At 49.3% G+C, this 141,886-nt stretch overlaps 3 protein-coding genes, 3 long non-coding RNA genes and 2 pseudogenes across 12 annotated transcripts; 5 read left to right on the forward strand and 3 right to left on the reverse strand.

The window, feature by feature from the left end:
• Positions 1–5,982: 5,982 nt before the first annotated feature.
• Positions 5,983–9,201, reverse strand: TPBGL (trophoblast glycoprotein like). Its single transcript, XM_023239432.2, has one exon. The coding sequence runs from the start codon at positions 8,746–8,748 to the stop codon at positions 7,573–7,575; it is 1,176 nt and encodes a 391-aa protein (XP_023095200.1). The 5' UTR covers positions 8,749–9,201; the 3' UTR covers positions 5,983–7,572.
• A 4,597-nt stretch (positions 9,202–13,798) lies between these two features.
• On the forward strand, positions 13,799–35,398 carry LOC105260964. The gene is made up of 3 exons (XR_006586294.1): positions 13,799–14,065; positions 15,921–15,996; positions 35,056–35,398. It is a non-coding gene; the product is annotated as an uncharacterized LOC105260964 (long non-coding RNA).
• On the reverse strand, positions 29,714–35,057 carry LOC109491960. Its single transcript, XR_002145629.3, has 2 exons — positions 31,089–35,057; positions 29,714–30,564 (listed from the first exon to the last, which is right to left on the reverse strand). It is a non-coding gene; the product is annotated as an uncharacterized LOC109491960 (long non-coding RNA).
• Positions 35,399–37,687: 2,289 nt separating the features above from the next.
• Positions 37,688–86,537, reverse strand: SLCO2B1 (solute carrier organic anion transporter family member 2B1). Of its 7 annotated transcripts, none has more exons than XM_045038723.1 (14): positions 86,200–86,537; positions 73,854–73,984; positions 72,618–72,755; positions 70,984–71,146; positions 67,991–68,230; positions 67,659–67,757; positions 65,372–65,562; positions 56,361–56,463; positions 52,322–52,679; positions 49,270–49,435; positions 44,657–44,820; positions 43,151–43,215; positions 42,706–42,826; positions 37,688–37,926 (listed from the first exon to the last, which is right to left on the reverse strand). In XM_045038723.1, exons 1-14 carry the CDS (start codon positions 86,213–86,215, stop codon positions 37,896–37,898), a joined length of 1,986 nt encoding a protein of 661 aa, XP_044894658.1. In that variant the 5' UTR covers positions 86,216–86,537; the 3' UTR covers positions 37,688–37,895. The 7 variants fall into 7 exon arrangements, with proteins under 7 accessions (XP_044894658.1, XP_006936985.1, XP_019667372.1 ...); XM_006936923.5 differs by lacking the exon at positions 37,688–37,926 and adding an exon at positions 39,767–41,625 and having other exon boundaries at positions 86,200–86,536; XM_019811813.3 differs by lacking the exons at positions 37,688–37,926; positions 86,200–86,537 and adding exons at positions 39,767–41,625; positions 81,911–82,197.
• LOC109491961 lies at positions 46,666–59,762 on the forward strand. Its single transcript, XR_006586295.1, has 4 exons — positions 46,666–46,894; positions 52,081–52,176; positions 56,626–56,793; positions 58,651–59,762. It is a non-coding gene; the product is annotated as an uncharacterized LOC109491961 (long non-coding RNA).
• Positions 86,538–104,528: 17,991 nt separating the features above from the next.
• On the forward strand, positions 104,529–105,609 carry LOC111556646 (annotated as a pseudogene).
• Positions 105,610–122,694: 17,085 nt separating this feature from the next.
• On the forward strand, positions 122,695–123,682 carry LOC101092290 (olfactory receptor 2AT4). The gene has a single exon (XM_011286678.4). It carries the CDS (start codon positions 122,695–122,697, stop codon positions 123,664–123,666), a length of 972 nt encoding a protein of 323 aa, XP_011284980.2. The 3' UTR covers positions 123,667–123,682.
• A 4,862-nt stretch (positions 123,683–128,544) lies between these two features.
• Positions 128,545–129,499, forward strand: LOC101080401 (annotated as a pseudogene).
• The last annotated feature ends 12,387 nt before the right edge of the window (positions 129,500–141,886 follow it).

Raw genomic sequence — 141,886 nt, forward strand, 5'->3', positions numbered from 1 at the left:
ATAGAAAACAGACCCCTAGTTGCCAGGGGCTGGGATTGAGGGTGGCTACAAAGAGACTACAGGAGGGACTTGAGGGATGATGGAACTGTTCTATATCTTGATTGTCAAAATCAACTGTAAGCCCAAAAGAGTGGATTTTACTTTATGCAAATCTGAATCTCAATAAAAAAGTAAAAGCAAAAAAACTAATAAAGCAAAAAAGAAAGTAAACAATTTATATCACAGACTGCAAATAATATTTACCAGGCATGTGCCATTTGCTGGAACTTATGATGGACCCTTAAAGACACAAAGATAAATAATATAACCCATTGAAGGAGCTCACAGATTCATAGGAGGATAAGGTATGACAACAAAGGTTTGGAATTGCTGTTGAGGGATATTGGAGATGGGGCTGACATGTAGTCATGGCATGCCATGAGAGCACTAAGTAGGGGTCATCAGGTATAGGTGGGGTGGGTAAGATGGAGAATAAGACAGGCTTCCTAGAGGAGGAATTGCTTCAACTGAGTTTTGAAGGATGAGAAGAAGTTAGGCAGGTGAGGAGAGGCTATGGACATTGGCTAGGACTGGCCTCCCATTCGATATTTGAATATTCAGTCTCAGCACTTTGCACCTGCTGTTTCTTCTGCTCGGACTGATAGATCCTATAGACTCATTTCTTCCCATCCGTCAGGGTAAGCCATCTTCTCAGAGGGGTCTGCCTGACTACCCTAGTCAAAGACATCCTTCCCCATTGCTCTTATATCACTCTGTTTATTTCCCTCATAAGTCTTGCTTGTTTATGGTATAAGCACATGGGCTCTGGGTTCTAAGCCCAATTTGGCCCTTTATTAGCAGTGTGGCCATATTAGCAGTGTGAGCAAATCATTCACATTTTATGTGTCTGGTTTCTTCATTTCTTTTTATTTTATTCATTTCTAAATAAGAATAATAATAACTACTTCATAGGACTGTCATCAGGCTAAAATGGGTTAATATAGGGACGCCTGGGTGGCTCAGTCGGTTAAGCGTCCGACTTCAGCTCAGGTCAGGATCTTGCGGTCCGTGAGTTCGAGCCTCGCGTCGGGCTCTGGGCCGACCGCTCAGAGCCTGGAGCCTGCTTCCGATTCTGTGTCTCCCTCTCTCTCTGTCTCAAAAATAAATAAACGTTAAAAAAAATTAAAATAAAATAAAATAAAATAAATAAAATAAAATAAAATAAAATGGGTTAATATATATAAAGTGCCTAGAACAACCCCCAGTTTCTTCCTAGCACAGTGCTTATAGCGCATAATAGGCACCTTATAAAATACTTGAATGGATTGTGAAGAACTGAAAAGAAGGAACTTTCCTATATTCACCAGCAGATGGCGCATGTATGCAAAGAAAAATTAAAACTCGTTCCACTTTGCCACAAATTGGCCAACAGATGTCGTTGCAGCTCTCTGGGTAAAGGAACCAAGACCTGTGACTGAGCTGGCTGAGCCAGTGGTCAAACCCAGATGGGATGATGGACAAGTATTCCAAATGGAGGGCCAGAAAGTTAGAATTGTATTAAAAAGCCAAAGTTGAGGAGCTAAGGATAAATTATGTTTTACACGATTGCATATTCTACAGCCGCATTTTCTTTCTGCTTTCTCACTTTACTAAACAGTAACAAGGAGCTAGCCATACAGGCATCTTCTATAACGGCAACCTCAGTTCAGTGATGTGGAAGGTTATGGGAGCCAAAGGGAGTGGGCATCTGACATGCAGCAGGGGGAGGCCATGAGCCCTGCGTGATGTTTCTTCCCTGGTGCTTTGGATTTCTGTGGGGCAAGAACAGTGCTCACAAATCTCTGTCCTCCAGGATTGGGAACCCAAAAGGGAACTGGACCCAACCCCTGAGGGGAACTTCTGGTCCGGTGTGGACAATGGGCCAGAAAACCAATCTATACAAATAAAGGTCTAGCGGGTGTAGTGATGGGAAGAAGAGGTGAGGGGAGGACAGCAGAGGGGACTAGAGATGTCCTGATGCTTTCTGCATAGGGAAAGCATTTCAGGCAGAGGGTACCAGGTGAGCCAAGGTATGGGGTCTGGAATCACTGGGCTCAGTTACTAAAATCTAAGTGGTTTGGTGTAGCTGGAGAATAGATGTTCAAGGAGGCTGGAGGATAAGGTCAAGGACGGAGAGTCTATTAGTTATCTAGTGTTGGTAGACTAGCTAGTCTAGCAGTCTAGCACTTTTTCTTTTCCCCTTCACGTCTTGTTAAAAGTCACTGGAGTCCAAGGCCCACCAGCCTGGAACAGTCCTACATTATTCTTGTCCCAATATAACTATTAACAGTGGCCTCTTTCACTCTCCAAAGTTTTCTGGTTTGGTTGGTCACCTTATTTAGGGGCCCCATGTGCTTCCATAATCACAGTGACCCAGTCTTTATTGAGGACAGGAGCAGGATCTGGTCCATCTCAGCAGGTGCTGAGGTTCAGGAAGAATGAGTTTTATACGTGGGGACCACAGAGCTTGGGGTTCCAGAGCAAACCCTTCATTTCTCTCAGGGAAGGATAGAGATACTCCCTAGCAGGGTTTCTGCCTGCAAGAGGTTTCCAAGGCCTGCTGGAAGCTGCTGATGGGAGGCTGCAAAGTCCTCCAAACCCTTTGTTGTTGGCTTCCCCTCCCCACTGCCCTCCCCTCCCCCCGCCCCATCTCTAGGCTACCTCAGGCTTGGGTCTGGCTTTAAGAAGAATGACCAGAGGGATGGAGATAGAGAGTGAGGAGACGAGACAGCCCTGCCAGATACTCAAACCTAGAGTAGGGCAGGGATGGCCCCAGAGGTATCTTGGGTTCTGGATCTGCTTTGATTCTGACACTTGGGGTGACCTGGCTGGCCTCCTACACTCTCTGGGCCTCAATTTCCCCATCAATACAATGAAGGGTTAGTCGAAGTGGTCTCATGGGACCAGCCGGCCCTAGGTGAATTGGCCTGGGACGGTGCCGAAGGAGGGGGTGGGGATGGTGAGGGGGGGTGGAGGAGGGGACTCCAAAGGCCACCAAGCACATTACCACAGAAATATTAACTGCCCCATCGCTTCTCCCAGTCCAGCAAAGGCCATGTCCATAAATTAGGGCCATGAGTCTGCCAGGCAGAGACTTAATGAAGGAGATGACCTTCAGTGAGAGCAGGCAGGACCTCTGGAGGTCACAAGTCCAGTCCCAGCCTGGACAAAAAGAACCTGGAACCAGAGAGGGGCACGGGGTGTCCAAGGTCAATGTTGGACTGGGCCAGGAAGGCAGGAGCCAGCTTTGCCATGTTCACTGTTGTATCTCCGGCACCCGGCACACAGTAGGGTCTCAACTAGTATTTGTAACGGAGGACCAAATGGTGTGGCAAATAATGCCAAGCTCAGATGGAAACCCAGACCTCTGGACTCTAGCCGGGCCCTTCCTAGTTCCCACAGCAGACCTGAAGGGCATGGGTAGGAAAGGGGCTGCGGAGGTCAAAGTCTTCTCAAGGAGATAGGCCACTGCTTCCCTTTGTTTCTGAGAGGAAATTTCAGCTTTTACAGGGCCACAAACCCCGGGGTGTCTGACATGTTTCTCAAAGAGCGGAGCTGGTTTCATGTCTATCACATTTCTGACTGTTACACACCTTTTCTCTCCTTCTTCTCTCTTTAGGGGGACAAACCAGATGGAGTCCTTCCCCCTGGCACTTGGCCCTTGCACCCCCCTGCCCACCTCAGACTTCCAGCAGCATAAGAAGCATTACGATTAGCGCGGAAGGCTGGTCATTCGAAGGATGAGACTTCGGCACTGCTGAGACCGTCCGGAGGGGTGGGTGGCATCAGGGTTTCAGGTCAGGGCAGCCAGACCCCTCCATCTTATCCTTTCCTGCAAGGCCTCTTCTGGGCTCCTGTGGAAGCCCTTATCTCCTTGCCCATCCGGGCTCCCATGGGCATGGCTTAGGTCTGATTCCTCTCTCTGTCTCCAGTGCCCAGCGTCTGGCACAAAAAGGATGGGCAGAAGGGAGCAAAAAGGAAGAGGCACCGTGCAGTGATCCCGCTTCCCATATCCTCTAAGGGAAGAGATCCCTCCAGAGCCTCCCAGTGAGGAATGTGAGGAATGCAGATCTGACTTAAGTACGCACACCCACCTACCTAACCCCAGCCATTAATGGTATTCTCTAATTCTCAGACTAACAAGATCTTCCTGCCTCCAGTTCTTTGCCCAGCTGATACTTCTGAGTTTTCTCCGTTCTTCAAAATCCTACTCCTCTTTCAATAACCCTGCTCAAATGTGACTTCCTCTAAGTAGAAGCCTCTCAAGGCTGGGCCAGGGGCCCCTACTCTAAGCTCTGTTTCCTGGGACTTCTTTTCCCTAGATCATGATTAAATAGGATTCTCCTTGGGTCATTAGCTTCTCTACAACTGGCAAAGTTGTATTCAGTCGAGGCTGAATGGCTGGCTGGATTTGTGGGGGAGGCAAGGCTAGGGGCCCTGGGGACCTGTTGATAGTCCCATACGGCCAAAGGCCACTGGCAGGCTGCAAGAAGAATGGCAGCCCAGAAATGACATTTAACGGGAATCAGTGAATGGCACCGAGGTTAAATATGAACTGGCATACATTAGGCACTCAATTAGTTGATTTTTGACAACTATTGATTTGGTACTTAGCTTAACAGCAGCTCTCATATAAAACCCTCAAAGATTTTTGCTGACAACGAACCCACAGCTAACAGCATGCTTTATTCGCCAGGACTCACTGCAGTCTTATGTTACCTTACGAGGGCATATCTTTGGAACTGGGGAGGTGACCTGTTAGAGACACTGTTCTCTAACCTGTGTTAGAGAGATCATTACTGTTTTGTCCTGGGGGACTGGCAGGGCACCCTTTGAGGGTCATTCACAGATCGGAACGTTTCAAGAGAATCTGACCCCCTCTCATGAGGAATGACTGGGAGAAGGGGTAGGGAATTTGCTGGGAACAGATAAGGAGACTCATGGCACCATCTCCAATTCTGTGAAGAGCTATCGTGGGTGACCTACACTCCTGGCCCCGGGGCAGAGCTGCCACTGTCAGGGAGTCCCAGGCAGACTCCTCTGGCAATGAGAGGGATGCTCCCAGGAGAGGAGGGAGTGAGCTCCTCATCGAAAGAGGGTGCTCCTTATTGGGATGATCTAGGTGGCTTCCCACTTTACCTCTGAGGTCCTTTCCAGGACCTCAGATTTTATTTCTAAAATTATGTGGCCCTAAGATTCTAAAATGCCAGAATTCTAGCCTTCTGCCATGTAGTTCTAGGGCGCCAAGACCATGAATGCAAAAGAATCCAGTCTGGGGACTTTAGGGCAGGAGATACGCCGCTTACCCTGGCCCTACTGGCCCAGAACCCACCTGTCTTTTTGTTCCACATTATCTCGAGGGGTCATTTTATCCACACCCACCCCTCTCCACCTCTAGGCTGCTTTTCCTATTGCATACCCAAGGTGCAGTCCTTAGCCCTCTAGCCAGGACAGCATAGCATGGCACAGGTCATAAGGGAATGTCAGGTAACTCATCAGAGGGGATGATATCAAAGTGGCAAATCATGATCCCTCTGTTCCCGCCTGAATTAACCGCCTCTGATTCTCTGTAGCTGGATTTCCTCCCCGAGAGCCTCATCTGATGCTAGCGTTTGTCAGTCCAACTGCATCTCCCCCACAGCCGCCACCCTCACCGCAGTGATGAGGAAGAATGACAGGGTTAAGAGGATGTAGAGGAAGTGTAGGATCCCACGTGAGCTGTGGATAACCCCCTCTCAGAGGATAAAAGGCAGGCTGGCTTGGGGAGCAATGCAATCACAGTGGGAAGTCCCTCCATGCCTGCTACATGCAGTCAGAGCCTATCTCTTCCCCCATACGCCAGGCGGAGACACCAAAGGTCACTGCCTCACTTCAGGGAGGTCCAAAACGCCCTCCCAAGTGTCCCCTCCCACCTCCTTCAATGCCCCAAGGTCAGCAGGAATGACATGGCACCACTTACAAGAGTAGAGTATCCGAGATTATTGCAGACTTTATAGAAAACTGCCCAAGGGAGATCCAGATGTCCTGGGTGGGGGGTGGGAAGGCAGGCCTCAGCCAGTATGTTGAAGGAGGAGAGCCTTCCTGTGTGTAGAGGCAGCACAGGCCAGCCATTCTGCCTGACCTAGGGGATGGGAGTCAAGGAGAGGCAGCCCCCTCCCCACTCACCAGTTGTGCTTTGGGATCATGCAGAAGGCAGGGCACTGAGGCTCTGACCCTAAACAGGATGGCTTGTGCCTGAGACAAGAAATGAGGCCCCTCACCTCTTCCAAAAGGCATGGGGGAGGGGGCATGACAGCAAGGAAACCCCGGGAGAAAAGAGTCACATGGGTGGGAAAGGGTGTGTGGAGAGCAGCTCCCAGCCCTTCAGAGCCCCTCCCCTACCTCTCTCTGAGGCCACAATGTACAGGTGACCCTGGTTCTGAGGCCCAGCCAACTACTTTGAACCCCCAGGCGTCTCTCCTTCCTCATGGGCATCTGGTTGGGGCCAGTATGGTTGGAGGACGCTTGGCACCTGCACCTGCCTTGCAGGGCTGGAGAGCTCATCCTAGGAGGAAAGAGGGTGGGCACATCCCAGGAATGGATTCCTCACAGGATCCTGACCCAGTGAATGGCAGAGGTGGATAGTGAATGCAAGTGATGGGCGTAGGAGGGGATAGATAGCCTAAAACTTGGGCAGGGAGATTAAACTCAGATCCGGGTGAAGACCTGAGAGTCTGGAGATTAGGGACAAGCACTGAGTATTAGGGGATCAGAGAGCCCCGGTGAGAAAGGCTGAGGATTGGTTCCATACTAAGGCTATAATGGGGTATGACTGTCCCGGGGATGGGAGACCGTTGGAGCTGAGCCCCAAGCCTGGGCCAAGGAAGGGAGGAGCCTGAGCCAGAGCTGCGGTGGTGGGCAGTATGAAATACATCCCCTTATTGGGGGAGGGTGCCTAACCCTCAGAGTCTGGGGATGTGGGTGTTTGCAGGATGGAGGGCTCAGAGCTCCAGCATGAGAAAAAAGGTTCGAAGTCCACAAAAACCTTCAGGTGGGGGTGCTCTGCTTCTGAGACCAGAATGGGATGTAAGGGTCCCTGAGCCCTGGGAAGGAAGTTGAGGTCTCCAAGCTGGAGATGGGAGTCAGTAATGTCTAGGATGGTTTCCCAGTGAGAGGGCAGGCCTCAAAGTACAGGGTGGTGGAGGCAGTCTCAGGGCTTTCGGATTGAAGGACAAAGTTTCCTGGAGAGTCTTGAAAAGGGAAGGTGCTTTTTGGTGGTTTAGGAGGGATGTGTCAGAGCTTGGGGTGGGCAAGTAGGGTTTCTGAAATCAGAAGGGGGTGTCTCTCGATCTTTGATGGTGAGAGCTCTCAGAGGCTGGGGAGAGGGGGTACAGCTTGGGGTCTCTGGGTCGGGGGGATGTCATAATCCAAAGGTCTCAGGCCGGGAAGGGGCAAGTCTCGAAGCCCCCAACTCGCGGGTATCTCATACCCATGGCTTCAAGCCAGACAGCCCCAGTAAAGTCATAAGCTGGCAGGAACAGCCATCAACCCCCAAGGTTGGGGGGGGGGGCCCACTCAGAGGCCCGAGCCCGGGGAAGTGGCACGGGAGCCGGCGGGGGCAGCCGGAGCGGGCGCGCGGCGAGGGTCGGCGTCCTGCTCATAGCGGTAGTGGTAGCCCTCCATCTGGTCCCGGCAGGCCTCGCGCAAGTTGCGCATCCAGCGCTGGATGCCGCGGCGGTTTAGGTAGAGCACCATGAGGAAGATGAGGCCGATGAGCGCCAGCACCAGCCCGAAGAAGACGTAGGAGGCTTCCAGCTCCGGGCCGGCGAGTTCCACTTCTTCCCCGCGACCGTATGCATCGCCGTCGGCACAGCGCAGCCGAGCCTCGTCCAGGTCCAGGAAAGGCCGGTCCTGCAGCGCCCGCGGGGCGGCGCAGCGCAGGCGCCGCGCGTCGGGTACGCGCTCAGTGGAGTTGCGCAGCCAGGCCAGCAGGGGGCGCGCGGCACAGCCGCAGCTCAGGGGGTTGTCGGCGAGCAGCAGGCGCGGCGCGGGGAGGCCGCCATCGCGCTCGAGCGCGCGCAGCTCGTCGGGGCCCAGGCCGGTCAACGCGTTGAGGCGCGCGTCCAGCTGCTCCAGGCGCGGCCGGCTCAGAGCTGCGGGCGGCAGGCGGCTCAGCGCGTTGCCCGCCAGGCCCACCAGGCGCAGCTCGTCCAGCGGGGCGAGCGCGGTGTCCAGCGCGGCCAGCAGCGTGGGGCCGCCCCGCGCCAGCGCGTGGTTGAGCTGCAGGGAACGCAGCGCGGGCAGTCCGCGGAAGGCGCCGCCGCCCAGCGCGCGCAGAGGGTTGTTGCTCAGGTCGAGCGCCGTCAGGCTGGGCAGCCCGTCGAAGGCGCCGTCCTCCACCACCTCGATGTTGTTGTGCGTGAGGCGCAGCGCGCTGAGGAGCGGCAGGCGCACGCCGCCCGCTGCCGCCTCCTCCTCCTCCCCGTCAGCGTCCCCGCCGGCGAAGGCGGCCGCGCGAAGCACGGTCAGGTTGGCGCCCACGATGGTGAGGTTGCGCGCGTCGGGCGGCACGTCCCGCGGGGGCTGCCGGAGCTCGGCGCCCGACGCGCAGCGCAACAGCAGCTTGGGGCCGCCGAAGCAGTAGCACTGGAAGGGACAGGGCGCGGCGGGCCGGCTCAGCGCCGCCGCCACCAGCAGCAGCCCCGGCAGGAGCGGCCCCCTTTGCTCCGGCTGTCCCGAGCGCGGGGCCATCGCAGCTGCCCCGGCATCCAGCGCCCTGGCCGCCGCGCTCACCAGTGAGTTCGGAGCGCCTGGGGGGCGGGGAGGGGGGCGGCCGGGGCAAGTCCTTGACCCGGAGCGGCTGGCGGTCGCGGTCTGTCCGTCCGCTGGCTCTAAAGTCCGAGGAGCCTTCACTTTCCTGTCTGGGGCGAGAGGGGTCAGGCGGGGAGCGGAGCCCCCCGCCCCCGGTGCCCTCCTCGCCCTGCGCGCCGGCCTCCGACTTCCGCGGCCGTTCCGGGCTTGGAGCCGAGTGGGCAGGGTTTGTCGGTTTGTCTCCCCCCTCCCCGCCTCCCGGCCTCCTCCTCCTCCCCCAGAGGAGCCTCCGCGCCCTCCTCGCCCAGAGGAGGGGTGGGAGGCTCCGGAGAATCAGAGCTTTCCGCTGCTGCGCTTTCTCTCCCCCACTCTCCAGCTCCGGGGCTGCTGAGAAGTTTGGCTCTCCGAGCCTCTGACTTGCTTCCCCCTCATCTCCCCCCATCCCCCCAGGTTGAAGCTGGTTCCTTCCTCCTCCCTCTAAGGCACGTGTGGGGCGGGGCCGGGCAGGGGAGAGCTGGCAGGTGGGTCAGCACCACAGTGCGAGAATTTGCGGGGAGGACCTTAGAGTTCCCCCTTCAAACACAGGCAGGAGTGAGGGGTGGGCTGAGAAAGTTACTCATCTTTCAGCCTCTTCCTGATCTGTGTGGCCAAGGAGAGGTCTGTGCTAGGAGAGACTGGAAAATCCCCAGCCTTGGTTCCCCCCTCAGCAACCCCAGTTACATTAGGCCTGGCTGGGTCACCACTCTTGCAGGTCCTGTGGGACCAACGTTTTCTCAACCCCATCCTACCTTCACCCAGGGGTGTCAGCGACACCCCCTCCTCCTTTCTTTCCCCCCACCCCAACTCACTGGCTGCTCTGCAGGGAGTTCTTACATCTGGTTTCCTCCACCAGGCTGGACTCCACCCCCAAGCACTCTCCTAGGCCCTAGGACCTGATGGGTGTGGTGATTCAGCTCTTTGCTGTCCCCTCCCAGTACTTGGGCACCCGTTTGATTGTTCTGCTGGGTCTCAGGAGCCTGGGTTTGTTAGATACCACTGACTGCCCCTCCTCCCTTCCAGGGTATCCCACCTGTAAATGGTGAATGGGTGAGAGGGTTTGGAGTTCCAAAGATTTGGAGAATTGGAGTAGATTTTGAAGCATTGGGAGGGGGTGGGGGGTCTCAGAGGGGGCCATGGCTGAGCTGCTTATAGGTTTGTTTTGTTCTGGATTTTTTTTTTTTTTTTTTTTCAGAACTGGGAAGCTCCAGACCTGATTTAAAGAGATAGGCTCCCGAGAAGGGAGCATTCCTTGCCTTGACATGAATTATTCAGGCTGGAGAGGCTGACACTTGATCCACAGGCCATTCTGGTATCAGCAGAGCTGGTTGGGATGGAGGCTCCACCCTCCCCCCCCATAGGAATCAGTTAGTCTTTCTCCTGAATTAGGGACAGTTGTTGGATTGACTTCTTCCCTGAGGTTATATTTAACAGATTGGCCAACAGATCAATACCACTTAAGGAGAAGAGGCAGACCCTGCGGTGGCCGGGTCCCAGGCAAAGACCAACAACATCAAGGACCAGGTCTGTTGATGCTGGCGTGGGGGGTGGGAGCTCCCCTCCCCCTTCCATCTCTCTCCCCATTCCCATAATCACTCCCAGATTTTAGCAGATGAGAACAAGAAGTTGCATGTGCAGGATTGGACATGTCTATAAGATGTACACGCATGTGTACTTGTACATGTAGAAGCAAGTTTGACACATGAACAGCCCAAGGTACATCCACATGTGAGGAAATACAGACTCATGCTTACTTGAGTGTGCATACACATGTATAGGAAGGTGTGCACAAGCTCGCACATGGTTGCAGGCAGGCTCAGATAAAACTCATGCGAGTACATGCAAGCTCATTCATACATGTAACATACATACATGTTAACATAGATTTGAGTACATCCTGGTATGTGTCCATACATTCATAAGCACATACACACTTGAATATTCATTTTTCTGTTATGTAGGTTCCTGGGTACATTCTCTGAGGGGCAAGCTTACAGACCCATGCATGCAAGCACATGCATCCAGAGATTGGACAACACACCCTGAGCCCATTCCTGCCCTCCACCATGCCCTTGGTCTGTATAAGTAACAGGCTGAGATGTCTTTTCTCATATGGGCACAGGTGCTCAAACAGCCATTGGGGCTGTGCCCTCAGCTACTGTACTCCCGCCACTCCTGGCCCATATCAACGCTAAGCCCTAGCTCTGACATCTCCCTGGTGAGAGGCACTGGCTTTTCTTCCTATTGTGTTTCCAGTACAGGAGCTAGCACCAGTGAGTGTGCAGTAACTGTAGGTGGGTGGATGGAAGGATGGATGGAAAGGTCTCTGCTTCCCTGTCCCACTGCATAGAACCCTTTCTGCCTCCAGCCTCTGAGGAATTACAAACCAACTGCCAAGGCCAGAGCCCCCTCTCTAGGACCCCATGGCGGCTGGTTCCTGGTGTGCTGATGGACTCCTTGAGAAGGGGCTGTAGGACAGCAGGCAGCCTTAGGGGGGAAAGGGGGAGCTAGACATCTCAATTGAAGATGGAGGCCCAGGGAGAACCTAGAAACATCAGGTACCAGAGAACAAAGCAATGACCATGTTTTATAAGTGGGGAGTCTGAGGCCAGAGGGCCAGGGACTTGCCTCAAAGCCAGTGGCTGTCTGGGCTTAGCCTAGGACCTGGCCCCAGGCTCCTTGCCCAGGCCTTTGTCCAAGGTATTGGCCGCATCTTAGCGGGGCCAGTGCAACAGGGAATCTCATCCTGCCCCCAGGAAACTGAAGCCGGCTACAGACGCCAGAATGGGTATGGTGTGACCTTGGACCTCTCTCCGCCTCTGTCAACTTCTGGAAAGTAGACGGGCTTCTGAATTCCTATCCTTCTTAGTCTTCTCAGAGCTGTTGTGACAATGTGAATGGAAAGTTATTTGCAACAAGAAAAGCCTTATCAACCAGGGCCCAGTCAACCAGGGCCCAGGGGCCTTGTCCCCTCTGTGACAGGACATGGTATTGTCCTTTTCTGGGACTAATTAGCTCCCATGTCATTTTGCCCTGTTTCGTCTTCCTTCTGCCCCCAGCATAGCAAATTCATGATAGGTGGTAAAAGGAATGAATCTCTACTTGCAGTCTCTGTGAATGTCCCTACCCAAACTCCTCCTCCCCGCCCCTCTCCTCTTTATGCAGGTGTTCCCCTTTTCTGTTCAAGTTCCCCTGGAACCAAGTCTGTGAGCTATTTTGGGGTCTCTCTTCTCTGGAGGAACTTCTCTGTCCATGTTGCCATGCATTCAGCACGCAGTAGGTGTTCAATAAATGTAAGTCCAATTGTGTCTGGGGCTGTATTCATTCTCTGATGTATCCGGTGGAAGTATCTTAGCTCATACATTTTTCCCCACTTGAGGTGCTCTCTCCCCTTGACTCTATTCCTTCAGCACAGCACAGCCAGAGCTCAGCTTGGGTTCTGTCCCCTCCAGGAAGCCTTCATGGCTTCCTTTTCTCTCCTTTGAATTTCACTTAGCAGTCAGAGGGCTGACGCTCCTCTGAGCCCCCTAACTGTCAGCAACTGAGCTCAGGACTGGTCTGGTCTCCTGTGGTGTCATCTCAGAGCTCAGCATGGAGAAGGGACCAATGGATGAAATAATGATTTAAAAATCTCTTGCTGATCCTGAGACAGGCAAGATGAGGAGCCCCCATCTACACTTCACACAGCCTCCCAGAAAGGTGAAGTGCTTTCCCCAAGGTTGCACAGCTGACCCAAGCCTGACAGTAGCTCGGGTTTCCTGCTCATCTTCTATGCTGCAGCCCTCCCAATCCTAGGCTCTCTCTCTGTAGAGTGTGACTAGGTTAGATCCCAGGGGACCCTGTGGGCAAAGAGTTCAAGCGTTCAGGGTTTCCTTAGGACTCGGCAAATGAGTCATCCCAGCCCCACCCAAGCAGAGTGACTGCCCTTTGCAGGTTGAGAATCCCTCCATGTCAGCTTCACTGGACCTAGTTCTTGAATTTATTACCACACTAGGCTCCAGAGCCCCTCTCTGAGCCTTCCAAGGCACTCTCCTCTCCAAAGGCCTTGCCCTCTGTAAGGTCCACTGAGCCTTGGCAGGAAGCCTGCAGAGGTTTGGCAATTTCCCTGAGGTCACCCACCAGGTAGTCCCTTCCCCACCTGCCTCCAGCTCCATTTGTCCATCAGAGGTGTCTCAGTGTTCCAGAAGTCTTTAGGCAAGTCTGCCTTCCCAGATCTCAGTTTCCCTGTCTGCAAAAAATGTGTGTGTGTAGACAGGATGATCTTGGAGGGCTTTCAGTGCTGTGCCCCTTGACCTTTTAGGGATGCAGGTCATGGAAGGGAAGGTAATACTGTGATTTGCCCAAGTTGGTGAGCCCACCTTGATGTGTGACCTTGAACTTGGCCCCATCCCAACTATATAGTGCTGATGTGTGACCTTGAACTTGGCTCCATCCCAACTATATAGTGCTGTAGCATAGTCTGGTGGGGGAGGATGGTCTTCTAGCAGCCTGTGATATCTAGGGCCCCTTTATCTTGGCAGACTCCCTTTTCGTCTGTTCCCCCCTTCCTCTGAGGCAAGTGGAGGAGCAGCTGGGCAGGGCTGACATGACGAAGCTCAGTCATTAGGTAGTGGGGGAGGCCCCAGGTTCTCTCCTCTACTGTAGCTTCTGCACTGGCAGGGAGGGGAAAACTCCACTTCAGGCTTTGCTGTTCCCATTTTTCACTCCCCTCCCCCCCACCCCCCCACTGACTATGAGACACAGGAAAATCCATAGGCCCAAGATTCATTTTCTCCATTGAGTCAGCAGAGGCCACGCTCTGCTTTTGAGGGGCCAGCAACTGGCTTTTAAATAACTCTCTGATATTTAATACCCTCCTCCTCCACTCTGCAGCCCGGGCCTCTGGGGAAAGGCTAGAATAAATGAGCTGGATGAGTCCTCTCAAAGTCGTAAGTGTTCCTGCCTCCACCTCAACCCACCCTCCCCCACCCAGACTCCCAGGCCATTGGGGAAAACCTGATTCTTTATTAGCCTTGCACTGTGCTTTACAGTTTTTAAGTGGTGTCCCAGTCTGGGTTTGTTACCCCCAGGTTAGAATTGAAACCTGAAGTTTAGAGAAGGGAAGTGACCCCATTTTGCTTTTGGTCTTGGTCTACTAGTGGCTGGCTGTGTGACTGTGAGCAGGTTCATGTCCTTCTCTGGGCTTCTAATCCCTTCACTGTGCTGCAAGGTGGTTCAGCCGGTGAGTTGCTGCTGGTCCCTCTAGCTGTAAAGTTTTCATGAGTTGCTGCCCTGATCTAGGTCTCCTCTCACGGAACTACTTTTTGCCTCCACACTCTTCTTCCTGGGGAAGCTGAAAGGCAGAGCAGACTTAGGCTCAAGGCCAGCCAGGGTTCCGGTATAAACTCAGTTGAGTCAGGGGCAGGAGTTGGTAGGGGGAAGGGGAAGGAGCAGGGTTGGGGGTTTTCCTCTCCTCCCCTCCCCTCCCCATTTCCTTTCCTCCCCTTCCTATGTTTTGCAGGTAGAGGTTAGGACAGGTCAAGGGCAGTAGCCTATTTAAATCTTGATGTCCTTAAAGCTCAAGGTCTCTTCAGCTATAGATGCACTTCGAGGAGGTGAGAGCTAAACTCTCTAAGCTGCACCAGGTTTAGGCTCCTGATAATGGAAGTTAGTGAGACCAGTTCTCCTGGCTTCACCACTGTTCTGTGTCATTCGGAAAATAGGAATTGATACCTCTGTTGGTTGTAAGAGTGATGCTTGGGGGCCACCCCAAATTAATGATGCAACAAGCCTATTTTATAGGTTTTCTGATTCCCAGTTTGGTGCTCATGCCACTGCCTTGCCGTATGCAGGAAGTTGGGGGCTGAGGAATGGGAATGGGAGAGGCAAATGGGTTCTTGCTTAGATCTAGGAGTGACCTTAGTTTGTTTGCCTTCCTTGTTAACTCGGGCCCTCATGATCCTCCTCAGCTACTCCAAGCCTTCTACTTCTAGAATTATAGGATCTTGGAATCAAAGCACTGAATTATAAGAACCACAGAGTTTGAAGGCCATAGAACCATGGTCTGTTTGAATCAGAATGTAAGACTCTTATGGTGGTAAATGAAACACTTAGAACTTGTGGAAGGTTGTTATATTAATGTTCCCCTGCAATGAATCCTGCCTATTTCTATCTATACTTTTATGATGTCCCTTCCCACACTGACTAGTTTGGCCAGTTGAACTCCTTTGGCTATTGAGACATCAGCAAATGTGATGCAAGCAGAGGATTTAAAAGTGCTTGTGCATTGGGGCTTTCCTTCTCCTGGTCCCCTGAGATCTCCATGTGTAGATACCCGGGCAAGCTTCTTAGGGGAAGAAACCAGAAATGAGCCACCCCAGCTGAAGCCCTCTAGACCAACTGGCTCCCAAGTGATCTTCCAGCCAGCTGCCTGAGTGACCCTAGAGAAGACCAGGAGAACTATCCAGCTGACCCAAGCCCAAAATTGCTGACTCACAGAATTGTGAACAAATAAAGTCGATGCTGTTTTAAGTCATTATGTTTTGGAGAGGGGTGGTTTGTTACACAGCAGTAAATAACTGACTCAGAGGCTTAGAATTAGAATTGTAGAGTCTTAGTCACAGATTCCATATACCCCTACAAGCATGTATCTTGGTTCCTGGCAGCAGAGACTGGAATCTTTGATGTAGTAACTGAGGACTAGAAGGGCCCTGACACCTGTAACCAGTGAGACCCACTCCTTTTCTTTATCGACCGACGGGGAGACCAGTTGACCCACTCACCCTCTTACAACCTGGAGCCTTCCCTCCACCCACAAGGTCTTTTATTCTTTGGCATTTTGTTCATTCTGTCACAAAGTCTTCTTGTCCTACCCCTGGGCTGGCTTCTCAATCCCTTCCCTCTGCTTTAGGAAGCTGTCTCATGCTGATCTGCTTGTTTTGGTCTTGGGGGCTAAATGTGTATGTGGTGGAAACTCGTCTTGGTATTTATCCCAGTGCCTGGTACAGTGTGAGTTAATGAGCATGTATGTCCTGAAGAAAACTACCACCACTACCACCAACCTTCTTGCCTTTCCCTGCTGTGTCCCCTTACAACAGTGTTCCTGGATCTGTCCACGGTGCTGAATGTCTTTATCCTTGCCACTGCCTGCCTCAGAATGGCTACTTCTAGAAGGTAAGAATCATTTCTGTGTCCTAGAATTAAATCTCTCAATCAATGCCCACCTCTGTCTCCGTCCCTCCCTCTCCTTCCTTCCCTGTCTTCCTCTCCTTACCTCTGTCCCTCCTCTCTCCATCTCCTCCTCCCTGCCCTCCCCCATCACTCATACAGATCATTAGGCTGCAGTATTTAATGAAAACTAATATGCGGTGATGTATACTAATTAGGATTAGGTTAAGTGGTATGCATCAGAATGCCCAAAAACAAGGGTCTCTTAAAGGATAAAAAAAAAAAAGTTCATTTTTCATTAAAAAAAAAAGTCCAGATGTAGACAGTCCAGAGTCTGAATGGTTTCTCCACATTCATGAGAATCAACACTCCTTCTAGCCCCCCACTCTGCCTTCCCTAGGGTATAGTCCTCATTCTTTGGTACAAAATGGCTGCTAGAGCACCAGCCATCACATCAGATAGCAAGTGGAGACAGAAGGTAAATAAGGGGGCCACTTCCCTTACTTTTATCCAGCACTTTCACTTATATGGCCACATGTAACTAGCTTCAAAGAGCATGGTAAATAAGTCTTTTAACTTGGAGGCAATGTGCCCAGCAAAAGGTTATAGTCATTACTATTGAAAAAAAAAAAGGAAAAATAGCTATTAAAAAGTAACTGGATATCTCCGACAGTGGTATTGATGGCGACAGTGACTGTGGCATCCTAGTTGTGGTGTTGACGGTGGTAATGCAATGGTAATGGTGGTGGTAATGGTAGTAGAAGGGGTGATAATGGTGATGGCGGTCATGATAATAGTGATGGTGATGAACAAAGAGATAATGGCGAGGATGGTGATAATAAAGCTGGTGGCCAATATAAGCTTTGGTCCAGGAACACAGACTCACTCAAGCATCAGCCTGGCCCAGGAGAATACCAGAAGATGGACCCAAGAGACTGCAAGGCATCTGGAGCTTGGAGTCTGCTCCAAGCCACAGGGGCACTGCTACTTTTCAGTGCATCAGCCGCGAGCCTCTTGCCTTCTTAAGGCCAAGTCACCCCCGAGCAAAGCATGAATCAGATTCCTCCCATTTAGGCTGGAAATAACTCTGGAATGAAAACTTAAGGCCTCAGGGAAATGAAGCAGCAAGAGTGATACTGGACTTCCATTTATTAGACAATAAACACTGATGGAATTTGTTGTTGCAGTCAGAGTTGGCTTTGCTGTGAAGTACACAGGGAAACACGTGGATATGTAGTCTCAAAAACAGGAATAAACGGTTCCAAGGACAGACATACAGAGAGAGTTACAGATTTGCAGAAAGAAACAGCCCATAGTCCTGGAGATGCACAGACACATTTAGTATCCTAAGGAGGCACGAGGCCGACCCCTCTCCCCAGAGACACAGGCCGTCCAGCCATCTTATTCCATGGGACAACTTTCATTTTACCCCTGGGTCCCTTGCACTGAAGGTACCAGGGACCAGAAGTGACCTTGATGAGGGGGCTCAGAGCTCAGCAGCCAATCAGAGAAGGAAACAGTGTGACCTTTGATACCCATCCCACCTGCAGTGAGGTTGCGCCGGTGTTCCACGGCCTGCCCCAGGCCGGCCCAGGTTCTGTGGCTGAAGGTGACCAGAGCAGTGGGACTTGGGTTGGAGGGGGTGTGTCCTCCAGGATGTCTCCCCCAGGGGCCCAAGGACACACCTGGAAGCCATTAGCAGAGGAGCCATCAGGCAGCAGGCTCTGGCTCCAGGTGAGAAGGCGTGATGAAAACATGTGGCAGCCTCCTGCCCGCTGGAGATGGAGGGCGGAGGACACCTTGGCCTGAGTAATTCCAGCATCACTCCCCTGGCACCCACCTAGAACGTAAAGGTCACCACAGGCTTTGGTTCTCAAGACGGTTGGTGAGCCCACCTCCTGAACCTTTGACACCATATTTCTTGACCATTCACGGTGACGCTTCTCTTCTAGGAAGCCTTCCTAATGACTCCTCTGCCCTCTGCCTCCTTTGTCTCTTTCTCTGCTTCTGCTCAGAGCTCCTCCATGACATCCCCCTGACCTGCCTACCCTTTCCACTGATGTGTGATTCCTTATAAGTGGCAGCCCTGCCTGGCTCTAGCTACTGTGGCCCTTCTCCTCTCCGTCCACTGGGAGCAGCTTTACTTCACCGTGGTTTCCGTTGTTTCTTAGTGATTGAAGATGTTCAGGTCCCACCTTGGGTCTTGGCCCCATTTGCTGCTAATCCCTGGCCCTGAGACTCCTGACTCACTCATTTCCCATCTCTGGTGTGCTGGAGCTCCCAGCTCATGAAGGAGCCTGCAGAGAGCCCTGCTCTTTGCAGTTAGACCATCTATTACCACGAGACTAGGCCCCCAAAACTGGAGGTTCTTGCCACCCCAGAGCCGCTTCTGCCTTTCTAGTCTTACGTTGGTCTTTTATCAGGATGGTCTAGTGCTGGTTTCCCCCAGTAGGTCAGGTTCTAAGTCCCTAGATTTCCCTAGCTGTGTCCCAAAATGATAGAGAAAGCGTTCAGCTTCAGGTGCACTGGGTAGCTTCCCCCAGCTCTAATAAGGGCACAATATCCCTGGGGATCTTTAGGAGCTCGTCACTCTCTGGAAGTCTGTGGGTGGGCAGGAAGACCTTGAAAGCTGGCCAGAACACTGATTGCTGGACGCCCCACATATTCCTGGACTTAAGACAGGAACCTCAGGGCAGATGGGTGGACAGCAGCCTGCAGAGTTCCCTGTTGGGCCAACCCCAAAGTCTGTGCCTCAGCAGCTCCCATGACACACCCAGGATAAACAGCTCTCACCCCTCCTTAGTGCATTGCCTGCCTATGGTGGGGGCTTCAGCTTGGCTCTGCCAGTATGTCCCCAGCACTGCCCTGGGAAAGGAAAAAAGAAGCCAGTTGGAAGTTCAGAAAAGGAAAGGCTAAAAAGGAGCCCACAATCGGCCCTAATTAGCCACTGGGAGAGTGAAAAGGAGGTCAGAGGCCTGAGTCTACTTCTGAAAGAAAGCACCTGGCAGGCAGAGGCATGGCTGGTCTGTACCCCCACACTACACAGCACGGGGCTTGGCCCCACGCAAGCCCATCCGACCCTGGCTCTTAGGACCCCCAGCTGGGGAAGGTCTCGACATCTACACACCTACCCGTAGAACTGTCATGGCCCACTCCTCTGAAAGAGGCAGCTGGCTATGGGGAAAGAGGGAGGGAGACGGGAGGGAGGGAGGGAGGGAAGGCAGTCAGACATGAGTGAGCATCCACTGTATGCAGTGCGCTGAGTTGAGAGGTTTACATACATGATTGTATTTAATTTTCACAGTGGTCCTGAAATGGAGGTACTTTGGCCTCAAGTTTTAAATAAAGAAGTGGACCCTCAGGTTAAGTAGTTGACCCAAGATCACACAGCTTAAAAGGGGCCGAGTGGAGAGTCCAGCTTAGGCCTGTGCTCGGCAGCCTGTGCTCTTGGTGCTATAAAATGAGTGCTTGGAGGGCAGAGCCCTCGCCTGCATCATCTCCTGTGCCCCAGTGCTCGGCCCGGGGAGGGGCAGGCACGTGGCAAGTGCAGAGAAGAGCTGTTGTACTCAACAGGCAGGACAGGCTGAACCAGGGAAGGACATAAAAAGGGGGGGAGGGAGGGATGCTGGAGGCAGTACAGAGACAGATCACTTCCATCCCCTGGGACATCATGCAGGGGACCCCTGGGGCAGCTTTCCTGGGGCTGAGGACAGTGCCGGACTGAACACAGCTTGTGCCTGGCCGTGGGGGAGGCAGGGGAGGAAGAAGTGAGGGAACAGTGCATTTCTCTCTCCCTCTTTGCCACTCCTCCTACCCTCCCGCCCACCCCAGATGGTTAAGCTGAAGCAGAAAACAAAATGAAGAACCTTTAGCCCCTGCTGGAGCCAAGCCACCTCTGCTTAGCTCGGGCAGATCACCAGCAGACCAGCTGGGCCAGGGCCAGGCTGTGGTCCAGAGCGGGCTGGGGGGCATTGAGGAGAGGCTACGCTAGGCCTCAGGGCAGGGCCACTGTGGGCACAGCACCTTTCCATGCAGGCTGAATCTTCTGGCAGCGGCTGAATGTTCCTAACAGAGGAGAGGGGCAGCAGGATGGGGAGAGGGAAGGGGACCCTCCTTTGGCCCCGCCTGTGAGCACCCCAGCAGTAACTGGGGAGTAGGAGAGAACACATTTCGGGTGAGGCAGACTTTACATAGCTGCTGTCTTTGCAGCTCTTGACAGCTGTCTTCACAGCTTTACATCCTCAAAGGTAGTGCCTCTCAGTCCTGATTTTAAAGATGAGGAAACTGAGGCCCAGAGAGGGTAAGTAACTTGCCCAAGGCCACAGCGTGAGTAGGAGGAGGGCTGAGATTCCACCCCCAGCCGTTTGGCTCCAGGCCTGCTTTTAATCATCATCATCTCCTGAGAGGAACAGCAGAAGCTTGCCTGTCTGCACCCACCAGCAATTAGGGGCCCCTCGGTATTGTGAAAAATGTCAGTGGAGTGTGTCTGATTAGGCTCATCAGTGCCCAGCATGGGACACATGTGTTTTTAAGATGGATCACCATTATCCTTGGCTGAAGAATTGCGTGGGGTTTTCTAATTACAAATTATTCCTGCTGGATTTCATTATGCTCCCTCTTGTCTGGCTTTTTATGTTCTCCATCTTACAAAACTTTGAAAATCATAGTTGGCTAAGCTTATTTTCTTGGTCTTAAAATATACAGCTAAGCTTCTATTAAGGCACAATGTTGTTATATTTTTAACAAGTGAATGTTTGACTCAATATTACAAGAAGGCAGCGATTATTTGAAAGTCACCATTCTACATTTATAACAAGTCGAAAGAGCAGGATGGAAATTTACCTTCCTGTAGAAAACCTTCATTCATTTGGAAGGCAGATTTCCACCTCCCTGTGGTAGAGGGAGGTTCTCATTTAAGTGTTTTGCACTGCTTTCAGCCAACGGCCAACTGTTGTAGGCAAGTGGCCTGTGTTAGATCATTTCTAAGTGAGACTTTTCACTGAAGACTAAAAATTCTTCAGACTTAACAGCATTAACAAAGACAGAAAAAGAATGGCTTGTATCATTGAAAAAAGAAGACAAAAATGCAGTGCTCACCAGGACCCAGCAGAAGTTTACTTAAAGGAAGTCAGGCTAGGGGCGCCTGGGTGGCGCAGTCGGTTAAGCGTCCGACTTCAGCCAGGTCACGATCTCACCGTCCGTGAGTTCGAGCCCCGCATCAGGCTCTGGGCTGATGGCTTGGAGCCTGGAGCCTGTTTCCGATTCTGTGTCTCCCTCTGTCTCTGCCCCTCCCCCATTCATGTTCTGTCTCTCTCTGTCCCAAAAATAAATAAAAAACGTTGAAAAAAAAATTAAAAAAAAAAAAAAAAAAGAAAAAAAAAAAGAAAAAAAAAAAAAAAAAAAAAAATAAAAAAAAAAAAAAAAAAAAAAAAAAAAAAAAAAAAAAAAAAGGAAGTCAGGCTAATCTCCCCTCTCTCCTCCTTTGGGAGACCCTGAGTGATGAATCAGGGGTCTGTCAGAGTCCTAAGAATCTTGATTTCAAAAAGACATTTGGAACATCTCCCAAGGTGTTTTTATGGCAAGACAAAGGGCGGGATCAAATAGTGATACTCTAGGGGAATCCCTAGCTGCCTGGACAGCTGGTGGAGGAAAATTGATTAGTGGATCAATGGCAGTCTGGAGGGCACACTGTAGCCCTGCCCATGGCTTAGTCTTCCGTGCTGACATGCTTGGTCTGATGTATTTTTGAAGGACTTAGATGAAACCAAATAAAACATGTATCAGATTTGCAGGCAGAAGGGTGACGATGTCAGGTGGCAGGACTGGGTTTCAAAATGATTTGGATTGACTTGATATGTAGGTGACAGCCATAGGTTCAAGTTCATGGAAGTAAATGCTAGGTTCCTATTAGGGCTCAAAGGTTGGGGTGGGGAGAGGGAAAGGAATTATTGAGCACATACTGTGCTCACATACTGTGCCAGAACTTTTGCATAAGGTAGCTCACTTAGTTATGAAAACTCTCGGAGGAGGACATTGCTCTCATTTTTTTTAAACATTTCTTAAGTTTATTTATTTTGAGAGCGAGAGAGTGTGAGAGTGCCACCAGGGGAGGGACAGAAAGAGAGAGAATCCCAAGCAGGCTCCATGCTGTCAGCACAGAGCCTGATGTGGGCCTTGAACTCAGGAACTGGGAGATCATGGCCTGAGCCGAAGTTAAGAATCCGATGCTTAACCGACTGAGCCACCCAGGCGCCCCTGTTCTCGTTTTATAGGGGAAGAAACTGAGGCCCCGAGAGGTTGAGCGTTTGCTTGAGGTCACAGCTAATAAGCAGAGGAGCTGAGGCTGGTCAGACTCATAGGCCCACCTTCTCACAAAATGTCCAAGACAAAGGAGACGGAGCTTAACGGCAATTATGTGCAAAGAAAAGAAAAACACACGTTTATGTGATGTTAGTCCCATATTGTAATGCTGAGCCTTCTCTGAGCCTCTCTTTTGGGGCCACCCTGGACCCGAGCTTGGGGCGCAGAGGGAAAAACATGTCCCTCCTAAGCAAGTAGAGCTGTTAGGGGAGGAGAACCCAACACAACAACAGGCAAATTGGTAGCGCCGGGCGTCCTCCATGCCACGGGAGCCCTGGGAAAACGGGACTCCTGCTTCAGGGAGGCCTGGCACACTGCACAGAGGAGGCAGTACCTGGCCTGAGGCCTGAGGATGACTGGCTTGTCTGGGAGCCCAGGGAGCACATGGCTTGCAGGTCCAGATGGAGTGTACCAGTCTGGGCACTTCATTTCTTTCATCCTTCAGCTCTGAGCCCCACTGTAAGGCCCAGGAAGAATCTGGGCTGAGGAGATGGGGAGGTTTGCCCATTTTCCACCCCCAGCTCCCAGATCAGGAATGGAAGAAGAGAGCAGGAGGGGAGCGGGAGATCTGGAAGGCATCTGGGAGCCAGAGTCAGGGCTTTCCCTCTGGGAACACTGGGAGGTTCTGGGACCTTGGGCTCCAAACTTGCCGGTTACTTTGTAACCATAGGCTATCTCCACAGCTCTTCCTTCAAGGGCCAGAGATTGGTGCTCAGGGCCAGGGAACATGCAAAGAACAGATGTCTTGGGTGTCATTTGGAAGAGAAAAGGAGGGCAACCCAAGTCTTTGAACCCACGGGGCATCCATGTGAATAGCACGTGCAGAGGCCTGAGGTCAGGGGACAAGGCTTGATGGGCCAGAGATGGGAGGGCAGGAGATGGAGGAGGGGGGTTGCTGAGATACAGTTGTCGAGGTCTGCAAAGGTCAGGCCTTGCAGATCTTGTCAAGATTTTAACCTTTATCCCAAAGGCAAGGAGAAGCCACTGAAGGCTTTTAAGCGGAGAGGTGATCTTTCAGGATCTTTCAGGATCTTTCCTTTCAGGAAAGATCACTGTCACTTTGTGATTGGAGGGGGCTGACTGTGAGAAGACAAATGCGGTGCTTGGGGTACAGGTGGGCGACAACAGCACTGGAGCTGGGTGGTAGTGTGGAGGCGGGAGGGGTGGTAGGCTTGTCACTCGGGGCCTGGTGACCAGATAGTGAGGCAGAGGAGGGATGGCTCCAGGATGTCTGGCCTGTGGATGATGGGACCATCCATCGTGAGCAGAAAGACCAGGAAAGGGGTGGGCAGAGAGTGTGAATTCGGCCTTGGTGCTGATGAATTAGAGATACTGAGGCATCCAAGTGGAGATGTTGAATGGACAGTGGGATATTTGTCTGGAGTTCAGCAGCTGTGTCAGGGCTGGAAATGCAAAGCTGGCGTTGTCAGTATTTAGGTGGAATTGAAGCTGCCTGCTTACTGAGAGCCCCCATGGGTCCGTTGTCTGCTCTGAGAGGTAGACCCCCCCACCCAACCCTGCCCCAAAGCTAGCTCAGGACTGCCTCTGGGCTTCCACCGCTTCTCCCTGCAGCGTTTGGTCGTGTCTGTCTCCCCACTTCAATGGCAAGCTCCATGAGGGCAGGAACCAGATGTATCTCTGCATCCCCATCAGCACAGATCCTGGCATAGAGGAGGCATCAGTGGCAATTTGATAGTTGATGCATGAAGCAGCTCTCAGAGGAATAGGCTGCCATAGAAGGGAATGAGCTTCCTGCCCCAGAAGGCACATGAGCAGGGGTTCTATGGGGCTGTGGGGAGTAAGGGAGATTCCTATACCCAGCAGGTGTCCTCTGGGGACCCTCTCTGCCCTGGATTCTAGCTTCCCAGGACCTGAGTCATTTCCCCTAGGGAGTAAGGAGTGTCATTTCCTCTTATCCCTGAGTCCAGAGTTTGGGCTGGGACTCTCTGTGGTTTCCTCCTCCTCTGGAGAGGTTTCTGGAGGCTGTGCTGACCTCAGCAGGTGCTCCCCTCCCCCACGAGCCTCTCAACTCTGGAGCTCCACCCAAGCGTAGATGCCTTGCTGGGGTTTGCAGAAGCTGCTGAGGTAGCTTTGGCCTCGGCTGCTAGGACTGGCCGCCTGCCCTGCCCAGGCTCCTCGACCTCAGCCTTGGCCTGAGCCCTCTTCCCTCCCTAGCCACCTCTGCTCTACCCCACTGCATTCTTTACTGCAGCAGCTTGGTCACTGCAAGAGCCAGAGTGGGTCTCAGCCTGGAGATTCTGGGAGCTTTATAGGAAGGAGGCATACCTGGAACCTGGAGGAAAGGGAACAGATTAGTTAAGAAGCTGGGAGGGGAGTGGGAAGGGGAGGGGTCTGGAAAGGGGCTAAGGAGACACAGAATGTCTCCATTGCTTTGGAGCACCGTCAAGAGTATCTGGCTCCCTCATTTGGCTCCCTCATTTCTCAGAGAGAAACTGAGGTGCAGGGGAGGCAGGTGGAAAGACTCCTCGTGGGGGAGATTGGAGTGGAGGATGCATCGGGCATAAGGAAGCTCCATATGATTGGGGAGGTGGAGAAGGGGAGGGAGCAGAGGGCCCTGGAGGCCAGGGAAGGCCATGGTAGTTGGCTGTTCCACCTGGAGTAGGTGTTGGAAAGGTATGGGAGTCCTGGGACAGAACTTTCTGGAGTCAAGGCTGGCTGAGACTGATTTCCTCCTGTATGAGAATCAGCCCCGCTCTCCTGTCTTTTCTTCCCATCTCACTGGGAACTTCTGTTAAATAAGGACCCCCTCTTCCATCTGATTGAGACATTCCTAAGGTAGGGAATAGTCCAGAGGCTCCCTGAGATTGGAGGACTGCCTCCCTCACCAGACTGGGGCCAGGACAGGACCGAACATCCATCCTCCGTCCATCCACAGCACTGGGAGCTGGAGCAGTGCAGGGAAGAGAGGGGACTGGGGGCTTGCCCCTCAGATACGGAGACGCAGAAGGCACCTCAGAGGGGCTTAAATTTGACACAACTGACCAGCACTGCCCCATTCAGAGAGGAGAAGGCGAACCTTAAAGCCTGTGAGATGAGAGATAAAACCAACAGAGAGAATTTCAGCTCCGGGGGCTGAGTCCTTACCTTACTGCGTAGCAGGGCCTGATAAGGGACACGTTGTTAGAAGAGGTGGGAATGTTGAGTTATTCCCACCCTGGCTCGGAGCACTCAGCCTGAGATAACTGTGGTGACCGTGGTCCATGCCAGCTGGGCTAGCTCTGGCAGCAGACACTGCAGGGGACTGCCAGGCTGTCCCAGAAAACCCAGAACTACGTTGACTTCCAAACCACTACAGGACAGGACTACAGGAACTTAAAGAACCAAAGCACGGCCTTGCCATCTCTTTGTTAATATAATTTTATGCCTGTTTTTTTTCAAAGTTATTTTGCTTTTTTTTTTCCAGAGTGTGCTCACTATAGAAAATTTGAAAAATGGAAGGTAAAAATAAACACACCTATGATCCCACTATCCAGAGACATTTTTGACAAATTTCCTTCCCGTCTTTTTTCTAAGCGTATGTTCTCCATAGTTGTGTTAACGCTGCTCTAATCTTTAAAACTTTTACTTTTATTTTTTTCTTATGATTATTAAGGGGAAGTATGCTGTTAGTTTAAATCTTTTTTTAATGTTTATTTGCTCTTGAAAGAGAGAGCGAAACAGAGCATGAGCGGGGGAGGGGCAGAGAGCGAGGGAGACAGAATCCAAAGCAGGCTCCAGGCTCTGAGCTGTCAGCACAGAGCCCGATGTGGGGTGAGATCATGACCTGAGTCCAAGTCGGACCCTTAACCTACTGAGCCACCCAGGCGCCCCTAGCATGCTCTTAGTTAAAAAAAAAAAAAAAAAAAAAAAAAAAAAAAAAGTATAGGAAAACATGAAAAAGGAGGAAAAAAAAAACTACTCAATAATCCCATTATCCCATCAATCATTTTGTGAAGACATTGGAGTATTTACTTCTTGACATTTTTCTGTGCCCCCACATGTTTTTGTTTTTGTTTTTGTTTTTGTTTTTGTTTTTGTTTTTGTTTTACATGTTAGGAACCATAAGTACAGTGATTGGCTTACAGTTTGGGAGACAGCATGATGTCTTTATAACAACAACAAAAACCCACCTGTATTCAAATCCTGGCTCTATCACTCATTAGCTGAGTGGCTTTGGAAGTTACTTTCACCTCTAAAACCTTAGTTTCCTCAGCTATCAAATGAGATCAACCGTTATCCAGTTAGAGAATTGCCTTGCAGATCTGTGTATATAAAACATCTGGCAATGCATCCCATACTTACTGAGTCCTCAATAAAAATGTAGTGGACACTTGTCACATTTTTTGCTGCCTAAAACGAATCCATTTTTATATTTTGAATGAATCCCCCAGGAGGTGAAGCCTTTGGGAGCTAGGACCCCACCTTCCATTTCAAAGCCAAAGGGGGCCAGATAACTCTCCCACTGTCACCCCCTGGCAGTTTGGCCAGCCATTCCTGGCTCAGGACTTCGATGTGACAGTTAGTGAGGCTGGGAGGAAGATTCATTAGAATATATCTGTGCTCATGCCATGCAGCAGTGCAACATCTGGAGGTGTAGTGCTGTGGAGATGTTCAAAGGCCATGCCAGTAGAGGCGTTGGGACCAGCTGTTCCTATTGTATGACCTTGGCTGTGAATTCAGGTGCCCACTCTTTTGATTCTCCAGCTTTCTCATCCACTCTGAGATGCCCAGTGGAACCGCTAATAATTTTTTTCTGTTTTTCTTCGTCTGAGTCCATTGCTGTTGCTTGCGACCACAAAGGTTAGTTCCTAGATCTTTCAACAGTGAAATAAATTTCAGGCACTGGCTTTAACTACCAGCCAAAGCTTTAACGCAGACAATTCCTGGATATGCTAGAAGTGTTGGGCTTACTGCTGGCCCTTTGGACAATGAACAGGGTGATCCTAGATCTGTGCCTCACTGCTCAGCCCAGAGCCTGCCTGGAGAGAGGAGTTACTCAGAGCTGCTGAAGGCAAGAATGAAGGAAAGGAGGGATTCCTACATGCCCGCTTCCTACAGGCAGCTTGTGTGTGGTTCACTTGGATTCCTAAGGCTCCTTGGACCTCCACCTGCTTTATCCTGTGACTTAAGCAGCCTGAAACCTTTGCAGCTCATTTTCTTCCCCTCCAGACCTGGGTTTCCCGTAGGATGGCATCCCGTAGGATGGCATGCTGGAGGTAAAAACCCTGGCTGTGTCCTTCCAGTCCAACCTCCTAAACATTTCTTAATCCATACCTTACCTCCGTCTCCAGGATATTATCTCAGCCCACCCTTATGGGGCCCTTACTCACCATTGGGCTGGTCTTCAGGAGGCCAGTTAGGTATCAGGAGCAGGCCCCCAGGGGCCAGCTCAAATTTAGCCAGTAAGACTGCTTGTCTGGGTATCTTAGGTAAGGGGCTGCAGGCAGGCCCAGCCCACAAGTGGAACTCCAGAGATATCAGCGAGTCCTGAATCCCACCTGGAGCCTGGCATACTGTCAGTGCTCAGGAAGCGTGGATTGATCAGAGACTCTGGGATTATTGCTTCTGTCCTTTCTTGGCATGCCATCGGCAGTGAGACCTGGACCTGGCTATCTCTCCTGCCTCATCTCCCCCATTCCTGCCTTATGCTGTAGGCTCCATCCACATCAACTAGTTCCTTGAGTGTATGCCAAGCTGTCTCACTGCCGTGCCTTTGTACATGCTGTTCCCTCTACCCAAGGCCCTCCCTTAACCAGGTCAGCCTGAAGAACTCCCACTAATCCATCCTTCTTATCAGGCACACTGAATGCAAGTATTGCCTCCTCTAGGGAGCTTTCTGGAACTGACCCTGGGAGGCCTCCCTCACTGTGCCCCCTCTGGACCCTGCCCCTGCAGTCCTCTGTTATACTGCTTGGCACAGAGTGTTGCAGGTATATGTCTTCCTCAGAAGGCAACACTTATGAGGGAACTGGACTTGTTTCTCTCTGTACCTTCAGTGCCTAGCCAGGATCTGGCACAGAGGGAAATCCAGGACGTGTTTGTTTCCTTTCTACACACCCCCACTGCCTTGGAGGTAGGAGATGCGGTGGGAGAGGCTGCAGGACCTTAAATGCCAGCTAAGGAGAGAGGCGTGGTCAGATTTTCACTGTTGAATGATTCTAGTGGCTGGGACCCCTCTCATTTGGGGTATGAAGAGTAATTTTTCAATTTGGCTCTCTCTCAGCCCAGAAAACAGGGGGTTAGTTCTCAGCAGGAACACGAAAGATGGGCCTTTACCTGGGGTCATCACTCCTTCTTTCCCTGGACCCCCTTGCCCTTTCTGCATTCACTTTTAACTCTTGAAGTCTCTCCCCAAAGGCCTGGGGTCTAGGACCCACACCCACTACTCAAGGGCCAAGTGCAAACCCCAATCCCCTGTTATGTAAGTGAATTATCCTCTGTTCCCAACCAGCGCCAGCCAGATCTCCTCCTCCTAATTGATTTAATCTTCTCATACCAGAGAGTTGGGCGGGGCTGGGGAGACAGCACTGATCAGAAGCCAACACGTCAGTGACGTAGGCTCATTAATTACAGGGAATCTAGGTCATGGATTGGCTCTGCGTGGCTCTGATCCTCCCCCTCCCCAGTCATTTGGGTCTCTGAAAGGACATTTTCACCTCCTCCTCATTTCTCAAACCCAGTCCTACAGGGACAGAAAGTTGAGGGTCCCATAAGCACTACCTTTCTCTCAAATCTCCCCAAACTCTCAGCTCTGGCCAGCATTCCAATCTGAGCACAGGGCACAGCCTAACATAATTTATTGAGAAATGAAGAGATGAACAGATGATATAATTTGGGGGTGGGAAGAGACCTTGGCGTTGCCTTTTTAAAAAATTTTTTTAACGTTTATTCATTTTTTGAGAGACAAAAGAAAGAGTGTGAGTGGGGGAGGGGCAGAGAAAGAGGGAGACACAGAATGGGGAGCAGGCTCCAGGCTCTGAGCTGTCAGCATAGAGCCCAACATGAGGCCTGAAGTCACAGACTATGAGATGATGACCTGAGTCAAAGTCAGATGCTTAACCGACTGAGCCACCCAGGTGCCCCGGCGTTATCTTTATTTACTTTCTACACCAAGCAAATCTTCACTTTGCAGCTTCTCTGATAGTGGATGTCCAGATCTTACTTGTGTACCCCCAGCGATGGGGGGCTCACTCCCCTGAGATAGCCCTTCCCTTGTATGATGGCCTTTCTCAAATGGGGCTGAGACATCAGCCTTGTGACTTCTGAGACCCAGCTTTGCCTCTGGGGCCACAGGGCCTGCCCCAGAACAGACAGCCAGATCCTGAGACACAGTGATTGCTCTTCTTCAGGCTGAACACTCCTGGCTCTTTCACTAGTTCTTTATTTGGTAGACTTTACATATTACTCCCCACTGTATCTCTTCTGTGGACAAGGCATGGAGATCATCATCTCCCCAGATGCACAGAGCAGAACAAAGACTTCAGGACAGTGTGAACAGGTCAGGGCAGGACTGTCACCTTTTCTGATGTTGATATTAGATTTCCATTGATAGAGCCTGAAATTGATGGAAATCTTTTGAGGCTGGATAGCACACTTTTGACTCAGCTTACACACAGAGTCAGCAAATCCCCATCATCATTTTTTTTTCTGACATTAGCAATGGAAAGTCTCCATGAAAATGATCTTTGTGATAATTAGGAACATCTCCATGTTTCTTCCCCATAATTCTTAACATCCACCCTGACATTTCTCATACAATCATGCAATTATCCATCTACCCATTCACCCACACTACTATCTATATATTCATCCATCCATTCACCAACCTCACTCTCTGCCTACATACTGTTCTACTCAGCTGCCCATAGATTCATTCATGCACTCATTCACCTGTCCATCCACCTACCTACAAACCAACTCATTTACCCATTTATACATTTCTATCCACCTGTCTGATCATCTACTTAACTGTTCATCCATCCATTCACCATCTACCAATATAAACCTCCTATCCATCCACACATCCATCTCTTCATCTACTCCCTCTCCCAGTCACTCATACATCTATATTCATCATCCATCTGTCCATCCATCCAGTACTTACTGGGGTTCTATTATATTTTAAATCTGTGTTGAGCATTCTGAGTGATTCAAAACTGAGTAAAATACAGGTGCTCATTCTTTGGGAGCAGTTAAAGCAGATGATGATGAGTACTGTAAAACAGGAACAATGAAAATGCTTTGGGGATTCAGAGGAGGGAGAAGGGGTATCTGGATAAGGCTATGGATATCTTCTTGCCAGGGTAAACTTTCGGGTTGGGCCTTAGTAGAACAACAGTATGTGGACATACATAAATGCATTGGAAGTAATTCCAAGTAAAAGAAGCAGCATATCAAAGATACAGAGAACAGAATTCATGTCTTACTCCTTATGCCCCAACTAAAGTACCAAATACAGAGCTGGGCACACTTTAATAACCTGATACATATGCAGTGATTCATATTGTTCCTTCTCTGACAGGGATACCCCCAGTAGTTAATCAAGAGTTTAGTCTTTCTCTTTAAGAGGATTCTACAGTTGCCTTGCTGGATGGCCTTGGAGAAGTAACAAAGCCTCTATGGGATTCTCTGAGTTTGGAGTTGAATTTCTGTCTCTATCAGGTGGTCCTTTCCCCCTAATTTTAATTATTTCTACTATGTTCTCTGCTCTCTTCAGAGACATCAGCATTTCCACATACCTTAAATTTTATTTTCTTTTGTTGGCACCAGTAATCTCAATCCCACCCCTCTTCAGCTGCCTCAGCCACATCCCCAGGCAAGAAATTATGTAATATGGAGGAAGGGGGAAGTTCTGTGTAAAGGGAATAGCACTGAAGTAGAAGCCAGGAGTCATGAATTCAAAACCAGCTTTGCCACGAGCTTGCTTTGTGACCTTAGGCAAGCCTCTTTCCCTCTGTTTTAATCCTCCCCATAGAATCTAAGCACTGAACATAGCATTTGAGATCTTCTCATCCAATATCCTCATCTTATAAATGGAAAAAACAGGCTCATAAAGAGCATGTGACTTGTTCTAGATCCTATCTAGATTAGTGGCAAGGCCAGAACAAACTTAAGATTTCCTGACTTTTGGCTCAAGGTTTTCTTTACCCAACCACAATTTTTCAGTCTCCAGTCACAGCCCCTGTATATCTCAGGAAGAGCTTCCTCTCCCACTTCCATTCCCCAGGAAAGAACGTGTATCTTCCAAATGTTTTGACTGTGTATTATTGACGCATGCCTGGGTGGGGGCTGGAAAGGCACTATTTAAGAGCAAGTATTCCCAGCCTGACGGAGTTAATTATGTTCATCAGGAAGAGAGAAGAGAAAGGAACAATGCGCTCTGCTTATCTACTGGGCTTTAATCAAATTGAGAAACGAGGAAATCCATCACCCAGAGGCTAAGGGAGTTGGAGAGCTTGGCTTCCGCTGGCTCTGAGAACTGTAATGGGTTGGGCGCTGTCCAAGGTGCTGACATCTTCACTTACTGCTCTGAGTTGCTAGGAGAGGCAGAGGGACAGCAGCTTTTAGAAGATGGACCAGGATAGAGTAAGAAAAGGTCTGGACCTGCTGGGGACAGGCTTGAGTTCCTATTCTGTCTTCTGAATCTTCCCTTTTCCATTTATTTGTTTATCATCTTTAGGAAAAATATCTCTTATGGCTAGAGTCCTCGGCTGGGATTGAAGAAATAGGAAGAGAGGGAAGAGCCCTAGACCCTTTGCTGTCAGGGAGATGGACCCCAGTATGAGGGTGGAAGCCCTTTCTTGGCCTTGAGGACTTTCCCATATTAAAGGGAGATGTGAGTTATGCTTTTATAAAATCCTCAGTCCAATGATAGTTATGAACTACCTTTGAGAATTTGTTAAAGTGGTGGAGAAACATCACTGTGTCTTTAACTCTAACTCAAGTATGATATAAGGGAGGCATGGACCATGTCTACATGGAGCCTCCAGTCTTATGAGGAAGACCTGGTCTTCCTCTGGAAAATCTCAGTTCAGCTGAGGAGACATGTTCTTGATTTAGAGGGAAACCTCAGTTATAATCAGGGAGACGATGGGCAGAGACATTAAAATGTGCACAATAACCTACCAAAGAACTTAGATCTTCACACTTCTGATTGAGGTTTTTGGTGCTAGATATTTTGTGTTAATAAAGGAAAATTTGCTGGTAGAGGTGAGCTTGAGCTGAACTTAAAGGAAATCAAGAGACTTGGGTCTCTAAATCTTAGGCCTCCTGAGAGTCATGACCATGCCTTCTCCTTCCCTTATATCCCCTTTAGAGTAAGCACAAGTCTTGGCACAGAGCAGATCCTTGTTCAATGTATAATTTCCAGCAGATAGAGAGTGAATGTACTTCCTCAGTGTTTGGGGAGATAGCAGAGTGAGGATGGTATAGAGATCAAGGAGGAGGGTTGGTTGGAATGAAGAGCCCGAGGCTAGGGTGGGGGGATAGTGGTGGAGTGATAAGATGGACACAGGGAGTAGCCCAATGTATGTCCGGGTCACTGAAGTACAGCATTTGGAACAACTCCTTCATATTTCTGGAGCTTCTGAGAGACACTTTATTGAATCTTGGACTGTTAAAACTAGAGACTATTAAGGTACAAAATCATAGACTGCTCAGCTTCTAGAGCCACATGACCATGGATAGTTGGAATATTAAAACCGTACCAACTTAGCAGGGCAGAACACAGTGTGTTGAAGTTATAGAAATACTATAGAATACTAGAGCCAAAGAACCAAAAGTCCATATCAGGGAATATTAAAATCCAAGAATCTCAGTGTCAAAAGGGAAAAGAAACCCCAGTTTATCGACTCCCACTATTTGTATCAGTTATGGTGCTGAAAGTATTCTAGTATATTTTCCCATTTAATTTCTACTATAAGGTTTAAGCCATTTATTCCCATACCTACTCAATGGAGTACTTCTGTCAAAAGTTTATCAAACATATACTTGCATAAGTTTCATGACAGGGGAGTCATTATCTGTGTGCATACCTCTACTCCCTGCTGAATGGCAGATAGAAAGTTCTCTCTTATGTAAGCTGCACTCTCTTCCTGTAGTGTCCCCACATTGGTCCAGTTCACGTCCTCTGAGCTACACTGAGAAAGTCTAATCTCCCACTCACATGACAGCTTTTCATATGGCTAAAGACAGTCTTTATTTCTTTCTTCTCTAGGATAAGCTGGTTTGTTCATCATGTAGCTAGAAATGGGACAGCAAATCAAAGAATATCTGAGCTGGAAAGGCCCTTAGAGGTCATTTTGTCCAGAGACTTCCTTTTACCGCTGGGTGGTAGAGCATCATGGTCAGGAGCCTGGGTTTTAGAGAGAGATGAGCCTGAATTCAGAATCCAGAGATCCAGCACTAATTTCATGTGTAACCTTGGGTAAATTACATAATATGTCTGGATCTCAGTCTCCTTATCCATAAAATAGAGAGAATAATAATATTGACACACTATAGTTGATGTGAGCATTGAATGAGATAATGCAAGGGAAGCTCTTAGCAGAGTGCTTGGCACAGAGTAAGCAGTCAATAAATATTAGCTATAATTATTGGAGGTCCAGAGGGGCAGGGACTTGCTCAAGATCACAGGGCAACTCAGAGGCAGAGCTAGGGTTAGACCAAGGCCGCCTGCCTCCAAGGCCAAGTCTCTTTCCCATTTACATTTCCACTCTATCTGCCTTGGGAAAAGGAAATAACTCGAGAGGGAATTGGAATACTTTGCTCACTGAATCACTTAGAATGCAAGTAAGAGAATACCTGATTTAGAGGCTTAAACCTTTTGTTTCCTTAACAAGGAGAGGGGGGGAAGGTAGGTCCAGGTTTGTCTGGTGACTCAACCATGTTTAATGGTCAAGGCTTTTCCAATTCTAAGCTCTGAGAGGGACTCCTCTGTGATCACAAAATGGCTGATATGGCACCAAGCACCATGTCCTCCCAAGCAGGAAGAAAGGGAATGGGAGCATAAAAGCTCTTCTTCTCTCATGCCTGTGTCATCCAGGAGGAGATTTTTCCAAGCGGATCATCCCCTTACATCTTATTGACCAAAATGAAGCCACATGTCTACTCTTAGACTACTCACTGGTGAAGAGGAAGGCATTTCCATGAATGGTTTGGATTATCCCTGTGACTAGGTACCTTGCTACTAAAACAAGGAAAGGGAATTGGCTATATGAAGGCAACCAGTAGTTCTTGCCATACTTAACTCTGTCTCCTCTCTGGATTGGCCTCTCCTGTCCTTTTCACCTCTGCTAGGGATCCTGCCCTGGTTTCCACCCTTGTCCAGCACACCCTCTTCTACCACATAATTGAGCATCACCCAATTCAAGTCTACTTTGCCAAGCTCTTTCATCTGTTCATGTTCAAGTCTTGTTGTCCCACGCAGTCTGTGAGCATTGGGAAACTAACAGCAGCTACTAATGAATAATTGTGTGCCAGACACTCCTCTGGCCACTTGTAACCAGCTTCCAATGGCTGGTTCCAATGCTCCATATCTGCTGGTGTTTACAACTTTTGTGTTCCCCTCCCACATTGTACCAGGGTTAGTCTGTGTGACCAATAGAATATGAAAAAGTTATGGCATATCACTTCCAAGATTGTATTAGAAAAGACACCATGGCTTCCATCTTGGTAGCACACATTCTCTTGGATCATTCATTCCAGGGGAAGTTAGCCACCACGGCAAGAGTACCCTTATGGAGAGGCTTGCGTAAAAACTAAACCCTTTGACTGACTGCCAGCAAAAAATGGTTGCCTGACAACAACCACAGAGTGAGCCTGGAAGTGGATCCCCGTTAAGCCTTCTGATGACTGCAGCCCTGGCTGACACTTGACTGCAACCTCATGAGAGATCCTGAGCCACAATCTCACAGTCAGTCCACTTCTGGGTTCTCAATCCTCAGAAATTGTGTGAGATAATAAACATGTGTTATTTTAAGCTGCTTCTGGGTTTTCAATCCTCAGAAATTGTGTGAGATAATAAATATGTGTTATTTTAAGCTGCTAAGTTTTGGGGTAGTTTCTTACTCAGCAGTAGTTAACTGCTGTAGTGCTATATTGTCACATTACACCCTCACAACAACCCTGAAAGGTGGAGTTTGTGTCTTCCATAGTGTGTGTGTGTGTGTGAGAGAGAGAGAGAGAGAGGGAGGGAAAGAGGGAGAGAGAGACAGAAAGAGAGAGAGACAGACAGCAAGCATATGCATACACAGAGGGAGAGTGAGAATCTTAAGCAGGCTCCATGCCCAGCACAGAGCCCAATGCAGGATTCCATCCTACAACTGCAAGATCATGACCTGAGCCCAAATCAAGAATTGGATACTTAACTGACTGAGTCACCCAGTCACCCCATTCCTTCCATTTTTAAGATGAGAAAACCAATGCTGAGTGCAGTGACCTCTCACACCTGGAACGTGGCACAGCTGGGATTTGCCCTCATGTTTATTGGATTCCAGAGCAGAGGGAGAACCTGGTTCTATTTTCTCAGCTGGAATGACTGCAGGGTGAAGTTTGAGGAACAGAACAGGAGGAGGAGGTCTCTTTCTCTGATGTGTTTCCTCTCATTTTTTTTTTATTCCATCACATTAGTTAGCAGCCACTACATCATCTAGTGTGTATTTGTGACTCTGTGGCAAGAAGTTTTATTAGAACAGTGGAATTTTGAGAGGCTCTTGAGTAACCTTGGACAAATGTTTGTGCTTTTCTAGGCCTTAGTTTATTTGTCCACTATATGGGAAATATAACCCTTGTCCCACATGCCTCACCAGGAAACCGTGAAGATCAAGTGTGAAGGGATTTTGTAAAATGTGAAGTGTTGTTGAGTATGGAAAGGTCTGCTTTGAGTACAGAGCACCCCTGACCCAGGGCCCTCCCAGTCCCACACAGCTACCTCTGCACAGGTGGCCAGCGCTCCCCCTCTTCTCTCCCACCTGAGTTTTGCTTCCAGAGATAGAATATTGAGAGAAGTTTAAGGCCCCGACTCACTTCTTTAGCCTCATCCCTCACCATGACCCCTCTCTTAGGCCACACTGCAGCCATGCTGAACTAGTGGAAATTCCCCAAGCCTGCCAGGAGCTTTCTGTATGCTGAGACTTTATCTGTGCCCTTTCTTTTCCCTGGACACCGTTCCCAGCTTCTCCACCTGGTGTGTTCCTACTCATCTTTCAAGACTCAGCTTAGATGTCCCCACTTCTAGGATGCCTCTCTTGACCCGGTTCAGGACCTCCTAATTCTCCCCTTGATTAGCGCACCAGCCTCCTGCCTGAGCTCTTGGCCTCCAGCTTCCCTTTACCACTCAAAGCCCCCATGGTGCAGCCAGCAGCCTTTCTAAAACACAAATCTTGTCATGTCACTCCACTTAAAATAACCAGTCAATGGAATTATCCATCAATCAATGCGTCAAGGGCTTCTCCTTGCCCTCAGGAAGATATCCAAAGCCTTCTGCTGGAACTCAAGGTTTAGTCCCCAGTGGTGTCTCCAGCCTCAGCTCTCCTGTCTCTCCTGATTGCCCCACCCATCACAGTACACCCCTGCCACATTGCTCTTGTGTCATATCTCAGACGCACCTTGCTCTCTCATGTCTCCCTATCTTTGTGCATCCCAGTGTTTCTCATGCCCAATCCCTTCATCTTACCTGGGGACTTCCTGCCTAATCTCCTAAGCCAGCTCTGATCTAACCTGTTCTGGAAGACTTTCCTGATGGCCCCAGGAAGAGTTTGTGGCTTCCTCTTCTTTATTCCCTATATGACTACTCATACTTTTGTCACTGTGTGTCAGCTTGTCTGCTTACACTAGGAGTTTGCTGTATCTGACACGTGACTGTATCCCCAGCAGTGCCAGCACAGGTGCATAGAGCAGCCATGTAGGATTTGTTGGTTGGGTGGGTGGTTGAACAAACAAACGAATGAATGAATGGTGAATGAATCCATCCTTGAACCATCACTTCTTGGTCAGCCCCAGAACTACTGTTTCCCAGGGTAAGCCCATTTTATAGCAAAAGGGGCAGCAGGGGAAGGGACTGCTCTAGAAGGGAGAAAGAAAATCAATAAAAATGTAAATCTAGTTGAGAAAAGCTGTCCCAGGCTGGCTGTGGGGAGAGATAAGGCTGGGCAGGCTGAGCCCTGGCTGACAGTGGAAGAGAGATTAGGGGACAAACAGAGCTGCAACCAGGGCAGTGTGTCTCCCTCCTTGGTGGCTCCTCCCTCTGTCTTCACCCCGATCCTGCCCCCATGTTCCATGTGTGCCTTAAATTCTTTCAGGGACAGGGGAAGGAAACGTACAAATATTGGTCATCAGGTGCATTGCCTGTATGTTATTATTTGGTCTTCACAACTTTTGGGAGACAGGAAAGAGGAAGGATCAGCCTCACCTTACAAGTGAAGAAACAGATGCAGAGAAGTTAAATCACTTGTGCAGGGTCACATTGTGAATAAGTGGCAGTCAGGATTTGAACCCAAATCTCACTGACTCTAAAACTGTTCTTTTCACTCCACTCCACCAGAGGTCTACAGCCAGACTTCAGATGGTCCCCAGCCTCTGAAATCAGATGCACAAGTGTTTATATGACTGTGTGCAATTTTAATGGAGATATATCTTTTTATCAGTGTCTTTAAGGTGGTTGTCATCCACCCTCCATTACCTCTACCAGGCTTTCTCTGTAGAGGTGGTGGCCTTTGAGTTGAGTCTGGAAGATTGGGTAGGACTTCATGAGGTGGGATGGAAGGCCAAGCAGTGGGGTGGGGATGAAGCAGGCCTACTAGGTAGCGGGAAGTGCCCGTGTTGGGGAATGTTAGGGGGAAAGAATTCAACGTGGCCAAAGAATGTCAAAGGTGTTGTGGGTTCTTGTTCTTCATTTATTTGCACTCCAATCATGGCTCCTGGCTCCCAGCTCGAGAGGGGCATCTGCCTGACCTGCAACTTTCCAGGGTGGGTCTGCCAAAGGGCCTCTAGGCCAGGCATCAAGATGTTCGTTCTGGTCCCAGGAGAAACTGCTAGATTTTACCACCAGTTGACACGAGCATGGAGACTTTAATGACTTCTCCCAACTTCCAATGGCAGGGTGAGAAGAAAGTGAGCTCACAGATGCAATAGCTTGTGGCTCCTCATTGGCCAGAGGCCATAAGAGCATGGCTCCCTGGAATCCATCAGTCCCTGGGAACCCCTCCAGCCCTGACCTGTTCCACCCCTGGCTCTCAGCCCCATGTCTATCTTGCGATGACTCCTGGAGTCTCCTCGCCCTGACCAGCCTGGGAGATTTTAAACACAAGGACCTCATTTTCTCCTTCAAAGCTGAGCTTGACCCAGAGGCAGATTCAGCATGAAGCTAATGCTGCTTGAGTATCTGGGTCTCTCTCTAGGCCCAGGAAGGGGCCTCTGCAATGTGTTCAGGTTGTCATATCCTTGGGAAATCTGCAAAAGTAAGATGCTTTAACCACAAGCAGTTAAGATTGCTAGTTCCTTTTACTCCAGCTACTTGTGTCCCAGTTTCTCTTTATGTGAGGTGGTTGGAGGGGCCATGGGCATTTCTGGGATCTGGCTAAGGGGCAGTTGAATTGGGGATCACCTTAATTTGGGCTCATTGGGATATATTTATGTGATTCTCAGTCCCCTCTGTATATAGATAAATCATTGCTAGCTACCTCTGTATAGAGAATGGCCTCTAAGAATCTTCCTCCTCACTGTCCAACTCAGCATTGTGACATCAAGGTATCATATCCAGAGGTCATCTCATAGCATGAATGTGTTTTATGCTACCTGACCCTGGAAGTACATGGGCACTAGAGAGGAAACAGGTTTGCAGTGACAGAACCAGAAGCGAGGCTGCAGAAATTCCTTCCAATCGTCAGGGGGGAGAATGTATTTTAGAGGTGTGCACGAGAGTTAGTAAAAAGTATGCTATTTTCCTGAATTGTGTGATGTATTTTTTTGACTTCTTTTCTCATTATTTTCAAAGAGGTAAATTTTCACTCTTTCTTACCAATGTGTGTTCTTTTTTCTTTTAAAGAGGGCTCCCCAAAGTTTATAAGCTTCAATTCACACAAAACCCTGGCTTCACCATTTATGTTCTGTCTGATCTTGGCAAGTTGCTTAATTTTTCTGAACTGTTTCCTTTTCTGTAAAACGTGAATGACAATTTGGACAGGTGAAGCCTCACAAACTTCATGACCTGATCCCATTTCTGAAACCATGACTAGAGGAAGTAACCCAGTCAAATGAAAATTAGACCAGAATATACAGACAGGGAAAGATGTCATATATAAGAAATAATAGTGAATTATGAATCCAGTAAAACTTAAATCTAAATAGCTGGAAGTAATGTGGTTGTTGCAAACTCTAATGCAGTTTGTAAGAAAGGAATTTTGTAATAGAAGAGACATTATGCAAGAACAAATTTAATAATAAGCTGTATCTATAACTCCAAATTATTTCTGCAAAACCTGGGAAAAGGAATATAAAACGTAAACAGCCTCCTCTTGTTGGAGGAGAATTTGAAATTCTTGGCAATTGATAACAGGCTCAGATAGATGTTAAACATTTAAAGATACCAGCCAATAGAATCAAAATGGGAGTGAGAACTTCTGTACCTTCCCCTTCCTCTTTCACATGGGAGAGCCTCAAAGCCCTGCCACAGGGAGATGCTCAGAGGGTCAGAGCTGCATTGCCCTCCTGCCCCCCGCCTGCCTCCCAGCTTCTCCCCTGCCTCCAGCACAGGGCTTGGGAAGCTGCTGCTGACAGATCTGCCTCTTGCCTCCCAAGCAGCAGGTCCCAGCCAGGTCAGGTATGTGGTGGCAACAGAATGGGCTGGAGTAGATGGGGGAAACTCTCTCCCCCTCTCAGGGAGATAACCAGGCCAGATAAGACTAGCCATAAAACAAGACAAGGCCACTGAAGATAAGGACCAGTTGGTTCAGACACAAGCATTCCACAGACCCGCTCATTACATAGAGCCTGACATTAACAAGTCCCAGCGTTCTAGGCCTGGGCCTTACAAAGAACAGGTGCTTACACCAACTCAGGCATCACAGAGAACCAGATGTTACCCCCAAAACATGGTTATCACAGAACCAGGCGTCTATACAGCCCCAGGCCACAAAGAGTCAGGCACCAGGAAGGAAATGGTGAAATTAGGATCTAGTCACAAAAGTAACAGTGACTTTGGTGGGCCCTGCTCAGAGTGAAATCTTGGCAATGCATAAGTACCAGTGAATGTGTGCAGAGTGTGTTTGGTCTTTGAAGTCAGAAAATGCCCAAGTGTGGGACCTGGGTCTCCCTCCCCACTGGAGCCCTTAAGGCAGAGACTAGGCCACACCCAGACTGTGGTTCCCTGAGGGCAAGGACTGGGACTTCCTGAGTCCAGAGAGCGAGCCTCCACCTCAGCTAAACTCCCCAGGGGCCCTCACACCAGGTTTGCTGGAGACCCCAATCAGCCTGGATGTCCTGTGAGGCCAGCTCCCTCCCTAGTAGGTCCCGCTCAGAGTTCAGGGCTCTGCCTCCAGGGGGCGCCAAATGGACACTTCTTGACGGAGGCTGTCCTGGCCCCACCTCCAGGCTGAGTGGGGCTGGAGATGAGACTTGAGTCCATACTGACCACACAGATGGTCATAGCTGGAAAAGGCCAGAAAGCTGGCAAGTCCATTTCCACCTGACAGAGGTGGTGGCTGAGGCCCAGAGAGGGTACTCCCGGTGAGTGGCAAAGCTAGGCTAGGACCAGGTGTGCAGGGCAGCCTGGCCTACTGTTGTCTACTTCTCTATCTTAGGACCTGGGAGAAAGATATGCAGTCCTTCCACCAGGAAAGCCTGGTCAGGTCAGCCTGTCTGGCTGGGGGAGGAAGGGGGAAGACCATCTTGCATTAGAAGTGGCCAACACACCAAACCCCTAGAGAACTCTTTGGTTCAGATGAGTCACAAAAGCCCAGAGAGGGTCAAACTTGCCCAAAGTCACATAGCAAGTTAGCAGAGGAGTCTGAATTGGAAAACGGGGTTCCTGACACCCAATATTGGGCAAAGAGCCCAGAGGAGGTATTCCCAGTGGTGGCCACTCTGGGACCAGCTCACGGTCTGAATTCCTCAGGCTTCTTTTCTGGCCCTGACACTAATGGCTGCTGTTGCTGTAGGCCAGGGATGGATACGGTGACCTGGGTCCTCTCCTCTTTGTCCTGCTGCCTTAGGATGGCCAAAATCAAGGCAAAGCAGGCCAGGGAGCCTGTCTTGAAGAAGAACTGGAGGCCGACAAACCTGGAAAAGAGCAAGGGACCTGTCAACTCAGGACCTCCCTTGTCTAGGGCTTGGATGGCCTTGGCCTAGGGCAGAGTAGGGTCAGCAATCATCACCCATTGTGTGATCAGAGACATTGAGGCCTTGTGGGTGGAAAAGAGGCTTCCAGCCCCAGGGCAATGGACCCTATCACCATGGCCTTGGTTGGGGAGATGGGGAAGCCCCTGGAATTAGCCCCTTCCCTGGAAAAGGGGGAGATGCTCTGCAGAAGGAGTCCTGAACAGGGAGGCAGAAGCCTGGGCATCCTCCCTGCCCTGTCCCCAGCTGGCTTATAGCCTGGGACAGTCCTCTCTGTCTAAGGGCTCAGGGGGCCTGATAGTTGCAACTTGGGATCACCCCACCTGCCACAAGAGGATTCCCTCTCCACTCTTTCCCTAACTCACCAAAGCTCTTATTTGATCTTTCTTCCTATAGAATGGGCACTAGTCAGTCCCAGCCCACAGGAGCCATGCCCTCCTCAGAGCTGGAAGTGACCAACTCCCTGCTCCCAGCCCTGTTAGCGAGTCCCCTTCAACCGCCTATCCCATCCCAGCAGCTCTCTGCCTTCAGGTTTCTTTGGGTTCCCCATTGCACAGATGGGAAGACTGAGTTCCAGAAAAGACAGGTCTCCCAATGAAAGAGACAGAGCTGGGCTGGATCCCAAGCCTCCTGTGTCCTAAATTGGCCTTCTCCCAACCCCACCTCAACTCCCCATCTTTCTCACAGCTGGGCTGCTCCCCTGATCCTCCCCCACGGTCCGCCACGGTGACACATGTTCCTGCACAGACCATAGTTAGACCATTTGGGTTCGAGGCCCAGCTTTGCCTGTTATCAGTTGTGTGCCCTTGGGCTGCTTTAATGGGTCACTTTCCTCATCCAGAAGAGTGGGGGGACAGTGGCTAGCTCACAGGACTGGTGAACTCAGTACTGGATATAGCACCTGCTGCCTAGCAGGGGGATATCGATGGGCCTCTCGTCCCTGCTGCTGTCCCACCTGAGACCCCAAGAGTATTTCCGGCAGCCTCCCCATGGGGCCCCTGGCACCCCCACCTCAGGTCTCACCGGTTTCGGAGCAGGTCATGGTCATAGTAGCGACAAACGGCCCGCCGCCCACAGCTCTGGGCCCAGTACACACAGGTGGTGTCGATGGCGCTGCCGTGGATCACTGGGCTGGGCATCCAGGCTGGAGGAGGACATGCTCAGGGGACAACAGGCCTGGCACCCTGCATTACCCAACCCCCTACTCCCTGGCATATGCAGCCCCCCCAGAGCCACTGGGGCCTCTTGTCCCATAAGTCTTTGGCCCTTAAGCCCACCCCTCACCCTGATGTGAGATGCTGCCTCCCTGGACGGCCCTCTAGCTGCTTGCACACCCACCTCCAGGGTACCAGGTCCAGTTTGCCCAATGGGCCTGTGAACTCTAAGGTCAGGACCTGGGTCCCACTCATCCCTGTGCCACAGGCCCAGCACACAGTGGGTGTCTAAGGGTCCCAGGAAGGTTCTTTACCCAAAACTCTCAGGAGCATGAACTGGATCCCCACAGCCAGTGTCTTGTCTTCTTTCTTCACTCCCCTAAGAAGCAGAAACACGGTGACATGAGGATTGAGAGGGTCTCAGCCCTCAAGGGGCTCTCACCATCCCCTGCTCTCTCACCACCCAGGGGCCAGCCTTCCCCCAGTCTGAAGGTCTGTGGGTTTGGGGTTGGGTGGGCTCAGGTTCCATACTCCATTTCCCTTCAACCTGTCGAGCCCAGCGCCCATGTTCCAGGCACCCCCACTGGCCATCAGGGTCCTGTGTTGGCCTCCCTGTGTTCCTGGCCACAGACACCTCCCCTCTCCCTACCCCTGGGCCCACCAGATTCCCCTCTCCTCCTACACTTGGCAAAACCTGAAGTTAGGTAGCCAGACATGGCTTCCAACTTCCCCAAGTGCCGGGAAGCCCCAGCCTAGTTTGCCCCGGAAATCACTGGCTCCTCCTTCGTAGTAATACCAGCAGCTGGTGTTTTGGGAGTGCTTCCTATGAGCTCATTTTGTACTGCAACCCCCGCCTCACCCCCATGAGGTCGTTTATGCCATCAGGCCCATTTTACAGATAAGGAAACTGATGAATGTTTAGACAGGTTGACTTGGCCAAGACCCCACAGCTGGTGGGCGTCAGGGGGTCAGAATCTGTGAGCACACCGCCTGCAGTAACTTCTGCCTTGCCCGGGCATCTGATTCCTCTACCTTCTCTCTTTTGGCCAGGCTGCTTTACAGATCTACATGTCTTGTCGTGTTTATGAGGGTCTCCATCCCCCTTCTAATTTTCTAGAAAACAGATGGGGAACCAAAATAATGCCAACATGATGAAAATTTAGAATTGTCTTGCTCTGAGGTCCCCTTATTCCAGCCCCCACCCTAGGAATGCTGACTTTGGCCTTAGGTAACAATTTGTCAGTCCCAGCAGGCACCCTCAGGACAAAGGCCAGAAAGAACCTGAACCAAGAAGCAGTGCTCTGCGTGGGCTGGGTCCACAGTGGACACACAAGTGCTTACTGACTCGAAGGCTCATGAGCCACAACTTACAGGGCTTGGTTTTCTGGGTGTACCTCCTGTGGCCCACTCATCACAGGTAGGGTGGGGGCGGGGAGTCGGGGGACACTCCACTTTCTCCTTGCTGTGACTGGGTGGCCAGGGCAGGGCCTTAGGTGTGGCCTCCCGTCCCCTGAGGCAAGTGAGGACCTGGGCTCTGGTGCTGGCACCAGTACTATTCCGCCCAGCGGCTGTGATAAGACCTGGGGCTGACACCTGACTCTCTCTGAGCCTCGGTTTTCCTATCTGTAAATGGGGAGGAAACTTCACTTTAGCAGGTTGCCGTGAGGACGAAGATGGGGCAGCGAGATCCTGGCCTGTTGCGGGGGGCCCAGCACACCCGAGTGGCCTCCTTCTTGGAACCCCTCCCTCAGGATTCCTTGTCCTGCCTAGGGTTAAGGACTTCTTGGTATCCACCAGGTGTGGCCTGCCCCTGCTTTCACCTTAGGATGAGCATGAAGGAGGGTGTGTGGGTGAGACTGGCCAGTGCCGCACCCAGGCTGACCAGGAACATGAAGGGCAGCACCAGGTGGCTGCAGGCGGAGTCGCAGGAGCCCGCGGGCACAGGGCCTCCCCCTACCACGCAGCTGCAGTTGTCGTAGAAAACCTAGGGTGGGGAGGGGGCAGAGAAAAGCCTTTAGGAGCCTCCAAGGGCAAACAGCTGGCCCAGGCCCCAGAAGGCCCCAGAAGGCCCCAGAAGGCCCCAGAAGGCCCCAAGGGCACAGAGCCAGCTGGGGTGGAGCTGGCTGGAGGCTGGGATTTCTGACCCCTGCAGCCAAGCACGACCCTGGACACGCATGGTTCACACACACATGGGCTGAGGCTGCCGGGAGAGGGAAGTGGTGAACAGAAAAGAGAGAGGGGCCTGGAAGAGCATCAGCCCCACCACACCACACTCACACATTCACACACGCTCACATACACCCACACTCACACAATCATACACATACACACCACACACTGTCTCTCCCACACACCACAGTCCCACAACATACACTCACACACCCAGCCACACACATACATCCACACTCACCCAGTCACATACACACACGCACACATACACATGTGCACACACACTCTCTTTCTTTCACCTGGTAATGCCAGAGTGTTCCAAATTCCCGACTGGCTGCACAAGGAATCAAAGTAACAGAGTGTTTTGGGGAAGGAACTCGGATTTTCCAGCTCAGGGTTCCTCCTCCAGGGCACTGGGTTCCAGACTAGACTCTCAAGAAAATGGAGATTTCTTCTCTCCAAAAGGATGGAGAGATGCAGGCAGCACAGTGGGCACCCTGGCTCAGCACGTGAAGGGCAAGGAAGGCTTCTTGGAAGAGGGGCGTTGGATTTGGGTCTTGAGGAATGAATAGGAGTTTTCCGAGAGGAAAACTGAAATGAGCAGAGGGAAGGTCAAATGCAAAATCCCACGAAAGTGGAAGGAAAGAACCTAGCAAATCTTTCAGTGAGCCTGGAGCAGAGCGTGCACGCGGGAGAGGGCAGAGGGGAGGCGCTCCAGGATTGCGTTGGGAAGACTTGGTGAACAGCTTGGGACACAAAAGAGGAACCTGGACTGCTGTTTCCAGAAACACAGTGCACCAGCACCCTGCCAATCATACTGCCAACAACTTAAAATGCTGGATGAAGTATTGAAAACGTCCTGAGTGCATCCATGAGCTGGCAGAAAGTGAAAAACTCGGGTTAGTACTAAGAGCCTGGAATCCAGGGAGGTGAGCAGAATCCAGAAATAAGCTTTGGCCGCGATATGTTTGTGGAACTTGTACTAGGGAGTACAGCTTTCTGAGGTCTGGGGGCTTCAGGGCCAGAGGATAAATCTTAGCCCTCCCTCCTGCCAGGGTGAAGTCTATCAGGAGACCCCCAGAAAACTGGGACCCCTCCAGAGGCTGAGGTCCGAGTAAAAGCTGACTCCTTTTCAGACTGTAAGGAATGGCCCCTAGGCTGGCCCAAGGGTGTGTCTGACTGTAGCCCAAATTCCCACCCCCTACCGTGGCCTGGAAAACTTCCAGCCTAGGATTCTTTCAGAAGTGGTCTAGACTGCCAGTGCCCTCAGGCGCCTCACAGGAGCAAAGCAAGCCAGGAAGCCTGGGCTTCTCTTCCCCATAGATCAGAGTTTCTGACCGGGTGCCCCAGGGACCCTCGGCCTCTGCTCGGAGACAGGTGTGCAGGGATGGGTCCCATCAGCCTTCGAGGGGGTCTGGCCGGCCTGGGGCAGCCTCTCACCTCCAACCCTGGCGGCCTCAGACACTTCCCATTGTGGAAAGGGTTGGGAGGCCCTGAGCTGGACCCTGGGAGCCTTGGGAAGATTGTAAGCTTGGAAGGGACAAGACCTGACAGTACAAAAGCTGCTCTGGCCCCTGGGAGGGGACGGCCCGGGGAGGGGGAGGGTGGGGGGCGCGAAGACAGGCCAAGATGCCCAACGTGGAGAGAGTGGTAGGGAGGCAGGAGGAGGGGGCGGAGAATACAGAAAAGGGTTTTGATTTGAGAGATATTTAATAGATAAAATTAGGGCAAGGCAAAATGAGGAAGAGAGAGACCTGGGATTCAGGCTTGGGTAACTGGGTGCTCTTTCCATTGCCTCGCAGAGCGCCTGCACACGCTAAGGCTGAGCGCACACCATTTGGACCTTTGCCTACAGGCTAAGCAGCCCACCCGGTTCAATGGAAGGACAGGTAAGGAGAGAAATATGCGAAGGCAAGATTACCGGAAGAGAAATCACCTGCCCCCGTGCCTTTTCTGGGGAGCAGAAGATTGCAGGGGTGGACACAAAGTGAGAGGCCTTTCTCTTGGGGTTTTCCCAGCCCTCGTTCACATTCATCTAATTCTGGCAGGAAGTTCTTCCTATGGATGACTTCAGTCTCTCCAGCTGCCTCTGATTCTCACTCCCCAGGGGGATTCAGCCTTAGCCCCCTGAGCCCCAGATCCCACCAAGCACCCACCTCTTTTCATCTTTCTCCTGGTCCTTTACGTGTTCGTAAACGGTTACTGAGTGCAGCCATGCTGGGCGCTGACTGACGCAGCCCTGAGCCCATGAGCTCACCATCGACCTGGAGAGGCAGGCCAGAGACTATTCCAGGCCAGGCCGACAGTTCCTGATGCTGACCAGGGCCCAGCTGCACCTTCCCCCCAATACTATACCCAGACACAACCTCTGAGGATGCTCTGGGGAGGGGGCTGGGCTGAGAGGCCAGAACCCTGGGTTTTAATCCCAGCTCTGGCACTAAGTCTTTGGGCAATGCCGAATCCTTCCCTGGGCCTCCATTTCTCATCTGTATAATGGACATAGCAGGAGTGTGTATCACCAAGTGCTTAAAATGTCCCAGCCACTAGGCACGCTAAGTGCTTTTCGTAGGTTATGTCAATATGGCTCTTCACTTGCTATTCAATGAATTCAGCTGAGCCAAGCATTTGGCACAGTGGCTAGTATACAGTGGGTACTCATTATGATCACCTACATTTTATAGAGCAGGAAACTGAGGCACAGATCAAATAATTTGCCTAAGGTAACAGAGCCAGTTATAGGTAGAATAGGGATTTGAACTGGGTGGCCTGGCCTTAGTGCTCAGGGGCCCATATCCACAAACGTTTACTGTTCTCTTGGGGATCTTGCCTCAGCTGGCAGGGCCTGGGGTCCTCTGGAAGGGTCTTAGGGAGATCAAACCCGGCAAGAACAGTGAGTGCTAAGGAGGCCCAAGGCCTGGGATTATGATTATTGCAAATACGGTTTGGTTTGCACAGCCCAGGTGGCTCCTGTTGGTTCTGAAACCCCATTGACCAGGTGCTTTACTCTGCACTAGCTGTGGGGTCCAGGTCTCTCTACTTGGAGGAACGTTGGGCTTAGATGCTGATACCCAGCAGGATGCAAAGGCAGGGGTTCCGCATGACAAAGGTGGGGAGCCCTGGAGAGAGGGACATGGTGTCCTAATGACCAGCCTGACACTGTACCCACCCCCCCCCAGCATCTCCCCCCCCCCCACATACACACATGTTAATCTACAGCCTGGGGGCCTGAGGAAGGCTGATATTATCCTCATTTGTCATTAGGGGGGACTGAGGAGAAAGGGAAAGAGGAGTGGCTAGTCTCGGTGACCTTTTTAAGGTTCACAGAGTGCACGCTGCTGATTATTCTGCCCTCTCTTCCCTGCTGGGAGTCCCTTGAGGGTAAGGCCTCTTGCCTCTGGGTCTTCAGTCCCCAGCACAGGGCCTGGCACAGAGGAGGGATTCTGCGAAGGTTTGTTGACTGACTTGTTGACCGACCGGGCTCACTGTGCCAGCCTCCCCACCGTCTCCCTGTCTCCTAGCCTGCACTCTGCTCACCTTCCTCCACACTGTGGTCTCAAGTGTGATCAGACACAGATCGGACCCTGTCACTTGCCTGCTTAAAACCTACCCAAGGCTCCCCATCACTCTCTTGATACGGTCCCTACTGGTGGCCTGGCATTCAAGGTTCTTCTTTGCCTGGGCCTCGCTTTCCCTCTTTGAAACCTTATGCTTCTGCTCCAACAAGTTCTTTGCAGTTTCTTGAAACGCTGTGTGCGTGTGCCATGTGCACGTGCTCGCTCTCAGACTCTGCTTCTGCTGCTCCCCCTGCCTGGAAAGCCCTTTCTTAGTTTGCTCACTCATCCTTGAAGATCCAGCTCAAAGGCCACTTCCCAGAAAGCCTTCCAGGACCCTTCCAGGCAGGATGTATCTTCTTCTATCCTTGTCTGTACTTGTGGGGACCCTTTTTCCTGCCTACCACCAGCCCTGGGATTCCTGACTTGTTTCCTTTTGCCTCTCCCCTGCACAGACAGCTGGAGCCAGATCTGGTTCACCCCTGTGCTCTGGGGCCTGGCCCATGGCTGGGCCCAGACTGGAGATAAAAGTTTATTGTGAGAATAATGTTCTACATCGGCCAACAGAAGGAGACAGACTGGCCAACAGGTAGACAGACGGAAAAGCCACAGAATGAGAATGTTCAAAGATGGAGAGTGTGATGGGTGCACAAAGACAGGGAGGGGCGGAGAGCCCCAGGGAGGCAGAGGAAGCCGTCAGAGGCCGGACCCACCTGGCTTTTGTCCAGAGCCTCCTGGACCACCCGGCTTGTGCAGCCTGCCTGGCAGGGTGTGAGGTACTCCACATGGGTGCTGGGGTCGCAGATAGGGTTAAAGTCGTCCAATGGACAAGAGCAATTCCCTCTGCAGGCTGGAAACTGTTCTAGTCCAGGCAAGTTGCTGGGGGGAGAGAAAGCCGGCAGAATTAGCCTGGCTTCCTGGCCGCCTCACCCCTGCAGCCCAGCTCCCCACCCCAAGAGCAATGCCCACATGTTTCAACTCCAGGCAGAGATTTGTTCACTGTCAGGGCTGTTCCGTGAAGGTGCAGTGGTGGGCACCTTGCAATGGAGATGTGCAAGCAGGGAGATGAACTAGAAGCTGCGGGAGGCCTCCCAATGGGAGAAGCAGGGAGCACAGTCGGATGGAGGCCTCTGAGACCCCTTCTAGCCCCAACACCCTACAAGCCTTTGAATTTTTGCAAGCATCTCCACTCTTCAGTGGCCCTTCTTTAGGGAACACAAGATAAACTCATCCCAGAATTTAGTCTCAGGTGAAAAGTGCTTTTTTCTTGATGAGCTGGATTGCTTCCTCTTCTTAGAAAATTCGAGTTATGTGTGTTGGGACCAGTCAGGGCACCTGACTAGCTGCAGGATCACTGACCTGTCCCTGCCTCTCACTGGGCCTCAGTGTCTCCCTTAGCTCAGCTGGGGACCCCCTCCCATCGCCATCCTGTAGTTTCACAACCTCTCAGCTCACATCACTACCCTGTTCACTGTGGCTACTGCAGGACTTAGTCCCGCCAATTCCCTCTGGAGGGCCTGCCCCCAAGTCCCAGGAGTGCCCCCACTCTAGTCAGCTGGGGCAAGATGGGGTGGACAGGGGCAGGAGATCAGAAGAGAGGATGAGTCCAAGGGGTAAGTCACCCTGGGAGAGGTGCAGAGGGGGCCCCTGGGACTCAGAATGTGACCTGACTTCATAACTAAGAGGGAGAAAACCTGCCAGGGAGCCTATGGCCAGGCTACAGAGGAGGCCAGAGTGGCCAGCTGAGGGTCCTGTGGACTTAGGGTGGGTATGGACAGAGTGGCAGGCCTGGCCAGCTTTGTGCCATCCCGGTTCCCTGGAGAAGAGGCCCAGCAGGGGCAGGGGAAGTGAGTAGGACAACTGTTGAGTCAGCCAGCCTGTAGCCAGAGTTGGGAGTGGGGTGGGAGAGCATAGGGACAGAGGTGAGTTCTACTCCTTCTCCTTCCCTCAGAGGAGTCTCCCTCCAACAGTGTGTGGGGGGGGGGTGGAGATCATCTCTCCCTCCTTTTCTGCCAGGCAGGGGAGGGAATGGGCTGGCACTGCTGGAACTGAGGCTGCACCAGGGGACTCCATCCAGGGGCAGACCCTCATCAGGAAGGCCGAGTGGATGAGAGCTGGGGGCTCTTCCTCGGCCCCTTGCTCCTGTGGGGAGAGCCCTGGCGTCAGGCTCGGCCCCTCCCAGCTGGACAGCCCTGGGTGGGTGACTTCACCTCTCTGAGCCTCTCTATCCTCATCTGTGAAATGGGGATAATGGTAGGACCCATCTCAGAGATCCTGTGAAGATTCAATGAGACAGAATATGGGAAGAACTGGGCAGGACGCTGGGAGCACGGGAGACCCTCAGTTCTTGGCGGCTGTAAGTATCATTAGTTGGACTGGAATATGAGAAATTCTCCTTAATTTGCTCAGTTTGTCCCAAAAGGCTTCTTCAATGAATTAGAGCCCAAAGCTCAGTTGAGTGAATTGCACAAAGAGGAGAACACAGTGAGATGAGATGTCAGAGTCAAGGTGAGAGGCAGAAGGGAAGGGAAATTGGCATGTGTGCTAGGTGACTTTTTCCATTTCCTTTTTGCAAAACTGGTGCTAAAACATCCATTTGCTCTTTACTCTACAAATCATTTAAAGGCTCTGGCTCGCTCCTCAAACAGGGGACTTCAGAGGGCCTGGCTAAACCTCCACCAGCCATGCCTTGAACAAGGGCTCTGCAGACAGGAGGCAGCAGAGTTGCCTCAATGGGAAAAGAAGGGAGAAGGAAGGAGGGGAAGGGAAAGGGAGATGGGGGAGAGGTTTTATTGTGGGACCAGGGACAGAGGGAAGAGCTGAGCATTTCTGGGCCCTGAGCTGTGCCTCCTGCAGGTGGGGAGAGCTGGCATGTGGGTGGAGAGAGGAAGTGCCCAGAGAGAGGTGGGCACGGAGACAGCTGGGGAATTCTAGCTGCATCTTGGGCCAGCCTGAGCCTGGAGCAGTTCCTGGGAAAAGTGAAATCATTCTGAAGAGGCAGCAATGTATCTTCCAACATCCTCTCGAAGACAGACCCCACTGGGAGAGGGCATTTACCTGAGGCAGGGTGGGGGGACAAAGAGATGGAGAAGGGAGATAGGCATCAGAGGCTTTCCTCCTGGTACTGCCCAGATGTGGAAAAAGAACTCTATAAAGGTTTAAGGTCGTGGGACAACAGAATTTTAGTTGCCAGGCTCTAAAAACCCCAAATCTTTGAGGTCTGTAAGCCAAATCTTTCCTAGAGCTTAAGCCCCTTCTGCAGCATCCATGATAGATGGCTTCCAGCCCTCTGCTCACCCCCTCTCTCTATACTCCTGCCTCCCCTCCCCCAGGGATGGAGAGTATGCAGGCTCCCAGGCCAGCCTTTCTTCTGGCCAGAAACAAAGTGTTCCTCAGGCTGAGCTGGGTCCTGCTCTCTGACGTGGCCTCTGTCTCACCTCCCCTTGGCTCACAGGGCTTGGCCACTCTGGAGATGCCATCCCCACGAGTGGCTTTGCCCTGCCTTGGCTTCCATCTTTCCGCAGACCCAAACTGCCCTGTCTGTGATGTTCCCTGCCCCTTCTAGTGATGTCTGACACCTTCACCGGAGACCCGGAGACAGAAGTCCCACTGCTCTGAAGGTAGGTGGGGAGGGGAGGAGAAGGTGCTGGTGGAAAGTGAGATTTGAGGTAGACGGGTCCCCTAATTCATCTGGCCTTGTCTTGGCCCCCTCCCTGACACGTCTCCCCGCCTGCTTAATGCTCACGCGCTCTCGCACACACTCACCCAGGCTCGTGGGTGATGCCTGCAATCCGGTGGGTAGGGCAGCCCATGAAAAAGAGGGGCAGGCTGAGAAGTAGGCAGAACAGCGCCCCCAGCAGGCAGAGGGCTCCACAGCGCATGGGGCCCAGGTGGAGGCGCTTGACCAGCACGCCCCCCACCACGATGCCTATAATGGCCGATGGGATGGTGAGGCCGCCTATGAGCAGGTTGGCGTAGGACGCTGTGACGGAAAACTGGCGCTCCAGGAACTTGGGCAAGAAGGTGGCCATGCCTGCCACCATGGATGACATGCACACCTGAGACAGGACCACCAGCAGGAAGATGGGGTGGCGCAGGGTCCGCAGCAGCACCCTGGGGAACACTGTTGGGGAAGCGGGGAGAAGGTCAGAGTGGGCAGGCCAGCCATTCTTTCATTTCTGTCCCATCCTGCCCTGTTCAGTTTAGACAGATCTATTCCTTCCATCCCATCTCATTTAATTCTACTGCATTCGCTTCTATCCCATTACAATGGACTCCTGTCCATTTAATTCTCTTCTGCTTTTGAAACTCAGTTTCATTACATTCCATTGAGTTAGATTGCACACTATTTAATCATGCTTCTTTCCGTTTGATTCTATCCAAACTTTGATTCCATGTAGTTCCATTTGATTCTAGTTCATTCATCTCATCCCACCTCATTCCATTTCTACCCATTCACATCGTAGTTTTCCCACTTAGTCCTTTTCATCCTGTCCTGCTCTAGCTCTTTCCACGCCAACCTGGCCCTTCGTCTTCCCTCTGGTGTCCCCAGCACAAAACAGAAATAGTTTATATTTCTCCATAGCACTTTACCTAACATACCACATGTTTCACTCACTCAGCCATCTTCTAGTCGCTCCACTAGAATATAAACTTCTTTTAGAGCAGGGGGGATTTTTGACTGTTATGTTAATTGCTGAATCTCCAGAGCCTGGGGCATAGCAGACGCTCAATAAATATTTATGGAATAAATGAGGGAATGAACAAATGGACAAACAGGCCCATATATGATCAACTATCAAGATGTTGGAGCAGGACCAAGACCTCCAGAGAAGGTGAACACTGAGCAGGCTCAGTGCTGGGTGGCTTCTCAAGGCAGGACAGGGGTAGGGCCTGAAGAATGGGTCTGAAGGAAAAGGAATCCCTATAGGGACGCAGCAGGGACAAAGGCACGGAGAAAGGCATAGAAGTGACGGGTCTGGCTTTGACGACCTCCCCGGTCTCCTTTTAGCTCCTAAACTGATGTCCAGCATACAGGTTTCCTCACTGCAGATCTGCTAACCCAAAGGGCATGTAACATAGGGTAAGTCTGAAAGAGCTTCGGGGCCTTCATCAGCTGGGGCAGCCAGGGTGACAGCCAAGAATGCTTCCTGTTCTAACATGCGCAACTCTCTCTCCACTAACATCAAAAGAGAAAAGACGTGTTTCTGCCTGCAGGAGGGGAGGTGGAAGTTAACTGGAGGCGTAGGGGAGAGAGGAGGAAAGGCCTTTCCAAGATCAGAGGAGCAAACCACCTGGCAGTCAGGACTGGTAGGGAAAGACAGCCATGAGGCTCTTCTGGGCCAAGTGGGGGGTCCCTTTTGTTCCTGCAGTGGCAGGACCAGGGCCTCTGTCACTTGAGATCTCTATCTGTCCTTAGAGCATGGCCAGAGCCCAGTCAGCTGGCCCTCTGGCCCTCTGGCCCTCTGGGCCAGGCCAGGAACTGTTTCCTTAGGTGCCAGAAAATAAAGACAAATAGTCTAGGCAGGGTGGGTAGGAGCTGGGGCTGTGGAATCCCCCTTCCTTGTCCCAGGCCTGCTTCCTGTCCTGAGTCCCTGCCACGCAGCGCATTCAGCCAGCACTTGGAATGAGAAGGTATCATATGTGCCTTTACCCCAGACAGCTGCTCTGGCCTCCTTCCCTCCCATGAGCTACCCTGGCCAGGACTGGCCTCATTGTACAGACGGGTACCATAGAACTCACCCAAGTTCCCCTAGAGGGGCTGGGCCATGGTCAGGAGTTTCCAGAGGTTTCCTAACTCCAAATGTAAAGGTCATTCTGTCTGCTATTACCTCCCCTGCCTCTCCCACATTCCTGTGCCCCTCTGGTTGCCTGACTCCAGAGGTCTGTCTCCTTGTTTCTATCCCATTCTCCTGTGCTAATCATTGCAGTGCACTTTGTACCCATCCTCTATCTCTCTTCAACATCTTCAGCCTATCCCTAGAACAGATGGAAAATTCCTAGAGGCAGGGCTATGCCTTTCACTTAGATAGGGATACCTAAAGGGGAACTCCAGGGGCACCTCCATTAGGTAGCTACCTCCCTTAGCTTAGTACAGTGTCTCCTCTATCACATAAGCTAGGGCTTCTCCCCATTCAGAGACCATGTCTTTCTTATCAGACAGGAGCCTCTCACAGCTCAGAAGCCAGGTCTTCCCTCACTTTAGGGACTATGTTTCTTCCATTTGTCAAGGGCCTCCCTTAACTCAACAATAGTATCTCTCCCATCAGACAGGGGCCTCCTCCAGCACAGAGGCCACCTCTCCTCCATTAGACAAAGCATTTTCTCCCTCCATTCAGGGTCTATGTATCCTCCATTAGACAGCACCCCCCCCCCCCGCCCCCCAGCACAGAGATTGTGTCTCTCTCATTGAATAGGATCTCTCCCAGCACAGGGACTATGTTTCCCCCAGACAAGGACCTTCTCTAACTCAGGGACTGTTTTCCCCTAAGAGTTTAGGCCTCCTGCAGCTAAGGGCCATGATTCCTCCTCCCTCTGGCTCCCCCATTGTCCCATGTGGTCAAGGCCAAACCTCAGGTCATGATGATCTCCCCAGAACTCAGCAGTAAAGCTCAGAAGTCAAGCTTGCTGACCAACTTCAGGGCCTATGGCTAGCCCTGCCTCAGTCTCCTCTAGGCTCGTGGAGAAGCTGAAACAGCCAGAGACTATCTGCCCAGGACACCCGCTCCAGGATCCAATTTCAGTGATTGGCCTCAGCTTCCCTCTGGGCAGAAGCCAAAGCAGTGATTAATAAACTCTCCTATGGAGAGTGTGCTGGGGCCTTCCAGCAGCTGTGGGTGATCTGAGGTTAGGAAGTCAAAGCCCCTCCTGTCTCTAGGTCCAGCCCCCTCCCACCCCCCCACCCCCCCCCGCCCACATTCCCTGGGGATACTGAAGAACTGGGGGCTGGATTACTGGCATCCCAACAACAAGTCTTAGGACACACTTCCAAGAATTGGGCCTAATTTACTTCCTGTTTCAAAAGTCCTCAGTGGGGGCAGGGATGGGTGTTGAAGCAAACCCTGTGGTTATCACCTTCCTAAACCATAGGCAGCCACCTTACTGTCCCAGGACATGGTCAGAATAATAGCAATAGGGCACGGGTGGTAATCGAAATAATAATTGCACCTTATATAAGTAAAGTTGTTTTTTTTTTTATATTATACAAAAGGCTTTCCATTCATCACCCCATTTGCTTCTCCTAATAGTCCTTGAGAGAAGCAGAGCAAGGATTATTGGCCCTGAGGGTTCAGAGAGCTGAGAGGAGGGAGAGCCAGGCTTGTTGGGGGAAGGAGAGGAGTAGCACTTGAGCTTGACCTAGAGGGACAAGGGAGATTTTGATAGATAGCAATAAAAACTGATGTTCCAGGGGTGCCTGGGTGGCGCAGTCGGTTGAGCGTCCGACTTCAGCCAGGTCACGATCTCGCGGTCCGTGAGTTCGAGCCCCGCGTCGGGCTCTGGGCTGATGGCTCAGAGCCTGGAGCCTGCTTCCGAGTCTGTGTCTCCCTCTCTCTCTGCCCCTCCCCCGTTCATGCTCTGTCTCTCTCTGTCCCAAAAATAAATAAACGTTGAAAAAAAAATTTAAAAACTGATGTTCCAGCCAGAGGGGATCATATAAGCAAAGACTTACAGGAGCGTATGGTGCTCATGAGGGGCCTGTAGGTGTGAAAGATAAATCAAGAAGGGCAGGAAGGGGCTGGATCCCGTGCAGCCTCAAATGCCCCTCTGGTCCCCCTTCCCCATATCCTGGCCTGAGCTCTCTTACCTTTGATAAACTGGATCACAGTCAGGTCTGGTGCAATCTGGACTAGGCCATCCTGCTTCTCTAGAGGTTCCCGCAGACTCTGCTCAGAGGGAGAATCTTCACCCTGGAAGACACACAACCCAGGCAGTCAGCTGGATGCCAGACATTCTGCCCAGATATGCCTGTGGGTGCGGAAACACTCTGAAAGAGAAGAGGGTATGGGGCTGTCACCTCATCGGGAGCAATAGGGGCCAGCAGTGTTCCATTTGTTCTTGGCTCCGAACAGGCCAGAATGGATTGTTGCTGATGCCTGCTGGCTGGGGGTGAGACCTCTCTGGTGCCTCAACACCCTGTAAGACCTCAGGACCTTTGCTTCACCTTGGTGGGGGAACCCTAAGAAAGGCTGAAGTTGAGTGTCTTGCTAATCCAGCAAGATGGGCATTCAGAGTAGAAGGTAAGTTGATTTGAAGAGAAAATAACGATCTTACATATACATGTACGTCCAAGTCAAACCTTGTTCAGGGTCTCTCCTCTGCTGGGCTCTGAGCTCTGCAAGACCTCAGGGATCATCTTTATCTTATTCTCTGTTGAAACCTTGGTGCCTAGCATAGGGCCTGAGGTAAAATAGTGGGCATCTGATAAATATCCATGAAAAGAAGAAACGCAACAGACGTCTCTAACAGGCAATGGGTGTGGCCAATGCTGGCCTCTTGGAAGAAAAATGAGATCAAAAGGAGATGCTAATGTGATGCAGGCAAGCTTGTACACTGCTCAGAAGTGGGTTCAGTTTGGTTCGGAATAGGGCAAAACGTCCACACTGAGTACCCCAGGGGCCTAGCAGAATGGGGGTTCCAGGATATGCCAGGCCACCAGTATGTGGGCTCCTGCTCCATCCTCCCTGGGACCTGCAAAGGAAGGGGTCTTACACTTCACACCTGAGCAAAGAAGCTGCGAAGTGAGGTAACTTGCTCAACATTGCACAGAACTATGATCTGAGCTCAAGCTGACCTGAGTAGAAAACTCATGCTTTATCCACTAAGCCCTGTGAGTTGGAGGCCCTGATGCAAGACGGGCAGAATTGGGAGGCACCTTTGTGGTGTTATGTGGAGGAACCTGAGAGCCCACACTTTGGGTCTTACCCACTCTGGGTAAGTTACCGGGGGTCTGTTATTCATTTATACCTTCGAGTTGTGCTGACACAGCAGCCACCGGCCATGTGTGGTCACTGAGCACCAGGATTGTGTCTTGTCCAAACTGAGATGTGCCATGAATACCAAATACAGGTTGCATTTCAAAGACTTCGTATGAAAAAGATGGGAAAATACCTCATCATTAGTTTTTTTTCATATTTATGATGTGCTAAAATGAGAATATTTTAGATATAGTGGGTTAACTTAATTATTAAAATTAATGTCTTTAACTTTCGAATGTGCTGCCAGAACATTTAGAATTACATATGTGGTTCACATAATATTTCTTTTGGACACACTGTCTTCAAGAAAATCAGGGAATCTCCTTACGCCTTTCTTAGTCCTAGCTAAGCTATGGAGGGCGGTGCAGGAAGGTCCTGGGACCCCAGGGAGAGGTACTAGGCCTGGGGTACTTCCCAGAAACAGAAGCAGGAGGGGCTAAGGTAAACTATTAACTTCCCAGCATTTCTTATCAGGGATGGAAGGACAGGCTCGACCTTTGGACAGGCAGAACCTTGTGAGTTCCTTGTTTTCATGTAAACAGTGAAGTCAACCACAGTGTCTGCATGTACAACCCTATATGGTCTACCCAGCACTTTCACATCCACTGTGTCATCTGATTCCCGTAGCAGTCTGGTGAAGGGGTTATTACCGCACCTATTTCACAGAAAAGGAAACTGAGGCCCCAGAAAGGGAAGTGTCACTTAGGGAGCAATGGGCAGAGCAGGTTCTCAAGTGTGGGTCCTATAGTACCACACTGTCTCATGCTGTGAAAAAGAGCATGGGGTTTGGAGACAAGAGGGGAGGGGCAGACCTTCAGGAGCTGGCAGGCCAGGGAAGGCATCCAGGAGAAGTGAGGTTTGAGATTTGTGGACTGGAAGGAAGAGGTTATTTGAAGCAAGGGCATAGTCTAGCAGGAGTGTGGCTGGGGGAAGGGGTCTATCAGTGCAGAAAGTGATGGGGAAGCCATCCTGACTATGGGTAAGAGTTGCTGGGGCAGGAGCTGGGCGGTTGGGAGGGCCATGCTAAGGGACTTTACTTGGGCCTTATCTGGTAGGTACTGGGAACACTGACCTAGCTCCAGTCCTGTGTTCTCCACAAGTTCCTGCCTCTCTCTCCAGATCTGTTCGGAGGACTCCTGACTAAGAGCCAGCTCCTGAAACCGAAAGCCTTGTGATTTGGAGTTGGACACATCTGGTTGTGGTTTGCCCAGGTCAGCAGGCCTGCGCTAGTGAGCTGGTTAGAACTTCCCCTCTCGGGGCCGTGTGTTGACTGCTGCAAGCCTGCGGGACACCGGACACCATGTGTGGTCCCCCACATGAAAGGACCCTGTCTGCCGGGCCTCCAGGGAGTCATCCTCAAAGGAAGCTGGGTTCCGGGAAAGCTCTATGTGGAGCTGTGACCCCACGGAGCCACGCTGACCCTGGCAGGTGATGCCCTCAGCTTCCATCACAGGTGGCCATGGCAAGTGGCCACAGGGAATGGGGTTATCTGCTACCTGTTGCGGGAGGGAGGTCGTGTTTCTAGCAGAGTGCCTAGAGATCCGAGCTTCACAGAAGATTGTGACATGCTTCGGGCTTTCTCGTATTGAGATCCGTGCAACAGGCCATGCCTCTCTTTTCCCTTTGACTACCAGAAAGCTCAGAACCAAATAAGTGGTTCAGTTATAACAATTGACTTCATCTTTGTGGTCCATGCTCCTATGTTTCTCTCTCTCATTCTGACAAACTTTTGCTGCTGTTTCTATTTTCCCGCTTCTTGGTCTCGGCTGAGTGATTCAGCCCAGGTCCTGCCATGCTCTTCCTGGGTCTGAATCCCAGCTCCACCATTCACTAGCCATGTGGTCGGGTTATTTAATCTTTCTGTAACTCGGCACCTCAGGTGTTAAATGGGGGTAATAGCTGCATCTACTTCATGGGTGGATTACAAGGATTAAATGAGATAATACATACCAAGGGCTTAGAACAATGCATGGTACAGAGTAGGCAATAGATGTCAGCCTAATTCCCCACTCTTTTATTAGCGCTGTACGTGAATTTGGTGTGAGCTGTAAGAAGAATATTAGGGAAAAAAAAGATAATTTTTCCATTATTTTTCAAAACTCTAAAGAGCTGGCTGGAGCAGAGAAAGATACTAAGAACAAGCATTTCTGGTTGTCAGGCATTGAACAACCCACTTCACACTTTGTTTCATTCTTACAAAACCCCCAAGATGTGAACGTTGTGATTATACCCATTTTATGGATTTCAGAATTATAAGTGCAGAGGCAGGATTCATACCCAGGCTGGTTTGGTACAGACACCACATGTCTAACTCCTGTTGCTGGCCTCCCGCTAGGCCGGCGCTCAGACACCTCAGGCACCAAGGAAACTCTTGGGCCAGATCAGCTTCCAGTCAGCTCTCTTCTTTAGCCTCAGTCTCCTCGGCAGTCAAACGGAGGTACTGGACTAGATCGGTGTTTTGAAAACTGGGTTTTTAGCAGCAAAACCCTTTCCCCAGTTGAAACCTCACTCCAAAGACTGGTATCAAAACACATAAAAGTAGAATCTGTCTGATTGAAGTGTGTGTGTGCACGCGCGTGCATGTGCACGTGTGTGTTCAGGGAGGTGGAAGGCCCTTAGTTCTACTGCGGACACCTCTCTTCAATCTCCATATGGTGGCACCCTTGGGGTTCTCCCTATGGTGGCACCTTTGGGGTTCTGTTGAAACCACTCAAGCAGGTCACCCCAAAGTGCCTTCCAGCCCCAGTGTTTGAGGAAGCTCTGATCTACACCAGGCCATGAAGGGGGGAGGACTCACGTTAGCCCTTTGGGGCCAAGGCCTGGCCTTATATAGACTGGTGCAAGGTGGGGTGGTACTGGTCCAGCTCTGGGAACAACCTTGACCCTCTCTGGGCCTGAATCCCTCCATCTGTAAGATAGAGTGGGGGTTGAACTGGATGATCACACAAGACCGTCTACTTTAGAGAGTTGAGGAGGGGTGGGGGTGGGGTAGTCACAAGGCCTGGGTTGCTAGGGACATGAGCCAGCCTAGGCTGCTGGCAGTTACTGCAAGGGAGAGGTACCAGGCATAAGAGAGACACAAGTCACCTTGGACCTCACAGGGGCTGTAAAAGGAGCACAAAGTCCAAAGGGAACAGAAGCCTCCTAGCTGGCCGTAAGTCCTAGGCTTTAAGGGCCATTGCCACTGCCCACTCCTGTCCCCATCCTTGACCATTCTCCCAAAGAAGCACATCAGGTTAACAATTGGGAGGAAACAGATTTCACAGACTCCTAGACTCATAGGCCCAAATTGTAACCATGTAGAAATATGAATTTTTGGAGTCACAGACCATATGAGGCATAGAATCTTAGAATAATAGAACACAAGTACTTGAGAATCTTTACTAGAAATACAAAATTTAGAACTTTATAATATTAGAATCCCAGACTCTGAGAGACAGCCTAGAATGACAGACATGGAGACTCCTGGGAAATTGGAACCGAGAGAAGGTGACAGAAGCCAGCGGTGCTCAGAGGCTGGGCAGGGACAGGGGATCTCGAAGGATGAGGCCTTTGTCAGCCCCTTGCCTAGACCCAAGGGTAGGCACTAAGAGGGACCTGAGGGTATGGAGGGCAAAGGAGTGTTGCTGATTGAATGGGGTCCTAATGGGACTGGATGACCTGCTGGCCCCTGAGAGGCCATTTCTACTCCACAGGCTCTAGAGAGCCATCTTCCAGGAGTCCTGGGGCTTGACTTAGAGACTGTCTGGTTATAGACAGGGTCACTGTGGCTTGCAGAAAGGTAAGACCTGCCCTGGTTCACTTTGAGAAGGATGTCTGGTAGCCACCAGGAGGCCACAGACACATGGGCAGAATCAAAGGCAGGAAAGCAGAGCTTTTGCCCCTTCACGTCCGTGTAGCCTCCCCCACCTACCATCTTATAGTCTTCTCTGTGGAGACTGTTCATGCTCCCCTCCCTGTAGGCAGAGAACTCTAAGCACCGACCCTGGAGAAACCTGAGCTGTCAGTCAGTCATCCCCCTGTCTGAGTCTGGCCTTCCTTCATTACCTGAGAGCTTCTTGGGGCAGAGGCTGTGGACGGCACCCTTTTCTCCCACAGGGAAAGGGCTCATGTACTGCTCCAGAGATAGGGAGCCATTTAGAGAAGACGTCCTTGAATCTGGTAAACCCTTGTCCAATCTTCTGCCCGTTTTAGAGATAAGGAGACTGAGGTCAGAGACCTTCGCCGGGTCACACGACCCTTATATTACATACCATCACACCACCTTTAAAAACTGCATTTACTATAGGAGGATATTTAGGGGACCCCTGAGCCTGGGAGAAGATGCTTGAAGGGATGTGAGAAATAGCCTCCCTTCACTTTCCCCCCTGCCTGTTCCCGCTCTCTACAGAAGCTACACTTCCCATGTCTGCGGGCCTGGACTTTCTGGCTGCCAGTTCTGCCTAATTGGGCCCTTCCTCTTCGTCCATCTACCTCCTCTTCAGTGGCCTGAGTGGGCTGGGCCAGTCTGAGTAACTGCGAGCGGAGCTGGCCAAGGCAGCTTCAAGGAGGCGGGGGAACAATTCCTCCCACATCAATATTTATTGCCTGAGAGCTGCTGGAAGCAGATCATCATGTTCTCAGCCTTCGGTTCTTTTTTAAGAACCTCTCACCCCCTTCCTTCCTCACTCCCCATCCCCAATGTGCTGACAGAATGAATCCAGACAGCCAGACAGGTTCACAGCCGGGGAGCCAGGGTTTCAAAGCATCACAGAGATGCAGCTCTTAAAACCCAAATCCCTGCATCACAGCAGCTTCAACTCCAAAAACTGTGCCTTCTTAGACTTCGAGGCACACAGAATATTGCTCCAGGAATCCAACCTCAGTGTCTTCCATGACAGAACAGAATGGGGAAGTGACTGGCTCAAGGTCACACAACTGACACATGCCTCACCCTTGCTTCTCCCACAGATGCCACCCCATGGCTCAAGTGGTTATTCTCTGCTCAGATTTAAGGCCCAACTTGGAGACTGCCCATAACCAAAAACCCAGGTTCTTCTCTTTCTCTATGACTACCCCTACTTCTAAGAACTCACCTCCAAGTTCTAGGAATCCTTACCTCGTTCAAATTCTGGCCTGAGCTAGGCAGAACCAGTAAGTGCCATCTGTGATTTCAAGCTGTCTTCTTCCCGTGATACTGGTCCCTCTGCAGGGCCTGCCTTCCCCTGCTTCTGAGCCCAGCATCAGCCCAGCCCTGCACTATCCTGGATGCCCCATAGCAAAGCAGCATCGGGGCCCAAGCTGTCTCCCTCCTGGGAGGCTCCTGGACTCCTCCCTTTGGCCTGCCTCACTGCCAATGCACCGGTTCCCACCTGGACCGCAGCCATGGCTGCTGCATCAGTCTCCCCACCCCCAGCCATGCCCACACACTTCCTCTGTCCCTTTCTCAGCTTAGAACCTAGTGATAGAGCCACGGGACCCCTGTTTACCCTCCTTTCAGGGCTGCCTGCTGCTCTGGAAGCTGGCAGGCAAGGCCTTTCCTGTTCTGGCCCCTATTGGCTGTTCTAATATCAATTCTCGTTGGTGTTCCATGTATATACCCTCTGATCCAGTGGTGGTGGTGAGGGTGGTGCTGGTGGGGGCAGAGGGAGATGGGTCATGAGGGCCATAGAACAGCCAAGTTTGGGGTCAGACAGACTTGGGCTTAAATTCTAGCCTTTCTAGGTGAAGACATTTTCAGCCCTCTCTCCAAGGCCCAAACTTTCTTGCCCACATCACAGCAAGCATATTCAAATGCACCGACCTGCCTCATGAAATAGAATTATTCTTGTTGCAAAATATTCAACAGTCTTTTTTACAAATCATCTCTTTGAAATTAGAACTACTTAGCAACAAATAATTTATGATTGTGATTTCTCCACAATTACTAATAAGAAATATATAAACATAAATAAGCAAATATATATGTGTGGTGTGTATATATATATATATATATATATATATATATATACTTGACACAGAGCTCCTAAAACTCTTGTAAATAAGAGTGCTTAGGAGAATCTTCTAATACTTATTCATTGACCCCAATTCCTGACATGGAGCCCTAAGATCTGTATAATTTCCTAAGTGCTGGGAGCATCTATCACCAAGCTCCTAAATCCCTTGGAATTTCCTGGATGAGAGGAACATCTTTTGTTCTAATGAGATGACTCTCAGTGGGCTCCTGGATGGGAAGTGGTCACCAGAAAGACCAAACCATGATTATAAGCTTAGAACTTTCAGGCCCTCCACCCCCACCCCTAATTCTTCAGGGAGGGGAGAGGGGCTGGTAATGGAGTTAAGGACAATCATGTCTATATGGAGAAAGCCCCCACAAAATCCTAATAGTATGGGGTTTGAGGTTGGTGAACACATCCACGTGCCAGGAGTGTGACACACCCCAACTCCACTAGGGACAGAAGCTCCTGCATTGGGGACCCTCCCAGACCCTGCCCTATGTAATCTCATCTGGCTGTCCAGCAATGCCCTTTATCATATCCCTTGTTACATAATTAGCTGGTAAATGTAAGTCCTTTCCTGAGTTCTGTGAGCTGTTAGTCTAGAAAATCATGGAATCCAAGAAGGGGGCTGTGGGAACCTGATTTGCAGCCAAGGAGGACAGAAGTTGTGGGTAACCAGGGGGTGAGCCTATTGTCTGCAAATGAAGTGGGACTTCAACTGTGAGTCTGAGCCCTAACCTGTGGGATCAGATGCTACCTCCAAGTAGACAGTGTCAGGGTTGAGTGGGACACCTTGTGGGTATCGCCGAGAATTGATCGGCATGAAGAACTCCACACATTTGGTCACAGAAACGTTGTGTGTGTGAGAACTTGGGAAACAAGAAAGTCAAATGTACAGATTTTCAGAATGTCATGAAATGTGTGTGAGTATTAAAGAAAACCTGATCAAGCTGACATTACTTGTATATTGAACTTTTATGAAACGTTTCTATTTTGTCATTTTCTTTTGTACTTTGGAGCCAATGTGTTGTTTTTAGGGCCTCGTGTGTTGGCGAGTCTGTGGAAAACAGGGAGGCCCCCCGACCAGTCATCTGATCTGCCCAGTGGGTCTCTTCTGAGGAAAGACCACCTGCCCCACAGCCGAGCAGGGGTTTCAGCGAGATGTCCTCCAGCACCTCATGGCTTGTTACTTATCTATGAATCTCTGTCCCCACTAGGCCATGCCTATTTTAAGGGTAGAGGCCATGTGCTGAGCTCCAGTGTCGGCCTGACATCTGGCCTAGAGGAGGCACTCAATGTGTGTTTGTCCCCTCACTGCTTCTAAAAAGGCCAGATTCATTTCAACAGCTGAACTCTTTGACCTACTGTGTCCACACCTAGAACGCCCTTCCCTAGGCTCCCACCATCCTTCAAAGTCCAGCTCAATTTCCACCCCTTCAGAGAAGTCTTCTCAGACCCTCCGACCCATTCTCCCCTCCCCCTAGCTCTCAATATTACTCTGGCACAGCACGGTTAGAACTCACAAAAACCATGAAGTGATGAGCAAAGAGGTGGAAAGTGTAGTGTTTAGAGACAGGGCATGGGATCAGAGAGGCTGGGGTTCTCGTCCCAGTGATGCCCTCAGTGGCCTTGTGGCCTTGGGAAGGTCATTTCCTCCTCTGGCTCCTAACCTCCTCAGCTGTGGAAGGGGCTGGACATACTCATTGTGTGGGGCTGTAGGCGGATGCTGTGGAGCCTGGACAGGAATGGATTTGCAAGTTGTGAAGCGCAGTGCTGGGGAGGGATGAAGTTTAAGGTTCTAAAGGAGAACAAGTGGGTGGGGCTGGAGCCTGGACTCGGGTGGGGATGTGGAGGGGGCTTACTTTGCTGACAGGTGAGTCTGAGACCGTCAAGACCTTTCGCCAAAAGCGAAGTTCCTGCTTCTCCTTGGGCATCTCCCTGGGGAAGAAGAAGTAGGGGACGGCAGCCAGGGCCACCGCACCAGCGGAGATGAGGAAGCCCAGCCACCAGGCACCCACCCATCGGGGGTCCTTTGAGGTCAGGCTGATACCACCTGAAAGAGAAGACCATAGTGATGTTAGGATCAGGATCCCACCATCGTGGGACTGGCTTCTGAGACGTGAGGTGACTTGGACCAAGAGTCAGGGGACCTGGGCTTCAGTGGTGGCTTTGCCAGTTACATCGCATCTGACCTTGACCCTTCTTGGACCTCAGCTTTTTCAACTACCCAGGCATTGGGTGTAGTGGTCGATGTTATGGACTTTGGAAATGGACCGTTGAGTCTGAATTCCCATTACTAACATAACAACCTTGGGCAAATTACTTAACGTCTTTGTGCCTCAGTGTCTTCCTCTGTAAAATACAGACAGTAGTAGTCCTATATCACAGGTGATGAATCACAGAAACTGACTCATGTAAAGCATTTAGAATAGTGCCAGCACAGAGTATGTGATGTATAGGAGTTTGCTCATCTTCCTCATCTTACTGTTACTGTTGTGATTTATTATTATTATTATTATTATTATTATTATTATTATTAAGTTATGGTCAGGGCTACTCCTGTGCTTCTCAGCACAAGATTCTCATCAAAATCACCAGAGTTTTTGTCAAAAATACCCAAGACCAACTTAAAACTACCACGGGGTGGGGTGGGAAGGTGACCCAGGAGTCTTACCTTTAACAAGTTCCCCAGGTGTAATCAGGACTAGACTATTCCAGATGTGCCTCCTGGCTGGAACGCCCACATCCCCCATCCAAGCCCTGACCTCAAGGCTGAGTCAGATACCTCCTCCTTCAATTGCTATAGCATCCGCAAACACTTTATAAAGACACAGATGCATAATGACACCAACCCCATGAGCGGGGCTGGTTCCCAGGTGATTGGTCCTGAGCTTACCTGGCCAGGGGCCAGAGTACACAACTGGCACTCAGCAAATGTATCTGTAAAGCTGGGAATGAAGTTGGTTTTTGCACTAAATCCCTCCTCCACCTATTATTTCCCCTGCTTCTGTGCCAGCCTGGCGAGCGTCAGCACACGTATCTCCCTGACTCCTCCGCTTCTCACACACCCAGCTGCGCCTGCAGCAGACACGCCGCGCCCATCCCTGAAATCCCCCATAGAGAAAGTGTAGGGAGGTCAGTCCACAGGAACACCACATCTGCCTGTGAAGGTGCCACATCTGCCAGGATGATGTCAACAGAGCCAGAAAACACACACCCCCCTTCCCCGGCACTGGGGCGTATCTGGGAAACCTAAGGACAATAACCAGAGCTCACGTTTGGCTCCTGGGCCCAGCTTTCTAGAAGAGAGGAAGGTGGGGCAGGGCTATTCCTAGTGAGACCTGTTCAGAGCTGCCCAGACCTGTCCTGGAGGCACCCTTGTGCAAAAACCAGAGAACAAGAAGCAGCATCTGCGTGTCCATCCATTCATACGTGTGTGACCTTGAGCTTTCTAGAGCTTGCTGAAAATCTCCAGGTGAGGGATGGGACTTCTGAGTAGCAGGAAGTCATAGGTTGGGGCTCAGAGCTGCTCAGAGCAGGAAGGCATAGGTTGGGGCTCAGAGCTGCTTAGATGTGACAATCAGGCAGCTGAGATGCCACAGTGACCTGTTCTAAAAGGAATCCTCTCCTATTCCCTGTAGGGTGCCAGAGCACGGGGACCCCTACCACTGCCCTCTCCTGGAGCCTTCAGGCCAAGCTTCCAACCTACTCTTTGGCCCACCCCAGCTACTACCTGGAGTAGTGACTGAGGTTCCCTAAATGGTGCCCTTGGCACAGGTTCCCAGACCCTTAAGTGGTCAGAACTAGAAGGGTCCTTAGAGGTCAACCCAGTAAGTTTCCATCTGAGGTAGGCCCAAGGTAACTTCTCTCCTGCGTGCTTCTCCATTCCCCTGTCTGATGGCGCTTTACAGCTTATCTTCAGCTTTCATTGGATTCTGATTACAGCTCTGGGAGGTGGACAGGACAGAGAGTATCTCAAAGATGAAGAAGCTGAGGCTCAGAGAGGTTAAGAGGCATGTCCAAGGTCAGTGGGGTTGCTGGGATTTGAACCTGAGTCCCCTGGCTCATTGTCTCCTATTAGACCAGCAATCCATAAGCTAGCTAGCATCTGTGTGCCCCCAGGGACAACTGTGCGCTGCTGAGGCTCACCTTCTGGCATCCGGTCGATGTCTACATAAAGGCGCAGCATGAGACCGCCTAGCCCATAGGCCATGCCTGGCCCCATCATGGTTACTGCAAACAGGATCCCTGCAACACAAAGGCTGGGTTAGTCTCCTCTGGCCCTGGCTTCCCTCAGCAGATCAGTGCCCGCCCAGTCTCTAATAGGCAAGAGCAGTTGGCTAGGCCCAGGAAACTCTGGGTCTTCTCCGGACCTTTACTGGTCACATGGAGCAGAGGTCAGGGACTCATGCCCAGCCCCTATCTGGGCCTCTCATCCCCCTTCCTCTGAGCCTGGCCCTCCCTCAGACCCCGGTTCTCACCAAGGTAGAGGGGCGAATTGCTGTTGTGGGCAAAATCATCGATGTAGGAGATGCCGAAGGGCTGAATGGGCACACCGCCCACGCCGAGCAGGGTCTGTGCCGTGAACATTATCCCCACCACAGCCAAATGTTGGGTCTCCGTGTAGCTTGAGCAGCTGCTGTTGGAGGGAGCTGGGGTTGGGTCTGGGACCAAGGTTTTGGACTGGCACAGAGAAGCCTCAAAATCCTGTGGCATGTCCACTAAGAGATGATAAACAAATATTATGGCAATAGCTAAGACTTACAGAGCATGCACCAGATGCAAGGTAGCATTTTAAGTGATGTGTGTATAAATCATTTGACTCCCTCCCCCAACAAACCTAGAGGATGGTCGCCCTCATTACTCCCATTGTACAGATGAGGAAACTGATGCTCAGGCAGCAACTGGCAAAGGCAGAGCTGAGATTGGAACCCAGGAAGCTCAACTTAGAGTCTATGTCCTAAAACCACCCTATGCCACCTTTTTGAGCAGAGGTATAGAGAAATACCATGGCGACCATGGCTCTTGGGTAGGGAGGAGCTGTCAAAGGAAGTAGAGTTTGAACAAGGCCAAGAAGAACAAACAAGATTTTCCAGAAAGAGAAGGTGGAAGGGGTGTTCCAGGGAGAGGTCACAGCATATGCAAACCCAGGGGCTTGAGAAACTCAGCATGGCTGGCTCACAGAGGGTGAGGGGCAAAGCCAGGGCTGAGGGCAGGGCTGGGCAGGGGAGGGATGCTGGGCCTGGACTGTGGAGGGCTCTAGTGCCCTTGGCCTTCATTTTGGGTGGGCTCAGTGTCAGCTCAGGACACAGATGCAGAGTTCAGTAAAGGGGAATTTCTTAATTTAGTACCAGACAGTTGTTCCCTGTAGCTCACCAATATTTGGTGAGCAAACTTAAAGAGACCCTCATGCTATTATTATCCCAAATGTGGGTGTAGAAGTGGCTTTCTCTCTGTGGCAGGCCCAGCCCTTTATAGAAGCCAGGACTCTGAGAAAAAGCCACGTGAACCAGGGTCAAGGACCCTGACCTTCAACCAAGGTTGCCTGGGTAGAAGACTGGGAGACTTTGACAAGAGGCCCTCAGCCCATCTGGGCCTCAGTTTCCTCATCTGTCAGAAGAGTCTCTTAGAATGGAAATTCTACAGAAACTCAGAAGCACAATAATTCAGTGGCTCAGGGACTCTAGGGCCAAGCTACCTGGACATGTCATGGCTCCACTGGCTGTGGGCCTTCGGGAAATTCCTGTCTCTGAACATTGGTTTCCTTACCTGTAAAATGGGCTACTGAGAGAATACCTGCTATAAGGCTGTAAATGTTAAGAGTGGTGAGTGGTGCCCACACACAGCACCTACTAGCCATTAAATGTGATGATTGTCATAGAGCCCTGTCTTCTTTGGCCACCCCTAGTAACCCTAGTGCCTATCAGGGGCCTGGCACATAAGTATTAACAATAAATTAATTATTTTGGGTGAAGAATGAGTGAATGAAATAGCCTGGAATACCAGAGCAGGATGGGGGCTCGGAGGTCACTGAGCCTAGTCTCTCATCGAAGACTGAGGCTCAGGCAGGAGAAGGCTTTACTCAGGGTTTCACAGGGCTCCTGTGGCAGAGGGGTGTTGTATGGCAGGGAGGATGAAGAAGAACGTGTATGACTCTGTACAGAAAAAGCTCTGTGAAAGTGGAAATTCTGGACACAGAAATTTTTTTTTTCAGCCTTCCAATCAAGCCTCTTGACCGCTTTCCACTCAGGCCTAGATAACAGCTCTGAGCTCTTCATGCACACTATCTACTTCTCTACTTCCCTTGCCATTGCCCTTGTGGTTCCTTCCACTCGAAATGCCCTCCTTCCCCCACACTACAGTCCACTCAGGGCTCTAGTGGCTCTCTCTGGCTGACTCCCAAGGAGTTGGACTCTTTCCTAGGGCTGGTGCTACAGAGTGGGAGCCCCAGGATGTGAGCTGATGAGAAGGCAGGGGAGGGAGGGAGGGAGGGAGGAAGGATGCTCTTTGAGACACTCCTCCCCTGGAAGCCTTCCATGATGCTTGGCTGGGGCATGGGCTCCTTCAGTCCCTGTGCTTCCCTTCTCACACAAGGGACACACTGTAGGGTTTTTCTTTGCCCGTCTCCTGTCTCAGACTGGGAGCCCCCTGGAGGCAATACTGAGTCCCCTGAGAGGGCCTGGCACAAAGTCTGCAGCACGAAGGGTTTCTTGGGTGGACCACTGGATGGATGGATGGATGGATGGATGATGGATAGATGGATAGATGGAAGGGTGGATAGATGGGTGGGTAGTTAGATGGGTGAATGCATCGAAGGGTAGATAGATGGGTGAATGGATCAATGGGTAGAGGGGTGAAGGGATCGATGGGTAAATACATGGGTGGATGGGAGAGAGAAGGAATAAAGCTCAGGCTTCTTAGGTTGTTCTCCAAGGGACGGGCATCTATCTGTCCAATAGGCCCTCAACAAAATCTCACTGGGCTAAACAGGGGCTTCACTACTCCTCTCTAAAATTCTTTCATTTTTTAATTTGTTCATTCACTCATTCATTCTTTCATTAACATCTTGGCTTCTTGTGAGGACTAAATAAATGCATGAATACACCTAAATACTCAGAACAGTGTCTGGTACACCATAAGTGGTATGTGACACCGTTATTACTATTTCGCAAACATTTCCCGAGGACTTACTACGTGCCAGGCTCTGACAGAGGCTGTGTTGTAATTCACCCCACCTCAAAAATACAGTGACATATAAGCAGGCCCTCACTAAGAGAGGATCAGAGGGTTTCAGCCCTCGCCCCAAGACAACCCCACTCTCCAGGACTGCCAGAAGGACCCACCCGGACTGGGACTGAGGGAGTGGAGAGGAACAGAAAATGCCCGTTCTGACCAACGGGCCTGGGGATGGGCCCTGGTGCATGGTAATGCAGCTCCTCACGTACGTCTCCAGCCCAGCCCTTCCTGGTCTTACCGGGGCTGGCACGGTCGTAGCGGTATGGCTCCGAGATGAAGTGTGGGAGACTCATGAGCAGGCCTGCCAGGGCCACGAGGACAGCCCCATAGCCGATCAGTCGGGGCCGGTGGACTCGGCTGCCAAAGTAGCTCACAAACACAATCAGGGCTGTGTTCCCCACCTGCCGAGGGATGAGGGGACCCATTCGAATGGAGCAGAGCTGCCACAGGCCAGCACCACCCTCACTTCTGTCACCAATCTGGGGTTCCCATCCGAATAAAGGACTAGCTGGCTGAATGAGAATCATCTGGGCCCCTCTTATACAGATTCTGGGTCCCCCTAGGAGGGTCCCCACTGTCCCATTAGGGGAGAGAAATGAGGGCAGAGCAGACAAGGCTAGCAGTTCAATTTCATTCTGGAAAATGGGTTGGACCCCATGTTAGAACACGGAAGAGGGGGGACAGTTAAGGAAAGGGTTGTTAAGTTTCTGGGATATCACAATTGAGGCAAACAAATAAAATCTAAAAGAGGACTAAGAATTTCTTGGAATTTCAAGCCTTAGAATAAAAAACTTAGGATGTGGGCACTGGAGGGGACTTGAGAGCTTGCAGCGATGGGGCAGGCTCTACGACCAGAAGCTGAAATGTGCTGCCCATTGCTTTTTGGCTGTGACACTCGCCCTGAGCCCCAGGCTCCTTGCTGCTGGGGGGTGGGGGGGGGGTGAGGCAGTATCTGCAAGAGAGTTGGTAGGTGGACCAAGTCTGAGAAGGTAGCCACTCTCCATTTTATAGACAGGACACTGAGGCTCTGGGGGGTTGGGGGGGTGGGGTGAGTGGTGGAGTGGCTTCCCTAAGGTCCCAGAGCTAGGTAGTGACCTTTCCTTCCCACCTCTGACATCTGGAGGTGGGGTCTGAGAGATATCTGAGGGTGCCGTGTAGTCGGCAGGCCTTGGGTTGAATGTGACACATCACCCCAGGGGGAGACAACTGCGCAGAAATCTGCTGTGGGGAGGGGAGAAAGGGTACTGTGGACAGTGGCCCTTCTCTGAGGTGGAAAACATCTGGTGGAGGGGGGGGCTGGGGCACAGCTGGACCCTGATCTCTAAATCCCCCCAAAGTAGCTTGTCCCCTCCTCATCGCTTGGCTGTCGGCCCCAGACTTGTGGATCTCTGGGCAACTCTGAGGAGACACTCATCCCATGGTATGGCTCCCTTCCCCCACCACCCACTGGTCCACAGTTCTGCCTTTGATCTAATTTAAATCTCTCCCTCTACTATTGAAGTGACTTCCTCTGAGTCCTTCCTGGGACAGGCAACAGCCAGGTCCCTGGAAAGGTAAAGGAACCAAAGGGAGAGTGGGTGGACACGGGAATTCTGACTAGCTCTAAAATACCCCATACCCCCCGTTAGAGTGCCCCCGAGGGCAGGACTGCCAGTGCTCTGACGTTACAGGGAGGCAGAGGTCAGTTTCTCTACCGGAACATGAGGAAGGAGCTGGCTGAGGAGAACATCTTAGGGGAGGAAGCTGTAATGGGGTCGCCTGTGGGCACCAGGAGGGGAAGGGCCTATGTCAGGGTGGTGAGAGAGGAGGATGAGGAGGCCAGGTGAGAGTCGCCCTCAACGCCCACCCCTGTGACTGCTCCAGGGCCAGTACCTCATTGAAGGCAGCCAGCAGCCCTGAGGTCTGACTGGAGAGGCCGAAGCGCTTCTCCACTGTGGAGATGGAGCTCTTGAGGTAGCCGGAGATCATGAGCTGTGCCAGCTGCAGCAGGCTGTGGCACAGGACGAAGAACTGCCGGAGGGGCCAAGGCGGTGGCAGCCGGCGGGGCAGCAGGGAGACAGGTGGGGATGCAGTTAGAGAGGGTGGTGGTTGGGAGACAGAGACGGAGTTGGGGGAAGGGCGGAGCAAGGAATAAAGATGGGGAAATAGAGTCAGAGGAGATAGACACACAGGAGAGAGAGAGAGAGAGTAAGGGCGGGAGGGCCAAGAACAAGAGGGGCGAGAGAAAGAGAGAGAGAGTTATTGGAGTAGCCCATGGCTTCTCACACAGGCCTAAAAACTACACAAGCTGTCCTGGGTGCCACCTCAGACCCACATGACTGAGAGTAGGGTCTTTGTGGGGCCAAGAATGATGGGAGTCACTCTGACCCTCAGAGCCCACCTGGGCTAGACTGGACCGTCCTCCCTATTCCACCACCCTGTCCCCTTTCTCCGGGAAGTTCTCCCGGATCCTTCCCTCCTCACTCCACCCGGTTCTCCCCTTAGAGCTCCTCTGGGAGACCACGTGCACACACCGAATCCCCAAACTGCCCACCCCACCCAACTCCACCCTAAAAGCCTGGCCTCCCTCCTGGTGAACTGGCAGTATTCCCAGGAGAAGGAAAACTTGCTTCAAAGAAGGGTGTTTATTCCAGAGCTTAAAAACAGTCTCTCTGTTCCTGAGTCTTGGTCTCCTCTTGCACACAGCAAGGACGTCATCCCTGCCACTCAGGGTGACTGCGAGGACTAAACAAGACGTCACTCGGCACAGGCCCCGGCACCCAGGGGTCACTTGCATTTTTAGGGCTGCCCTTGGTGGAGCCAGAGCTCCCCGATATTCATACAGATAGGATCTCTGGGGTCCTTCTCTTTCCTTGCAGGGACATGGGGAGGCAAGGAGACTGGTGCTCCACTGCCTCCGGGGCAGCCCTTTTTTCTTCTCAGGAAGGAGGGAACACATGCCCAAAACTAAGCTAAATGCTTTGGTAGATTGTCCCTTTGATTCTCACAGCCACCCATTCTACAGACGAGGAAACTGAGACTCAGAGAAAAGCAGCAGCTTGCTTGGAGTTACACGGCCTTCTCTGCCAGGTCCGGACACCCCTGCTCCTGGCAGGCCCTGAGAGATACCTTGATGCTATAGAACACACTTCGTTGCAAGTCCTGAGAGTTTGGGCTGGCCTTGCCTTGAGGTATGTCTTCTGTGCTCATCATGGCCTTGGTGTCCTTGTCTGACATCCGGGGCTCCTCACCCACTGGACCTGTGGGATAGACATCCAGGAGGTAAGGGTAGAGATGGAATCCCAGAGGATGTCCCTGACTCAGGTCGCCCAAGGTATTCCAGGCGTTGGTGAGAATCTGAGAGTCTGAGCACCTTCAGCCTCCCTGAGTCCCAGTGATGGGAGGGCCCTTCCTAAGAGGGTATGTGCCCCACGTGCCCATGCTGGCCAGATCCTAACGGGAACCACCTATCTCACAGTGACTTCATTCCTTTCCCAACATAAACCTTCCTTCTAGGGAGGCATTGCTGGCCACACTACATAAGTTTCAAGCAAGGTCTCCAGGAGTAAGAATGTGCAGACTTAGACCCCCTTGGGCCTGTTGCTGTGAGACATTGGTGCTCATAGAGGCTGAGTGGCTGTGGGTCTGTCTGGCTCGGTGTGGGATCACAGGTTCGGGGTCAGGTGCAGGGTCAAGGCTTGGTCCACGGTCAGGTAAAGGCTTTTCCTGGGAGTAGTTCAAAACAGTTACCAACACCCCCACAGGGCACCACCCTGCATGTAATCATAGAGCTAACTAGCCCAATCTCTAACTCATGAATCAAACCATATTGCTAGTTGGTGCAGAAATGGCCCTCAGAGGTCATCCCATTTAACTACCTCCCTCACCCTGAACAAACTGAACTCCCCAAGTGTTGTGATGACTCAGGAAGCAGAGCTATGGTTAGAACCTGGACCCTTGGCCCCACCAGGCATGTCTGGGTTTTTCCACGGAAACCGGTAACATGTCAGCATTTTACTCACTGCAGTGAGAGGAAAGCGGAACCCCCACAAGGGCATCTCCTGGGGCCTCCTGACGTTCTTTTGTTTTGTTTTTTAATTTTTTAATGTTTATTTATTTTTGAGAGAGAGAGAGTGCAAGCAGGGGAGGGGCAGAGAGAGGGAGACACAGAATCTGAAGCAGGCTCCAGGCTCTGAGCTGTCAGCACAGAGCCCGACGCAGGGCTCTGACCCACAAACCATGAGATCATGACCTGAGCCCAGGCGCCCCTCCTGATGTTTAATCTCGGTGAGGAGCTTGAAGTCCAGCCTTGGGAGACTCCATGCCTCCACCTAGATGGAAACCCCCACCACCTTGGCCTTCCTCCTTTCCTGGGGCCCCACTTCCTGCGGAAGCCTCCTCCATTGTTTCTTATGTTTCTCAACCTGGCAGGAGTTTCCCCTCATTCAACAAGCTCCTTCTAGAGTCTGGAAATGGACTCAGGACACCTCTGACCCAGGTAGGGGGGTAGGGACTCTCCATCTCCAGACCCAGAAGGCAGAATCAGGGAGGGGCTACAGAGGCCTGGAACCACCACAGCCAAGGGTTTGTGCTCCTCACACGAGGTACCTGAGAGCCTGAGGAATTTCTTTTTAATTGGGATATAACTCATATACCATAAAACTCACCCTTTTAAAGTACACAATTCAGTGCTTTTTGGTATATTCAAAAAGCTATACATCATCACCACTAATTCCAGAACGTTTTCATCATCCCAATAAAGAACCACATACCTGTTAGCAGTCCTGCCTCCCCTCCAGCTCCTGGCAACCACTAGTCTATTTTCTGGCTCTCTGGGTTTGCCTCTTCTGGATATTTCATATAAATTCACATACACAAAATAGTACAATATGTAATTGTTTTGCGCCTCGCTGCTCTCACGTAGCGTAATGCGTAAGGTGCCTCCATGTTGTTGCACATATGAGTACCTCCTTTCTTTTTATGGCTGGACAGCATTCTATTTTGTGGATGTAAATCGCATTTTGTTTATCCATTCATCTGTTGAAGGACATCTGGATTGTATCAGGTGTTGTGAACATTCATATATCGTACACATTTTTGTGTCAACATGTGTTCTCAGTTCCCTTGGGTATGTAGCCAGGAACGGAATTCCTGGGTCATGTGGCAACTCTGTTCAACTTTTTAAGAAACTACCAAACTGTTTTCCGAAGTGACTGCGCTGTTTTATACTCCCACCCTCAGCATAGGATGGTTCTAATTTCTCCACATCCTTGTGAAGACTTATTATCATGTCTCTTTGAGGATAGCCATCGTAGTGGGCATGAAGTGATATCTTGTATGGTTTTGATTAACATTTCCCTAATGACTAATGATGTTGAGTCTTTTCACTTACTTCTTGGCCATTTGTTTATCTTCTTTGGAGAAATGTCTATTCAGATAGCTTGAGGAATTTGAGGAAATGAAAGTGTGTGTGGCTGGGGAGGAGTCCCGATGGGGAATGTAAGTATTCAGAGGAAACAAGGAGATATTGAAACAAAAGTGACACCTGACCGGGAGGAGATAAGGGGCTGGCCCAGTGAAGTGGGGGTGGGATGGGCTCTGCGGAGGTCACTGAGGAGAAAAGGAGGTGAGGGGGCTCCAGGTGAACTTGCCCAGAGGAGGCTGATAGGACGTTTGCAAGCCCTGGTTCCACTCACCAGCATAGACGGTCACCTACTACAGCAGAGATTCTGGGCTACACACTTTACATGCAACTCAGCCTTCACATGCATGCAAACCTCTCCATAGCTCTGTGCCTTTGGTGCTCTCGTTATCTCTGTATCTGACGAGGACAGAGGCTCAGAAGTAGCTAGCTCTGCTGATTAATGTTGGTGCAGGGACTCAAGCCCAGGTGTTAACCTCAACATCACTCCATGTTCCTTGCACAGTATGGATGAGGGGGAGATGCTCTTCTCTGTCTGAGCCCAACCAAGCCTAACCAGGCCACCTGAAAGGGGCCAGTGCCCACCCAATAACATCAAGGGGTCAGGCCAACCAGATGATGAGGCTGGAGCTAAGTTGGGGGGCGGGCAGAAGTCGCTGACCAGGAGCCCCAGCTCTGAAAGAAGTCCAGGATATGGATGAGGGAGGGGGACAGAAGATCAGTGGACCAGCTTAGAATGTTCCACCTTCCTGTGGTCTAGTAGAGGGAAGCTGTGGCCCCTGGGATCTGAAAGCAGCCACCAGTTAGTGCGCAGGGTGGTCAGTTGATCACTGAACACTGAACGGGGCTGGTCAGGCAGGTAGCCAGACCTCTCCAAGCTCTTCCTGTGGGCTGAGGCCTCTGAGTGAGCTGGCAGGAAACAGTCCAGCTCTGTGAATAAGGACAAAGCTCCGCTCGACAGGAGGATCCTGAGACCAGAAAAGTAGGTCCTCCTCATGTGACATCTCTGAGGACCTTCCCATCCGGTGAAAACTTTGTCAGGGGTCATCCCTGACAGAAGAGTGGGCAGCTGTGGAGTTGCATCTGGGCTGGGACTGGGTATCCTGTGGGAATGAGGGGAGAGGCAGGAAGTCAGGCTCCAGGAAAAAATTGGAGTCTGTTTCTCTCCCAGGTGAGCAACCAGGTTTGGGGGCTTTAGGTAGGCCAGGTGGTTCCCAGGGCTGGAGCCCATGCCCCTAGAGTGGCAGGCAAGGGGTCTGTGTGTCTGTCAGCTGGTTACATGGCTGGCCACGCACAGGCCAACTCATGTCCATCAGCTGGTAAGTCATTGGTCTGGCTGTCTCTCAGAAGACTTGTCTGTTCAGACAAGCTAAACTAGCTAGCTAGCCAGTCAGACAGTCACCTTGAATGTCTGTCAGAGACCTTCAGTTCACTGAAGGATAAACTCTGAATGTCTGCAAGGCAGAGGCAGAGCCTCTGGGCTCTGGCTTGGGGTCTCGCTGCCCCCTCCATGACAAGAGTCAGTATTCTTCACACCAGCTGGATCCATGGTGATCGGGACGAAGGTTTCAGAGAGTAGCCTGACAGAGAGGACTACTTTTCTCTGCCTGTTCTTTGCTGGAAAGGCTCAAAGTCTGGCCTCCTCCAGCCACCTCCCAGCTGCAAAAAAGAAAATTCCAGGCAGGTGTGGGGCTGAGTGTAGGTTTCAAAGTCCTCAGACCTAGGCTCGAACCCCAGCTCTGCCACCGGCAGCTGTGTGAGTCTGGACATGCCCTTTCATCTCAGAGGAAACATCTGAGCAGTTTCCTCATCTAAGTGAGGTATCTAGGGGGGCTGGCTCAGGCCTGGGATACAGTAGGCCCCACTGAGGACGATTGCCCTCCCCTCTCCTTATAACCTTCAAGTGCTTCCGAGGCCACAAGGTCAAACTGAACCCATTCCCTTCCATGTGCACCTGACCCCTCCAAGTTAACACCTCCTTCTTCCATCCCTAGATTGTCTCTCCCTTTCATCCAGGCCCCAATTTACCACAAGACCTGAGGACCTGAACCCCTTCCCTCCATGCACACTCACTGGCTTTAGAAGCAATTGCCCAGGTTTCAATCCCCACTGGCTGCAATCCTGCTGTGTGGTTTTGGACCAGTGGCCCCTTTGCTTTCTCATCTGTGACAGGGCCTGTAATCCCTACATCCCAGCACACAAAGCACCCACCGACAATCAGATCCTTCCACCCCATGTTTAGCCTGGACACTGAAAGCCTGGAACCACATCTTATGGTCTGCACTAACTTGACCTTGCAATTCCACTGTCTTCATTAGCATTTTTTCTTCTTACTCTTCCCAGACTGACCAGCTCAAGCAAATGGCTTGATTGTTCATTACAGAACTTCCTGAAAGACTGCTTGACTCTTCAAGGGAAACCATCAACAGAGTGTGTGCCTCTGATTCTTTGAATCTCTGTGCACAAAATCCTTATCTTCTGTTTCCACCAACAAACTGTTGTATCATGATTCTTACCCAATCCCAGTCAAGCCTCCCTCTTCCACCTCCCTCCCCATACTAAAGGACCTGCCTTAAAACAAACTTTCAATTCCCAACAAATATTGACCTTGCCTCCCCACTCTGAATCGTGCCAAAGCTTTGAGAAGTGGTATTATCCCTTATCATGGTAAACTTGGTCTTACCAACAGGTTATGTCAGTAATATGTGGGGAGCCATCATGGATACAATACATAGCAGATGTTCAGTAAATGTTGTTTTATTCCCCATCAGGCAGCCAGTCTTTCCGTTAGCTGTCTATCCTGACACAAACTCCCGACAGGCCTCCAGACTTGCTTTGTGACTGCAAGGAACATTACCACATCTGGAACTTGAGAATTCAGAAAAAGTTCAACCCAGGAAGGCTGGAAAGTTGGGAGGCTGGGAGACTCAGCTCTCTGGCTCACCCTAATCCTCTACAAGAAGGGACTTAGAGGAGCTTGTCTGAGGGGCTATCACAGACCAAGCAATACTATGTGCTGTGCTTGGCTAGGCTGGGCTCCCTCACCAATCCTCCAGGCAACCCTTTGAGACAGCTATTGTGACCCCATGATATAGAGGAGGAAACTGAGGCACAGAGGGAAAGCAACTTACCCAGAGTCCTGGGGCTGGTAAATGGGAAAGCCTGGACCAGAACCTGGATCTATCTGACTCCTGGGCCCCCAACAGCAACCATAATGAGGGAAGGGGGACATGTGGGGATCTAAGTCTTATACTCTGGGGGACCTAAGTATGGTGGGAGTTCAGGACTCATCACCAAGGCCCAGAATTGAACTTCCAGGAGGGATCTGCTGAGAAATGTGACAGTTCCCACATCCTGAGAACTAAGGGGGGGTGGGGTCAGGGCAATGACTCTTTCTCTCAAGAAAGAGCCTGTCTCCAGCAGAGAGAGCAAGATCAAAGATCACTTAGACCCAGTATGGCCTTGGGCCAGCAAGTAGACTTCACTGAGCCTCTGCAAGATAGGAATACTAAACCTTGTCTCTGAAGCCTGTGTGAGGGTCACACAGGATAACACCCTTTGTCAATATCAGGATGTCCCACAAGTAGCAATTTCGTCAGCCTCTGCCCCGAACTCACTAGGGAATCTATTCCCAGGTGTGGTCACCAGGCCCCAGAATAACTCATACTCCTTCCTGTGGGAGACTCAGCCCTGGTGTCACTCTCTCACCTCCTTCTGATCCTTGAAGCAATACAGACCCCTCTGGATACCTCCCTCTGCCATTTCTTGTCCTTTCCCCAACCCATCTCACCAGCTGCATTCAAACGTCTTTTTTTTTTTCCTAATAACTTCCCTGTGCAAGAGAACGAAAGTTCTCTCCTCCACATTCTTTGCCGAAGCCACCAAAGGAACTAGCAGAGATAGAGTATAGGGCAGAGGTTACAATGGGGAGGGCCTGGCCAAAGGCCCATGTACAGTTGTATGGGCTGTGCACCACAAAGTGAATGGTGCCCTCTGGAGTGGTGCGGCACATGGCAGTCCTGCCTGGGGGGGTACATCTGACTTCTAGACATTTTGGGGGGCTTGCACAATGCTTGCTTTCTCAGTGTTTTTCAGCTGGTTGCCAACATTTAAAAACAGGAAACTTGACATAAACTCCAGATTTTTTTGCTTCTTTTTGAAAGATTAGCAGATCTGGCAATATTTGGGCCCACATTCTCATATGCCAACACTCAGCTGGTCCAAGCTTCTGGGCCTGCATGTGGCAATTTGCCCTGTTGGAGTCTCTTTTAGTGGGGGGGGGGGGGGGGTGTCTGTCTCATCTGTTTGATGGACTCTCTTGACCTGCTTGTGACTTCACAGCAACACTGGGCCTGGGGAGTCCACTGGACAGGAAGCCAGGGCTAGGTTAACGCTTTGAGGAATGAGGAAACAGGACCAGAGAGCGCTATGATTTGCCCAGGGTCACCATATGGGAAGAACTGGTCTCTGCTGGTTCTAGATGTCACAATGAAGATTTATTCCACACATCCTGACAGCAACCTGAGGCAGGCCTCTGGGGACCCAGAGGCCAGAAGCCCCAGTCCCTGTCCTCAGGGAGCCCCCAGTGTATGTATGGGGCGGGGGGCGGTGGGGGGGAGGCAGACATCTAACACAGAATCACAGTGAAATGTGCTCACTGATGTGATACAAGGAGTTTCAAGCCTACAGAAACAGAGCAGAGGCCCCAGCCTAGACTGCAAGTTTCTGGAAAGCTTCCTAAAGGAAGAAACATCAGAGAAAAGGGCAGAAGTATCAAAGCACAAAGAATGCTCAGGGAACAAACAGTCTGACAAAGCTGGAGCCCCGGGGCCAAGGTTGAGGGGGTGAGACTAGAGCGCTTGGAGGAGCCAGACTTGACAAGCCTTGAATGCCAGACTGTAGGGCTGGGCTTTGTTCTGAGCCCAAGGATGAGGTCCGATTTGGCCTCCTGGGAAGACCTCCATGTCTCTGCGGGGAAAGTGGAGAAGTCAGGCGGTGGGCAGGGATTAGGGCAAAGGCAGGGGTGGGGTCCAGAGCAGCAAGGGACTCTGGGGCCTGGGTCAGGTAGTGGCAGTGGGAATGGAGAGTAACAAGCCAAGGTACCACAGTGGGAAGTAGGATGGGCAGGACTTCATGGAAAATCAGCTATGGGGGTTGCAGGAGGCTGAGAAATCCTGGGGGCAGGGGTGGAGTGGGGAGAGGCACAGCTCTGCATCTGGACGTGCCAACATTGAAGGCCAGGATTATAGGGTGGTACTGAGTGGTGAGCTCAGCCTTGGCCATGGTGAGCTTGGGGTGGCCAGGGGGCACCAAGGGAGAAATGCCTAGGAGGCCACGGGCTCCAGGAGAGCCCATGAAGGGATATGGGCTGGAGCCAGATCTCTGGCTGTCTGGAGACATGAGTGGAGAGAAGGTAACAGAAACCACAAGTGGGCAACTTGCCCAGTAAGAGTGAGACGCCTCTGCCATGTGCCCCATCTGAAGAGAACAGAGCGAAAGAGAAACCCGCCCTGGAACTGTGGTCAGATGCCAAGGTCAGGGGAGGGGACAGTGTTCCAAAGGCGCCAAGATGTTTTTGGAAAATCCACCAGCCTCCAGCACTAATGCACACACAGCCCCCACAGCCCAAGCCTGGGAAGGGAAATATCCCCCGCGGCAAGTATGGGGCAATCTGTCCCTCATAACAATGGCAGACAGCTCTCTCTGGAAGTGCTGGGGTAGAAGGAGGCCAGTGTGGCCAACCCCTGCGTCGAGCCCTTCTTACCTCCTTGCTCTGTATTCCCTCGGCTTGCTGGTCCTTCTTGCCTAGCTCCTGCAGCCCATACCAGCTGTCTTTCCTTCCATAAAACCCCTTCCTGGGCCAGTTCCCTAAGCCCTTGCTCTGGGCCACAGGGCTGGTCAGTCTCCTGCACTACTTATGTCCCCTTGATTAAGCAGTGAACTCCCTAGGGCAGAGCCTGTCCCGTCCTGTGTCCCAAGGGATCATGTCAAGTGCCTGCTGAAACCCTCTGGGTCAGAAGACTTTGGATTCAAATATTTGCTTTGCTACATTGTAGCTATGTGACCTAGGGCAGTTTATGTAACCCCTGTAAGCCTCATTTTCCTTCTCTGGAAGCGAGAGAAGAGTGCCCGTCTCGTGGCGTATTTGTAGGATTGAAGGAAAATGCTGTGCCGGGGTACACTGCAGTCCTCAACAACAGTTAGCCCCCTCCTCCTTTCCCACCCCATCTGCAACATGTGAGTACCGACACCTCAGCCTCAAGAGGGCAAGGCCCCCAGGAACTGTTCCCGCTTCATCTACCCACCCCTAGCGAACATTATTCTCTGGCCCCGTAGATGCTTGCCCTTCCCCAAATTCATCCTGTTCTTTTCACCCTTCAGCCTTTGCACGTACTGTACCCTCAGCCTGGAGTGTCCTTCCTCCCCAGCAAACCACTTCTTATCTTTCAAGACCTGGCTCAGCTTAAAAACATGGTTGTTGAATTCAGCTAAGCTGGATGAGGGCGAAGGGAAGGCCAGGGCCTGGAGAGGAGGTGCCCAGGTTGGGGTGGGGGTGGAGTGGGCCCCCTTAGTGCTCCAGTTCCCAGCATGGCCTGGTGGGGTCCTGGAGGAGGAAGAGTCAAAGCCACGAAGGGCTTGGCTGCCATCTTTGGGAAATTCCTGCTAGCAGGGCTTTGGGTGGTCTGTTGGGAGGACAATAGCATGCTTGAGGTCCAGCTACTGCAAGCCTTCCAGCTGTTGCTTCTTGAAGGAGATCCGTGCAGGGTGGGGGAGGAGGCCAAGCACTTTCTGGTGGTTTCCAAGCTGGGTCAGGCACTCTGTGCTGGGACTTTCTGTTTCCAGTTCTGGCCCTGGCTATCCTATCTGAACCCGAGATGACCTTAAAAATAATGAGGAGGGCCTGGGGGGAGGGTGAGCCTTGAGCCCACGGAATTCAGGTCGGTCTCCTTCAGCTTAAAACACTGAGCATGAGGCTCAGAGACAGGTAGCCACTGACTTTGGCCATGCTCGGTCCCCCAACCGTGAGTCCCAGCTCATTTCTCCATGCTTACATTTACTCCTTGGAGCCCTATCATACCCAACCTCACTCCGTATCATGAGTCTCCTGTCCTCAAGGAGAGTAGGCTTTCACAACAGGTTGGAGGGAAGGAAGGAATGTCATGGGGGGAGGCATGGAGTGAAGGAGGACAGTCTATGTACCGTGACTTTCCCAATGCCCCGCCTCTGCCCAGCCTGTGCTCAGATCTGGGCCCTCAAGAAGGGAATCAAATGTGGCCCCACCTCCAGGGAGCCCCCAGTCTGGTGAGACTGGCATTGTTCTCCATTGTTTCAAGCATTAGTGCTTAGGGCTCTGGGCTGTAGCAAATGAGGGGTGGCTGGAACCAAGTTTATGTCTTTGCTTCTTCTTGACCCCCAGGGTACAGCTGAAGTTCAAGTTGGCACCCTGGAAATAGCCAGGCTCCCTTAACACTGATGGGGAGATCTCTTCCCCTACAGAGAGACCCTTGCTGCACTACTCCTTGCAGACACAGAAGATTGAGCTTCTCAGTACAGGAAGAGACCAAATGACCACCTTGGCCAACCCCCTCCATCTACTGCACAGAGACAGTGGGTCTCAGAAAGCAGACTGGGCATTGAATGCTTGGCACCCAATTGTAGGCTCTAGGCTAGCTTGACATCTGGTTCACAGCTGCCTGAGATCTGGCCCAGTAGGCAAGGCCTAGCCTGGGATGAAATAATCATCCCCAAACCTGCCTACTCCCCAGTCACTAGCACAGAGAATAGTTTGCTTTGTCTGGAACCAGTGGAGAAATGCCCAAATGGGTGGAGTCTCACTAGTGTGGGGTCTGTGGAAGGGAGGTGGGAGCCCTGAGGGTAATGGCAGAGAAAGGAAAGAGCTTTGGCATCAAGACAACCTGGGTTCTGGCCCCCACTCTGCTGCTCCTTTGGTGGGTGACCTTGGGTGAGTCACTTGCCCTCTCTGAGCATCTGTTTCCTCAACTATCAGAAAGGTTGAGAGATTGTCACTTCATTCTCATAAAGCCAGTGATACAGAGTTCAAATTTTAACCCAGGACTGCTGGTTCTTTCCCTTGCCCTACCTGTCTGCCCTAGATTGGCTCACTTTGAACCCAGGGGGGTTCAAAAGCAACAGAAACAATATTAGGAACAAGAAAAGATGAACCTCAAAAAAGAAAAGTGAAACAGCATATATGAGAAAGGTTACTTCCAGCTGGGAGAATTGGTCTGGAAGGCTTCCTGGAGGAGTTGGCATTTGGAGAGTTGGCAAATTTGAAGGAGGAAAATAGCAAATTTCACCAGAATGGGTGAAGAAAAATGGACAAATACCTTCCTGGTGGAGGTAAAAGCTGAGCAAAGGGGCAGAAGTAGGAAAGTGGCTCCTCTGAAACCACAAAATGGGAATGGCCTTGGAAGATCATTTTCTCCAACTCCTCCCCCACAGATGGGGAAGCTCTGCGTGTTGCCTAAGGACATGTGGTGAGTTGGTGGTGGGGCTAGGCCAAGAGCCAGATCTGACCCTGACTGCTCTTTGTGTGTCAGCCCCTGGCTGGTAGAGCTGCCTCCCTCCCTCAGGAAAGCTGGTCCCTGCTCTTTTCCCAGGATCCAGGCTTTGTACCCAGCCCCACCTGAATTCCCACATCCTTCAGAGTGCCCTCAGACCAGAAAGAGAGCATGGAGGAAGACTAGCCTCTCAGCTTAAGTTAGAGCTCAGGAAGCAAGACTTTTGGTGGCCCAGTGGGTAGATGCTGGGGTCAGCCTCCTGCTGTATGTGTGGGATGTGGGGGAAGCTAGAGAATACTCCAGAACTGAGCCCTGCAGGGGTCAGAATAACAGTGGGGCAGGGGGCAAGCGCAGTACAGCCAAAGTCTCTAGTTTCTTCCCATACCTATAAGATCACCAACCCTCCCATCCTGCCATGAGCCAAGGCTGAGGGGGAATTTGGTTTGTCAGTGACCCATCTCCAAACCAATCCGTCCAACTCTGATCTCACTGCCATCTCTCCTGTGAGGTCCCTAGAGGAAGCATCCATCCCACCCTTCCTGCCATGCCATGGTCCCCAGGTGCGTCAGCTTGCCCACGAAGCCCTTACTGTCTCGTGCACGAGACAGGGAGCAAGTTCAGTCTTGCCTGAGTGGGGGTGAGGCTAACACAGCTGGAGGAGGACAGACAGCTAGAAAGAGGCCAGAAGTGATCACCACAGGGCAGCCAGCCCGGAGGGCCACCCCGTCTGAAGAACCCTTTGTTTCCTCCTCCTCCTTTGCCTGCCCAAGAAATGCTCAACTGGGTGCTCTGTTCACAGAACCGCCACCGTCTCCACGTGGTGCTTCAGTCACACTCCAGGCTTGGCTCTGCAGGTCTCTCCTGAACCTGTTTCTCTTCTCTGCTGATCTTTCAGATTCTTCGTGGCAGCTCTCCTGTCTCTCTCCTGTCTCTGTCTCTGGTTCTCTCTCCCACATGATCTCTGCTTCTCTTCACTTCTCCCTGTCTCTTCTGCAGCCAGCTCTCTGGGGCTGACCTCCCTCCCTTTCCCTGCATGCTCCTGCAGACACCTGCTGGTCTTTGTCTTCTCCTCTGTCCTGTCGCCCTTCTGTCCCAGCCTTTGTCTGACTGCGTATCTCTGGACTTGCTCTGTCTCTGACTACACTTTTATCTGTGTTTTTCTCTGCTTTGTCTGTATCTCTGCCTACTTCAGAGGGAGAACAGGGCTCAGCTCGGTGAGGGGCTCAGTGGCCTGAATTTGCACCGCCCTTTCAACATCCTTGTGTCATCAGGGAGCATAGGCTGGGTTCCCTGCCTCCAGCTGAGCAAACAGTATCCCTTCCTGCCCCTTTGGTTATTCACTCATTCATTCAATACACCTTCACTATATCTCCTTATGTCTGGCTCTGCATGGGGAACGCCAAGCCCCCCATCCCACCCGACTTCACCCCAGTTTACCCATTTTGGCTCTACAACCTCCTCACCCTCCACACTGGGAACATAGCCCCCAGACTCCCTCCCAATGCCCCTTCCTTACGTCATCTAGACTTACCTATCCTGGGTCCCATGATTTTTGGGGTGCAGTGAATTCCAGCCCGTATTTCAATTTCAAGAGTGGAGCTGAGCAGGAGAGAGGGAGTAAGACCTTATCAGAAGGCCCCTGGAGACAGCAGTCGCGAGCCACTTCTAGAAGGGAGGCCCTAATGTGGAGACTCCAGGCACCAGGCTGATGCCGCCTGGCCCACACTGGACCGCAGCCACCTCTTCCAAGATGGGTTAGGAATTCCTGCAAAACTTGATCCCACTCTCCAAGTGCCTGCCTCATGCAGCCACTTGTTCCTTCTGTCTCTGTCTCTCTGAATTCCTCTGATTCCTGGCTGGGACAGCCCAGGGCCAGAGTTCTGTGGGAGGCTGGGTTTGTTTAGATCCGGCCCTACTGATGGGAGGAGGCTGCTGTGTCGCCTCCCCTCAGCCTCATGCCTCAGCATTCCCCTGGATATTTTCACTTCCTCTGTTAGCAGGAGAGAGATGGCAGGGAGAGGGAATTTCAATGATCCCCATGCCCTGGGATCATTCAGTCCCAATTCTCCAGTCTCTTCTTATACTCCCATTCTCAGTCTGTCCCTGAACAAGCTCTTGTCCCCCCCTCACAGAAATTTTGTCACCCTCCATGAGCCCCATCTAGAGCCCTTGTTCCCCCCCACCGTCCCCCTTCCTGGAATCCCTGTCTCCTGCAAGATCTCATCCCCTCTCACCAAACCCCCATCTCCTCTCTGAGCTCTGAGGATCCAGAGCCAAGAGAAAGTCCATTCACCAGGAATCACAATGGCTAGCCCGCCTTGGGGAACTCATGGTAGCAGCTCCATAAAGTACAGGCATCTTGGTGGAAGGGGTTGGGGAGCAGAAGGGTAAATATGACATTTCCAGAGTTTTCTGGACTGAAGACTGAAGATGGAGACCTTGGAGCCAGACAGACCTGGGCCTCTTTCTCAGTCCTGTCATTCACTGGCCATGTGGCTAAGGCAGGTTTCTGCACCTCTCTGAGTGTCATTTCCCTCATCCATAAAGAAAAGACAGCTGGCCCCTCACTTGTAGGGGCTGTGCAAGTTCAGTGAGTGAGAAAAAAAAAATACCTGAAGGTCTGGAGCTCAGAGAAGGAAGCCAGGGCTCAGAACAGGACAGCAAGAGAAAACATACCTGTTTGCCTTTTCCAGCTAGTTCAGCATTCTCACACATGAGACCCCATTAGGTCCTCCTATTGGCCTCATAGGCCAAGCATTTATTCTCCCATTTTACAGATGAGGCATTGAGTCTCAGCAACTGCCCAGATACCACCCAGCTAGTAGGTGGTGGGGCCATGCATTGAAACAGGCTTTTTCCTCTACCCAGGCAGCATTTTCTGAGGAAGACCTCTGGGTTTCCCCAAATCCAAGATACAGAAGTGAACTTGAACCAATTCCAGGAATAGGGTCTTGGCATGAAATGGGGATGTAGGTTTGGAATCCAAGTTTTAGGGTGCAATGATAGAGAAATAGACATCAGTCCCACTTGGCTCCAGGGGCTATATGAAGGAGCTAGTGGGAAGTGAGGAGTATTTGAAATAATCAACGTGCATCCTGACACAGAGTGGTGCTCAATAGGTACTTGTGGTATGACTGAGTCTTTAAGAAACCAGAAATGTGAATGCATGACCACTATACTGGGAAAGGTCAATAGTTGACTCAGATTGATATAAAGACCAGGCCCCGTTCAGCTTGAGGCTCCTGCTTGAGAAAACCAATTGGGTCTATTTCTCTAAATCCTTCAGACTGAAAGCGCTGTGAGTCCTCACAGAGACCAGCAGAGGTGCCACCTTCAGATTCCAAACTGCAGGTGCATAGTTAAGAAAGAGAAGGTCCCTTTAGACTTTCTGGAAGCTCAGGTGCCTCCATGTTGGTTTCAGAGGTTTGAAAAACTTCTGTACATGGATTGGTCTGGGAATATGCTGGGACCAGCTTGGCAGGCTACATTCATGTCATCAATCTTTGAGTGAGACAATGTACAACACACAACACCCCACAAGGCATGGAACATACAGGAACCTCAGACATGAGTGTTCTTCATTCATCACTTCAGCCTGCACAGGCTGACGCAGTCTGGTCCAAGAATATTCCTGAACTCAGCTTGGAATTGGAGCAAGGGTCAGGTACCCAGGAGCTTCTCAGAGGTAGGCTAACAGGTCTTCAGATGGCTCTTGGGCTAATCCTGCAGTGAGGCCCCATTGTGGGTGGTCCCAGCTTGTTCAGCCAACCTGGTTGGCACCCCAGCTTTACTACTTGCCAGCATGGGGTTTGCTGAGCCCTGTGCATTTTACAGAGCCCCATGGTGTGTGTAGATGGCAACACCATCTGTGGATTCCCACAGTTTGCAAAACTTGTTGCCTTTTTTAGAGTCCCATGCTGTTGGCATAGCCCAGCACAGTTTGCAGAGCTCTGAGGCTTCTGGGGCCCGATGATGTGTGCACAGTCCTGTGTCTCATGCCAAGCCTGATGCCGTTTCACAAACCCTGGGCTGTTTGCAGAACCCAGGCCTTTCCCTTCTTTAAGCCAACCCATGTTGGAGGTTTGCAAACCCAGAAAAATAGAGCACACTTCATTTTATAGAACTATCTGACTTTGGGTGTAAGGGAATAGTCCTGAGTCCTCGACTGGAGACTCCAGTTCCAGTCCCAGCTCTGTCACTAATTAGCTATGGGACTTGCAGCAAGTCCTTTCCCCTTTCTGGGTCTCAGTCTTCTCCTATGTTAAATGGAGATCATGACATCTAACCATCCCCCTTTGGGACTGTTATTAATATCAGTGTGAGAATGTCCAGAAGATGGGGGGCAGGGGTGGGAAGGGGAAGGGTAGCCAGTGCCTCCTTCCTGAAAAAGGCTCCAAACTGCTATTTCAGCACCTCTGTTCCCACTTCCCTTCTGGCCTGGCAGCCAGGGAGCGGATGTCTATAAATGAGCCCTTGGCTGGGCAGACAAGTGAGGACCTCAGTCAGAGTCTCAGCCTTTCCTGCCCCTGGACGCTGCCTGGAGTCAAAACCCAAGCTACACAGACATGCTCCCGTGCATGGCTCATTTAATCTGCCCAAGGAAGGCTGTGTCATACTTATCTCACCATGAAGACCCTGACACTCAGAGAGTCCATGTGATTTGCCCAGAGTTACAAGTCAAATATACAGCCTGGGCTGGGATCAGAGCCAAGGACAGCAAGGATGGACGCATGGTGCTTAGAAGGTCAGAGTGGGAAGAAACTGGGACCTCATTTAATCTATCCCTTTCCTTTTTCAGACTGGGAGACTGAGGCCTGGTGAGATGACAAGGAAGTCACTCACTCTCCTTACGCCTCAGTTTCTCTTTCTGGTGGATGAGAAACAGACCCCTTCCTGCCAACAGGTCAGGATCTTATCCCTCTTTGTTGGCACAGCTCTTAGATCAAAACATAGGAAATTCCCCAATCATCTGAGGAGAAGGATAGGCCTACAGACAGGTGGGTACTTGGTCTGGCCATGCAGCCCCACCGGCCCTGGCTCAGCACAGCCAGCTTTGCACAGCCCATGCTGCGGGCTCTTTACAGCTTACACCACCCTGGAGGTTCCTCCCCGGGAAGACTTTTTGCCCCAACAACAACCTTCCCTGGGTCCAATTGCATCCACCTCCCACCAGGTTCCCCCTTCAGCCTGGCGAGAATACTATGCTAGAAACTCTGCATCCCTCCCTGAAAGTGGCAGCCCCAAGCCCCAGAAAGAGCATGAGCTTGGCCATCAGATAGTTCAAAACTGACCCAGTAAGAAGATTTCAAAGACTCAGTTTCCTTATCTGAGATAACAGGAAACCTCCAGGCAAATCTGCAATAAACCCGACCATCTCACCCTCTCTTCAACTTGGTACATGCATAGCCTCCCTATCCCAGGAGACTATAAACTCTCCCAAGACCTGGCTGGGTGACCAGGGCTGTCATAAGGCTCAGATGAGCTAATGGATGGATTAGCACTTGCTAAGTTCTAAGAGCTGAGCAGACGAGAGCCATTATTAATATGGTGACGATGGTAATGGGATGACTCTTGTAATTCTGGAAACAGAGGATGAGGAGGAAGTAAATCATGGCAGGTGCGTGCCAGGTCAGTCTGACCTGACTGACAAACCCCATGGGAATAAATCACCGAGAAGGCCCCCTGAGATGGGAGGGAACTGCAGGGCAAAATTGGGGCGCAGGCAGGCAGGCTGGGTGACCATTGTGAGCAGCTATGGACGCTGTGGGGTGGTGCCCTCTCACAGGCTCTAGACCAGGCACTGGCTGGCCCGTGGCTCCTAGCCCTGGTTCTGCCACTAACACACTTCCATTGGTCAGATCCCATTTCCTGCCTGTCCCCAGTTTCCTTAGTATAAAATGGTGGTGGAGGGAGAAAAGGAAGGGTCTCACTCCCCACTCTTGTCTTTGGGGAAGAACCACGTGAGTTTATCGATGTTTCACTGTTTTTGTAAAGTGTCAAGTGTGGGGCATGAGGGATTACGGTTATTAATAATTTGGCTCCTGGAAAAAAGGACGTGGGGGAAGGGTGCAGCCAAGGCTGGGAGGAGAGACCGAGGGGAGCCAGCATCTGCCCCCCACTGCAGGTAGTTTGAAGCAAGGGCCAACTCTCAGAAGGCTTTGCAACACTGCCCCCTGGGGACCAGAGAGGAGGCTGCGCCCTGAGCTTTTCCTCCCAGAGACTCCAGTCAGGGAAAGGGAGTGGAAGGGCCGCTGTCAGAGGAGGCTGAAGTGGGCAGGCCAGGAGGAGCCCAGTGAGAGCAGTCACAGCTTGCTCCTGCCTCTCTCCCTCCCCTCCACAACTTTCTATTTTGCTTCACAAGTCTTTCAAACTGGCCCACTTCGTCCCATTCCTCTGTCCCCACCCTAGTCCAGACCACCAACGGCTCTTGGCTGGGCCCTGCCCCAGCTTCCTCCCCACCTCCAGCCCCTCCTCCTAAAAGCCTGAGGGATCTTTCCAATCCTTAAATCTAATGCTATCCCTCCCTGCTTAAAACCCTGCCCTGCCCTGCCCTCCCCAGCGGCCCTCAGGATAAACCCATCTTTCCCAGCCTGATGGCCAGTGCCCCAGTCTCTCTGTAGTCTTCGGCCAGGTCAGTATCTCCACTTGCAGATGAGACAAAATGGCAAATGGTCAAGAACAAGGCCTTGGGGCAGGACTTCAGGGTGTGACTCCTAGCTTCTCTACTTGGTAGCTGTGTTTCTTAATTCTTTGCTTGTTTGTAAGTTGTTTTGTATCATGGTAAAATACACATAGCGTAAGATTTACCATTGTTACCACTGTAAGTGTACAATCCAGTGGCATTAAGTACGTTCACATTTTGGGGCAGCCACCACCACTACCCATCTCCACAACTTTTTCATCTCCCCAAACTGAAACTCCCTATCCTTGTGCGACTTTATGCCTCTGTTTTCTCATCTGTAGGATGGGACTAATAAGGGGATGTCTTTGCACAGGGCCAGGTAGGTGGGTAATAGGTACTCAGTCAACATTACTTGTTATTTTATCCTCTTGAGGCAACTGCTCTGGAAAGTACATGCAGCAGCACCGCATGGGTTATCTACAGAAACCCAAGGGCCCATTACTCCCCAGGATTCATTTCTGTGACTCGGGCAGAGTTTACGCCAGCTGCCGAGGAAGCATGCCGCATGCTTCATCTAGGAAGATGAGTCACTTCCTCCCTGATGGGGTTGTAAGCCTGCAGATAGGGAAGACAGGAAGCAGAGCAGCACAGGCAGCTGATCTCTGCCAGGCTGGCCCTCCGCAGATGCTCCGGTGAGAATTCCTGGGGCAAATAGAATTCTGTCTGGCATTAGGGCCCAGTCTGGGCCAGGGCAGGACTCCCAACTTGCCTCTGTTCTAACGCTCAGGAGCAGCTGGAACAGGCTAGCTGGTTCCATCAGTGCTGTTTATCTGGAGCATTGTCAGTTTGCATTTTGTTCAGTTCTCTCCTTCTCACGTTCCACCCCAAACACACCTACTTCTCCCACTCGGCATACACTCTTCCTAGGTTTGCTCACTCCGACTGTTCTGGCACTCAGGCCTAGAACACTCTCACTAGCAAAGTGGTGCTGTACTTATTTAAAGGCCTGCCCTTTTTTTGTCCTCTGGGTGAAACACACATGAGTCTTACTGGCAGAAGGGAGAGACCAGGCCTGAGATGTCCCAAATAGAGCAGACCGGGTCTCTGGCAAGGGCGGGGTGAATCTCTCTACCAAATCTGAGCAGGGCCCAGAATCAGAGCCCAGGACCACAGAATCTCTTCCTCAAGGGTCCTTAGGCTGGGGACTCCTGTCTCTTGAGTTAAAAACATCAACCGTCTTCCAGAAATAGCCGCAAGGGAAGGAAGTTCAGCATAAGCAAACCAATCCAGTCTTTGGAGCCACATAGGCCCGAGCTCTGCCCACAGCTAGCTATGTGGCCCTGGGTGGCTACTTCATTTTTCTAAGCCTCAGTTTCCCCAACTATACAACTGATATAATAAATATGGCTAGTATTCATTACATGCCAAACACTGTTCTAAGTTCTTTACATGCATTGACTCAGCTAATGTTCCCAATCACCCATTATAACCCCCACTTTACAGATGAGGAATCTGAGGCACCGAGACATTAGAGACTCGCCCACAGCTGCTAAGAGGCAGAACCAGTATTTAACCTATACAGTCTGACTCCAGATTTTGTGTCCTGAATCATGGCACTTAACTATGTCAGAGAGCTAGTTTGAGGACTCAGTCATCTGTCTACCTGTCCTTAAGCCGTGGGGTTGAATAGAGTTGAGTACTGAGTTAAGCACCTTTGACAGGGGTCCGGGCCTATTCTACTGATGACCATCTGAATGAGTTTGGGTGTGTCACTTTCCTCCTCAAATCTCAGGTTTCCCTTTCACAGCAGAAAGGGCTTAAATTCCAGCAGATTCCTAGATTCTGTTCCTCCTGATGTCCACCTGTTTCTGGGGGCCACCCAGGTACCTCCAGCTCAGCAAGAGCTCATCATTGGCTTGGAGACTTGCCCCTGCCAGGCCCCTGTTAAGCGCCCAGTCTCATTGGAGTCAGGCCCATCCCTGACTCCCTCCCCACAGCAAGTCTCTGCCCTCATATTCTTGTCTCCTTCTCCCCAACCACCTTAGCTGACTCCACTCCTAATTCCTCCAAACTCTTGCAGTCCCTTTGCTCTTCTGTGATTCCAGTTTCTTTGCTCTAATTCATTCCCCCCATTCTCCCAGAGTCATCTCTAAACCCCAATCTCATGGCACCCAGCCTTGCTCCTCAGAGCAAAGTTTATTTTTTAGCCTAAAATTGATGTTTGTCATTTCGTATCTACAACCTACCTTACCAGCCTCCCCACCTGCAATGGTCCCCTGCCCAGAGCTTACCAGACACACTTACGTCTTGGTACTTGTACATGTGCAGTGCCCCCCTGGACAAATGTCCTTCCTCCCTTTGTTGCAGGATTAGCACTCACCCTTCAAGGACCACTGCCAACCGCCACCCACCCCCCTCCCCCCCACCGGCCCCAAGTGTTCCTTCTGACTCTTCCAGGAAGAAAATGGACAAGGTCAGAATCATATCCTAGTTCTCTACACAGACCTTGGTCTGTGAGCATTGAACAGTCTGGCCATACCCTCAGGGAGGTTTCCACAGCCAGTTCTTCTGCCTCCAGCCTTCCAAGGTGAAAAACCTTAGAAGAGAAGACATCCAGGGGAGTGGCCTCTCTGTGGCTATGGTGGTGATGGCAATAGAAAACTTCCTCACAGCCCTTCAGCTTGCAAAATACTCTCACTTAGAGTATCTCACTAGACTTTCACTGCAGCCACTGTTGCTGGTGCTTTTACTGGTGCTCCCCATTCCCTCAGGGGAGACAGAGGCAGAGAGACCGTGAAGTCATTTGCCCAAGTGGAGTGATAAGTGAAAGAGCTAGGGTTTGAACCCCCAAAGCTGGTGCCACCCTGCCTCCTGGTGGCAGGAGGATGGTGACAGGGATGAGAATGCTGGAGGCCCCACCCATGTGGGCCCTGATTCTGGACTCTTCCCTGGAGCTCCATGGCCTCCTGCCCACAGCTGGAAAGGCAGCCTAGGCTCTCCCTGAATGTATTTATAACTTCCCTTTCCCCCTTGGCACCTTATTTTTCCAGCCTCTCGAGTCTGTCAGAGCGTTGTGTCAGTGAGGTGGAAGAGCGGTAGGGGCGAGACAGAGAGACAGAATGTCATGGACTTTCCAGGGCAAGGTGGCACAGGCAGCTGGCCTCTGCTTGGGTGGGAACTTCAGAGGGCCAGGTTGTTTTCTCTTCTGAGCTCAGAAAAGCTCCTGAGATGCACAGGCTCCTCCTGGAGACATATCTGGACCTCCCCCCTTTCTAAGGAGCAAGAGGCCTGGACTGTGAGAGTTACCAGCCTTCCCACGGCCCCAGGCGAGAGGCCAGGCAAGAGGGACAGGGCTTGTGCGATTTGGGTGGAAAATGCTTATGACAACAGCTCGCACCATTCACCTCTTCTCAACCCGCACCGCACGAACACAGAGCTTGCACTCTAGAGATACTTACTCAATGAGCAAACCCCCATTTTACACAAGAGGAAACTCAGTCTCAAGAAGCTAAATGCCAGGCTTGAGCCCAATCAGTCTGGCACCAAGATCTGAGCACAGACCTCTATAAGAGGCTCCAGCTCCCACTGCGTGGAGAACAAACTCCCCACAGCCCCTACAGCTTCACAAAATTTTCCCACCACTCTTGTCTGAAATCAGACTCCCCCCCCCCCCCACCGACACTGCTAAATCTGCAAACTGGCTTTTACCCCCTTCTTTTTTTAACCACCACCTCCCACCTTCCCAACTCCCCCACCACACCTGACTCACCAGGAGTCCAGACCTTGGACCCTGAAGCTCCTCTTCTCCTCTGTTGACCATCCTTCCCTGTCCCATTTTTTTTCCCTCCTCTGCCTCTCTACTGGCTTATTTCCACCAACAAATGCTGGGAAATCTGCTCAAATATTTCCAATTAAAAAATACAACAAAATCCTCCATGACCCCTCATTGCCCTCCAACCACATGCTTCTCTTCACAGCCAAACATCTTGAAAATGCTGTCTATCCCTCTCTGCACTTACTCAGTCCCCAACCTTCCACACCCACGGTTCCCCTGGGCCTGTTCATTCCAACGTCACCAGCAGCCTCTTCCTCGCTGGGCCCCTGGACAGTCTCTACTTCTCATCCTTTGGTCCCATCAGCGACTTTACTGCTGCTGGCCACATGTGCCCTTTGGAACTCCTCTGTGATATCATTGTGGCTTCATGTTCTCTGGGCATTTTTTTCTCAGCAACTTTTACAGATTTTTCTTGTTCTTCTGCCCCTGTCTCATGCTGGTTTCTTCCAAGGTTCTGTCCCCCTCACTTCACACTCTCCTTAGCTCCATAAAACAAAGGCCTCCTCCGGTCCTTGTCTGCAACTCAGCTCTTTCCTGGGCTCCAGGCTTAATCCCTCAAATATTTGCTGGACATCTCCACTTGAATGTCTCATTGGCTCTTCAAATGCAACATGTCCAAAACCAAACTCATTATCTTCCTCCAAAACTATCTTCCCACCTGCACTGCCCACTGCCCACCACCATGTCCCGTGTCTCAACATCACCACTATCTGCCTTGTCACTCAAGCCAGAATGCTTGGATTCTTCCATGCACAGTTATCAAATTTTGGCCATTCAGTCCCTTGATGGTTTCTCTAATCCTTGGAGATGGATAGAATTCTAACAGTGACTCACTGTCAGCCCAGAGGAGAGACAAGAGCAGGTTTAGTTACTTAACCTTTCTGAGCTTTCTCATCTATAAAGCCAGGGTAATGAAAACCAACACTCAGATGAACTGCGATGAAGCATGTGACCACCCAGGCACATCATTAACACAAGTTAGCACTCAGGAACATCAGCGGTTTCTGCCATCAGGAATGCTGTTACTTCTCCCCATTCCTTTTCTCATCAATCAGCTCCCCAGCTGGCCTCCCTGCCTCTAGCCACTCTAGACAGCTAGTATCTGCTCTCCACCTGGCAGTGGGGGTGATCTTTCTGGAACAGGCAGCTGACTGGTAGTCCCCTGCCTGAAAACTGGCCCTGGCTCTCCAGTGTCTCATGCTGAGTTCTTATTCTGTGGTCTGGAATTTGAGCTCTTCTCTCTCTGGCCCCTGCCAACTTTTGTAGCTTCACTTTTTGAGACTCTCAGTCTTCCCCTCTGTACTGCACCCCAAATTCTCTTCTATCTGCCCCTCAAACACACCTCTGCTTTTTCAGCCCTTCCTGACTTTGTCTCTGCCTCATTGGCCTGAAGGGCTCTCTTCACCTGCTTATAATTCACAACCAGCCCAAAAGATGTGTTCCATGATACAAGCCTGCTTTGTTCCCTCCTCCGAGCCCTCCAACTCTATAGTAGTACACATCACACTGGATATGATTGCTTGTCAGTGTTGCCATTGACTACCCCCACTAGACTGTGTCGATTCACTGTGGTCAGGCAGCCAGAACACAGCCAACTTCATTCAATATGGAATGAGTGGTGATCCTCAGTTCTCTTTATTTTTAAAATGATCAGCATAGGTAGCCAGGCCTAGTTAATCCAGAGGAATGCAAGAGCCCTGGGAGCTGGAGGAAATGAAATCACAGAGGGCTTCTTGGAGGAAGTTGGGCTGAGTTATAAAGTGTCTGACAAAGAGCAAGATTGAGCAAGAGAGGGCAGGTGAGTGTGAAAGAGTGAAGATCTGGGAAACTGAGTGGCTCCCTGCTGTCACACTTGTTTCTCTAGCTTCAAAACACTCAAGGCCCTACCCCCATCCCCTGGCCACTAGCACAGGACTGGTTTCACATTTACATAGAGAGTTTTCACAAATTTTTCCTTATTTGTGTGGTTGGTTGGCTCAGAGACTAGTCTGAGAGTTAGCAAATGTAAGACCTCAGATCCCCCCTTTGCCCTGGGCTTGCTGTGTGACTTGGAAAATCCCTTTCACCTCTGATCCCCAGTTTCCTCATCCATCACACAGGGATACGAGTTATTGGTGAATAGCTGGGAAAATGTCCACAGACCACACAGTTCTGAGCCCCGGTGAAGACAGTTATTCTTGTTGTTCTCATATCAGCAAAGCCTAGTGGTTGCTACTAATTAGCCACTTGGGAGTCTCCAGAAAAACGTTACTCAGGGCCCCAGCAGAGTGGGATCTCAAGGGGGAGAGCCTCCAGAAGGCTAGTGATGGGCAGGGCTGGGAGGTTTAATGGGACCAGGACCAGCCCCACATCGTTCTCTCCATCAAGGCAGCACTGACCTGGGGAGAGAAGGGGGCGGCTGAAGTGGCCTGGGTTGCAGGAGAACTGGGCCACCCTGCAGAGATCTCAGGTATGAAGGCCACAAAGGAAGAGTCCAGAGCTGGTCAGAGCCCAAGAAGGGACAAGGTTTTAAGAGGGCAGGCTTTAGGCGGGCAGGCAGGTAGAGACTCTCACCCTATTATGAGAAAGGCTCTAAGAGAAGGGAGATGGGTTAAAATCTTTCTGCCCCAATTTATAGCATTCTGGATGGGCTGGTTCTGATTTGCTAACTGTGTGATTTTAGCCAGGTCATAGCCCCTCTCTGGGCCTCTCCCTCACTATCAGCAACAATAAGGGAACAGGATCATAAGCTCTCCATAAAGCCAAGTGTTGTCTGATTCTGCAGGAATGCTGGAGAGAAAGCCCTGAGGTTGTGGGTGTCGACAGCCATGCTCCAGTGTCTGTCTGTGGAAACACCGGGAAGCAAGATTGGTCCCACTGAGAGGCTGGTTTTGTAGGAGATGAGTCAGAGCCAATCTCCAGCCCTAAGGAACTCCCAATGAGGGAAACAAGAATGACAATTCCCGGAATGATGTGGGCCTCCAGACAGGGGAGCTTCAGTGCCTCTCCCAAAGTAGAGAGGCAAGGTGGCCCCTGAGTGGCTCAATCTGTTAAGCATCCAACTCTTGGCTTTGGCTCAGGTAATGATCTCATCGTTCGTGAGTTCGAGCCCCACATTGGGCTCCACACTGACAGTGCAGAGCCTGTTTGAGATTTTCTCTCTCCCTCTTTCTCTGCCCCTCCCCTGCTCACTCTTTCAGTCTCTCTCAAAATAAATAAATAAACTTAAAAAAAAAAAAAAAGGTGGAGAGGCAAGGAGCCAGGAATATGGCTTCCAGTACAGCTCTGCCTTCAACCCTTGTGTGACCTTGAGCAAGCCACTCCTTTTTATTTGAAATATTGGGAGAAATGGGGATTGGACTATATTGCTTGCTTTTAAGTGCGCTTCTGTCTCTGATGTTCTGTGATTGCCCAGCAAACCTTGCATGACCAGCTTACATGGGCCTAGTCAGTGGAGGGGATAGCCTCTCAGAATTGTGGCAACTTTGAGGGAAATATGGTTTGTATCAATCTAAATGCTAAAATAAAAGAAAATAGAAAACCCTGTGGACTAGTCCATTGTGGGAAAAAGTGGAGTTTGACTCAGGTTTACCCTTTCATTCATTAATTCATTCATTAAAAAATATTTGTTTTGGGTGCCTGGGTGGTTCAGTCACTTAAGCGTCCGACTTCGATTTCGGCTCACATCATGATCTCATGGTCCATGAGTTCAAGCCCTTATCAGGCTCTGCGCTGACAGTTTGGAGACTGCTTGGGATTCTCTCTCTCTCCCTCTCTCTCTGCCCTTACCCTGCACATGCTCTCTCTCTCTCTCTCTCTCTCAAAATAAATAATTAAAACAATATATCTTTGTTGAGGTTTTCTGAGGAGCTGGTTTTACCAGGCACGAGGTGTATAACTTTTCTGCTCAGGACACGGGGCTTGGCTGCCATGACCTTTTCCATGCAGATGTGTGCCCAGCCCATCTCTTCCTTAAGTCATGACTTGAAAAGAGCATTTTTCTAGCCACGTAGAGCCTCTGTTTGGTAACCAGTCCATCTGAAACTGTTAGAAAATGCCCTCAAAAGAAAATAGAAGTTTAGAGCTGTCTCTGACATCAACCTAAGAAATGGAGAGAGGAAAAATAAACCTTTAGCCTGATTTTCCCCTACGTAGAAAGCAGTTTCCCAATTCTCCAGCTGTCCTGGCTTTGCTGAGCCAAGTCCAAGGCCAGAGCCAGGAGGCCTGCTTCACAGGACTAACTCTGGCACCGACCTGCTGTTGACCTGGGACTGTTTCCCATCCCATTCCCGCCCGATTCTTCCTTTGTGAAGAAAGGATCAGGGACTCACCTATCTGCAGGGCCATTTCCACTCTTACATATTCTGTGACCTCAGGAGGGTTTTGTTAAAAGAGAAGGAAGCTGGAGGCGGTCTGGGAAAACACAGTGGAACTGCTCAAGTGGCGGTTGGGGCAGAGAAGCAGTGATTTGAATGTCGGTGTAACGTGGCCCTGGATCATTTAGTCCAGGTAGAGGGCAAACCAACACTTCCCTCAGCTCAGTTCTGGGGGTTGCAAAGTCTCACTTGGGTCTTGGGTGGCCAGAGTTGTGTGGGACCTTATTCAACAGCTTCCAGAGAGCACAGTCACTGAAGAGTACTCACTCGGCCATCTCTCCTCTCCGGGTTCTGAGTCTTCTCAATTCTCTGCAGCGCCCTCTGCAGCGCCCACTGCACAAGAAAGGAAGGCTTGGGTTATTTTGATTGGGATGGCATTTGAATGTGTAGATTGCTGTGGATAGTATCCGCATTTTATCAATATTTGTTCTTCCAATCCACAAACACAGAATGTTTTCCATTTCTTTGTGTTTTCTTCAGTTTCTTTCAAAGATTTCTATAGTTTTCAGCAAACAGATCTTTTACCTCTTGGGTTAGGTTTATTCATAGGTATTTTATGGGTTTTGGCGCAATTATAAATGGGATCGATTCCTTGATATCTCTTTCTGTTGCTTTGTTATTGGTGTATAGAAATGCAACTGATTTTTGTACATTGATTTTATATCCTGCGACTTTGCTGAATTCATGGATCAGTTCTAGCAGTTTTTTGGTGGAGTCTTTTGGGTTTTCCATGTAGAGTATCATGTCATCTGTGAAGAGTGAGAGTTTGACTTCTTTGCCAGTTTGGATGCCTTTTATTTCATTTTGTTGTCTGACTGCTGAGGCTAGGACTTCCAACACTATGTTGAACACAGTGGTGAGAGTGGACATTCCTGCCACCTTGCTGATCTTAGGGGGAAAGCTCTCAGTTTTTCCCCACTGAGGATGGTATTAGCTGTGGGTCTTTCATATATGGCTTTTATGATGTTGAGATATGATCCTTCTTTCCCGACTTTCTTGAGGGTTTTTTTTTTAATCAAGAAAGGATGCTGCATTTTGTCAAATGCTTTTTGTGCATCTATTGACAAGATCATATGGTTCTTATCTTTTCTTCTATTAATGTGGCGTATCACGTTGATTAATTTGTGAATATTGAAACAACCCTGCAGCCCAGGAATGAATCCCACTTGAATAATTCTTTAAATGTATTGTTGAGAATTTTTGCATCCACTTTCATCAGGGATATTTGCCTGTAATTCTCCTTTTTAGTGGGGTCTTTGTCTGGTTTTGGAAACAAGGTAATTCTGGCTTCATAGAATGAGTTTGAAAGCTTTCCTTCCATTCCTATCAAAATAACACCAGCATTCTTCAGAGCTAGAACAAACAGTCCTAAAATTTGTATGGAACCACGAAAGACCCTGAGTAGCCACAGTAATGTTGAAAAAGAAAACCAAAGCTGGAGGCATCACAATCCCAGACTTTAACCTGTATTACAAAGCTGTAGTCATCAAGACAGTATAGTGTTGGTACAAAAACAGACATATATCAGTGGAACAGAATAGACAACCCAGAAATGGAGCCACAAATATATGGTCAACTAATCTTTGACAAGGTAGGAAAGAGGATCCAATGGAAAAAAGTCTCTTTAGCAAATGGTGCTGGGAGAACTGGACAGCAACATGCAGAAGAATGAACCCAGACCACCTTCTTACACCATACACAAAAATAAATTCAAAATGGATAAAATACCTAAATGTGAGACAGGAAACCATCAAAATCCTACAGGAGAAAACAGGCAGCAACCTCTTTGACTTCGGCCACAGCAACTTCATACTTGACATGTCTCCAGAGGCAAGTGAAATAAAAGCAAAAATGAACTATGGGGATCTCATCAAGATAAAAAATCTTCTGCACAGCAAAGGAAACAATCAACAAAACTAAAAGGCAATGGATGGAATTGGAGAAGATATTTGCAAATGACATATTGGATAAACGGTTAGTATTCAATCTATAAAGAACTTACCAAACTCAACACCAAACTCAACACCCCAAAAACAAATAATTCAGTGAAGAAATGATAGACACTTTTACAAATAAGACATTCAGATGGCTAACGGACACATGAAAGATGCTCAACATTATTCATCATCAGGGCAACACAAATAAAACCACAATGAGATATCACCTCACACCTGTCAGAATGGCTAAAATTAGGAAACTCAGGAAAGAACAAATGTTGGTGAGGATGTGGAGAAAGGGGAACCCTCTTGCACTGTTGGTGGGAATGCAAAATGGTGCAGGCACTCTGGAAAACAGTATGGAGGTTATAAAAAAATTAAAAATAGAACTACCCTACAACCCAGCAATTGCACTACTAGGAATTTACCCAAAGGACACAAAAATGCTAATTCAAAGGGGCACATGCACCCCCAATGTTTATAGCAGTGCTATCAAGAATAGCCAAATTATAGGGGCGCCTGGGTGGCGCAGTCGGTTAAGCGTCCGACTTCAGCCAGGTCACGATCTCGCGGTCCGTGAGTTTGAGCCCCGCGTCGGGCTCTGGGCTGATGGCTCGGAGCCTGGAGCCTGTTTCCGATTCTGTGTCTCCCTCTCTCTCTGCCCCTACCCCGTTCATGCTCTGTCTCTCTCTGTCCCAAAAATAAAAAACAAAAAAAAACAAAAAAAAAAACGTTAAAAAAAGAATAGCCAAATTATAGAAAAGCCCAAATTTCCATCAACTGATGACTGGATAAAGAAATGTGGTATATATACATATACAATGGAGTATTACTCAGCAATAAAAAAAAAATGAAATCTTACTTGTTGCAACAATGTGGATGAAACTAGAGTGTATTATGCTAAGCAAAAGAAGTCAGTCAGAGAAAGATAAATATATGATTTCACTCATTTGTGGAATTTAAGAAACAAAACAAATGAATATAGGGGAAGGGAAGGCAAAGTAAGATAAAAACAGAGTGAGGCAAACCATAAAAGGCTCTTCAATACAGAGAACAAACTGAGGGCTGCTGGAGGGAGGTGGTGGGGTGGGTTAAACTGGTGACAGGCATTAAGGAGGGCACTTTTCAGGATGAGAACTGGGTGTCATATGTAAGAGATAAATCACTGAGTTCTACACTTGAAGCCAAGACAATACTGTATGTTAACTAACTTGAAAATAAATTAATAAAAAATAAGTAAATAAATAAATAAGTAGAATTTTGTAACTTAAAAGAAAAAAAAAAGAAAGAAAGAAAGGGTTGGGGTTACTGGGCATAAAATACTTAAACAGTAACAACACCTGTCAAGCTATAGCAGCTAGGAAGAGGGAAGACATATCGAAGTTCCCTGGAGTCTGTTTTCCCCACTGGGGGAGAATTCATCTCCAACTCAGATTCCATTCGGAAAATGACTCCTTCGACCAAAGGCACATACAGTACCTCTACCCTTGTGGGGTAACCAACTTCTGATTTGCTGTGGATGGAGCTATTTCCTGGGACATGGGAATTTCAGTGCTAACACGAGGAAGTTCTGGGAAAATCAGTTCTTGTTGCTCCATGGAAAGACAGGTCACAGGTACCCAGTTTGGAGACAGACAGAGGCCCACAGCCCCAGCTACACAGAAAGGGCGACTGTTCCTGAGTTAGGCAGACAGCAGTCTGTAGTGCTCCTTGGAGCAAGCAGCCCTCCCAACGATATCACAGTAAGATATCATAGAAAGGGAGTGCTCAAGCAAATGGAAGCGTAGAGACAAGGGACACTGATTCAAGAGACACAACGCCCCAATCCAGATGGTGTGAGATAAGAATGGGGTGGGACATGGGGTGTAGAAGAGGAATTGAATCCAGAGCTATATAGAAATGGTTCTCTCAGTGTCTCTGAAGAAGGCTTCCCACCAGTCTCATAGAGCTTGAGTGGAAAGCCTTTATCAGAATCCACTGACAACCCTTAGGCTCAGAGGTATGTAAGTAGGGTCAAGGGAACCTTAGAGTAAGGTATGTAGGTTTTTACCACAGACTTTAGCTTCGTTGTTCTCTCTGTCTCTCTTTTCATATGTTTTATTTTATTTCTGAGGGAGAGAGAGAGAGCAAAAGCAGGGGAGGGGCAGAGAGTGAGGAGGCGAGGAGAGGATCCCAAGCAGGCTCCACACTAACAACAGGGAACCTGATACAGGACTCCAACTCACCAACCATGAGATCACAACCTGAGCCAAAGTCAGATGCTCAAGTGACTGAGTCACCCAGGCCCTTGCTTTGTCATTGTCAACCAGTGACCCCGTTGTCCTTACGAGGTCTCAGGTTAAAGAACTCCACCAGGAACTGCTATGTAGATATCTCTGGACCGGATGGGCTTGTGACAAATGACTGCACTCAAGATTCTAGTGCTGACAGAGAGCAAAATCCAATGAGGGGCTCATCCACATTTCATACCCAGAATATTCCTTCACCCACGGTGGCAGGAGGTAGGCTACCACACAAGACAGCCTTAAAGGAGCTACTGAACTAACAAAGTAGCTACTTGATTTTTAATTGACATTTGAACTGAAATGGGTGCTTCCCAAGACTTATTCTCTTGGATGGAATATGCCCATGAAACTCCACAATCTGATTGATGTGATTCACTTATGTTACTTTTTTTTTTTTTTAAGAACCAATGGATCTAGGGTTAGAAGGCTGCATAAAAGTTTTGTAATCTAGCTCTTACCCAGATATTAAAACCTCTCTGTAGCATTTCAGCCAAAAAGCCCCCAGCCTGCATACCTCTAGTTATATGGAATCTACTAATTTTCAGGCCAAATTTGTACCTAATGGGATAGTTCTAACTATAAGAAACTAATTCCATGTGTGGGGCTGAACTCTGGGCTCCTGGAGCTACTAACACTAGCACTAGTTCTTGGTAAGCATGGCTGCCCTTTAACAGCCCTTCAGGTGTTTGTGTCCACTTTTCTTCCCCCAAACTGGACTAGCTCTTTCAGGCATTGCTCATTAGACACCTCATCATTATGGGCATCTTAGATGTGAAATGAAATTCTAGACTCAAAGAAACTGTTGGGATTGAGATCTATGGTTGAAAAGGGAAAGATGAATGTTCTAGCTAATGTTTCCCTGATTGTTCTGGTTTCCAGATATGTGCTGATGGAAGCCATCTGTAATGGATCAGAGAACTACTCACTGGTCTTCTACCTGGTAGGCATCCTGTCTCTGCATGAATCTTTCTTCCTCCCTGTCTTCTTGATTTTCCTCTTAATTTACCTGCTCATCCTGCTGGGAAATGCCTGATCCTGTTGGCTGTGGTGGCAGAGCCCAGCCTCCACAAGCCCATGTACTTCTTCCTGATCAGCTCTGAGCCTTGGACATTCTACTACAACCGTTGTCCCCAAAATGTCATCCTTATTCTTACTTGGGGACCACTTCCTCAGCTTCCCTGCCTGCTTCCTGCAGCTGTACCTCTTCTATAGCTTCTCCTACTCAGAAGCCTTCATCCTGGTGGTCATGGCCTATGACTGCTATGTGGCTGTCTGCCACCCACTGCACTACCCTGTCCTCATGACTCCACAGACCAATGCTGCACTGGCAGCCTGTGCCTGGCTCACTGCCCTCCTCCTGGCCAACCCAGCAGTGGTGCAGACTTCCCACATGGCTTTTGACAACACTGCTCACATCTATCACTGCTTCTGTGACCACCTGGATGTGGTCCAGGCCTCTTGCTCGGACACCATGCCTCATGGGCTTCTGTATCGCCATGGCAGTATCCTTCCTGCCCCTTGTCCTGATGCTTCTCTCCCATGCCCACATCTTGGCCTCGGTGCTTCACATCAGCTCCCGAGAAGGAGGCTCAGAAGTCTTCTCCACCTACAGCTCCCACATCCTGGTGGTCGGCACCTACTACTTATCCATTGCCATAGCCTATGTGGCCTACAGAGCTAACCTGCCACTCGACTTCCACATCATGGGCAATGTGGTATATGCTATTCTCACACCTGTCCTCAACCTTCTCATCTATGCGCTGAGGAACAAGGATGTCAAAGCAGCCATCACCAGAATGGCATGTCCCCAGGACCCAGGGCATTGGAGGGACCCTTGATTCTTAGATGTAGTTAATTTTGTTCCCAGGATACCTGTGTGCTAAAAATAAATTATGTCACCAAAAATGTTTTTTGAAGGGAAGAGTGCCTTAGAGTAGGGCCCAAAATATACCATTGAGACTTCCATTTCCATTAATGATATATTGGCTATGAAATCAACCCTTCTGTGGAAAGAAAAAGGTCAGATAAAACAGAAGAAGTATTTTCTTAAAAGTATCAAAATTATCACCTTCTTAACACGCTGGGCAGTGAGTCAGTCTCATGAAAGTATCAAATAGATTTTTTAATATAATAATGCTAAACTAGTAATAAATATGAGAACACAGAAAAGTTAGTTATTAAGGCATGAGTAGAATGTAGATCAATAGAACAGAATAGAGAGCCCAGAATCAGACCCTTAAATATATGAACATGACACAGCAGAGCGGTGTGAAAGATGGACATATAATAAATGGTATTAATACCATCAGGTATCCACATGAAATTTGTCCCTTACCTCAAGCAAGCATTAAATAATCATTAAATATCTAAATATGAAGGGCAAAACTATAAAAATATATAGAAGAGTATAGCTCTCATCTTGGGATGGGGAGGTATTTCTCTTTTTTTTAATGTTTTTATTTTTATTATTTTTGAGAGAGAGAGAGAGTATGAGCAGGGGAGTGGCAGAGAGAGAGGGAGACACAGAATCCGAAGCAGGCTCCAGGCTCTGAGCTGTCAGCACAGAGCCCAGTGAGGGGCTTAAACTAATGAACTGTGAGATCATGACCCGAGCCAAAGTCAAACGCTTAACTGACTGAGCCACCCAGGCGCCCCAGGGAGGTATTTCTTAAGCAAGATTTTTCAAAAACTCTAGACCTAGGGAAAAAAAAGATAAATTTGACTGCTTTTAAAATGTAGAATTTCTGTTCATCAAAAGGCACCAAAGAGAGAGTGGAATGCTGAGCTCCAGAACAGAAAAAGTTATTTGCAATGCATATCACCAAGGAAAGGACCCAGGATTCATCCAGAATACAGAGAGAATTAATTCAGGTCAATTTTTAGAAATAGTCAAGTCATAAGGAAAATTAGCAAGATGCTTTACAATCAGGTGACCAGAAAATCTAAGAAAACACACTCAACCTAGTAGTAACAGGAGAAGTGCAAATTGCAACAACAAATAGTTACAACTAGAAAACCCATCACACGGGTTAAAATGTCCAAGTCTGACAATATCCAATATAGGGAGCATATGGGTTGATGGAACCCTCACACTTTGATAGTGGGAGTGTTCATAAGTACAACCACTTTGGAAAACACTTCATCACTGTCTTATCATGTTGAAGATCCACATACTTTATTGTCTGGCATGGCAGCATTTCTATAACTTGTAAAATTTTCCTAAGATGTAACACTGGATGCCAATAAAATATGGCACACATATGAACTACGTATATGCACGACAACATGAGGAATCTCACAAAGTGTTGAGCAAAAAAATTATGACTCAAAAAGATATATATGATATGATGCCACTTATATAAAGTTTAAAGACAGGCAAGGCTAAACTACATTTTTTTATATTAAATATAATTCATTGTCAAATTTGTTTCCATACAACACCCAAAGCTCATCCCAACAGGTGCTCTCCTCAATGTCCATCATCCACTTTTCCCTCTCCCCAACCCCCGCTCAACCCTCAGTTTGTTCTCAGTATTTAAGAGTCTCTTATGGTTTGTCTCCCTCCCTCTCTGTAACTTTTTTTTCCCCCTTCCCCTCCCCCATGGTCTTCTGTTAAGTTTCTCAGGATTCACATGAGTGAAAACATTTGGTATCTTAAACTACATTTTTTTATAAATGCATACAGATGGCATACATTGTGAAGAGAAGGCATATTTCTTATAAAAATGAAAAGTGGGGTTCTTTTTAAAAATTTTTTTTTTAATCTTTATTTACTTTTGAGAGAGAGAGAGACAAACAGCATGAACAGGGGAGGGGCAGAGAGAGAGGGAGACACAGAATCTGAAGCAGACTCCCAGCTCTGGGCTGTCAGCACAGAGTCCGAAGCGGGGCTTGAACTCACCGAGCGTAAGATCATGACCTGAGCTGAAGTCAGATGCTTAACCAACTGAGCCACCCAGGTGCCCCTGGGGTTCTTTTTTAAAAAATTATCTTGTTTATTTATTTGTTTAAGCTTACTTATTTTGTGAGAGAGAATGTGCAAGCACGGGAGGGGCAGAGAGAGGATCCCAAGCAAGCTCCTTGCTACCAGCACAGAGCCCGACCCAGCCCAGAGCTCCACGCAGGGCTTGAACTTACAAACCACGAGATCATGACCTGAGCTGAAACCGAGAGTCAGATGGGCTTAACCGAATGAGCCACTCAGGTGCCCCAGAGTTATTTCTGTAAGAGAGGGAGAGGGTTGTAATCAAGGAGGTGCACCTGGGGCCTTATGAGGTGTTGCCAATGTTTCATTCTCCCATAGATGGTGATGACATGGTGTTTACAATTAAACTGTATATTTAGACTTTATACATGTTTGTTCTATGTGAATATTGTATTTTATAATAAACTCTTACAAGGCATCATTCCATCGGGCAGAGGCTGCCAAAGTATTTCTCAAAGTTCGCTCCAAGTCTTTCCGTGGGTATGGTGACTTGAGGTGGTTTTCACATTCACAGTAAGCATCAAGCTGCTGAATATAATTTCCCCCATTTGTCCATTCACTTAAGAAAATTTTAATTGGCAGGGTGCCTGGGTGGCTCAGTTGGTTAAGGATCCGACTTCAGCTCAGATCATGATCTCACAGTTCGTGAGTTCGAGCCCCGTGTCAGGCTCTGTGCTCACAGCTCAGAGCCTGGAGCCTGCTTCAGATTCTGTGTCTCCCTCTCTCTCTGCCTCATCCCTACTCATGCTCTGTCTTCTCTCTGTCTTAAAAATAAATAAAACATTAAAAAAAATTTTTTTAAGAAAATTTTAATTAGCCTTTGGAAGGTGCTAGACCATGCTAATAGAAGCTAGAGATGCAGAGAGAAATCAGGACAGTCGCTGCCCTCAATTTGTTTACGATATCTAGTGAGGAAGACAGACAAGAGCAGAAATAGCACAGTGTAGTTTGGGAGTCCTCATGGAGTTAACAACATGGTGGATGTGGACTGATTGAACGGAAGCCCTGAGCTGCTCCCATCAGAGAAAGAGAGGTCTCATTCTAGAGCTGGCCAGGAGGCTGTGTGGCATGCCGGTTGCTATCTATCATGGGGTGTTGATTTTTAGCTTGGACCCCCTCAGTCAAGAAACGGAGTTCACAATCAAACCCAAAAGAGTTTGCCACTCAGTTTTCTTCAGGAATCACACAGGTCAAAAAAAAAGTCTCTGGAATGGGCAGAACTACAGCGCCCCCCAAAAAGGCAGGAAGGAAGACCATTCTCAGAAAAGTGAGTGGCACAGACAGTGACATTTTTGTTGCATGTGTTAAAGGGAAGAAAACCTTCCTTAGAAAATTGTGATAAAGATGCAGCATGTGATTTAGGCAAGGGCATTAACAGAGAGTGAGAATTTCAGTAAATAGCAAATAGTAAATAGTAAATAAGCAAAGAGTCTTTAATAGACTTTTAAAGTCACAATGATAACAATTTTAAATTTTTTTTTCAACGTTTTTATTTATTTTTGGGACAGAGAGAGACAGAGCATGAACAGGGGAGGGGTAGAGAGAGAGGGAGACACAGAATCAGAAACAGGCTCCAGGCTCCGAGCCATCAGCCCAGAGCCTGACGCGGGGCTCGAACCCACGGACCGCGAGATCGTGACCTGGCTGAAGTCGGACGCTTAACCGACTGCGCCACCCAGGCGCCCCCACAATGATAACAATTTTAAGTCAAAATTATGAAACAAGGCATCGTTAGTGAATTCTCCCCTCCATTTCTGCTCCCTCCATCTGTTTGCATGCCCTTTACATAAATTGTTTTTATTCATATTTTTTCTTTCTCATTTTAATAGAAGCAAATCTGTATGCTTACACACATATGTATAATATATAAATATGGCTATATTATCTCTTCCTTAGGGAAATAGTAGCATTAGCATACTATAAGACCGTTCTGCACTTTGATTTTGAAACTTTAATCAACAGTTTGCAGAGATCAAGTTTTTGTTCAAGGTAAGCAAAAAAATGGGTGGTGAGAGAGGGAGGGGGCATTGCTGGAGTGACCAGCTTAACGTAGGAACATGAAGAAGAATTAGTCCATGGGAATAGGCGGGAAGACAGACTGTGGGCATGGATGCTGGCAGGTGGGCGGGTGTGCAAAGGGAATCTGTGCATTTCCTTCCTGTTTGCTGGAGGGACAATGGGAAGAGGTATTGTGGATCATGGAGAGAAGAGAAGGTTTGAAAAAGTCATCTGGAAGAGGAGAGGAGGGAACAAACCAGGGACATATTGAATGACCTGTCAGAATCAAGGTCTGTGGAGCCCTTTTACATTAAGTTCAGATAAGGTACACCTACATCAGGAAAATACTTTCTTAAAATCCACCTCACTTTTTCCTAAGGGTGCAGGGCTCATCATGAGTCAGGGTATGTATGACTGATATCCCAATGTTATGGATTCTTCTCAGTGGAGTTTTTCTGTTTTTGTTTTTGTGTTTTTTTAACCAATCATTAGGATAATTACATAGGCCAACTTGTTTTACAGGCAGCAACAATTTGATTTTTTAAAAATCTGATCGTTTATCTGTCCTCACCAATGGCTACCTATGCTTCTTGTCAAGATAATAAAATCCATCAGCTAAAACACATAAGGTCATTTATATAGTAACTATATATGTCATGAGTGTACTATGTGCTATATTGTATATCTCAATGTTACAGGGAGAAGAAGGAAGAAAAAACACTAAAAAGTGAATTCTAAGATTTCAAAAGCTAGTTTAAATCACTTCTAAACTCAATTACAACATTAAGCTCTAAAGCTGGCTCCACTTATCAGTTACACGTGGTGAAAATACTTAGGTAGTCATGAGATTATGACTCCATTATAAGAACGATATTTATGGTAATACCATTTCCTCTGCATTAATTCCATATATTCTTGATGGTAAGTAAAATGCTCCTAGTATGCTAAATTCTTATTTGGGACTGTTTATATTTCCAGCAGTGTGGTTCAGTTTAATCTCTTTTATCTTCCTCTTATGTGTTCTTCAAATATATTCTGAGAATTGTCTGTGCTATCTTGTCTAGTTTCAACTTTGAAGCCGTCATTATTTCTAAACTAGATTTTTTGGTTCCAAGCCCTATGTGTTTTAAATAACCTGCCCATTTTTTTCTGTGCTATCTTTAAAATAATAAACTCTGTCACTGAATGCTACTTCCACAAATATTTGGAAATTAAAGAGCACACCCCTGAATAACCAATGGGTCAAGAAAGAAATCACGAGGAAAATTGGAAAATATCTTGAGCTAAATAAAATGAAAACACAGCATACAAAAATCATAGGATATAACTAAAACAAGTGCTTTAAGGAAAATGTAGAACTGGAAATGCTCATTAGAAAAAGAATAAAAATCTCAAATTAATAGCCTATTTTTTCCAGTTTTTATTTTAATTCCAGTTAGTTAACACATAGTGTAGTGTTAGTTTTGGGAGTAGAATATAGTGATTCATCATTTACATACAACACCTGGTGCTCATCCCAACAAGTGCCATCCTTAATCCCCATCACCCATTTCAACCAATAGTTAATAGCCTAATTTTTTTAAAAATATATGAAATTTATTGTCAAATTGGTTTCCATACAACACCCAGTGCTCATCCCAAAAGGTGCCCTCCTCAATACCCATCACCCACCCTCCCCTCCCTCCCACCCCCCATCAACCCTCAGTTTGTTCTCAGTTTTTAACAGTCTCCTATGCTTTGGCTCTCTCCCACTCTAACCTCTTTTTTTTTTTTTCCTTCCCCTCCCCCATGGGTTTCTGTTAAGTTTCTCAGGATCCACATAAGAGTGAAACCATATGGTATCTGTCTTTCTCTGTATGGCTTATTTCACTTAGCATCACACTCTCCAGTTCCATCCACGTTGCTACAAAGGGCCATATTTCATTCTTTCTCATTGCCACGTAGTACTCCATTGTGTATATAAACCACAATTTCTTTATCCATTCATCAGTTGATGGACATTTAGGCTCTTTCCATAATTTGGCTATTGTTGAGAGTGCTGAATAGCCTAATTTTTAACTTTAAGAACTTATAAAGAGGGGCACCTGGGTGGCTCCATCCGTTAAGCATCCGACTTCAGCTCAGGTTATGATCTTGCCGTCTGTGGGTTCGAGCCCCGCATCCGGCTCTGTGCTGACAGCTCAGAGCCTGGAGCCTACTTCGAATTCTGTGTCCCCGTCTCTCTCTGCACCTTCCCTGCTCTCTCTCTCTCTCTCTCTCTCTCCAAAATAAATAAACATAAAAAATTTAAAAAAAAGAACTTAGAAAAGCAAACTAAATTCAAAGCAAGCAGTAGGCAGAAGATAACAATATAGATTAGAGTGGAAATAAATGAAAAGAGAATGGAAAGAATTGACAAAACTAAAATTTGTTCTTTGAATACATCAACAAAATTGACACACATTTAGGTAGAGTGACTAAGAAAAAAGAGAGAAGATCCCCAATTACCAAAATAAAAAATGAGAGAGAGAACATTACTATGAACCAAAGAGAAATAATTACAAAATGTTAAAGGAAGAGACCACCACGCCAACTCTGAAACAAAAGGCTGAACCTAATCATTAGCTTAAGCATGGGAATGCTATCATTTATGGCACAGTCTGGTTTGGAGCGACGTGGCGAGCTGATCTTACACAGGGTTGTGGACAACACGGAGATGAGAGGCTGCTGGACCTTCAGGGGTGCCAGCATCGAGGGAATGGTTTGCATGTAGTGGTGGAAGTGTGGTTTGCTGGAGTGAAGCTGTTGCTGGGCGGCTGACTTTTCAACTGGCTGGCTTTCAGGAGCTTGCATGCTGGTGGGAAGCAGTCATTAAACAATACAACAGGTTTAAAACAAGTTCTGAGGACTATGTGTTACCATGGCTATAGAACAGCCTGTCATTTCCTAGAAGCCTGAGAACACTTTTCTTCTCAGAGGTAATGAAGTAAATCATATTTTATCCCGTGATGTTATACTAGTAAGTCTTAAAATTTTGGCTTTTTACAAAGAAATCCCAGCCAACAGTTTAGCTCTCCTGTTTTGGGCTCACTTTTGTAAGTAAAACAAAAGAAAATTGGGAACCTAAAAGGAAGCTAAGTCTTGGTTTTTGTTTGTTTTCTCCTACCTACTGCAGTTCTACTGACCATTGGGCTCCATGTGACTGCTTCCCTCCAAGAAATCACGCCCCTTCGTTAGTTTCATCGGGGACATCCTGGAAAGCCCTTAGTCCTTCTCATGCTGCCAAAAGCTGGCTCTGGGTGGTTTTTTGTTTTGTTTTTGTACAGACCTGGTTAAAAAAAAATTTTTTTTTTGAAGTATACTTAACACACAATGTTGTAACATAGTGATCTGGCAAAGTCTACACGTTATGCTATGCTCCCAAGTGCAGCTACCATCTGTCGCTATACAACACTACCATGGTTCTGGGTGTTTGTTAAGGAGCTCTGTAGTGTCTGAACAAAACAACAGAACAGAACAAAAGAATCCACCTAACAGTCCGGTGGTTCTGCGGGATTCTTTGCCTTTAACTTAAGAGTGGTTAGATCTTCTCCTCCAGAAAAACCTTCAGCATTTACCTTTATGGCACTGAAGCAAAGATCCACATATACAAATTTATCCCAAACCAAAATTCCTCTCTTCAGTCGGAAGGAGAAGATCTGGAGAGGCCAAAATAGCAAAAAAAGTTCTGGTTTGTTATTCAAAGGAACTTCCAAAACCATCTTCAGTCCCATTGTGACATTGGTTAGATCAGAAGGGGCTGGAGCCTCTGCTGTATCATTCTTCTGGTTTCCATCAAGCTGCCAATGGCTTAGTAATCTTGCGTCCTGCAGTTGTGTATCTACAGTCGACATCTATTATGCAGGTCCTTTCTGTGGGCTGAAATGAATCGCTCATGCATGGTCTTCCTCTGTTTTGGGCAGCAGCATCAGGCGCAACAAGGTCATCTCAGTCATTTCTGAGGTTCGTGGTCTCGAAGCCTCTATGTTTGAAACCGGGACAGTCCCTGCACATGCACACCCTATTATTATTCCATTTTAAAATGTGCTTGCTGCTTGGCCCAGAAGTTATACTTCTAAGGATCTGAGACAAATATCTGGGTGCCCGTCCCCCAGATTCATGTTAAAAGGACATTAATAATAATATTGTTCATAATAGCAATAATTGTGCACAACCTAGATGTTCGTTGGCAGGGGAATGAACAGTCTATGTCATATCCATGTTATGAAATACCAAACATCAGATAGAAAGAATGAAGTGTGTCAGATGGAAAGGTTCCAAAACTTAGTAATTTGGAATATAAATGATGCCATCAAGAGCAAAATGATTCTATTTATGTTAAAAGAAAAACAAAACAATCCCCTCCCCCCAAAAGAAAAACAAAACAACTCCCCCCCGCTCCCTCCCCCCCCCTCCCCGCCATGCTTAGAAAGATCTGGAAGGAAGACACCAAATCATTACCTCTGGGGAGGGGAGGGGAGAGGAAATATGAGGAAGGGCTGGTGTGAAGAAAACATTCACTTTTTACTTCATAAATAAATCTCCATATTGATTAAGATATCTTACAATAGGATCTATTTATTACTTGTGAAATTTTTAAAAAATTGTTTAAATTTTATACAGATTAGTAAAAGAATGACAAGAGTCAGAAACTGAGAGCAATGGAGCTAAAGGAAGGAATCTGAAAGACTGAGGTACAAAGGGTCGGCCCGGCACTGGCTGGGGCTAGGGCACAGACCCCCACCTCACATTCTTCCCACAGAACCCCCAAGATCCTCATTGCGCCCGAGGAGTAGTGTGCTCCAATCACACAACAGGGTTTTACTATTTTGGTTGGTCAAAATCTCAGCTCTCACTTACTGGTTTACTGTGTGGGAGGCACTGAGCTAAGTACCGAAAGCTTCCCAGGAGCCTGTGGGTTAGGCAGCATTTTTATATACCCTTTTCACAGGAAAGGAAGTAAAGGCCCAGTGAGGCTAAGGGATTTGTTCAAGGTGACATCACTGGAAAGAACTCAGGTGTCAGCCATTAATTGATGTGCTGCTGAACCACTCAACAGGAATTGGGTCCAAATCCCAGCTCTACCAGCTGTCACTCCTGTGACCTTGGGCTAGTAAGTCACTTCACTTCTCTAGATCTGTTTCCTCAAACGTCTGATAGTAGGGACAATCCTGGCTCTGCTTGTCTTCCCTGGCTGTTGTGAGGCCTGATGGAAAAACAAGAATTAAACTGTTCCGTTGCTGATAAAGTTCTGGGACCCATGAGGGTTGTTAATGATGTTGTTTCCATTACCTGCAAAGCCCAGGGCCAAGTCCCCTGCTCCACCGAGGAAGTTGTTCCCAGCTGGCGGGCGTGGGGTCTCTTAGAGGGAACAAACTTGAGGGAGGGGCCCCAGCAGGCCCTGACTCCAGGGTTTAATGGGCCATGCGTGGCCCAGCTCCTACCTGGCTCTTCCCCCAGGGCCAAGTGTGATGACTACACAGAAGACACCAAGCACCAAGGTGGATCAGCCTTGAAGGTGAGCTGAGCTGGGGATGGAGTGTCCAGAAGCAGGCAAAGGCTGGGGTGAACGGATAGCCTCAGAGTGGCCAGGGATGTGTACAGCCACAGTGAGGAGCCCAGGGACATGTACTGATGGGTGAACATCAGGATCCCAGTGTGCGCACATGGTCTATGTGGCCCTGGGCTAGACACCCTGATGGGACAAGCAGGGTTATGCAGTCACAAGCAAGAGGCTGATGATCTCGTAAGAGAGCTTCTCACAGAGAGGCAAGGTCGATGACAGTGAAGGAAATGGAAATATTTAGTGAGGCATCTGTAACACTATGAGTCACAGAGGAGGGAATTACAGTGCAGAGAGGGAAAGTGGAAAGTGCTGAAGCCAAAACGGAAACCCAGGACTTTCTAACTCCAGTTAATGAACACAAACTCTGTCATGCACACATATCCTGCTCCTCCGCTATGGGAATGACAGAGGATACTGGAAATATTGTGAGAGGATGGTGTGGCTTCGGGAGTTGTAGTGAAGCACAATGACACAATGGCTGTAAAGATCAAACATGCCACAGGGCCCTTGCTTTCCTTCCTTAGAGGCTGGCGGCACGAGATGGCCATTCTGACCCCTCACTGGGCCAAACACAGAGGGCACACACCAAAATGCTAGCTGAGCTGGAGGAGACCATCTCTTCCAAAGCCCTCCTTTTACAGGTGGGAAAACTGAGGCTCGAGGGTCCAAAGTCACAGCAGGCTTGTGGCAGAGCTGGTCCAGGAGCCAGCACTCTTGGTTGCCAGGCAGGGCTCAGTGCTTTGCAGCAGGCTGGCTCCAGAACTCCTTCTGCTCTCACCCTCCCCAGCCCTGACCTCAGACTGACCCTCAGTTTCTCCTTTGTTCAAGGGGCATAACCACTCCCTGGCAGGCCTGGAGGATGAGAGGAGAGGGTGTATGTGAAGTGCAGCATCACATTGGACATTCCAGTAATAGGTTTTTCTGTCCTTCTCTGTCCCCTGCCAGCACTGTAACTCGTGGCCCACAGATAATCCCGACCAAGGAAATGTCCCCTAACAATACCTTTGGTGTCCTTAAGCACTGAAAACACCCCTGTGATATATATTCAAAATAAGTCCCCCAATCTAAACTACAAAATAAAAGTAAGGAAGTCCAGAAAGTTCCTGATTATTACCATGATGCTACACCAGTGTTTTTGAAAACTATCAAATACTAAATTCTGTCAAAAACCTTTTTCAGCACTCCTATCTAGTTGGCACCTAAGCACATGTTTGTTTGTTTGTTTTTTAATGTTTATTTATTTTTGAGACAGAGAGAGACAGAGCATGAATGGGGGAGGAGCAGAGAGAGAGCGAGACACAGAATCGGAAGCAGGCTCCAGGCTCCGAGCCATCAGCACAGAGCCCGACTCAGGGCTCGAACTCACAGACCGGACCGTCAGACCGGACCGTGAGAACGTGACCTGAGTCAAAGTCGGACGCTTAACCGACTGAGCCACCCAGGCGCCCCCCTAAGCACCTGTTTTATCTGTTGCATGGATGCACTCTGACAAAATGAAAGTTTAGGGAAGTGCTTCAGTGCCTTTGGGGTGACCAAATAAATCACTTGGTTGGTCTTGCCTCTGGCCCCAGTCTGGAGGGCAGGCAGAGCTTCTGCTGAGGCTCCAGGTGATAATCCGCCCCTCCCCCACCCAATAGTCTAGTTCTGGTTCTGTCACCCACTTACTGTGTGGCCTTGGGCAAATCACAGCCCGTTTCTGACTCTCCCTTTTGTGTGCCCTCTGTGTATAAGAAAAGGGTTAAACTAAAACTATTTAATTGCTAACGACCCCTTCTTTCCAGTTGTCTGATTCAGCAAGCAACAGAAGGCCTACTGGGAAAGCTGCCTTCTGGCTCCTGTCTCTGGAGCACTGAGCTCCTGGTAAGGGTGGGGTTCACTTTTCAATAGAAACAATCAGGCTCCATGACAGCCCTCCCAGGGCTGCCAGTCTGATGGAGCCATGGACACACAAAGTAGACAGAGACAAACCAGTATGATCGTAGTGATGACAAAGGAAGGCACAGTAACTGTGAAAGCCCAGAAAAGAGGGCCCGAGACAGCCAAGCCCAGCCAAGCCTCTTGGAAGAGGGAATATTTGAGCTAAGTTAGGCAGAAAAACAAGGCAAGAGCAAGGAGTTGCCATTTGACCAAAGTAAGAAGAAATAAGGCTGCAAGAAGATGGACTTTGGATGGCAGGCTAGGGAGTCATCTTTCCTCAGGAAAAATTCTTAGGAACACTGGATAGGAGCCAGAAAACTGGGTTCAAGACCCATCTTTGCTGTGAACTTGTTGGTTGACCTTGAGAAGACACTTTGTTACTCGACTTCAGACTCTGAATTCATCCTCCCTACCCCCACCCACATTGTTGAATAAAAGTGGGACAGAGGAGGGATGACAGGGGTACAAATAGATTTATGGCTCTGAACTTGAGCACCTCAAACCACAATTCAGCTTAACTCAGTGATAATCAATCCAAAGTCAATTCCTCTGAGCTATAACATCATGTAGGAAAATACAGTTGGCATCAATTTGGGTGTGGGGAAAACCTGGTGAATGGCTCAGACAGGTTGTGTCTGGTGGTCTGGTCAGCTGAGAATTAACTCTTTTTAGTTGGGGGCAGCAGGTTTGCTTTCCTGGCTGGGTACTGGGGCACTGACCTTCAGCACACTTTTTTTTCTTTCAAGGAAGCATTCACAATGGAGTGGTTTGTTCCATGCATCTTTCAGAAAGACGTTTATTCAGCCTTCACTCCCTAATGAGGAACCAGGCCACCCATCACACTTAAGAGACTAAAGAACAAACTGAAATTTCTGATTGTTGCTGACAATTTCAGCTTAGAAATGGAGAAGAAAAGAGAAAACCTTTTTCCCAATCTCTTCCCACATGAACACTTAAGCTTCCAGATGATCTAGAGAAAGAGCCTGTGTCTGGAAGTCAGAGGCCTGGGTTCTGGTCCTAGCTCTGTGGCTGACTGATCCCATGTGATCTTGGGTAAGCCCTTGACCTTCTTGTCTATAAAGAAGAAAGCTGGCTGGACATTTCCAGGTTTGGTATTTTTATGATTTAATGACATAAGAGAGGTTTTGTCACAAATAAGAGAAACCGGACAGTTCTGGGAAAATCAGGGAGGGAGTAGTTTTAGAATCATCCGAGTTGATAAAGCAATGATATAAACGTGACCATGGATTTGCTCATGGGTCATTTATTCAGAGGGACATCCCAATGTACGAGAGGAGTCATTAGATCCCCTCAGTTGAAGATCTCCAATTCTGTGGGTGCTTGGAAGCACACATCCCCCCTTGCTTGATGAAGGCAGCCTCTGGGGTAGGGACTTGTGCCTTTGGCACTGTCACAAGAATACAGTGTTCTTCTCTGCAGCAGTGGCTCCTAAGACTCTAAGTTTCTAGTTTACTGTAATACCTCCTAAGCTGGAGCTAGGGAAGCCTACAGGCTAGTGGACATGAAGTGACTCATCAGGAACATCTGCTCTGCAGCAGTACCAGCTAGGAGGGAGGGAAAAAATCATATTACACAGGAATGCTGTCCAATCTCTGGTTCTGCCATTGGTTAGAGTATACCTGTAACTTTGACTCCTATCAGGAAGTGACTCCAACAAAAGGCATCCTCTGCCATTCCTTTCATTGAAGGAGGACAAAAAGCTATACCTTGTTTATTCAAGGTATAACTCAGGTATAATAAAGCCTACAAATATTAGGTACAGATATAGGTCTAGCTGTAAATATAGATAAAGATATGGACATCATAGACATCCACAGATATTGGTATAGATACATAGATATATAGATATAGATATAGATAGATCAGCTAAAGATTTGGCACATTTCCAGCAACCCAGAAGATTTCCTTGTGCCCAGCCCAGTCAAATAAACCCCTCCACAGAATTTAGTCACTGTTAGGACTTATATCACCATAGATTAATTTTTTTCTATCTTTGTTCTTCAACTAAATACAATATGTAGTCTTTTGGATATGGTCTCTCTCATTCGAAACTGGACTGTGAGCTTCATACATCTTGTTGCATGTAACAATAGTTCATCCTTTTTCCTTGCTATGCAATATGGATGAATATACCATAATTTGTCCATTCTACTGATAATGGACATTTGGGTTGTTTCCATTTGGGGATTATAAGTAAAAGCTGTAATGAACATTTTTTATCAAAGCGGAATTCACCAATCATAAAATTCATGATTTTAACCCTTTGAAAGTGTGCAATTCAATGGCTTTCCATGCATTTACAGTGTTGTTCAACAATTACCACCATCTAACTCCAGTAGCTTTTCATCACTCCTCAAATAAACCCCGTATCCATTAAGCAGTTACTTCCCATTCTCTCCTTCCCTAGTCCCTGGGGATCACTAATCTTTCTGCCTCTGTAGATTTGTCTATTCTGGACATTTCATACAAATGGAATCATACAATATGTGACTTTTTTTATCTGACTTCTTTCACTTAACATAATATTTTCAGAGATTACCCACATTGTAGCATGGATTAGTGTTCCATTCCATTTTTGAATAATATTCCATTGCATGAATATACTGCATTGTGTTTATCCATTCATTAGCTAATGGGCATCTAGGATGTTCTGCTTTTTGACTATTATAAATAATGCTACTATGAATATTCATGTACAAGTCTTTGTGTGACATATGTTTTTAATTCTTCTGGATTTATATTTAGAACAATGCACATTTTTATACATGTATCTTGGTGGACACAAGCAGTCCTATCTCTTGGCTTTGTGTCCATATGTGTAATTCCTGGGTCACAGGTTTTAGAAGGTTTACCAAACAGCTATCCAAAGTGGTTGTATCATCTGCATACTCATAAGCAATGTATTGGAGTACCCCTTGCTCCGTACCTCACCAACACTTGGCAATCCTTTTCACTTTAGCCTTTCTGGTGAGTATGTACTGGTATCATTTTATTTTAATTTACATTTCTATGACGACAAATAATGTTGAGCACTCTTTATATACTTTTTGGTCATTTGGATGTTCTCTTTTGTGAAATGCCTATTCAAGTCTGTTGCTCCTTTTCCTGAAGGGTCATCTATCTTTTTTTCTTAATTTATGGAAAGCTTTTATAGGGATATATGCTGGATACACATTCTTTGATATATGTATTAAAAAGATGGAAATATCTTCTCCAAGTCTGTGTCTTACCTCCTCATCTCTTCATGTTGTATTTTGAAATTGAGGTAAAATTTACACAGAAGGTAATTCACAGATCTTAAGTGTATGACTCAATGAGTTTTCATAAACATAAACACCCATGTAACCACCACTCCACTCAATACAGAAATGTAGAACATTTCCATCACAACAGGAAGCATACTTTTGCCTATAACTTGCCAATCCTCACCTCCATAGACAACCACTGTTTTGATTTATAACACTATAAATTAGTTTTGCCTGTCCATAAATTTAATATTAATTAAATCATATAGTATATATTCTTTTATCTTTCTCTGGGCTTTACTTTTGATATTTTCTACTGATCTATTTTCCAGGTTTCTAATCCTATCCTCTTCTGTGTCTTCTTGATTGTTGGTCACATTTTCCTGCCTTTTTGCATGTCTAACAATTTTTTTATTATGGGATGAACATGTTTATAATAGGTTCATAGAGGCCCTCAATGATATCTTTCACCAGATCAATTTTTCCCTTGCTTTTATTTATTTATTTTAATTTTTTAAATATTTGTTTATTTTCTGAGAGAGTCAGAGTGTGAGTGGGGGAGAGACAGAAGAGAGAGAGGGAGACACAGAATCTAAGCAGGCTCCAGGCTCCGAGATGTCAGCACAGAGCCTGACACAAGGCTTGAACTCATGAACTGTGAAATCATGACCTGAGCTGAAGTCAGCTGCTTAACTGACCAAGCCACCCAGGCACCCCTCTCCCTTTGTTAGGAAACAGGGTAAGGGCTGATCACCTTGAGCTAATCAAGGCTTGAATTAGGCTTGGTTTTAGTTTTCATAAGATTTAGTCTAACTTTGGTTCTCCTGGGCCTTGGGTTGATAGCTTGGCTGGTCTCTGTCTCCTCAGCCCTTAAGATTATGGAAGATCTGTTCCTATCCTTTGGAGGTTTTGAACTTATGTCTTTAGCAAGCTTACCACCCACCTTCTCAACACACACACACACACACACACACACACACACACACACACACACACACACAAACACACAGCTTCAAAAATTTTGAAAATGTTTTAAGGTAAGACTATTGTATATTTAAGGGAGGGTCTTTCTCTCTAACCTCTTAAGCATTGTGAGATTTGTCTTTTAGAAGCCTTCAGTCTAGCTTCCTAGCCTCTTTTGTATGGCCCCCAAATTCAGAAGCTGTCCCACAGGGAAAACTTGTTATGCATTTAGAGAGTGCTTTACATTTCCAATATGTTTTGCAAATCCTTTTTGATTGCCAAAAAGCATTGCTGAGCTTTCCTTCTCTCATCTGCGTCCCTCTGCCTGGGCCAAGTCCAAGCTGCACAATGGTCCCCAGATCAAATATTCCCAGAGAAGAAAAGAGCTGGCGATTGACCGTTCACTTGGAGGGGCCCTCCTCCCTGGAGTTCTATTCATCTCGTCCTTATTGTAGCCATGTTTCTCTAACTTATTATTTTTAAAAAAGTGTGATTTGTGTAATTTATCCAGGTTTTCCTAGTTGTTGCAGCACAAGTGTTGGGCTTTCACGACCTATTATATCCTATACAGGAGTAGAGGTCCAGCCACATAGCTAAAGAGGTATATGGAAGAACCACTGGTCAAGGCATACAAGCAAGAAATAGGTTTAATGAGTATGTGAGCAGCAGCATGTTGCAGAAAGCTTGGAGAAAGCAGCTCTTACAAAGCAAGATGGTAGAACTTTGAGTGAGTGCAAAAGAAGAAACACAAGCTTAAGGACTTGATTTGGGAGATCTGACATCCCAAACCAAACAACATGGAACCTAAGATGAAGGTCAGAAGAAATCTTTCCAAGTACTTTTCACAATTATAATTCAATAATCAACTGTTTAGATCCGACTTTCCCAGTAAAATGTAAACTCTAAGAAGGTAGGAATTTTGCCTGCCTTCTATACTTTCACCACTGTATCACCTGAACATAAGCGTAATGATTTCCATTTGGTAGGTTATTAGTTAAGTAGTAATTAATATTTGTCCAAAGAATAAAGGTAGGAATTTTGGATTCACATGGTAGAAATCAACACCACAGCCTACCATCAGTCTTCTAGAGTTGGTTGTAAATAATTGTGATTATATTAACTATATATATATATATATATATATATATATATATATATATACATTTATATTAACATTATAAAATCTCATTCCAGAATCCTTTGTTTCTATGATTTCCAGATATTCCATTGTCCAGATGTTCCAGCTGCCTATCCCCCAGAAATCCAGATCTGCCTTACTATGGAGGCCACAACTTGTAATGGATCAGTGGATGGATCACCAGTCTTCTATCTGGTGGGAATCCCCTCTTTGCCAGAGACCTTCTTCCTCCCTATGTTTTTTATTTTCCTCCTCTTCTATCTTCTCATCCTTATGGGAAATGCCCTGATCCTGGTGGCTGTGGTGGCAGAGCCCAGCCTCCACAAGCCCATGTACTTCTTCCTGATCAATCTCTCTACTCTGGACATTCTCTTCACCACAACCACTGTCCCCAAGATGCTGTCCTTATTCCTGCTTGGAGACCACTTCCTCAGCTTCCCTGCTTGCTTATTGCAAATGTACCTCTTCCAAGGCTTCACATGTTCAGAAGCCTTCATCTTGGTGGTCATGGCCTATGACCGCTATGTGGCTATCTGCCGCCCACTGCACTACCCTGTCCACATGACCCCACAGACCAATGCTTCACTGGCAGCCTGTGCCTGGCTTACCGCCCTCCTCCTGCCCATCCCAGCAGTAGTCAAGACCTCCCAGATGGCATATAACAACATTGCTCAGATCTACCATTGTTTCTGTGATCATTTAGCTCTGGTTCAGGCTTCCTGCTCTGACACCATGCCCCAGACCCTCATGGGCTTCTGTATTGCTATGGTGGTATCCTTCCTGCCCCTTCTCCTGGTGCTTCTTTCCTATGCCCACATCCTGGCCTCGGTGCTTCGCATCAGCTCCCGAGAAGGACGCTCAAAAGCCTTCTCCACCTGCAGCTCCCACCTCCTGGTGGTTGGCACCTACTATTCATCCATCGCCATAGCCTATGTGGCCTACAGGGCTGACTTGCCGCTCGACTTCCACATCATGGGCAACGTAGCATATTCTATTCTCACACCAATCCTCAACCCTCTCATTTACACTCTGAGAAACAAGGATGTCAAGGCAGCCATTACGAAAATCACATCTCTCAAGACCCAGTCCGGGATAAGAGCCCTTGAGCTTTAGATGCAGCTAATTCTGCCCTCAGGACACCAAATAACTATGCCCAGAACAGATTAGGAACTCCGTAAATACTGCTGAATAAATAAATTAATGCATACAGAATAGTAAAAGAGAATGCAACTGAACAGACACTTCCAACAGGCAAAGTCAGGTAGACAAGATGATCCATCCATGGATTTCAATCAAACTTTTAATGAAAATAAAGTCTAACCATTGGAATAAAGTGCTGAGTCCTTCAGGACTGTTAATGATGCTCTTCTCATTATCAGCAAAGTCTACGAACAAATCCTACCCTCCCTCATATATGTTCTAAGAGATGCCAGGGAATTGATCTCTGCAGGGTGGTGGGTACAGTGCCAACAGGAGTACCATCTTGAGGGGAAGCATCCCAGGAGACCTGCCTAGAAGCCAAAAGCTGAGGGTTTAGTGGACCATGGCTCACCTCCCAACAAGGCCTTGTATGGAGACACCGCAGGAGCACCAGTGTGGACCAGGTTTAACAGGTGAGTAGGGCTAGGAATAAAGTGCTCCAAGACAGGCAGAGAATGCTGGGGTAGGGAAACAGGGTAGGTATAAAGGAGGAAGGTATAAACAGGAGCCTATAAAGGAGGACCAGGGATCAAGAAGACACTAGACACAGGCAACTAGGATCCAGGTTGACTGTGCACATGTAGTCTGTGGGAACTTGGACCACATATCCTGGCGGAGCTGGGCAAGGGGGTGCACTTAATGGGTGGGATTCAAATAATCTTGACCAAGGCTTTCCCACAGGAAAGCAAGGCTGATGATAGCAGCCACCACTGGACACACTAGCAAGCCCTGAGTCCTACATGTCCTAGGCTTGTGTAAATGATGTCTGAGCGTTCTTTCTGTAAGCATCACAACAACCCAGGAGGTCACAGGTGAGGAAAATGAGCTCTAGGAAGGGGAAGTGACTTGCCTAAGGTCACACTGCTAGAAATAAGGGCTAGGATTGGAATCAGGTCCTTTCTGACTCACACTTGACCACTAAGGTCCATGTGATAAGATGAAGGGAAAGAACCCAGCTGGCAACAGGTGCTCATGAGGCAAGATAGTCCCTGATCTCTCCCTTTGGGGCATGGGCCATTGTGCCATCTGATTAGCCAACCACAGAAGGGACCCTCAGAAGAGGGCTCATTGAATTGGAAACCCCCCAGAGATATTTTCCTCCAAAGCCGTCACTGTCCAGATGAGAAAACCAAGGCTCAGGGGCCCAAAGTCATAGCAGGCGGGTGGCAGAGCTGGTCCAGGAGCCAGCACTCTTGGTTGCCAGGTAGAGCTCAGTCTTTTGCAGCAGGCTGGCTCCAGAACACCTTCTGCTCTCACCCTCCCCAGCCATGGCCTTGAATGGACTCTCAGATTCTTGCTGGCTGAAGGGCATAGCCACTCCCTGGCAGGCTTGGATGATGAAAGGAGAAGATATACGTGAGTGTGACATCAGGTTATGTGTTCCAGTGACTGATTTTTTTGTCCTTCTCTATAACTGACTGGTGGACAATGCAGAAAGGGAGCACCTGCCAGGGCAAGTTCTGTGCCCTGCCTGAGAAACAGCAACTTTTGGGCCCTGAGCACACGACTGCAACACTCAGATATACTGTGCAATTCAGAGTAAAACAAGGACCCTAACCTGTAACTTAAGTGTAAGACGGTCCAGTCAAACTTGGATATTTCCTAGGATGGGCTAGTTGAACGATGCTTTGAAATACCAAAAGCGAAATTCTTTCGGAAATGATTATTGGTGCCCCTGCTGGTGCCAGGTGGTGGCCCAGCACCTGCCTGGTGTGTCTGTTGGACAGTCCAGCTCCGCGTGGCAGTGAGAAGCCACGTGCCACGTGTCCTCCCAGGTCATAGCATCTGTGCTTCCATTTGCACAGCGGTGGAGCAGAGGAGGGAAGAGAAAACAGCTGGAGTTAATGGCCCCTTAGGACCCCTCTGGCCTTGGCTCTCTGTGTTCCTACCTCTCTGCTGCCCTACTCTGCCTCATCTGGGACTGTCAGCCACAGCTGCCTGAGGACAAAGGTGCCCAGGGCAATGCGGTTTACATCCATTTGGGTCTGAGAAAATCCCAGTGGGCTATCATCTCAGGATGGGGTTAGATATCAAGGGATAGCCCTCTCAATTTGGGGCAAAGAATTTTCACCCTTTTGCTAGATCCTTGGGTCTGACTTCTGGAACATTTCAAAGGCGGCTTTGAATTGACAGATACCAGGTCTTGATTTAGCACTCACCATATAGAACTCAGATAAAAATTTGAAATATAGAGTGCTTGGGTGGTTCAGTTGGTTAAGCGTCGCGATCAGGTCATGATCTCACAGTTCATGGGTTTGAGCCCTGCATCAAGCTCTCTGCTGTTAGCGCAGGAGCCTGCTTAGGATCCCCTGTCCCCCTCTTTCTGCCTCTCCCTCACTTGCATGCTCTTTCTCTCTCTCAAAAATAAACATTTAAAAATATGAAATATAGATTTATCTGTTATCAATGAAAAAAAAAACAAAAAGGGAAATAGAAAACCTTAGTCCTAGTATTTTTCTCCCTCTGAAAAGTTGAACTTCTGGATCTCAGGAAACAAGGCATAGAAGAAAGAGCCCTGTTTTGGGAAACAAAGGCCTGAGCTCTGGTGGGGGCTTTGCAACTTGCCTGTGGCACCTGGGAAAGCCCCTGCCCTTTCTGTGCTCAGTCTCTGGCCTGTGGGGGGAAGTGGTGGGACTTGAAAATAAAAGTGTTTTTTCCAGTTTTTATATTGGTGGCCTTATGCATGAGAGGTGTTTTAAGAAGAGGGGCATCTGGGTGGTTCAGTCGGTTAAGCGTCTTTGCTTCAGCTCGGGTCATGATCTCATGGTTCAAGAGTTTGAGCCCCATGTCATCAGGCTCTGTGCTAACAGCTCAGAGCCTGGAGCCTGCTTCAGATTCTGTGTCTCCCTGTCTCTCTGCCCCTCCTCTGCTCATGCTCTGTCTCTCTCTGTCCCTCAAAAAATAAATAAGCATTAAACAGGTGTTTTAAGAAGAGAGAGAATTTAGAAGTGACTCCAGAAAAATCATGGGGACACCACTCATGGAGTCACCAGGATCAACCAGACAGGAATACCAGTTATCAACATGATTTCTCAGGGTTGCTTAGTCCAAAGTGGAGGGTGAATCAGTATTTCTTTTAGCTCAACCCCCCAGATCTGTGGCTTGAAAACATTCCCTTCTGATTCCTCTGAAAGGGATTCCTTTTTCCTTTGAGCTGCTATTGCAAACCAGTTTCTCCTTATGGACAATGCCTCCCAGGGCACATGACAACTTCTGCCCAGGCATGAGTCAGCCTGCTGGGTGGGGGGTGGGGGGCAGGGGGCATGCAATGGTTAAACAGGAGCACCTGCGGAGCTGAGGCAGCCAGTGGGAAGGTAAGTTCAATGGAGTCACACAGATATTGTCTTGGATTCTTTGTTGCTGCCCAACTGCGCACTCTGTTCCGACTCAGGAACGATTCTTCCCATCAAGAGCATTTTCAGCATTTCCCTTCACTGTAACCTAACAAAGAGCCCCACACCCAGAGACAGGATATGGAGACAGGCAGAACCACTGCACCAAGCGGCTGAGAGAGAAAGGAGCGATTCCCTGGTTAGTAATTATGGTGGGAAGACAGCATGTTGCTATAAGCCTTGGAGAAATCAGTTCTCCCTAGCATCTTGGTAACAAAGATGTCACTTTTTATTTTTAATTAATTAATTAATTAATTTAACAGTTTATTTATTTATTTTGCAGGAGAGAGAGGGAGAGAGAGAGAGAGAGAGAGAAAGGGAGGGGAGGGGCAGAGAGAGAGAGAGAGAGAGAGAGAGAGAGAGAATCCCAAGCAGGCTCAGCACAGAGCCTGACTCAGGACTTGATCCCATGAATCATGAGATCATGACCTGAGCTGAAATCACGAGTCAGATGCTCAGCCAACTGAGTTATGCAGGTGCCCCAAAGATGTTACTTTTTAAAAACTTAAAGCAAATGCTGGGGCGCCTGGGTGGCCCAGTTGGTGAAGTGTCCGACTTCGGCTCAGGTCAGGATCTCATGGTTTGTGAGTTTGAGCCCCACATGGGGCTCTGTGCTGACAGCTCAGAGCCTGGAGCCTGCTTCGAATTCTGTCTCTCCCTCTCTCTCTGCCCCTCCCCCACTTGTGCTCGCTCTCTCTCTCTCTCTCTCTCTCTCTCTCTCTCAGAAAAAAATAAACAATAAAATAAACATTAAAAAAGCAAATGCCAAAAGAAAAAGGAGCTTAGGGACATGGTTTAAGAGATCTGTTATCCCCAAAAAGGATGATATGGGACATGGGAAAGAGAACCAGTTCTTCCATAACACTTAACCCAACTACAATTAAATTATGTGATTCAGGGGCGCCTGGGTGGCTCAGTGGATTAAGCATCCAACTTCAGCTCAGGTCATGATCTCATGGTCTGTGAGTTTGAGCCCTGAGTCAGGCTCTGTGTCAACAGCTCAGAGCCTGGAGCCTGCTTCGGATTCTGTGTCTCCATCTCTCTCTGCCCCTCCCCTTCTCTCTCTCTCTCTCTCTCCCCCTCAAAAATAAATAAACATTAAATAATTGTGTGATTCATTGCTTAATGTCTCTCTCTCCCACTAGGATTAGCTCTATGACATTGGAGACTATCTCTGTCTTATTCAACTGTCTACTATATACCCAGCATGTAACACACGGTTTTGTATATTGTAGATATTTTTCCATACTTTACTATAAAAGAAAAGAGGGTTTCCTTAATTATATAGTAACCATCACATAATTATCATTCCAGAATCACTGATTGTTCTGGTTTCCAGATATGCCTGGTTCCCAGATGTTTCCCCTACCCACTTCCTTGGCATCCAGATTAACCCACCATGGAGACTAGAGCCTATAATGGATCAGAGGACTCCTCAACCATCTTCTACCTGGTGGGAATTCCCTCTCTACCCAAATCTTTCTTTCTTCCTATCTTCTTTATCTTTTTCCTACTCTACTTACTCATCCTGCTGGGAAATGCCCTGATCCTGGTGGCTGTGGTGGCAGAGCCCAGCCTCCACATGCCCATGTACTTCTTCCTGATCAACCTCTCAGCCTTGCGCATCCTTTTCACCACAACCACCATCTCCAAGATACTGTCCCTCCTCTTACTGGGGGACTGCTTCCTCAGCTTCCCTGCCTGCTTCCTGCAGCTGTACCTCTTCTATAGCTTCTCCTACTCAGAAGCCTTCATCCTGGTGGTCATGGCCTATGACCGCTATGTGGCTGTCTGCCACCCACTGCACTACCCTGTCCTCATGACTCCACAGACCAATGCTGCACTGGCAGCCTGTGTCTGCTCACTGCCCTCCTCCGGCCCACCCCAGTGGTGGTGCAGACTTCCCACATGGCTTTTGACAACACTGCTCACATCTATCACTGCTTCTGTGACCACCTGGCTGTGGTTTAGGCCTCCTGCTTAGCCCCAGGCTCTCATGGGCTTCTGCATCGCCATGGCAGTATCCTTCCTGCCCCTTGTCCTGGTGCTTCTCTCCTATGCCCACATCCTGGCCTCGGTGCTTCGCATCTGCTCCCGAGAAGGACGCTCAGAAGACTTCTCCACCTGCAGCTCCCACCTCCTGGTGGTTGGCACCTACTACTTATCCATTGCCATAGCCTATGTGGCCTACAGCGCTAACCTGCCACTCGACTTCCACATCATGGGCAATGTGGTATATGCTATTCTCATACCTGTCCTCAACCCTCTCATCTATGCTGAGGAACAAGAATGTCAAAACAGCCATCACCAGAACGGAATGTCCCCAGGACCCAAAGAATGCTGGGGAACCCTGATTCTACTCACAAATGTCAATAACAATAGAGGGAAAAGTAGACAATTCAGATAGCCAGATAGAACAATAATTCTCAAAATACAGTCTTAATTGTTCCTCCTCCATTGTAATAATATAATGATTTTCTTTCCTTAATTCACAGATAAAATGTATAGGCTTTTTCTATTCAATTAAAAATTTTTTTAAATGTTAATTTATTTTTGACAGAGAGAGAGAGAGAGAGAGAGAGAGAGAGAGAGAGGTGGAGCATGGGTGGGGTCAGAGAGAGGGAGACACAGAATCTGAAGCAGGCTCCAGGCTCTGATCTGCTAGCACAGAGCCCAAAGCAGGGCTTGAACTCATGAACTGCGAGATCATGACCTGAGCCAAAGTTGGATGCTTAACTGACTGAGCCACCCAGGCACCCTTAGATTTTTCTACTCAATTTTTATGTTGTGAGTCCCAATCTCATAAGACTATGAAAATAATTGTGGTCACATTTCCATTAGTTCAAATAGTTTTGAATCTCAGAGATTTCAAGCATTTGACTAGCAAGAACTTCAGTCTTTCCCCTTGTATCTCTTTCTATCTATTCATATTTCTAGCTTTCCTCGGGACTGCTGACAGATAGTGTGAATCAGCCTTGCCCTCCCTGCTGTGGTAGCAACTTAGAAAGCCCCTTCAAGGAGAAGGTCTGAACCTGCTACCTTCTCAATCTTTGTTGCCTGAAAGTTCACTGCTGCTACAAATATTTTAACACGAGTCACACAGGAAGTTTACCTCTGGTATGTAGACATTCCTGTCAGAAAAGTAGAGTGTGTCCTTCCTCTAGCTGATGCTAAAGCAAGGGTATTCCTTCCCAGACCTGTGTGAGCATCAAAGCGTGACAGTCCTTTTATTTCTCAGCCGTTCCACAACAATGGGGAGCTAAGTAGAGAAGTGTGGCTTATTGTTAGTATGCTGTGTCCACGACCTTTACTCTTTCTCAAAATACAGTCCCATGTCTCCTCTTTCTGGCCTTAGCAGCCAGTCCAGGCTCCTCATTTCCTTCCCCTATGTCAAATTGTCTCACAAAGACCTGGCAGGCTTGTCCAGCCAGCGACATGCAGACCATACAGTGAAAGTGTCTGGGGGACCCAGGTGACAGATACCCTCATCTCTGGCTCATCACAGATATTCTTGTTCCAGTTTCCAGGATTCAAGTTTCTGACACTCATGGCACCAACTTTAACCATTTTCCTGTTGCATAAAACCCAGTGCAGCTGGGAATTCAGTTGGTGATGCAGGTCAGCAAAGGGTATGGTTTGTTCCTGGACTCTGCGTTTGGCAGTCTTGGAGATCCCGCTACAGTCAGAAAGGGTTTTCAGTCTCCTGTTTCAGTCTTCAGTTTCCTGGCCCTGGGCAACTGGATTCAGGGCTCACATTCTTCTATTCAAACTGTGTTCAATCTGCAGCGCTTCTTTCCCTCAGTCCTTGAACTTGGTGTCCAGACTTCCTTGGGACCGCCATCCTCGAGGTATAAAAAAGACAACTTAGTAAGTTGCCTTGCCTCTGAGTTCCGTAAGCTCTTAGAATTTAACCTAAGGACATGGAAAGGATTTTTTCCTTATTCCACTACCGCCTGGTAAACAACTCCACAAGTATCACCACATCATTACTGAAGTTCTGTCTTGTGTGACTGCTCTTCTCGTATCAAATTCAGTTTAAATTCAGTGCTTTGGTTTCCTGTGTCCCTGGAAGAGCCTCATGACATCTTGTCATCTTCACTTCCCCTCCTAGATGGAACAATGAATGAATCACACGGGGGGGTGGGTCAAGATGCTACAGAATCCTAGGCTAGTTCTACCCCACTCACTCTGTCCCTGTGGTTCCTCCTCAACATTTTTCAGGAGTAGACATGAAACAATAACAATAACAATACCAATGTTTTCCACCTGTAGCCTCACCTGCCACGTGGCACAATCTCTGTATCTCCCAATTAAAACAATAGTTTCAACTTAAGTGCAACAAAGGGCACTATCAAGAAAGGGGAAAGACAATGCCCAGAATGGAAGAAAATGTTTGCAAAGCATATATTTGACAAGGGAGTAGTATCAGGAATATATAAAGAACTCTTACAACTTAACAAAAATGAGCAACACAATTCAAAGATGGGCCAAGTAATTAAACAGGCATTTCTCCAAGAAGATATATAAATAGCAAATAAGCCCATGGAAAGACACTCAACATCACTAGTTATTAGGGAAACTGCAAATCAAAACCAAAATGAGAAACCACTTCACACAAATTAGGATGGGTATTATTTAAACACACACACACACACACACACACACACACACACAGAAAATGGCAAATGTTTGTGAGGATGTGGAAAGATTGGAACCTACGTGCATTGCTGGTGGCTCATGAGTATAAAAACCTAGCCTAGGGTCCGGCCCCTACTGAATGCTCAGTGTAGGACAATACTACAAAGGTGAGGGGGATTTCTGCAATGATGATAATGCACTTCATACAGTGCAACACTAAATTCCTGCTCATAGATGCTGAAAACTGTTCTGTGATTATCTTCGCACTTGTACTTTTCCTGTAAGTGGACAGGGTGCCTCTGAGACCTGGTCTCCCCCAGAGGGACCCAGCCCAGCACAGGATGGATGGGCCTCCCACTAGTACATAGACACATACCTACCTTTCCTCTCCCAACCTTCCAGATGCCCTAATTGGCCTCCAGAGGGGAAATGGATCTCATTGTAGGGCCCTAATTAATCCCTAGGAATTCGGTTCCCCACATTCTCCTCTTGCTCCACTCCAACTCCCCAGTTATTTGTTCCAGACAGGAAAGGAACTTTGCAGACTCCCTGAGGAAAGAGAAGCCTTGGGACGTGATCACATGTGTGGTCTGGACTGACTATTGTAATAAGGCCCTAGGAGACCCTGACTTATCAAAGCAGACCCTGAACTTGGAAAGTGAATGGTAAGGACCTCTTCCCCTCCCCTGTTCTGGATGCATGCCACGCCCACTTTGCCCCACATTAAAGGCATTTGTGTTGTCGCCAGGCTCCCCATGGGCATCTCTGCTCATCCTGCTCTTTCCGTCCCACGGTTCTGGAGGCAGGGTCTGCCTGGCAGGTTGTCACTGCTGGAGGTCTTGCCCTGACAAGGTCTACTTCTATCATGCACTTCTGCTCGTCCTTCAAGGCCCAGAGCTAATGCTCTTCAGTAAAGTTTTAGCCCAGTGCCAGGCCACTTGGCCCTCCCTGAGGCACCCAGGGTTTGTGGCTCCTGGCAGAGCTCTCAGTGCTGAGGGCCTGGAGCAGAGCTGGTTGTGTGCTTCTGACCACAGCCCCAGGTCCATAAGTGAGTAGACAGATGCTGCATCTGAGGCAGAGGAGGCCTCCGACTTAGTTTTGTCTTACCATCATCTTTAGTCCAAAGCGGATGTTCTGCATTGTGTTTGTAGCTGTTACTTACAAATGGCGTCTGTAGTCAAATAAAATGAGGAAACAAGACATAAAGACTTCTTTAAGTGCAGGACTCCTCAGAGCCTTTACTATGTTCATATCCACTGTGAATCTCTGAGAAGGTTATGAGGCTGCAGCAGTTCCTACACTTTTTAGACCACAGACCTTGTTGACTCCTGAGCATCTGATGGGACCAGTACTCTGTTGAATCACTCATGAAGATTCTAACAAAGATTACAATTCACATTGTAGGAAAATCATTTCAGAGCCTCACCCTGTACCATATGCCAAAATAAACCCTAGGTGAGTTAAAGAATTGAGTGCAAAAATGAAACCATAAAAACTAAAGAAAATGCAGGCAAGGGCTGTGGATTCCCAGAGCCTGGTACGGAGCCTCACCCAGAGGGCTCTGTGATTATCTGTGGAATGAACGTGGGGTTTATGGTGTCACTGACAGACATGCTATGGAAGTAACATGCGATTTTGGGTCTTAAATAGGCTGTTTCAGTTGCTAGATTGATGAGGATTCATTTGGGCCATATTCCTCCTATGAAATTACATCTAGGAAACTAAAAACCTCACACCTGGAAAAGCTCCCTTATGGCACCACTTAATGTGACCATCACATTGAGCCTGCATTAAATAGCCTTTCATCCAAAGCAGTGCCTTCAGCCCTGAGACAATGGTCCCCTGAAATATGGAAAGAGACCTGTACTCTCTCAGTCTTTCCCCTAGTAAGGACCAGTCTTTCTCATCAGGACTCGTTCCTGAACAGGGCCCTGTGGGTCTGAGAAACAACCCAATAGAATGTGTATCCTAAGCTCAGGTCTGGCCACCATCACCCCTGGGCACCACATGTCCTCTTGCCAATTCTACCTCTCTGGCATCCTTCCCTCCATTTCCATCCACCACCACTCCAATGATGTAGCCTCATCTTCTCTCCCTTCAAGAGTTGCTGTCTCTTGTCTCCAGGCCTATGAGCTGCAAGGGTGAGGACCAAGTGTCCCTGCCATCCAGCCAAGGAGTTCATTTTACTGAATGGGTGGCTACAACTGGTAGAAAAAGTCTTAACCAGAGATGGACATGATATTGGAACAGCTGGGGCAGGAAGCTGAGCCCCTTTCAGTGTCCAAGTACTCACCACCCCATGCCACAGGGCAGGAACATGGTATGCTGGGTGATCGCCTGGGGCCCTAGATTCTAGTGTCAGGTCTGGTCCTAACATTCTGGGGCAACTGGGCAATCCTACCCTACCTAACCTGTGCCTCAGTCAAGTAAAGCATTGAGACCTGCAACCCCTGATGTGACAAAACCATCAGGGGGCCCAATGAGAAACTCAGTCAACAAGAGCCTCCCCATCCTTGATGCTTTCCTGCTGAGCTCACCCTAACCACTAGGGGAGAGGTGGATTGGCCAGGATGTCCCTTTCACCCATCCCCCAGAGTGTTTTGTCTCTTTCCCAGTTCTGCTCCAGCCCTGTGTCCCGACCCCAGACAGCAGGCACTGGAGGAGCCCTAGCCCTGGCTCTACACTGACTTGCTATGTGGTCACTGCCCCTTTCTGGGCCTCTGTTTCTCCATCTGTACAAAGGGGGATTATAGGAGGTCACCTCTGGGCCCCCTGTGGCTCAGACATTCTCTGGTTGTCAGCAGCAAGAGGGAGAAGTGGCAGTGTCATTCACACCTCAGGCTGTAGGGACTCCGTGGAACAGGTCACCTGTGGGGCTTGGAACTCCAGAAACTCTGTAGAGGCTGGAGCAGGGGCCAGTTGGGGAAGGCCTGGTGTCAGAACTGAAGAGAAAGTAAGGGAAAGGTCTGGAAGAACAGTTTGAGCAAAGGCACCAAAGAGACAAGTGAAGAGGTCAGCCTTAAAGGTGCAGATAGGTGGGGGACAGGAGGATAAGATGGGGCCAGGTCACGGAGGATCCCAAATGTTAAGGAAGCTGCAGAAGGGTTTGGCACAGGGTTAGATATGTGCTTTAGAAGGGTCACTCTGACCAGAGTATGGAGAAGGGTGGGCAGGAACTAGGACATCAGCAAAGAGGTTCCTGCATTGGTCCAGGGGAAAAAGGAAGTACTTTTTCTTCCTTACTTACTCTTTTTCTTACTATGAGGTGAGGTAGTAGCCACATTAGGAGGAGGGAGGATGGATTGGGACACTTAGAGGGAGAGATGGCAGAACTAAGTCACTGACTGGCCCTGGACTCAGAGACCTTAGTTAACTCATAGATCACATATAGAAGCGGATAGGGAAAATAAGACCTGAGGATGGTCAAAGCCCTGCTGATAGTCACACAGCAAGATAGTGGTGAGACTGGTCTAGATCTCAGGCATCCTGGCCCCCAGCCCCAAACCCTTTCTCCACAAAAAAATAGAGGTAGGGCTACACAGGTTTCACAGAGCCTTGAATGCCAAGCCTGGGAATTTGGACCATTCCCACAAGCATTTGGGAGCCAAGGCTGATTCTTACCACTTGGCAACATTTCCTATTTCTTTGCCTTCCCACAACAGGGAGCCTTCCAGTGCTGTTGTGAAAATGCATGACTTGGCTACTTGTAGGTCACCCCAAACCCCTGAGTCTTCACATGGAAGACAGAGGCATCCCCTTGTCTTTACTAGGAGAAAGCACAAAGCCCAACAAGTAGAGATTCACCTAAAGCCACACAGCAAGTTAGTAGCCTGGATTTCCCCAAATCCCAGGGTAGCTCTTCCATTCTCTGGTAATGAAATGCAGAAGCCTGAAATGATGGGCCCAGAGAAGGAAGGGTCTGACCCAAGGTCATCCCAACTAGGTGGGAGAAACAGGCCCTAGAGCAGGGGCGAGACCCCCCCCCCCCACCTCCTCAACCCCCCCTACCTCCCCAACCCCCCCACCAGGGCAGCTAGCCAGCGGCCTCCCGCTTCTCACCCCTCCCCTCCATAGCTGCAATCCCATGAGGATGTCTACGTCCTGACTCCCTCCCTCAGCCATCATTGTGCCCCCATCTGTCTTGCCGGGGGCCAATTCTGGGACATCTCCAGGCTGCCTTCAATTATGAGCCAATAAATATGAGATGTGCTGTGTGAGAGCTGCCGCTTGGGCCGCCAGCCCCACCCCCTGCACCCCTGCCAGCCTCTGCGCCAAGGAAGATTGGATTTTGTGCCGTTCATTTTTTATCTCTAGTCCATGTCGGATGGGGAGATACAGGACGTGGGCTGTAGATAATTTTATCCTTCGCCACTTATCAGGATCGGGTGCAGCACCGAGATGAGGTGTGTGATGTCCTCAGGTCGCCTGCTGCCCTCACGTGGGGAGGTCCCCCACCCAAGCCACCAGCCCTGGGCTGCTCTCTGCTGAGGCAAAGTGACTGTTGTAGTGCAGAGTCCTGGGAAGGAAGACAAGGGACTGAGGTTCAAGCCTGGGCCCTGCTGCTGACCTACTATGTGACCTTGGGCAAGTGTCTGAAGACATTCTGTGAGGCCCTTCTCTATGGCAGGCCCTGTGTGGGCAAGCAGGGGCCACAGAGCAGAATCAGACCTGACCCCTGCCTTCCAGGAGCAGACAGTCAACTACAAGTAAAACAGACATTCCCATGGAAGGGTGGGAGGCATTGGCACTGGGCATGAAGGGTAAGGATGTGTCAAGCAGGGAGTGCAGAAAGGGAGGGGCAGGAGACATTCTGGCAGAAGCAGAAGGAACTAGTTGAATAAAACATGGCAGAAGGGGGTGAGTAACCAATGTGTGCTCAGAGGCCTGTGAGTGTGGATGGGACACGGTATAGATGGAATAGGGGACCAGAAAAGTTTTAAGCAGGTACATGTCATGATCAGATCTGAATTTTAGAAAAATCTCTACACCTATTGTCAGAAAAGCAGATTTGGGGGTGGTGATGGAGAATGAAGGCAGGGAGTTCTGTGACGAAGCTGATGAGATCAGTGGTCCAGGAGAGAGAAGACAAGGCCCTAGATTAGAGCAATAATGTGAATCCAGAAATGACAATAATCACTACCATCGTTCTGATGAATCCTGCCAGTAAGTGTTACTATGGGATGGGCACAGCGTAAGTATTTACATCAGCATTTCTAATCCTCAAAACAACTCTTCAAAGTCGGCTATTATCCCCATTTTGTAGGTTAGGAAATTAAGCCTTGGGTAAATTAAGAGTCACGTAGCCAGGATGTGGCAGAGGCAGGATTTCAACCCAGGTCTGTTCAACCCTAAAGCCCCATACTCTTTCAACTGTGCTCTACAGTTTCTAGAGAGTCAAAGAGAGCATAGGATCCATCTGATTTCTGTAGTTGTTTGGATGTGGAAAGCAAAGGACAGGACTCATGGAGGCTATGCATGCTTCTGGCCAAGGAGTAGCTGACAAAAGGGTAGTCATAATTGTGTGAGTGGATTAGGTCATTAGAGGGCGTGTATACAATGAACGGAAGATCAAGGCTGGAACTTAGGAGAATTCCGGTCCTTAGAGGATGAGCAGCAGGAAGATAGATAAGGAATCAGTGTGGTGCAAAGTGATGTCAGCCCCTGAGGAATGGAATTGCTTCAAGGAGAAAATGATTGGTAAAACGAGAGCTAAAAACTAGGCTTGGGCTGGGCAGACAGCAGTGCAGCAGAGAAGCTCCATACAGCAGTCATTGGGAACCTTAGCAATGGAGTCTTCATGGACACATGTTACTGAATGGTTTAGAGGTCTATACACATCCTACCCAGGACTCTGAATTCTCTCTCTGCATTAGGCCCAGGGACATCTTTTGAGGCTGGCACACTAGCAACTCCTATCCAACCTTTCCCAGAAATCCTGAGCCAGATGATGAAAGGAAAGCTTTAGGAAGAGAGACAGAGGGGTGCCTGGGTGGCTCAGTCAGTAAAGCATCTGACTTTGGATGGGGCCATGATCTCATGGTTTGTGGGTTCGAGCCCCACATCAGGCTCTGTGCTGATAGCTCAGAACATGGAGCCTGCTTTGGATCCTGTGTCTCCCTCTCTCTGTCCCTCCCCCACTCATGCTCTGTACCTCTGTCTCTCAAAATAAACATTAAAAAATGTATTTTTTAAAGGTTTATTTATTTATTTAGAGAGAGAGAGAGAGAGAGAGAGAGCGCATGAGTAGGGGAGGGACAGAGAGAGAGAGAGAGAAAGAGGGAAAGAATCCCAAGCAGGTTCCATGCTACCAGCACAGAGCCTGACATGGGGCTCGAACTCACAAACTGTGAGATCATGACCTGAGCTGAAATCAGGAATCAGATGCTTGGGGTGTCTGGGTGGCTCAGTGGGTTGAGCATCTGACTTCTGCTCAGGTCATGATCTCGAGGTTGACGAGTTCAAGCCCTGTGTTGGGCTCTGTGCTGACAGCTCAGAGCCTGGACCCTGCTTTGGATTCTGTGTCTCCCTCTCTCTCTCTGCCCCTCACCCACTCAAGCTCTGTCTCTCTCTGTCTCAAAGTAAATAAACATTAAAAAAATATATTAAAAAAAAAAAAGAATCAGACGCTTAACCAACTGAGCCACCCAGGTCACCCAAAAAAGTTTTTTTAAAAAAGAAGAGAGACAGAGGAGAGATGTGAAGGAAAGAAGAAAGATTATAGGAGGAAGAGCTGAGAAATGGATTATAAAGATTATAGGACGAACAGCTGAGAAATGCCTAAAGACCATTAGGGAGGTATGATAACAGCAAAACCACCAGGAAGAAAAGGAGACTTATCTTGACTGTTTTCCAATAATCATAGTTACCAAGAAAGAAGCCATATGAGCCAAGAAGAGTAAGAACTGCATGTATGCAGTAAAATGGGACAGTGCGAGTATTGGTCTGTTGCCTCTACGCTTGGATGCCATGTTGGCAGCTCTGACATTAGAGCACATGTGAGCAGAGGGCAGAACTCCCGCGTGATGGAGAAGACTCGGCCCAAGTGCCATCATCAGATGGGTTTTACCAAAGTCTTCAATGTTTGCCTTTGCTCCTGTCTTTAATTTTGAGGACGACTTTGTTGTAGAAGTACTAGATCTGTAACACGTTCTACAATTTGCATGTTTGATTGATGGTTTCTTTCAGCTGTTGATGGGTACACATTTTTTCCTCTGGAAAGGTGAGGGCACCGTCTCCCTATGCTTAGGGCAGAGTGGGAGGAGGGTAAGTCAGTTTGAAGAGGGCTGAGGAAGTGTGGACAGCAGGTGGAGAAACTCCAGAAAATGGGCTGTGATGACCAGGAAAGAAAGAGGAGTATCCACAGCAGAACCAGGGAAGGGGGAGTTGCTGGCATGGGAAAGTCGCAAACATGTTGAGTACTTAAGGAGGAGATAGAGAACTTAAATTAGGTGTCTGGGGGACTGAAGGGTGGTGATTGATGGAAACTTCTGGAGGAAACAGACAGAAAATGGGCTCCAGGGCCTTGAACTGCAGTGGGGGCAGCTCTATGGCTACTATGCTATAGCAAAGGGTCAAGAGCTTGGGGTCACCAGTGAGAAGTCCTAGCTGTAAAACCTGACTCCACCAGAATGATGTGACTGTGGTTAAGTTACTTAACATGATGCACAGGTATCAGGTCCTTGTTTTGGAAACAGGGATATTGACAGAGCCTATCCCATAGAGTTATAATGAAGATCCAATGAACTGGTACATGCAAAGTGCTTAGATCAGTGCCTGGCACATATAAAGTGCTTGATAAAAGTTAGCTGTTAGTAGTCAGTAAAAACTAGCTGTTAGCTAACTCATCTTGTAAAGCCAGAGAGAAGGTGGGAAATACCGAGTGGCCTATGGAAATGCCACTTGGAAGGGATTCATGATGCTGAGCTCACACCAACAGCTTGCCTCATGGCTTCACTTCCTCTCATCATGACAAACCACAGTATTTCCATCTGGACAAAGCTTTGGCCCAAGGGGAACTCTGAAGGGTTCATCACACAAATGGGTAGAGCACCGAGCACAGGGGCCAGGCATGTAGAGGCGCTCAGTGAATACTTCTAGTTGTCACCTACTCCCTTCCCAGTTACATAGGCCTTGGCAGGAGGTCTGGGAAAGAGGACAGAACTGGGGTCTGGAACTTTAAGCAGAAGAAGGTTTGCTGGGATGTGGGGTGGGGAGTGCGGGGCACCGAAAAGGCTCTGGATGGGACAATCACCCCATCCCAAGTCCAGGCTGGCCGGGAGAGGAGGAGAGGGAGGTCAAGAAAAGTTGCAGGGGTGAGGGAATCCAAGGTTGGAGGCCTCCATGAGGGTGAAGGCAAAGGGAAGGGGCCAGGAGAAAGGTCTGTGGTGTGAGGGGGATTTCTGAGTTTCAAACACTTCCAAGTACCTACCATGTGCCAGGCACCCTGTGGGGCCCTTTGTACGCATCCAACCTCAACCCTCATCTGCTAAGAGGTATGGCAGTCCAGAGGCCTGTACCCACACCACAGATCTATGAGGGCCTTGTGACCTCCTGATCATGGCCAGATTCCCTCTGCCATGCATATGAATTGGGAAGGGTGGGAGCATCTGGCAGTAAGAAGTAAAGTCTCCAAGGTGGACCAGAGGGAGAAACCATGAAGTTGGTTGTAGACATGAAAGGTCACGTGCAAGCAAAAGTTGGACACAGCTAGCTGGGTTAGTGGGAGAGCTAGAGTTAGAATCCAAGAGCATTCTTCCTCCAGAGCCCACTCCTTCTGCCCCAAGTGAACCAGGGATGCTTCTCTTCATCCCCAGCTCTTACCCTCAGACCCTGTTGCTCCTGAGAGAGGGGGATGATAAATCCTTGAAAGCTCAGCCATAGCCCTATTAAGTGGGAGCAGAATCAGATGCCAGCAAGAGGCTCTCCTAGCTGCAAGAGGTGGTTGGACTCAGGACTGATCCGTTCATCCCCCAAACCTGCCTTCCCCTCAGGGTCTCTTCTTAGGATTCCCCAACTCCTAGTCCCTCTTGGGTATCCCCATCCCACTGGGGACCCTTGATGTTCATGCAGAAAGTGCCCACAGTGGCTGGGCACCAAGGTTTAGGGCTCTGGGAGGATAAGAAGGGGCATGCAGGACCCAGACAGGGGGGACGAGGGCCAGACCTGAGCAGTGAGGGTGAGCATAAAAGCTTCCCCAGAGTGGGTCCCAGGTCTACAGAGGGCTCAATAATCTCCTCGGATCCTCACAACTTCCTAGTAAAGTCAGCACCATCCTCCCCATTTTACAGCTAGGGAAACTGAGGCTCAAAGATATTGCCGCATTTCCAAGGCTACAAAGCCAGAAAGTGACAAAGTTGGAATTACCCCTCTGACCTCCTGACTCCAAGCCCAGGCTCTTCCTGCTGCTATAGCTGCTGGTCCTTCCCAGGAATTGGCTTCCTCCCAAGGAGCTCCCACCCCACTCTTCCATGAAACATGGAATGGCTATTCTCTGGGCCAGCGGTCTCCCTCTCTGGGTATCAGCTGAGTGGGGAGGGGTCCACCGGCTTGCTGAGGTCTGGCTGCCTACTCTTGCAGGGGGTTACAGATAACCACCACCAGGCCAGGCGTCATCCCAGCCACTCCCCCTCCTCCCTAATAATTAATCTCCAGCCAGCAGTCCCAGCTGCAGTGCTTTCATCATCCAATTACCGGAGCTGCTGGCACAATAAATCTTGGTCACACAAATGCAGGCAAATCTGCAGCTATTTTCATGGCCATTACTGTGCATAGGACATCAAGACTCAGGTCATTTGCCTTTCTGATGTGGAGTCCTGCCCCCACTTCTTCCCATCTTCTCCGTCTTTGTCATTTCTCATTGGGAGATGCCCCCCATCCCCCTTCACTGCAGATCCCCCCTAAGCACACATCCTCCCTTCCCCTCCCCTATCTGTAAGCAGAGGGGTCAAGATGGGAAGACTCTGTGTGACCTTGGCCAAGGCAGTTCACCTCTCAGAGCTTCTATTTCTTCACCTGTGAAACCAGAAATGACATTACTGACCTCATAGGGTTTTGTGAAAAACGAACATCCCAAGTTTGGTACATACGTCACTGGTGGCACATAG

Source organism: Felis catus, chromosome D1 (assembly GCF_018350175.1).
Source record: "Felis catus isolate Fca126 chromosome D1, F.catus_Fca126_mat1.0, whole genome shotgun sequence".
NCBI lineage: Eukaryota > Metazoa > Chordata > Mammalia > Carnivora > Felidae > Felis > Felis catus.

Bases quoted from the DNA above. Each gene is read 5' to 3' on its own strand.
- TPBGL (XM_023239432.2), bottom strand. From the start codon at position 8,748: ATGGCCCCGCGCTCGGGACAGCCGGAGCAAAGGGGGCCGCTCCTGCCG.
- SLCO2B1 (XM_006936923.5), bottom strand. The intron at 44,821-49,269 runs GTGGGTCCGGCC...TCCCCACCCTAG, and splicing joins AGGCTCTGGACAAAAGCCAG to GTTTTCTACGACAACTGCAG. The intron at 42,827-43,150 runs GTAAAGAACCTT...GTCCTCCTCCAG, and splicing joins CATGCTCCTGAGAGTTTTGG to CCTGGATGCCCAGCCCAGTG.
- LOC101092290 (XM_011286678.4), top strand. From the start codon at position 122,695: ATGGAGGCCACAACTTGTAATGGATCAGTGGATGGATCACCAGTCTTC.